We start from the raw sequence: 143,852 nt of genomic DNA on the forward strand, positions 1-143,852 counted from the left end.
TGAGCACAGCAGCACTCCTATCGAGTAGAAGTGAATGGAGAATCCCTGAACTCTGGGGTCTTCTTGAGCAAGGTTCATGTGCTTAGTGTTGTTACTGCAGCAAGATGTCAACATGACTCCATGTCTTGTCTCAATTCAGAGGAAAACAGCTCTTCAAGCGAAGATTAAGTCACAAATCACTGGTTTCTCTATATTTCTGATGGAAGATCTGAGAGCAACAGATGCAGCCTTCTTTCTTTGAACTGAATGATGATGGTAATAGAGTGCACACTTGTCTATTCCTGTTAGTTTGTGGTACAATATTTATTGTTATATGAATTATTTAAATTTGTGAATGCGCAAATTGTAATGTATTGTAATTGTATGTGTATTTATTTGATTTGGTCTATTTATTATTTTTTTTAAATTTATATTTAGTAAATCAAAAAATGCAACCCTGCTGGTCTATCATGGCCATAAAGATTTAAAATAGGAAGTCTTCTACATCAATATTTAAAAAGCTATATAGACAACTGTCCACACTTGATTATTTTATATATCTTATTTTATTTTAAATAATTTGTAAACATTTTTAATTGCAAATATTTTATAACTGACAAAGTTTTGATAATTTTATAAAAGTTTTCTCCTTCATTTATGTTATTTCCTTTATCTGTAAAGTATCTTCAGATACCCACGGCTTAAAAAGAAAGTATGTATTTATTATTTATTTAATATTAAATATTGATATGATTGTATATTTATTTTGCTATTTATGTGTGTGTTGTGATGGGTATCAGTAGTCTTAAAGTCCATTGATAATATTTAAATAAAATTAAAAACCATTCTCAGAAAGAATAAATAGAATATTGTTTGATTACTTAGGCTTTCCTAGATATACCAGCAGTTGTAAAAGCAAAATAACCAACGAAAGCAATCACTGTTCTGTTGGTGTCAGAGTGGCTTTGTGTCATCGATGATTTATTTGCTTTTTGTCAGGAAAAATTAAGACCAAGAAAATAGACAGGTATAAGGATCAAATGTTACCTCTCCAAGCGCTTTGTAGCGGCCAACACTGGCTTACCCAAAACATCTTTAATGTACTGGAGATGTTTTAATGCCTTTTGATAAATTATTTTTCTCTTTTCATTATTTTCTCTCAATGTGTTGAGCAGAAGCTCCATAGAGCTCTGTTCCAGAAGTGTTCCATCTAGACTGGATGTCTTGGTCCAAAACACATCTTCAAGGAAAAACTAAACCATCAAGGAGGATGACTTCTTTGACAATTTATACCACATACACTTCTACGCCCTTGTAGCCTTATTCTAGATGACATTTGTTGACGCACAAAGTGCCACTACCACTCAGTTTCTTTCCTGATTCTTTGCATTCTGCCATGTACGATGTCTGGTCACATGACATGGCCAGGGCATCAGACCGAGAGTTGGGATTGTTTCAGATGCCTTTGTTTCTTTGCCAAGATGGCCATAAGTACACTATATATACATTCTGTATAAATAGAGTTTAAAATGCTATATATATATGAATAGAAACATACATATATTTTTCCAGTGTAATTGTTGACTATTTTTCTCTTGTATTAGCTTATCAAAGGAACAGTAGTTGTCTGAGAGTTGTGACGACTAGAGGTGGTTATGACTGTGGTGTTAAAGATACTCAACAAAACTGTCATTGTTTTTTAGGTTTCCTTTTCTTCTCTATCCTTGATCCAGACATGATGATAATAATAATAATAATACATGGGACTTATATAGTGCTTTTTCAAGGACCCAAAGTCGACCTGTTGTAAATGCTAATGTCTGTTGTAATGAATCTGAAATGACTGTCATTTTAACTAAATGGTTGGCTCTTTGTTCAAGTGTCATGTGAGTGACTTCATGTATAGAGGACTCTTCATAGTAGTCACATTGGCTCTATATTGTGCAGTACTGTGTCGTTATGATAAGGTTATGATCATGTCAGCCCACTGAGAGGAGTTTTTAAACACGGATCACAATGTTAAAAAGCCAATAGGGAAAGTGTAGTACTTGCTCTGAGTGATCTGTTGCAGCTAGTGGGAGACCCTGTGATAATATGATGAGGTAGCCTAGTGGGAGACCCTGTGATAATATGATGAGGTAGCCTAGTGGGAGACCCTGTGATAATATGATGAGGTAACCTAGTGGGAGACCCTGTGATAATATGATGAGGTAGCCTAGTGGGAGACCCTGTGATAATCTGATGAGGTAACCTAGTGGGAGACCCTGTGATAATATGATGAGGTAGCCTAGTGGGAGACCCTGTGATAATATGATGAGGTAGCCTAGTGGGAGACCCTGTGATAATCTGATGAGGTAGCCTAGTGGGAGACCCTGTGATAATATGATGAGGTAGCCTAGTGGGAGACCCTGTGATAATAGGATGAGGTAGCCTAGTGGGAGACCCTGTGATAATATAATGAGGTAGCCTAGTGGGAGACCCTGTGATAATATAATGAGGTAGCCTAGTGGGAGACCCTGTGATAATCTGATGAGGTAGCCTAGTGGGAGACCCTGTGATAATATGATGAGGTAGCCTAGTGGGAGACCCTGTGATAATATGATGAGGTAGCCTAGTGGGAGACCCTGTGATAATATGATGAGGTAGCCTAGTGGGAGACCCTGTGATGATATGATGAGGTAGCCTAGTGGGAGACCCTGTGATAATATGATGACGTAGCCTAGTGGGAGACCCTGTGATAATATGATGAGGTAACCTAGTGGGAGACCCTGTGATAATATGATGAGGTAGCCTAGTGGGAGACCCTGTGATAATCTGATGAGGTAACCTAGTGGGAGACCCTGTGATAATAGGATGAGGTAGCCTAGTGGGAGACCCTGTGATAATATGATGAGGTAGCCTAGTGGGAGACCCTGTGATAATCTGATGAGGTAACCTAGTGGGAGACCCTGTGATAATAGGATGAGGTAGCCTAGTGGGAGACCCTGTGATAATATGATGAGGTAGCCTAGTGGGAGAACCTGTGATAATATGATGCGGTAGCCTAGTGGGAGACCCTGTGATAATAGGATGAGGTAGCCTAGTGGGAGACCCTGTGATAATATGATGAGGTAGCCTAGTGGGAGACCCTGTGATAATATGATGAGGTAGCCTAGTGGGAGACCCTGTGATAATATGATGAGTAGCCTAGTGGAGACCATGTGATAGATGATGAGGTAGCCTAGTGGGAGACCCTGTGATAATATGATGAGGTAGCCTAGTGGGAGACCCTGTGATAATATGATGAGGTAGCCTAGTGGGAGACCCTGTGATAATATAATGAGGTAGCCTAGTGGGAGACCCTGTGATAATATGATGAGGTAGTCTAGTGGGAGACCCTGTGATAATATGATGAGGTAGCCTAGTGGGAGACCCTGTGATAATATGATGAGGTAGCCTAGTGGGAGACCCTGTGATAATATGATGAGGTAGCCAGGTGGGAGACCCTGTGATAATATGATGAGGTAGCCTAGTGGGAGACCCTGTGATAATCTGATGAGGTAGCCTAGTGGGAGACCCTGTGATAATATGATGAGGTAGCCTAGTGGGAGACCCTGTGATAATATGATGAGGTAGCCTAGTGGGAGACCCTGTGATAATATAATGAGGTAGCCTAGTGGGAGACCCTGTGATAATATAATGAGGTAGCCTAGTGGGAGACCCTGTGATAATATGATGAGGTAACCTAGTGGGCATGGATGGTGTAATTAGCTTTTAGCCAGTGTAATGAAACTCTCTTCGGAACTTTTTTAAAAACCATTGAAAATGCGAGCATTTGAGTATGGACTTTTTAGAACACACTGGGTTATGGTCACTAGCAAAGTACCGGTATTCACCCCCAGCAGAAGAAACAAAGAACTGCATATTTGACCTGTTTTGTTATATTTCATGTAAATCTGAAGACTGATATGTAGAATGCCCTTTGCATCAGTGTCCGTGGGGTTGATTCAATTGATGCTATCGTGTTTTTATACATGCCAGTAATACTTTTCAGACCAAACATTTTGTCCAACCCATCTATTCTTTTTATAGACGGGAAACAGAGTTTGGCTCGCAGGTTACTGGAAAGAACGGACTAAATCTGCATAATAATACGATTCTAGGGCATTAGCCAAAGCTTGCGGCGATAGCAGGGATTGGATCAAAGCCCTCCAAGTGAAAAGAGAGGAACGTGTGGGAGTGGAGATTGATTTGCAGCATTAGAGGTCTCCCTCTTGGTTTGGAAGAGGTGTTTGTTGCATAAATATGTGTCCATTACTCAGATTGTCAAAACCTTTTAATGGCTTCTCCCCTTCTGTATTGTGTAACCTTTACTCAGGAAGGAGTTCTTGATGCATTTAGTTAAGAAAGTAGCTTATTCTTCGTCCTCCCTTAGTGCATGAGCATACAACACTACGAGAGTCTTAAGGTTGTGATTATTCTCGTATCTTATTCCATTTGGCATGACCCCTTTTAAACTAGTTGAACAGCACTGAGATACAGAGATTAAATAGCAAAATGACAGTCCAACACATTTATAAAGATAGGTACAGAACTCAATGTAATCAAGAGGGTTAACAACAACAGCTTTTCCATTTGATAGTGAGTGAAGGACATATTCTTCATATAAGGAGTTTATGTCTTCTGTATTTGTAATGGTTCAGTATTTTCTAAATGGTCTATTGTGACGGGATAGAAGCACTGAAGTTGGACTGTGTCCCATTGGCACTGACTAGGATGTTTGACAGGTCGGTAAAATACATGGTCACGTTACTCCAACCAAGGTAATGCTGTGTGAAACTACATTTGACTAAATGTATGATAACGTTCATGTCTGCAAACGTGATGGAGGAAGATGGATGACATATTGTACCATGGCATGTGATTGTACCATGGCATGTGATTGTAACATGGCATGTGAAACTATCCATTTCAGTTGATAGTTGTGAATGATGTGGTCTCATGTAGTGGTTGTAAAAGTACAGTGTTGCATATGAAAGCACAGTGTGTCTGTTTGCTCTGATAAACAATGATCACATACCTGTGAATCTCCCTGAATAATGGTACATATAAAGAAAAAATCAATGACCTAATATGTCAGTCTGTGATAGGCCAGGATACACAGAGGGTCTTCTCTTTCCTGGCCTCCCCACCAGTTAAAGGGAGGACAGGCAGGGCCACAGTCGAGTACCCTGTGAACACGAGGAAAGATAGCCCAAAGTTCCCTATTCCGAGCTAGGTGCTGTACACATCTGGAGGCCCCTGAGAATGGTCCCCTGATTCTGTTCTCTTCAGGGAAAGACAAGGGAGGGACCCAATCATTAGGTGCCTATACTTCAAAACATTCTCATCCAATTCAGAAACTCAAAAATGTAAAAAATAAAGTAAAAAATGGAAGTAGATCACATGAAAGGCATAAAGGCATGTCTAGTAGAATGGTAGAACGTGTCATTGAGCTAATCAAACCAAAACCAAACTCCCTCTATAGATACTGTAGCTTATAGCTGTGTGCTTTTATCATGTGTGCCTTTCTCGCTCCACTCATTGCAAGCAAAGGTATGTTTACATTTGAAGAAGCTGGTTCAAATCCTGCTCAAGAGGTTGGCAGGGGTGAAGACGCCTTTTTCAGAGGGTTGGGGGGCTATTCTAAAAAAAGCTGATTAAATATGTCTTTGACAGGCAGGCAGGAGAAGATACTACTACTGTTGCCGTGGTGACACATTCATGCTGTTACAGAGACACAAAACATCAATATGTTATAATGGTAAAGCAACTGTGACCTAATTACGATGATTCAGGTACCAAACTGCATGGACAGTTTCTGTGAAGGAAAAATCAAATGAAAATAAACTTTATTATAGATAATGCATTAGTGTGTAGGGCATTATTTTTTAAACAAGTTGAAGCCTCTGTACATATTTGTATTAAAGAACAGTGTTATTGTTGTTGTATTAAAGAAAAGTTCAACAAAAAAAAGTACATAGAGTTAGTGACAAAATCCACAGCCAAGGGTTGTCCTGCTAGACCATTTTTACAGAGATGAGCTATTTTTACCGGCGCTTTTCTAGGCAGTCAGATGATTAATATCCTTTTGGAAATTACAAACTTCCAAAATTACAAGCACTTCCACAATGATAGATAGTAAGGATTTGTGTTACTTTTGTAGAGGTGGTTGTTCCTTTGCTACGATTGTTTTGTAAATCAGGACAACCCTGGGCTATGTGTTCTCTGGGTCTCCTGTTATCTTTTGGAAGTTAACTCTGTAGTTGGGCTGAAATTGTGACTCTGTGTTTGTTCCCATGTTCCTGTGTCAGTGTCATAAACTAGAGAAGTGATGTCAGTTATTGTGGGCGTATCAACCATTTGAATGTTATCAATAAAAAATAAAAAAATATTAATAAAGAATTATAGACAATAGTATCTGTCGCTTGCATTTATTAGTGTGTGTGTGTGTGTTTGTGTTTGGTTTTACTATTCTTGTGGGGACCAGAAGTCCGTCTTCCCACGAATAATAAAACAAGAAAAATTCAGACAACTGGGGAGATTTCGCAGGTCCCCACAAGGAAAAAATGTGTCCAAAACATGTACGCACAGGAGTGTTGTAGAATATTGGACCTTTCATACTTTTCGAATTCTCAGCGTAGCTCAAACAATTTCTCTAACTGTCAACACATTCAAGTGAATAGAGGAGGTTTACCGGATTGTGGGGAATTGCGGTTTCGGGCTGTGCGTCCCCTTGGATCATGGTCTCAGAACCCTGTAGCTATGTCACAATGGGACTCCGGACTTTCGCGCTCTAGCATCTGTGGACTAGGATTTACGCTTAACGTGGTTAGGTTTAGGGTTACAATTAGAGTTAGGGTTAGAATTAGGGTTAGGGAAAATAGGATTTTAATGGGAATCAATTGTTTGGTCCCCACAATGGTAGTAAAACAAACGTGTGAGTGTCTATGTCTATATGTGTGTCTATATGTGTATACACTGTATTCTATGTCTGTGTCTATATGTGTGTAGGTGCTATACACTGTATTCTATGTCTGTGTCTATATGTGTGTAGGTGCCATACACTGTATTCTATGTCTGTGTCTATATGTGTGTAGGTGCCATACACTGTATTCTATGTCTGTGTCTATATGTGTGTAGATGCCATACACTGTATTCTATGTCTGTGTCTATATGTGTGTAGATGCCATACACTGTATTCTATGTCTGTGTCTATATGTGTGTAGGTGCCATACACTGTATTCTATGTCTGTGTCTATATGTGTGTAGGTGCCCTACACTGTATTCTATGTCTGTGTCTATATGTGTGTAGGTGCCATACACTGTATTCTATGTCTGTGTCTATATGTGTGTAGGTGCCATACACTGTATTCTATGTCTGTGTCTATATGTGTGTAGGTGCCATACACTGTATTCTATGTCTGTGTCTATATGTGTGTAGGTGCCATACACTCATTGGAGATTTTAGCATGTAAATCTTGGTGGGGCAAACTCAACAAAGAAAAATGTTTTAGATGAATGCCAGCAAAGCCACTACACAACAACACTTAACAATACATGAATTGCACTATAACGGTGACAAACTGTGCCCTGTTGGGGCCTACATAAAGCTGTCCCAACAGCAGAGCTTTCTTTCCAGCACCATGGAGTGAATCCTTACCACTACTACACCTGGCTGTCAGCGGAGCCTTGTCTGGCAGCTAAACAGTTCATTCAGTCTCATTTACTGCCTTTTTAAAAACCTAGCTGATATGGCTGACCATATCTCCATGGCATATTACATCATTTATGCAGCAGCATATAAGATATTTTTGGACTCACCTTGTTGTGCGCGGCAGTCCTTCGTTGGCAAATTGTCAAAAAAAAAGATTTACAATTGCGAGTTGGATGACTGTTCAAAACGTGTGGTTAGCCACTGTCACTGATTCCTCCAAACAACTCATTGTTGAATTTGCGATTTCCAACTTGTTGTGTAATGTTTATGTCCAATGGCCAATGAGCACCGATCCATTTTATCTATAATTTATCTTCATTATTTATCTTCATATGACAAGCATTAAAAATGATTTGCCAGTAGGTTGTTGACTTGATTCATGATGATGACTGCTAGCTAAGATTTAGAAGTATGATGTTGACATGATCAGTCCAATCAAAGCTACTGTAGATATAACATGATTTGACTTCATTTTATCTGTGGCCAATGACCTTGAGCCTTCTTGGATGGGCACTTCTAATGTAACTCTATGGCAGCACCCAAAGGGCTCATATTCTTGGTGTCTACCCTTACTAAAGGCGGGTGACAGTGTCCCCATGAGTGACAGAACACTGAGCCAATCACGGTGCATTGCTGAGCCAATCACGGTGCAATGCTGAGCCAATCACGGTGCAATGCTCCTATTTTCTGCTGGCCTGCCCCATCACCACAGAAAGCACTGAGATAAGCTGAAACACCTGCATTTTGGAGCTGCCCTGTTTGTATGCGGCTTCACTAACTCAATGATATATAATTGTTTTAAATCGTTTACAAACTGATATGTGACACATATTAATGCCAAAATAACATGCAAAACAGGCAAGCCACCCCCCCCCAAAAAAAATATAATGTGGGGCTCAAAACAGGTGGGGCTCTGCCCTGCCCTGAATGACAGGTCGCCACTGCATACATTGTATGCTGTCTGTGTCTATATGTGTGTAGATGCCATACACTGTAGGCTATGGGTTGCCAGAAATAAAAATAAATTTAAAAAACTCTCTTTTTTTGTTGATTGCCAAAATGGAGGACTATGTTTGATGACAGGTTGCGCACTGACCTGGATGAGCACTGGCCTGGATGAGCACTGGCCTGGATGAGCACTGGCCGGGATGAGCACTGGCCTGGATGAGCACTGGCCTGGATGAGCACCGTCCGGGATGAGCACCGGCCTGGATGAGCACCGGCCTGGATGAGCACCGGCCTGGATGAGCACCGGCCTGGATGAGCACCGGCCTGGATGAGCACTGGCCTGGATGAGCACTGGCCTGGATGAGCACCGGCCTGGATGAGTACCGGCCTGGATGAGCACTGGCCTGGATGAGCACCGGCCTGGATGAGCACTGGCCTGGATGAGCACCGGCCTGGATGAGCACCGGCCTGGATGAGCACTGGCCTGGATGAGCACTGACATCTGCTGGGCTTACATGGAATCTACAAGTAGTAGAAACTCAAAGGTTGTGTTTACTGGGATATTTGAATCAGATATTTCAGTGAGCGGTAGAAATCATATAGGATCTATAAAAATAGAAATGACCATAGACAATTTTTCTTAGGCTGCTATACATATAACAGGACATCATACATACTGTAATCTTGGGGTAGAGGTAGCCTACGACAGACATCATTCAGCTCTGATATGATGTCCTAACTAACAACCCTAACACTCTATATCAGGCGGTGTCAGAGGAAGGCCCTCTATATCAGACGTGTCAGAGGAAGGCCCTCTATATCAGACGGTGTCAGAGGAGGCCCTCTATATCAGGCGGTGTCAGAGGAAGGCCCTCTATATCAGACGGTGTCAGAGAAAGGCCCTCTATATCAGGCGGGGTCAGAGGAAGGCTCGAAAAGTTGCAAAAGACTCCAGCCACCTGAGCCATTGACTGTTCACTCTGCTACCATCCGGCAAATGGTACCGGAGCCTTGGCTCTCGGATCAACAGGCTCCGAGACAGCTTCTAGCCCCTAGCCATAAGACTTCTAATTAGTAAATGAATGGTTACCCGGACTATCAGCACTGACCTTATCTTGCACTGACTTTATGCAAACTCACAAGACTATATATACACACTATACACACTATTCACACACACACACATACACATGCATACACACACATACACTGACACACTCACACAAAACCTGCAGATATTCACATAAATGACATACGCACACAGTCATTATTACAGATGAATGGAAAAACAAACTATATAGGAGGAATACAATTGTTGTGGATGGCATATCAGAGTCTCCACATGAGACCTGGACAGGGAGAACATTTGAAAAATGAGCTCAGAAAAGCTGCAGATGGATCATAGGAAGATTGAGGTGAAGCCACGCCCACACGTCTGGAACACCTGTAACCAGCCCAGGTGACAGACCCAGGCCGATAGTCGTCAAGTTCCTAAGGTTCAAGGACAAGATGGCTGTTCTGGAGAGAGCCAAGAATTCCGACACGACAAGCTCGCTGTCCACCTTCCCTTCCAAAAGTCTGGGAGGAGTGAGAGAGCCAAACATCACACACACACACACACACCCACACACACACACACACACACACACACATACATGTACACGAACACACACTTACACATACACACACATACACACACACACACACACACACACACACACACACACACACACACACACACACACACACACACACACATACACATACACACACACACGTAAACGAACACACACACATACACACACATACACATACATACACACACACACACACACACACACACACACACACACACACACACACACACACACACACACACACACACACACACACACACACACACACACACACACACACACACATTCGATTTTACACTCATAATTTACTGCTGCTCTGTTCTTTATACCTTATTATTATCTATCCTGATACCTAGCCACTTTACCCTGCCTTCAGGTACATATCTACCTCAAATACCTTATTATTACCTATCCTGATGCCTAGTCACTTTACCCTGCCTTCATGTACATATCTACCTCAAATACCTTATTATTATCTATCCTGATGCCTAGTCACTTTACCCTGCCTTCAGGTACATATCTACCTCAAATACCTTATTATTATCTATCCTGATGCCTAGTCACTTATTGTTATCTATCCTGATGCCTAGTCACTTTACCCTGCCTTCATGTACATATCTACCTCAAATACCTTATTATTATCTATCCTGATGCCTAGTCACTTTACCCTGCCTTCATGTACATATCTACCTCAAATACCTTATTATTATCTATCCTGATGCCTAGTCACTTTACCCTGCCTTCATGTACACATCTACCTCAAATACCTTATTATTATCTATCCTGATACCTAGTCACTTATTGTTATCTATCCTGATGCCTAGTCACTTTACCCTGCCTTCATGTACATATCTACCTCAAATACCTTGTACCCCTGCACATTGATCTGGTACTGCCTGTATATAGCTCTGTTTTACTATTTTTATTTATATTATAATTGTTTAACTATGCATCATTGGGAAAGGCTTGTAAGCAAGCATTTCACGGTTTAGACTACACCCGTTGTATTCAGGTTGATAAACCTAACCCTAGTTTAACTTCCACGTCCCAGCTCAACCCTAAACCTATAGCTTCATGTCCACATCATCCCAGCTCAACCCTAAACCTAAAGTTAAGTACAAAACTCGTATTCAACTGATTGGTGTACTATATTAATCAGGAGTGATGAAATGTGAGCCATCATATAGTCTTACAATTTGCTGAAGTTCCTTCTGTAAAAAGAAAGTTATTCTCCACCACATTCACTTTAGCATTGTGCTTGTTTAATTACTATTGTATGTTTAGGCCAAATATTTTCAGAAATTATATTAATCAATACCCAATCAGAACGTTTATTCGATTGTAAAAATATTATTTTTGAAGTGAAAATGTGTTGGATTTACATAACGTGCGTGTGACGTCAGCACGTCGACTGGTTGAAGGTTTACGTCTAGCTAGCAGTGCGCTGTGTGAGCGGTTCCGAACAAAAGCCTGAAGACGAGCAAATCAATAGCAGCAATCGGCATTTTAAAACGAAACAATTGATTATCAAGTTGTAGGTAATTATATATGACAGTTATTTTGGTGTGTATGTGTATTGTCTGTCGTCCTTGCCTTGTACTGAATCTTTGTTTTGCTGTCTGCGTGCGTGGAAGACTCAGATTACGATTGTTGTTGCCTGTTTGTCTTTTTTCAGATTTCCAATGTGACAACCAATTTTTTTTTTTAACTATGTAGATAGTAACCAAGCCTTTTAAATGACATGTGTTTGCTCATATGTTGTTGATATTTTCTGGTCAGAGTTGGATTGGGGAAGACTTTTCTCTTAAACCCAAGGCACAGGTCCGTCAGGTTCTACAGCGCCATCCTATGGTCGTGTTTTTGTCATATCTGAAACATTTGTACCTAATGTTATTCTGAACTAGTTATTACCATCGAGGAAAATGTTATCCTACATTTCACACTTTATTTATTGTGCTTGCATGACTCATTTGACAATCAAACACAATGTCTCTTGGGCATCAAAGGAACCAGGCATCATTCAAGTGGCCAGGCTCCTTTCTTCTCTATTGCTTTATGACAGCAGGCCCACTCAACATTTGGCTGTCGTTCACAGGGTCAAGCCACAGGTACAGCGATCACACCTAAGGTGTCGAGGAAGACTTTTTAAGTAGTTCTTTCAGTATTGCCCATTAGAATGCAAAAAGGGATGGCTGGTTTAATCTGGAATTTACAAAATATGACATGGAGGAGGATGTTATGTTGAAGTTTTTTAGTTAAAGTGGTCGCAATGCAAGAGACTCTTTTGAATTCAATTGCAGATAACTTAACCATTTATTTTCTTCAGTTAAAGGCCCAGAAGTGACCCTTCTCTCCAGCTAAGATGGGAGGAGCTGTGAGCGCTGGGGAGGATAATGACGAGTTGATTGACAACCTGAAGGAGGCACACTACATCCGTTCGGACCTGGTGGAGCGGGCCTTCAGGGCCATCGACCGGGCCGACTACTACCTGGAGGAGTACCGTGACAGCGCCTACAAGGACCTGGCCTGGAGGCACGGCAACATCCACCTCTCAGCCCCCTGTATCTACTCAGAGGTGATGGAGGCCCTGGACCTGCACCCTGGCTTGTCCTTCCTCAACCTGGGCAGTGGGACTGGGTACCTCAGCACTATGGTGGGCCTCATACTGGGTGAGTTTCTGTAGCAGACGGTACCACCACTCTGGGCCTCATACTGGGTGAGTTACTGTAGCAGACGGTACCACCACTCTGGGCCTCATACTGGGTGAGTTACTGTAGCAGACGGTACCACCACTCTGGGTGAGTTACTGTAGCAGACGGTACCACCACTCTGGGTCTCATACTGGGTGAGTTTCTGTAGCAGACGGTACCACCACTCTGGGCCTCATACTGGGTGAGTTTCTGTAGCAGACGGTACCACCACTCTGGGTCTCATACTGGGTGAGTTTCTGTAGCAGACGGTACCACCACTCTGGGCCTCATACTGGGTGAGTTACTGTAGCAGACGGTACCACCACTCTGGGTCTCATACTGGGTGAGTTACTGTAGCAGACGGTACCTCAGCACTATGGTGGGCCTCATACTGGGTGAGTTACTGTAGCAGACGGTACCACCACTCTGGGTCTCATACTGGGTGAGTTTCTGTAGCAGACGGTACCACCACTCTGGGTCTCATACTGGGTGAGTTACTGTAGCAGACGGTACCACCACTCTGGGTCTCATACTGGGTGAGTTACTGTAGCAGACGGTACCACCACTCTGGGTCTCATACTGGGTGAGTTTCTGTAGCAGACGGTACCACCACTCTGGGTCTCATACTGGGTGAGTTACTGTAGCAGACGGTACCACCACTCTGGGTCTCATACTGGGTGAGTTACTGTAGCAGACGGTACCACCACTCTGGGTCTCATACTGGGTGAGTTACTGTAGCAGACGGTACCACCACTCTGGGTCTCATACTGGGTGAGTTACTGTAGCAGACGGTACCACCACTCTGGGCCTCATACTGGGTGAGTTACTGTAGCAGACGGTACCACCACTCTGGGCCTCATACTGGGTGAGTTACTGTAGCAGACGGTACCACCACTCTGGGTGAGTTACTGTAGCAGACGGTACCACCACTCTGGGCCTCATACTGGGTGAGTTACTGTAGCAGACGGTACCACCACTCTGGGCCTCATACTGGGTGAGTTACTGTAGCAGACGGTACCACCACTCTGGGTGAGTTACTGTAGCAGACGGTACCACCACTCTGGGCCTCATACTGGGTGAGTTACTGTAGCAGACGGTACCACCACTCTGGGTCTCATACTGGGTGAGTTACTGTAGCAGACGGTACCACCACTCTGGGTCTCATACTGGGTGAGTTACTGTAGCAGACGGTACCACCACTGGGTGAGTTACTGTAGCAGACGGTACCACCACTCTGGGTCTCATACTGGGTGAGTTTCTGTAGCAGACGGTACCACCACTCTGGGCCTCATACTGGGTGAGTTACTGTAGCAGACGGTACCACCACTCTGGGTCTCATACTGGGTGAGTTACTGTAGCAGACGATACCACCACTCTGGGCCTCATACTGGGTGAGTTACTGTAGCAGACGGTACCACCACTCTGGGCCTCATACTGGGTTAGTTACTGTAGCAGACGGTACCACCACTCTGGGTGAGTTACTGTAGCAGACGGTACCACCACTCTGGGTCTCATACTGGGTGAGTTACTGTAGCAGACGGTACCACCACTCTGGGTCTCATACTGGGTGAGTTACTGTAGCAGACGATACCACCACTCTGGGCCTCATACTGGGTGAGTTACTGTAGCAGACGGTACCACCACTCTGGGTCTCATACTGGGTGAGTTACTGTAGCAGACGGTACCACCACTCTGGGCCTCATACTGGGTGAGTTACTGTAGCAGACGGTACCACCACTCTGGGTCTCATACTGGGTGAGTTACTGTAGCAGACGGTACCACCACTCTGGGTCTCATACTGGGTGAGTTACTGTAGCAGACGGTACCACCACTCTGGGCCTCATACTGGGTGAGTTACTGTAGCAGACGGTACCACCACTCTGGGTCTCATACTGGGTGAGTTACTGTAGCAGACGGTACCACCACTCTGGGCCTCATACTGGGTGAGTTACTGTAGCAGACGGTACCACCACTCTGGGCCTCATACTGGGTGAGTTACTGTAGCAGACGGTACCACCACTCTGGGCCTCATACTGGGTGAGTTACTGTAGCAGACGGTACCACCACTCTGGGCCTCATACTGGGTGAGTTACTGTAGCAGACGGTACCACCACTCTGGGTCTCATACTGGGTGAGTTACTGTAGCAGACGGTACCACCACTCTGGGCCTCATACTGGGTGAGTTACTGTAGCAGACGGTACCACCACTCTGGGTCTCATACTGGGTGAGTTACTGTAGCAGACGGTACCACCACTCTGGGTCTCATACTGGGTGAGTTACTGTAGCAGACGGTACCACCACTCTGGGCCTTATTGGGACTGGAAATGGGAAATCAGCAGGCCAACTGATTGGGAAAGTGTATTTTCTTTATTAGAATTCATTGTGGATTGTACAGAGCTCACATGGTTGTTCTCCTGGTTCCAGGTCCATTTGGTGTGAACCATGGGGTGGAGCTGCATGCTGATGTGATTGAGTATGCTTACCAGAAGCTAGACTACTTCATCAAAACCAGCGAAAGCTTTGACAAGTGAGACACTTTACCTCTGATTTCCTTCCCCATCTAGAGCTGTCTGTCTGTCTGTCTGTCTGTCTGTCTGTCTGTCTGTCTGTCTGTCTGTCTGTCTGTCTGTCTGTCTGTCTGTCTGTCTCAGTGACTTGTTGAATATCAGGTTAGAGTTTTTATGTGTAGCCTGTATATGCATTTTTTTAGTCTTTTGTTTATGCTGTATTTGTGTTTTTTAGGTTTGAGTTCTGCGAGCCCTCCTTTGTGGCGGGGAACTGCCTGGAGATCCCCTCTGAGAGCAGGCAGTATGACAGGGTGTATTGTGGGGCGGGAGTGCAGAGAGACCATGAAGAATACATGATGAACCTGCTGAAGGTGGGGGGTATTCTGGTACTGCCTCTAGAGGAGAAGGTGTGTATAACCACTCACACTGAAATACATACATGTAGTTTAAATGAGTACTATTACCGGACCCTTACACAACAAGGATGTACCCTAACTGTTTTACTCAGGCCTCCTTTCCAGCATTGGGGAACATACTGCACCCCCCCATGTCTATTTCTACAGGCACAAGCACTGTTCATAACACACACTGTTCACACCCCTCTGGTTGGTGGAGAGAAAATGTATCAGGTTTAAATCCCATTGTCTTCCAATTCTCTGCATTCTATCAGCTGACATGGGCTCATTGATCTGGACATTTCTCTAATGGTCTGTAATGACATGACAAGAGGAACTGATGATGTACTACCCAACTACAAAATGTCACCTTGTGCGTTCTACTATTACAACTTTCAACAGTAAATAAAAAGCTGGACTGAGTACCTTAAAATAAATAAAACATGTCTTTATTTATTTTTTTAAAAAAATTGGGGGGGGGGGAGAGTTTGAGAACCACTGCTCTAATGTACCCTCTTGTTGTGCCCTTATAACCTCTTGTTGTGCCCTTATAACCTCTTGTTTTGCCCTTATAACCTCTTGTTCTCCCCTTTATAACCTCTTGTTCTCCCCTTTATAACCTCTTGTTGTGCCCTTATAACCTCTTGTTGTGCCCTTATAACCTCTTGTTGTGCCCTTATAACCTCTTGTTTTGCCCTCATAACCTCTTGTTCTCCCCTTTATAACCTCTTGTTCTCCCCTTTATAACCTCTTGTTGTGCCCTTATAACCTCTTGTTGTGCCCTTATAACCTCTTGTTGTGCCCTTATAACCTCTTGTTCTCCCCTTTATAACCTCTTGTTGTGCCCTTATAACCTCTTGTTCTCCCCTTTATAACCTCTTGTTCTCCCCTTATAACCTCTTGTTGTGCCCTTATAACCTCTTGTTCTCCCCTTTATAACCTCTTGTTTTGCCCTTTCTAGCTAACCAAGATCACGCGTACAGGCCAGAGCAGCTGGGAGACCAAAAAGATCATTGCTGTGTCCTTCGCTCCCCTGGTGCTCCCCAAAGATTACACCAGTAACATCAAACCCAAGACCGCCCCACTACGTGAGTGCCTCATCAGTTTGTTATACATGGGAGTCAGTTCAAAGGACATGACTCACCAGACCGATTGTCGCTCTGCATAGTACGGGGGCCGTTCGCTTGCTTTTGGTACGGCGTGTTATAAGGACTACCTGTCGTTGCCGACTGACAGCCGTCATTTCGCACATTTTTACATGTAGAATCGGTCTGCAAATTTCTACCGGCACTGTTCAGAGGTGCTGAGTACTCTCGGCCGGCAGACACTCGGCCATCCTAGTGATCTGTCCGCGCCTTTTTAAAAAAAGAGTTGAGTGACGATAGAAAACCAAAAAATAATTGTCACCATGGAAAGAATACTCACGTTAACCGTTTTCTAACTTTCCCATCATTCTCTGTGTCCTTTCCTTTCGATCGTCTCTCTGGTGACCCACGGAGCAGCCATGTTTGAGGTGCGGACGCTGCAGGAGCTGGCTCGTATAGCCATCCGCCACACCCTGAGAGTGACCACGGACAGCGGGGAGGGTCAGCCACGGGGCCGGGGCTCTTTTGGAGGAGGCAGGGGCCTGGGGGTCAGTGGGCTCCACAAGTACGGCCCTCGCTTTAAACGCCGGCGCATTCATCGGCGCCACTGCAACTCTGTGGTACTGAGCAGTGCCCTCCCTATCTCCGCCCCCCTGGACAACAACAATAACCGCGGGGGCCAGGAGGAGGAGCAGGGAAGGGCAACCCGGGGAGCGGGTGAGGAGGAGGAGGAGGCTGCGGAGGAGGAAGCAGAGGAGGAAGCAGAGAGGGAGACGGGGGAGCTTCTCCGGGCAGAGCCACCTATAAACATCCTGAGAGAGAGGATTCTCTGTCTGCCCCTCCCGGAGCCTCTGAAGATGTACCTGCTGTACTACCGGGAGAAATGACTTGTCCACAGATACAACTAACAGCAGAAAACAACCAAGCCTTGGGCTTCTACAACCCCTGACCCCTACCACTCTTCTAGGCAGGGCAACAGGCCCCCTGTTACTGACTCACTGACTGGGTCTGTATCGTTTACTGACTCACTGACTGGGTCTGTATCGTTTACTGACTCACTGACTGGGTCTGTATCGTTTACTGACTCACTGACTGGGTCTGTATCGTTTACTGACTCACTGACTGGGTCTGTATCGTTTACTGACTCACTGACTGGGTCTGTATCCCTCTTGTCCTCTACATCATCCTCTCTCTCTCTCTGTGTGTGTTTTTCTTACTCAATGCCTTTCCTGTATGTGTAAGAAGCATACATATTTGACCATTGTAATGGTAAGGGTTTCACCTCTGTGATAGAAAGGCTCCCTGGGAATCTGTAGCTTAGCTTTCTCAATGGCACAGATAGCTTTCTCTGACAGACAAACAGATCCATTTTTGTTGCAGTAGTTGGGAGAGGAGGATATTTGTGAGAGAAAACATTTATTTAATTTTTTTCCCATTTTAACTCGAGGGTTGGGTGGGTGTGAGTTTGATCTATCATTCTGTGCTGTGATTGAGCCCTGGACATATGGTGGTGTCTGTTATCTTGTTGGAAGACTTCTTATTGGATGTTAAGTGTAGCCACAGGTTCCAGAGCACGTTGGTTCAGGTCTTAACTAAAGGTAAACCACTGGAAGAACCACTGGATATTGCGTCTGAGCCAGAGGAGAAATGGTTTGTAATTTCAGTCGTGTCCAGAAGCCAGAGAGACTTTGTTTGGCATAGTGGACAGGGATTTGAGACCACACAGCTGGGATTTTCCCTATTAAACCCCCCCCCCCCCAAGTTCCCATAACATCATAGATCTGTTCAGGGGAGCTGTTTGTGTGGAGTTGGAACTCTGTAAATAAACAGAGCTTGTACAATGAGTATCAGGTAGGATTCCACAGTGAGGCCATTTTGTTTTTGATATTGCAAATAGCAACATTGGTCTGAGTGGAGCTGGTAGAGGTGCCTGTTGAAGACGTGTGGTGTGGAGCTGGTAGAGGTGCCTGTTGAAGACGTGTGGTGTGGGGCTGGTAGAGGTGCCTGTTGAAGACGTGTGGGGCTGGTAGAGGTGCCTGTTGAAGACGTGGGGTGTGGGGCTGGTAGAGGTGCCTGTTGAAGACGTGTGGTGTGGGGCTGGTAGAGGTGCCTGTTGAAGACGTGGGGTGTGGGGCTGGTAGAGGTGCCTGTTGAAGACGTGTGGTGTGGGGCTGGTAGAGGTGCCTGTTGAAGACGTGTGGTGTGGGGCTGGTAGAGGTGCCTGTTGAAGACGTGTGGTGTGGAGCTGGTAGAGGTGCCTGTTGAAGACGTGTGGTGTGGAGCTGGTAGAGGTGCCTGTTGAAGACGTGTGGTGTGGAGCTGGTAGAGGTGCCTGTTGAAGACGTGGGGCTGGTAGAGGTGCCTGTTGAAGACGTGTGGTGTGGGGCTGGTAGAGGTGCCTGTTGAAGACGTGGGGTGTGGGGCTGGTAGAGGTGCCTGTTGAAGACGTGGGGTGTGGGGCTGGTAGAGGTGCCTGTTGAAGACGTGGGGTGTGGGGCTGGTAGAGGTGCCTGTTGAAGACGTGTGGTGTGGGGCTGGTAGAGGTGCCTGTTGAAGACGTGTGGTGTGGGGCTGGTAGAGGTGCCTGTTGAAGACGTGTGGTGTGGAGCTGGTAGAGGTGCCTGTTGAAGACGTGTGGTGTGGAGCTGGTAGAGGTGCCTGTTGAAGACGTGTGGTGTGGGGCTGGTAGAGGTGCCTGTTGAAGACGTGTGGTGTGGGGCTGGTAGAGGTGCCTGTTGAAGACGTGTGGTGTGGGGCTGGTAGAGGTGCCTGTTGAAGACGTGTGGGGCTGGTAGAGGTGCCTGTTGAAGATGTGTGGTGTGGAGCTGGTAGAGGTGCCTGTTGAAGACGTGTGGTGTGGGGCTGGTAGAGGTGCCTGTTGAAGACGTGTGGTGTGGGGCTGGTAGAGGTGCCTGTTAAAGACGTGTGGTGTGGGGCTGGTAGAGGTGCCTGTTGAAGACGTGTGGTGTGGGGCTGGTAGAGGTGCCTGTTGAAGACGTGTGGGGCTGGTAGAGGTGCCTGTTGAAGACGTGTGGGGCTGGTAGAGGTGCCTGTTGAAGACGTGTGGTGTGGGGCTGGTAGAGGTGCCTGTTGAAGACGTGTGGTGTGGAGCTGGTAGAGGTGTCTGTTGAAGACGTGTGGTGTGGGGCTGGTAGAGGTGCCTGTTGAAGACGTGGGGTGTGGGGCTGGTAGAGGTGCCTGTTGAAGACGTGTGGGGCTGGTAGAGGTGCCTGTTGAAGACGTGTGGTGTGGGGCTGGTAGAGGTGCCTGTTGAAGACGTGGGGTGTGGGGCTGGTAGAGGTGCCTGTTGAAGACATGTGGTGTGGAGCTGGTAGAGGTGCCTGTTGAAGACGTGTGGTGTGGGGCTGGTAGAGGTGCCTGTTGAAGACGTGTGGGGCTGGTAGAGGTGCCTGTTGAAGACGTGTGGGGCTGGTAGAGGTGCCTGTTGAAGACGTGTGGTGTGGGGCTGGTAGAGGTGCCTGTTGAAGACGTGTGGTGTGGGGCTGGTAGAGGTGCCTGTTGAAGACATGTGGTGTGGGGCTGGTAGAGGTGCCTGTTGAAGACGTGTGGTGTGGGGCTGGTAGAGGTGCCTGTTGAAGACGTGTGGTGTGGGGCTGGTAGAGGTGCCTGTTGAAGACGTGTGGTGTGGGGCTGGTAGAGGTGCCTGTTGAAGACGTGTGGTGTGGAGCTGGTAGAGGTGCCTGAAACTGTTGTCTGAAACTGTTGACCTACAGTATGATGAGTGTGGTTTAGAGACATATCTAAAGTGATGCTATTGGTTGCCTCTATTCTGTTAGCTGGTTGACCTTGGTAGACTGGCAGTGAAGACTAGGTGTGTTTTTGAGAGTCAGCATTCCAGAGAATAACTGGTATGATATGACTATGAGAATAACTGGTATGATATGACTTCTGGACTATGATATGATCAAGTCCAGAAGACGTTTCAGTTTCAACATGATCATGAGACTAAGGTTGGCAATGCTTCTTCAATTATGACGGATTCTGCTCATTTCCAAAATCAAAAGCACCTACTAAAGATAAAAAGAGAATTTAATGTTTAGTAGATTTATTTTCCAAGAGGTCCTATGAATATTTCTTAGCTCGTCCGTGTTGGGTTCAGTGGCATTTTTAATTCTGTCAATTCGGGGGGGAATAAATGTAAAATTTGATTCATAGGTAGGCTTAAATTGAGTTGAATTTCATTAGCTTCTGAATTGATTGTATAAAGGTGAAATTGACTTTGACATGTACGTTTATCTTAATATGCTCATTTGGTTTACTCCACAATCAGCAGTGAAAGCTTGCAGAGGATCATGTTTTTTTCCCTACATACTAGTTGTTTTCCTATTGGTCGAAAACAGCATGATTGGGGGGGAGAAATGTAAACAATAATTTTTTTTACTGGTTGATGATGCTAATTCATTTTGTTGATGTATGAAGGTTTGCTTATCTTTTCTCATGTCATTCAAAACTATTTGTTTAGTTAATATACATTTTGAAGTGGAGTTTAGTGGTGTTCATCAGCACATGGAACATTGTGTGTGTGTGTGTGTGTGTGTGTGTAGTATTTGGTTTGTAATGCAACAGGAAAATTAAAAACGGACTAAAATATATTTTTTTTAGATCATAATCGCTACAGACCTGGATGTTTTAACCTTTCACCCTTCAGTGCCAAACCTTCAGTATGTCGCATGAAACTTACATTCTAGTTGAAACTATTCTGATTTGTCCTTTTTAATAGAACATTTGGAAAGATGAACGCTTTCTCATTGATGAAATGATCGATAAATCTTTATAGGGACTTGGCCAGGCAGATTGCTTTGGTCGTCCGACTGTGTAACAGTACACGTCTTTTGAGTTTTGTCACGTTACTTTTCAATATTGTGGTAGATGACAATAAAGGTCTTAAATCTTTCCCAGTCTGCCTTTATTCTGCGCTGTAGAACCATTCCTTTGGCTTCTTTGAATATTTCTTATTTTTTTTAGTTCTGTCAAAGGTTATCATTTTGTGAATGTATGTGTTGTACTTCAGCAGTGTTTAAGGATGTTTTGGAATTTGAGCTGTACTATTGAATGCTGTTAATAAAATCATTTATGCAAAGTTGAATGTATAGCATATGATAATGTATAGCACTTTAGTTATTTAAACACCAGATTGTCATTTTAAATGAACATGGAACAATGTGTAATTAAGTCTTTATTAAAAGAAATGTACAAGAAAATGAGGACTTCTGCATTCCTAGTCAGCACCAGATTGTAGTGCACCAGCACACTTAACTTGGCTAAAACAATATCAGAGATTCATCTCAGTCAAACGTCTTCTACACAGATACATGGATTCTGGATGTGGTGCGGTAAAATGTAGGGATTATCAAGCAAATTAAGACATTCACATTTAACAAATTCTATGGCTTGGTGACAATTGATAAGATTTCTCGAAAATCATGCAATATGTAGTGTAATTGTCAGCTTTCATAAGATCAGAGAAGTAATTTAATCAGGGGATAAAGATTCTCATGGCAAATGTACACAGTGTACAAAAGCATTAGGAACACCTGCTCTTTCCATGAGTCTGACCAGCTGAAAGCTATGATCACTTGTTAAATCCACTTCAATCAGTGTAGATGAAGGGGAGGAGACAGGTTAAAGAAGGATTTAAGTCTTGAGATCTGGATGGTGTGAATGGGCAAGACGAGAGCCTTTGAACAGGGTATGGTAGTAGGTGCCAGGCACACCGGTTTGTGTCAAGAACTGCAACGCTGCTGGGTTTTTCACAACAGTTTCCCGTGTGTATCAAGAATGGTCCACCACCCAAAGGACATCCAGCCAATTTGACATAACTGTGGGAAGCATTGGAGTCAACATGGGCCAGCATCCCTGTGGAACGCTTTCAACACCTTGTAGAGTCTATGCCCTGACGAACTGAGGCTGTTCTGAGGGGAGGGATGGATGCAGCTCAATAGGTGTTCCTAATGTTTGCTATACTCTGTGTACATGTCCCAACATTTACTTTCACACACAATCTGAGTCAACATCACATCGACGTTGATCCAACTTCAAAATATAAATTAAAGTTAACCTAAAGATTTGAAGTAACTAAAGCCATTTATTAAATGCGTACAGTGTCGGATAAAAAAAAGTAACCAATAAAACATTAAAGTGTACATAAACTTGAAATTATACAAATCCAAAAATAAAACTTAAAACTTTTTAATCTACACTTGTTTATAAAAATGAACAAAAGTGGTAATAAGTTAACTTCTCCAATATTGAGACCTATTTACTTGTATAATTTGTACAACAAAAGGTGCTGCAGGATTATCTATGGACATTGCTCTCTCTATATATATATTTGTAGATACTATGTGACAGGGTAGTAGAACCCAGTAGCAGCAGCAGCAAGCGGCAGCACAGCTCTCACAGTGACTGGAGGTGGGGACAGTAGTTAGACATGCAGGTTGCAGCCCTGTGAATTAAGACTGCATATTTATCCAAAACATACACGGAAAGCTACCTTCATTTTCCAGACCAGGTCTATTTTATTTTGATGGAGGCCTCTGATATAATAGTTGTTTTTTTTGTACAGTATTTCAGGCTGCTCTTGTTAACCTATAAATGTTTACGGACAGTATGTTTTACAATTAGTTATTCGTCCCAACCATCAGCTCCATTCAACCCCTCCAATCTCTCTCAAGTACAAGAAATCAGTTGATTCCAAGGAACACAGCCAGATGTGAGGTTGATAAAGATGAGGCTGGGGAAACGATAAACCCATCCCTCCTCTCCTGTAGCCTGTCCCTGTAGGAGAATAGAAAGGCACCTTGGAACCCTGATAGATTTGGTTTGTGTTGACCTCTAGTTCCCCACTATCCTCTCCCTGTCGCCCTCCATCCTCTCCCTGTCGCCGCGTCCTCCTCTCCCTGTCGTCCTCCATCCTCTCCCTGTCGTCCTCCATCATGTGCGCCAGAAAGAACAGCATCTAGTGATTCCAGCAGCCACCGGCCCCACCGTGCGACAGACGTGTTGTAGTGTGCTTCACCCTCCAGCCTGTACAGTTCACCATGCAGTACAGACAGACTCCCCACTTATCTAGGGCAACAGACAAAGCTCAGACAGACCTCCTGGATAACAGCACTCCATTGTAAACCTAAAATAGGAAGCACAACCACTTCTGGACAGACATACAGCACAGAAACACACAGCATGTCAATGACATGTAACAGCCGTCATGTGCCCCATCAGATGTCAGCCCCCCATGTCCACATCCCATTATACTGCAGACCTGGGGGGGTTCAGGAGGAAACGTGCAGCTCAGAAAAGTATTGGTCCAGAAACCATTTGGGATGGTAAGATTTGTTACAATCTCTTAAAAAACGCAAACATTATAAACAGCTACGTTCTCAGGTAAAATAAAAATAAGCTTGCATCCGAGTCTCCTTTACTTTCTCTGCAAATCAGTCTGCAAGACTCAGCAGAAAAACTAAACAAAAAGCAGTCTTTGGGTCCCAAAACAGAAAGGTGTGGGGTGATCACTTAGGCACCAGCCCACGGGATTGTGGGTATAAAGGATGTCCTGGGCTGGAGGGGCTGTATGGAGAGGTGGGGGTGACAGTCTTCTTACCCGTTTTAGGTCGGCTAGAGGAGATAGGAAGATCCATATTTTGTTGTTATGTGGAAACATCATTGGTTTTTAAATCATGATTATTACTTTATAACCTTGTGGTATCGAGAGTAGAATTTCTCTACACTCACATTAACATCTGCTAACCACGTGCTTGTGACTAATACAATTTGATCTGTGACACTAAAACAGGAAGAAACACTCCCTACTGAAATAACTGACAAAACCCAGCGCTGATTTGTACAGAACAGGACAGACCCTTACCCAGACTTTGGTTTCTTGCCGGCCCCAGTGCTGGTGGTCTGGGTGGGTCCGAGGCTGCTGTGGAACCCGGAGGCATCCACCTGAATCTCATCTTCCTCACGCAGTGCTTCCTCCAACGCTGCTGCTACCATGGGCGCTATGACCGGCTCCTCATACTCCTTAGTGGTCCGAGCAGGCAGGTCCATCTCCAGCATCAGGATATTCTCAGCCTGGGGAGAGACAGAGAGAGGTCAGGAAACTGTTACGGCCCAGAGGACAAGGATTAAGTCACATCCACCGATGAGAGAGAGGACAGAATATCATACCTTGTACCTGACGTCAGCCTTCATCACCATGGAGGTACGGGCATGCTGACTCAGGGGTCTTCTGTAGCCCACCGCTGACACTGGCCTGGTCATCATCTGCTGGTCACTGAGACAGAGACAGAGTTATTAAGAAGACAATCTGTACGTGTTCCTACACAAGGGATTTACAAATAACTTCTTCTAAACTCTGTAAATTCAGGATTGTTTTTGGATGTATGGTTTTCAGCATGTTTGTCTAAATGTCTCTCTACTGGATAATTAAATGTGCACATACTCCTCTATGCGGGTGATGGGACGCATCTTCCAGCGGTCGTCCTCCTCGTCCAACAACGCCCTGTTCACAATCTTATTCTTCTCCTCCATGGGGATGAAATTCTCAATGATGAGATGCCTGGCAGACAGAACAACAAGGTCAGTCGTGCTGAGGACACAGACAGAACGACAAGGTCAGTCGTGCTGAGGACACAGACAGAACGACAAGGTCAGTCGTGCTGAGGACACAGACAGAACGACAAGGTCAGTCGTGCTGAGGACACAGACAGAACGACAAGGTCAGTCGTGCTGAGGACACAGACAGAACGACAAGGTCAGTCGTGCTGAGGACACAGACAGAACGACAAGGTCAGTCGTGCTGAGGACACAGACAGAACGACAAGGTCAGTCGTGCTGAGGACACAGACAGAACGACAAGGTCAGTCGTGCTGAGGACACAGACAGAACGACAAGGTCAGTCGTGCTGAGGACACAGACAGAACGACAAGGTCAGTCGTGCTGAGGACACAGACAGAACGACAAGGTCAGTCGTGCTGAGGACACAGACAGAACGACAAGGTCAGTCGTGCTGAGGACACAGACAGAACGACAAGGTCAGTCGTGCTGAGGACACAGACAGAACGACAAGGTCAGTCGTGCTGAGGACACAGACAGAACGACAAGGTCAGTCGTGCTGAGGACACAGACAGAACGACAAGGTCAGTCGTGCTGAGGACACAGACAGAACGACAAGGTCAGTCGTGCTGAGGACACAGACAGAACGACAAGGTCAGTTGTGCTGTGCTGCTGACAGGGGACTAACAGCTTGAGGGTACTATCATTGATAATAGGAGGTGGTCTAGGCAGTCTGCTAATCTAGACCAATCAATAACTAGCTCTGACAGCTACGTTAGAGGAAAAATGTACTTATTATGACTGCTGTGTGGTTGTCTCACCTAGCTGTCTGAAGAGGAATGCACCAACTAAGTCTCTCTGGATAAGATCGTCTGCTAAATGACTCGAAAGTAAAAACGGGACCCGCGCGCGCCCCTCGCCCCGACGGGACCCGCGCGCGCCCCTCGCCCCGCGCGTTCCTCGTCAGAGGGCAACAACCAAAATAGACTATATTGATTTTTGTTTTCTTTTTCCTGTGTGTGAGAAATGAGAGGTGTGGCCTGGCTGGTGGTCTGGCGGGGTCCATACTTGAGTTTGAGCTCCCTGGTCAACTCGTTCTGGGTCTGCTCCAGCTCCTGTCTCTCCTTGCTGTGTAGCTCCTGGACCTCATGGATTTCAGTTTTCACTGCCTGCAGCTTCGCAAACAGCTGAGGGGAGAAAAACAGGGAGGCAAAGAGACAAACACCATGGGGTTTGATTCAGTGTAGCAAACATTTACAAGGAAAAAGTTCTGCACAATTTCCTTTGAACTTTTTGTATGCCAAACGGACAACGTTAAAAGGACAGCTTTCTAAGGAATCATATACACCCTTTTGCTATGGTTTTCGAATGTCCTACCTTTTTCAGCTTCTTGGTCTTGATGTCTACTTCCTGTTGTAGAGAGCTATATGTCTCCTTCAACTCCAGGGTCTCCTCATCACGATTATCCACCTGCTGTTTCATCTCCCTCTCTCTGCGTTTCTGCACACAAACACACAGAGCATCACGGTAAGAAGGGAAAGGCTGTGTAAATCACACAAACACACAGAGCATCACAGTAAGAAGGGAAAGGCTGTGTAAATCACACAAACACACAGAGCATCACGGTAAGAAGGGAAAGGCTGTGTAAATCGCACAAACTGGTCAAATGTTTGTGTGGGCAAATCAATACTATTAGATTGACGTCTATTGAGTGTTTAATTCCCTCTATCAATAACCTAAGTCTAAGCATAAACGTTACCTGCTCAGCGATTTCCTGTCTCTTCTGTTCTAGGATCCTTTGTTGCTCATTGGTGTGGTCTACTATGTTCTTCCCACCCATCAGAAGCTTACTCTCCATCGCCTGGACAAGGACACAATCATGAGGCGTGAGGGGGGGGAAACACAATCATGAGGCGTGAGGGGGGGGGGGAAACACAATCATGAGGCGTGAGGGGGGGAAACAATCATGAGGCGTGAGGGGGGGGAAACAATCATGAGGCGTGAGGGGGGGGGAAACAATCATGAGGCGTGAGGGGGGAAACACAATCATGAGGCGTGAGGGGGGGAAACACAATCATGAGGCGTGAGGGGGGGAAACACAATCATGAGGCGTGAGGGGGGGAAACACAATCATGAGGCGTGAGGGGGGGAAACACAATCATGAGGCGTGAGGGGGGGAAACACAATCATGAGGCGTGGGGGGGGGAAACACAATCATGAGGCGTGGGGGGGGAAACACAATCATGAGGCGTGGGGGGGGGGAAACACAATCATGAGGCGTGAGGGGGAAACACAATCATGAGGCGTGAGGGGGAAACACAAGGGGGAAACAGGTAGAATGAAAACAAAAAATGGTTTGAGTAAAAGACCATGAAAAAGGACCAGAAAGTAGTCTCCTCACCTTGACTTTGGCAGTCAGCATCTCGCCTGCCTCCTGCTCCTTTTTGAGGGCGTCCATCTTCCTCTCTTTCTCCTTTAGCAGCCTCTGTTTCTCCTCCGCCACCAGACTGTGATCCTCCATGATGGCCTTCCTCTCCCTCTCCAACTTCTCCTGCTGTACGCGCCAATAATCTGCACCCACTTTATCAGCTGGTTCTACACCATCATCCTCCTCCTCCTCCGTCTCTCCATCCTCAGTGTCCTCTTCTAGTTCATCCCCAGCTTCTCCAACCCCCCTCCTCCTCCTCTTCTTCTTCTTCCCTGAGCGTTTCTCTAACTGTTCTTTGAGCCGAGCAATCTCTTCCTGGAACTCCCTGAGCAGAGCATCTTTAGGGTCCTCGTTGACGCGGGGCTTGTTCTTGATGTTCTTCGCCCGGTTTGAGTAGCGTAACGTGGTCAGTGTTTCCTCCACGTTGTAAGAGGCTGGTCCGATGTTCGCCACCATGACTGTGCGGGCATTGCCCCCCAGGGAGTCCTGTAGCAGGCGGGTGAGCTTGGAGTCGCGGTAGGGGATGTGGGTGCTCCTGCCGTCCACCAGGGCAGAAATGACATTCCCCAAGGCTGACAGCGACAGGTTGATCTTGGTAGCCTCCTTCAGGCGCTCTCCTTGTGCTCCTGTCTTGGTCTGCCTCTCACTGCCAGCCAGGTCCACCAGGTTCAGTTTGCCCACTCGAATGTGGTTCTCTCCGTCGACGCCCAGCTCGCTGCACTCGACGGTAATAAGAAAAATGGCATGTGATCGGGAGCTGTGCTCGTTCATGTTGGTGGAACCCACTGAGCGGTTCTGGTTCCCCACGTTCATGACATGCTCTATTTCTCGTACACTCTTAGTGACGAAGGAGGACAGGTCCTTGACGTATACACCCGTGTCTGGCCTCTCTTTCAGCTCCAGCCGGCGGGACTGGTCCTTGGACAGCAGGTCCCTGATCTCTTCCTGGTAGATCTCCAGGTACGAGGCCCTCACCAGGTACTGCTGGTTCTGGGAGCGGGAGATGTGTGTGAAGACGTGCTCAAAGGAATTGGGAATTACACCCCTTCTCTCTGGGTCATTGCGCACCCCCTCCATAGTGTAGGTCTTTCCTGTACCCGTCTGGCCGTACGCAAATATGGTCCCATTGAAACCAAGCAAAACGGAGTCTACCAGGGGTCTGAAGGTTTCATCATAGAGATCCACCTGTTTGGAGTTCCAGTCGTACACAGAGTCAAACGTAAAGACCTTGGGGTGTTCGTGGGCTGCAGCCCCCCGGGGGTTTCGCACGGCCACCTGGCCCAGCTTCACATCCACATGCACCACCCTCTCAAAGTTGGCTGCACGCTCCTTCTCATTCATGGGTCGACAGCGAACCACCACCTTCACCGACTCTTTGGTCTTAGACATCGTGAGGATTCTCAGACCAACTGGCCTTGTCCCCCTGGCTTGCGTCTATGTCCTTCAAGTATTGTACAAGTCTGAGTTCACAATGTCAGACCTGCCAGCATCAGAACCTGTAAAAAGAGAGAAATAAAAATCATATGCTGATGTTCAAATAGCTATTGCCAACACAATTAGTTACTGTTTTCTTTTGTGATTATGAAGACCTTATTTTGTGCACTGTGCCTCAAACTAGCTTACTGGCTACAGTGGTGTTAGATACTGAAGCAGCTAGCTAGCAAGCTAACATTAACACGACTAGCTACCTAGGTTAACGACAGAGCACAACATCAAAGATACTGCTGGTAACTAGCTAAGCCTTCATCTGAGTTACCTAGCTAGCTAGCTACATTACCAAAAGTATGTGGACACCTGCTCGTCAAACATCTCCTTCCAAAATCATGGGCATTAATATGGAGATGGTCCCCCCTTTGCTGCTATAACAACCTCCACTCTTCTGGGAAGGCTTTCCAATAGATGTTGGAACATTGCTGCGGGGACTTGTTTCCATTCAGCCATAAGAGCATTAGTGAGGTCGGGCACTGATGTTGGGCGATTAGGCCTGGCTCACAGTCTGTGTTCCAATTCATCCCAAATGTATTCGATGGGGTTGAGGTCAGAGCTCTGTGCAGGACAGTCAAGTTCTTCCACACCGATCTCAACAAACCATTTTCTGTATGAACCTCGCTTTGTGCACGGGGGCATTGTCATGCTGAAACAGGAAAGGGCCTTACCCAAACTGTTGCTACAAAGTTGGAAGCACATAATCATCTTGAATGTCATTGTATGCTGTAGTGTTAAGATGTCCCTTAAATGGAACTAAGGGGCCTAACCTGAACCATGAAAAAACAGCCCCAGACCATTATTCCTCCACCACCAAACTTTACAGTTGGCACTATGTATTTGGGCAGGTAGCATTCTCATGGCATCCACCAAACCCAGATTAGTCCGTCAGAATGCCAGATGGTGAAGTGTGATACATCACTCCAGAGAACACGTATCCACTGCTCCAGAGTCCAATGGCAGCGAGCTTTACATCACACCAGCCAACGCTTGGCATCGCACATGGTGATCTTAGGCTTGTGTATGGCTGCTCGGCCATGGAAACTCATTTCATGAAACTCCCGACGAACAGTTATTGCGCCGACGTTGCTTTCAAAGGTCGTTTGGAACTCAGTAGTGAGTGTTGCAACAGAGGACAGATTTTTTTTATTTATTACACGCTATGCTCTCAGCACTCCCGTTCTGTGCGCTTGTGTGGCCTACCACTTTGCTGCTGAGCCGTTGTTGCTCCTAGACGTTTCCACAATAACAGCACATACAGTTGACCAGGGCAGCTCTAGTAGACCAGACATTTAGTAGACCAGACATTTGGTTTACTGACTTGTTTGAAAGGTGGCATCCTATAACAGTGCAACGTTATGTCACTGAGCTCTTCAGTAAGGCCATTCTACTGTCAATGTTTGTCTATGGAGATCGCATGGCTGTGTACTCTAATACACATCAGCGAAGGGTGTGGCTGAAATAGACGAATACAGTAATTTGAAGGGGTGTCCACATACTTTCGAGGCTAGGCCATTTCGCATAGCGAGACTAGGCCATTTCGCTAGCAAAACGTTGTAAATGTATGGCCTACTAACTTAGCTAACTGGCTAAAAATGTCACGTTCTTTGGCAAGCTAGCTAGGTATTTATCAGTCAGTGCTCCTAGCGATAGCGACGAAACAGAACTGACGGCCTTTCCAGGGCTACTGTAGCTAGTTAGCTAACGTTAGATGATTGACGCAAATTAAATCAATGGTTACAGCTTTTCGGTTTGCTAATTGTAACAATTAGCTATATTAAAACGAGAATTACAGCTAGCAAACTGGATAAATATGTACACGTCACCCAACAGAATGATAGATTGAGTTAGCCAGCTGGTTTACAAAGAACCGGGACAGCAAGCTCGATCAGACGGCCTAGCAACGGCAAAACACATCCATCCTCAGAGGACAAGAGACAACACCGTGTATTTTGATGATGGATGCGTCTCCTTATCCAGTTTACAAGAACAAGCACACAATTCTGGTGAATCTCATTTTGACATTATTAAACTGCAACATCCATGACAAGCTAGTTACCATTTAATCCAGTGCTTCCACCCAGTCAGCCATTACCGCCACCTTCCCCGCATCCCAGAAAACTATCCCGGATGGAACGGAGATGCTGGTTGATCGCTTTCAACATCTCAACCAACCTTCTTCTTCTTCGGTATAATGTCATTCGCAACAAGTACATGTGCATTCTGCCACCTACTGTACGGGTGGATAATAAAGATCCCCAAAATGAAATAATGCGGTGTAAATAATAATAAATATATACAGTACCAGTGAAAAGTTTGGACTCACCTACTCATTCAAGGGTTTTTCTTGATTTTTTAAAACTATTTTCTACATTGTAGAATAATAGTGAAGACATCAAAACTATGAAATAACACACATGGAATCATGTAGTAACCAAAAAAGTGTTATACAAATCAAAATATATTTTATATTTGAGATTCTTCAAAGTAGCCACCCTTTGCCTTGATGTCAGCTTTGCACACTCTTGGCATTCTCTCAACCAGCTTCACCTGGAATGCTTTTCCAACAGTCTTGAAGAAGTTCCCACATATGTTGAACACTCGTTGGCTGCTTTTCCTTCACTCTGCGGCCCAACTCATCCCAACCATCTCAATTGGGTTGAGGTCAAGTGATTGTGGAGGCCAGGTCATCTGATGCAGCACTCCATCACTCTCCTTCTTGGTCAAAAAGCCCTTATACAGCCTGGAGGTGTCAAATCAAATCCAATTTTATTGGTCACATACAAATGGTTAACAGATGTTAATGTGAGCGTAGTGAAATGCTTGTGCTTATAGTTCCGACAGTGTAATGCATTTTTTTTAAAAACACTGCATTGTTTCCTAAGGGCTCGAAGTGTCAGCGCCATCTTGCTGGGTCATTGACCTGTTGAAAAACAAATGATAGTCCCACTAAGCGCAAACCAGATGGGATGGCGTATCACTACAGAATACTGTGGTAGCCATGCTGGTTAAGTGTGCCTTGAGTTCAAAATAAATCACACCATCACACCTCCTCCATGCTTCAAGGTGGGAACCACACATGCGGAGATCATCCGTTCACCTACTCACAAAGACACGGCGGTTGTAACCAAAAATCTCAAATTTGGACTCATCAGACCAAAGGACAGATTTCCACTGGTCTAATGTCCATTGCTCGTGTTTCTTCACCCAAGTAAGTATTCTTATTTGTGTCCTTTAGTAGTGGTCTCTTTGCAGCAATTCAACAATGAAGGCCTGATTCACGCAGTCTCTTCTGAACAGTTGATGTTGAGATGTGTCTGTTACTTAAACTCTGTGAAGCATTCATTTGGGCTGCAATTTCTGAGGCTGGTAACTCTAATAAACTTATCCTCTTCAGCAGAGGTAACTCTGGGTCATCCTTTCCTCTGGCAGTCCTCATGAGAGCCAGTTTAATCATAGCGCTTGATGGTTTTTGCGACTGCAATTGAAGAAACTTTCAAAGTTCTTGATATTTTCTGGATTGACTGACCTTCATGTCTTCAAGTAATAATGGACTGTCATTTCTCTTTGCTTATTTGAGCTGTTTTTGCCACAATATGGACTTGGTATTTTACCAAATATGGCTATCTTCTGTATACTACCCCTACCTTGTTACAACACAACTGATTGGCTCAAACGCATTAAGAACAAAATAAACTCCACAAATTAACAAGGTACACCTGTTCATTGAGAGAATGCCAAGAGTGTGCAAAGCTGTCATCAAGGCAAAGGGTGGCTACTTTGAAGAATATATATATACACACACATACTCAGTACTTTGTTGAAGCACCTTTGGCAGTGATTACAGCCTCGAGTCTTCTTGGGTATGGCTTAACTACTCCTGGAATGTTCAGCGTAAGATATTGACATCACAGCCAATCGTTGTCTTTGTCCTGCTACTGTATGTAGTAGCCTAGCAACATGTTCCTAGGTAACAGCTGAAGACCAATCATAATAAATAGGAGCAAATGTCTCTTACAAAATTTGGTTAATATAACTTTGGAAAATGTTATTCAAAGAAATGCATTGACAAATGTAACATGTCAAAAGCGAGAATATGCATTAACTGGTTTCGTTGAAGGGTACAGACATGTATTCACCAGTGAAGCCTGAATCTTCTCCATTTATCTAACCGAGGAAGCTCAGTCATCACATTTTAGGGTTATTTTCATAAATGTCATGTTCCAGGTCATAATAATACAACTAGCTAGCAGGTACAACTCTTCAAAAATATCAGAAACCGATGACAAAAGCTGATACAGTAATCATTTACATATTAGAGTACATTAGAAAAATGTAAGAGGAAGACTGTCAACCTCCCCCCTATAATTAGTATCTGCAGGATCAGTTACTGCACTCTTGAGAGGGTTATTCCCCCTGCAACTTTTTTTATTTTTTGCCTACCTACTGCAGGAAACATGCATTGAAAGCGTTACTTTATTCACAGCGAACAGAGTTTACCCCCCCAAAAGAAGTATTACTACATCACTGTGTAATATACTGCTCAAAAAAAATTAAGGGAACACTTAAACAACACATCCTAGATCTGAATGAAAGAAATAATCTTATTAAATACTTTTTTCTTTACATAGTTGAATGTGCTGACAACAAAATCACAAAAATAATCAATGGAAATCCAATTTATCAACCCATGGAGGTCTGGATTTGGAGTCACACTCAAAATTAAAGTGGAAAACCACACTACAGGCTGATCCAACTTTGATGTAATGTCCTTAAAACAAGTCAAAATGAGGCTCAGTAGTGTGTGTGGCCTCCACGTGCCTGTATGACCTCCCTACAACGCCTGGGCATGCTCCTGATGAGGTGGCAGATGGTCTCCTGAGGCATCTCCTCCCAGACCTGGACTAAAGCATCCGCCAACTCCTGGACAGTCTGTGGTGCAACATGGCGTTGGTGGATGGAGCGAGACATGATGTCCTAGATGTGCTCAATTGGATTCAGGTCTGGGGAACAGGCGGGCCAGTCCATAGCATCAATGCCTTCCTCTTGCAGGAACTGCTGAGACACTCCAGCCACATGAGGTCTAGCGTTGTCTTGCATTAGGAGGAATCCAGGGCCAACCGCACCAGCATATGGTCTCACAAGGGGTCTGAGGATCTCATCTCGGTACCTAATGGCAGTCAGGCTACCTCTGACGAGCACATGGAGGGCTGTGCGGCCCCCCCAAAGAAATTCAACCCCACACCATGACTGACCCACCGCCAAACCGGTCATGCTGGAGGATGTTGCAGGCAGCACAACGTTCTCCACGGCATCTCCAGACTCTGTCACGTGCTCAGTGTGAACCTGCTTTCATCCGTGAAGAGCACAGGGCGCCAGTGGCGAATTTGCCAATCTTGGTGTTCTCTGGCAAACGCCAAACGTCCTGCAGTGTTGGGCTGTAAGCACAACCCCCACCTGTGGACGTCGGGCCCTCATACCACCCTCATGGAGTCTGTTTCTGACCGTTTGAGCAGACACATGCACATTTGTGGCCTGTTGGAGGTCATTTTGCAGGGCTCTGGCAGTGCTTCTCCTGCTCCTCCTTGCACAAAGGCGGAGGTAGCGGTCCTGCTGCTGGGTTGTTGCCCTCCTACGGCCTCCTCCACGTCTCCTGATGTACTGGCCTGTCTCCTGGTAGCGCCTCCATGCTCTGGACACTACGCTGACAGACACAGCAAACCTTCTTGCCACAGCTCGCATTGATGTGCCATCCTGGATAAGCTGCACTACTTGAGCCACTTGTGTGGATTGTAGACGCCGTCTCATGCTACCACTAGACTGAAAGCACCGCCAGCATTCAAAAGTGACCAAAACATCAGCCAGGAAGCATAGGAACTGAGAAGTAGTCTGTGGTCCCCACCTGCAGAACCACTCCTTTATTGAATTGTCTTGCTAATTGCCTATAATTTCCACCTGTTGTCTATTCCATTTGCACAACAGCATGTGAAATTTATTGTCAATCAGTGTTGCTTCCTAAGTGGACAGTTTGATTTCACAGAAGTGTGATTGACTTGGAGTTACATTGTGTTGTTTACGTGTTCCCTTTATTTTTTGGAGCAGTGTATGAGGATGGAGTAGATCACATTCCCACAATGCACTGTCCAAGTCCTCACCAAGATTCTAAAAGCCATTTGTCATCTTTCTTCGGAATGGACTACCCAGAAAGGGAAAATCTTCACAGCTCCTGTTTCTTGTACATTTTTCCAGCGTAGTCCATTCCGAAGAAAGACGACGGTCGGGCATGGACGTCCCGGTCTCGTTTGACAAAAGCAGAGAACGAGGACACACAATTACCAACGAAGTGGTCAGCTTGGCTTAGGATATACAGGTCCAACTGGGCAGAGTCCGGCTTGAGGCTCACCACCTTCACCTGGGCATGGACAGACAAACAAACGATACACTGAACATGCAGTATACAAACAAAGCATGTTTACCAATAGCGTAACACCTGCGAAAAATGGATGTACTGTGTGTGTTTATACAGTGTATTCGGAAAGTTTTCAGATCCCTTGACTTTTTCCAGTTACGTTACAGCCTTATTCTAAAATTGATTACATAGTTATCAATCTACACACAATACCCCATAATGACAAAGCAAAAACAGTTTTTTTTTTTTAAATTTGCAGATAAAAAAACAAAATTACTGAAATATTACATTTACATACATGTTAATTGAAACGCATTCCAGGTGACTAACTCATGAAGCTAGTTGAGAGAATGCCAACAGTGTGCAAAGCTGTCATCAAGTCAAAGGGTGGCTACTTTGAAGAATCTAAAATATATTTTTGATTTGTAAAATACTTTTTTGGTTACTACATGATTCCATGTGTGTTATTTCACAGTTTTGATGTCTCCACTATTATTCCACAATGTAGAAAATGGTAAAAATAAAGAAAAACCCTTGAATGAGTAGGTGTGTCCAAACTTTTGACTGGTGCTGTAAGTATTCAGACCCTTTACTCAGTACTTTGTTGAAGCACCTTTGGCAGAGATTACAGCCTCGAGTCTTCTTGGGTATGACACTACAAGCTTGGCACAGCTGTATTGGCACACCATTCTTCTCTGCAGATCCTCTCAAGATCTGTCAGGTTGGATGGGGAGCGTCGCTGCACAGCTATTTTCAGCTATCTCCGGAGATGTTCAATCAAGTTCAAGTCCGGGCTCTGGCTGGGCCACTCAAGGACATTCAGAGACTTGTCCCGACGCCACTCTTACGTTGTGTTGGCTGTGTTCTTAGGGTCGTTGCCCTGTTGGAAGGTGAACCTTCACCCCAATCTGAGGTCCTGAGCGCTCTCGAGCTGGTTTTCATCAAGGATCTCTGTACTTTTCTCCCTTCATCTTCCCCTCGATCCTGACTAGTCTCCCAGTCCCTGCCACTGAAAAACATCCCCACAGCATGATGCTGCCACCACCATGCTTCACCTTCGGGATGATGCCAGGTTTCCTCCAGATGCGACGCTTGGCATTCAGAGCAAAGTGTTCGGTCTTGGTTTCATCAGACCCCCATGGTCTGAGTCTTTTAGGTGCCTTTTGGCAAACTCCAAGCAGGCTGTTGTGCCTTTTACCGAGGAGTGGCTTCCATCTGACCACTCTACCATAAAGGCCTGATTGGTGGAGTGCTGCAGAGATGGTTGTCCTTCTGGAATGTTCCCCCATCTCCACAGAAGAACTCTGGAGCTCTGTCAGATTGACCATTGAGTTATTGGTCCCCTCCCTGACCAAGCCCCTTCTTCCCCGATTTCTCAGTTTGGCCAGGCGGCCAAATCTAGGAAGAGTCTTGGTGGATCCAAACCTGTTCCATTTAAGAATGATGGAGGCCACTGTGTTCTTGGGGACCTTCAATGCTGCAGACATTTTTTGGTACCCTTCCCCGGATCTGTGCCTCGACACAATCCTGCCTCGGAGCTCTACGGACAATTCCTTCGACCTCATGGCTTGGTTTTTGCTCTGACATGCGCTGTCAACTGTGGGACCTTAAATAAACAGGTGTGTGCCTTTCCAAATCATGTCCAATAAATTGAATTTACCACAGGTGAACTCCAATCAAGTTGTAGAAATATTTTAAGGGTGACCAATGGAAACAGGATACACCTGAGCTCAATTTCGAGTCTCATAGCAAAGGGTCTGAATACTTATGTAAAGAAGGTATCTGATTTTTTATTTTATAGAATGGCAAAAATTTTAAAACCCGTTTTCGCTGTGTCTTTATAGGGTATTGTGATGTCATTATAGGGTATTGTGTGTAGATTGATGATACACATTTTATTAAATCCATTTTAACATAACAAAATGTGGAAAAAGTCAAGGGATCTGAATACTTTCCGATTGCACTGTATGTATGTATGTATGTATGTATGTATGTATGTATGTATGTATGTATGTATATATATATTTAACTGACAAATAAAATGAATAAATCAAACAAAGCTCACCTTATCCTTGAAGAGTTTTTGGATCTCTGCGAGGTGGGACTCTGAGTCTGTGGCGATGTAAACAGAACGAGCAGAGATTTTCTTGACCCAGAGCTTGAGGGCCCGGCGGATCTCAGCCAGGTCAGGGAGGCACATGGTCATGGTGAGGGGCAGAGCGGTGTGACGGTTATAACCCACACACTGAGGAGAGGCCATGAAGTGAGGCCCAGCATCCCCACTCTGGAGCAGCTTACAGGCATTTACCTACAAGGACAATTACATCGGGGAATAGAACAGGGAAACAGAATGGGTCAGGGCAGCCAAAAAAGTATTGAAAATGTCAATAACTAAACTTTTTTTTTTATTCTGTCGACTATGTGTGTGTGTCTCTATCCATGTGTGTGTGTGTGTTCCCAGCTCACCCAATCAGAGCCGATTCTCAGATGTATGGCCACGTATGGCCTGGGCAGCAGAGCAGCGATGTGTTCCTGTCCATCCTGCACCATCCTCTCCGTCCAAACTACATACCGCTGTAGACCCACATATTCCTCTATGACAGGGAACTGAGCCGGGGCACCAGGCAGGGCCAGGACAGGGTGCTCTGATGGAGGGAACCTGCACAGGGAAAACCACAGATGGAAGGAATTTGGGACTGCAGATTAAAATTAGCTGGCTGGCTAAAACTTGCACTTCTACAGTGATGTTCATTAATGGGCACCGTCCCTGTAAAACTACATTTAATGTAATACATTGGTTATGGTAACAAGAGGCGTGATTATTCTGTTATATCACCAGTAAGTTGAGCAAAAAACATGCTTATGTTTCACTAACAGTAAAGCACAAAGACTTACTTGTTGAGCCAATGAGGTTGGTGGTAGGAACTGAAGGACAAGCCATCAAACAGGACAGACCTGTCAAACTCCACTCCTACGTGGTCCCAAAACGGACCAAAAGGATTCCCGTCCTGATAATGACAGCATGTGATGGTTCATAAAACCCCATGAGCAAGACTTGACAAGACATTTATACCAGATCTTATGGTTTTTCACCACTTGGTGGTAAACATGAGAAATAGATGATATGGAAGAGATTTTAATGTAAAATACAGTTATAGTAACATTCCAACAGGGGGCAGTGTTCTGCTCTGCCATGGCATTCTTTCCATGAACAACACTAAATCAATTCATGTCTTATAAGTCATTTAACCATATAAAAAGAAAATAGAGCCAAAACTATGGCCTCTGTTCCAGCACTTGGCTTTTATATAATCTCTCTTGACCAGTTTCAACGTTTTTTTTCTTTCACTAACCGGGCTCAATACCTGAACAACTGTCTCGGTTATCTCCGACTCTCTGAACCTCAATCAAAACACTCACCTTCATGGGGCAGGACTTCTTGTCCACGCTCCTCTGGGCAGCTGACTCAAAGCAGTAGGCTACCCTCTGACCCTTAGGCCAGTGTGTTGGAGCAAGCTGCTCCATGAAGTCCTCCAGGCTTACCACACGGTGGTAGTGGGTCAGGGCTTCCAGCTGGAAGAACTCACTGTAGGGGACATGTACCTGTTGAAAGGGAGACACAGCTGTGAGAGTGAGATGTGATCATCGGTGCATCACAATTCTCTGTCCTTTTTCCAAAAATGTGCTCTTGTTCACTTTATGGATTTAAAAGAAAAGGACTGGTGAGATCAACACCAGGAAACATGATTCATGCACTTACATTTGAGTATGGTGGCGCGTGGTGCCGGTACACTATGAAGGGGGGAACTGCCAGTGTGCGATTCAGGATTTTTGCGAATGCCAAAGAACCCAGAAAGTGGTCGGCTTGGTTTCCAAATCGACCTGAGTAACGAAATTGGTCCCATTAGCAACGAATTTTAAACACTACATTTATATTTGGAAAATACAAATCTAGATAGCACAAATACGTAACATCTGCGTTAATAAATTAACTGTAAGGAAAACATAGCCGGGCTAGTTACAAATCGGACATCAAGGACACCCGAGTATCTAACGTTACAATGCTTCCAATTAAAGTTGATCAAATTACCCATGCAAGGACAATATAAAATGTAGCCATTGTCGTCCCACGTTAACTCTGTAGCACACGTTAGACTAATTTGTAGCAATATTGCTATAAGCGAATAATAGACCACAAAAAGTTGCAAATGATTCCGTTTCGCCGCCATTGTGTTTCATGCTACATCCCAGAATGCATTGGATGTTGAAAAAAGTTTAACCCCCGACGTGCTGCTTCCGCTTGTAGACGTGGGTCGGCTACATCACTCTGAAACGTCCAATGAATTTGGAATTGAAACTTCATATGATCTTGGAAAATTGATGGAATATTTAGACATAAATCTTTTTCAGGGAATCTTTAGACATGTGTGTGAGGAAAGTGAGAGAGAGAGAGAGAGAGAGAGAGAGAGAGAGAGAGAGAGAGAGAGAGAGAGAGAGAGAGAGAGAGCAGAGAGAGAGAGAGAGAGAGAGAGAGAAATAAAATAATATATTATCTGTTGTTTTAATTTCAGATTCATATGTGAGGCAATCAGTCTTCATGAAATGTGAATTTATTAGCCAAAGAAATGTGTGATTCTTTATTTTTAGTAGTCACAGAATTGACTCATTTGAATGGCATTAACTGCTCTTATACAAAAATTATTTGGAACAGACTATATCACAAAACTGCGATGTGTAAACGACATACAGAAGCTGATGACAGAAGTATTGTACTTTTTTCTTTTTAAATCAGAGTATTCTGATGAAAAGATAAATGAAAGAGTATGAACAGATTCAAATAATCGTCCAATAGGCCTATACAAATCCCACAAGTCAAATCCCACAAAAAATCAAATCCCACAAAACCCACGCAAATTGCTCACACACATGTCTTGTAGCTTAGTTTGGAAAAAAACAACAACATCATGCTTCTAAACCAAACCGCAAGTGAGTTCATCATCATAGATGTACTAGTATTTGATTGTGTTTCTTCATTAATTAACAACAGGGTCCTGGTGAAATCTTCAGCGGTAACAGAGAGGACCATGAGTAACTGGCTTACTGACCATAGTGCCTTGAACTGGAGTCAACCAAAATGGAGTCAATGTTATTTTCACTGATAAAGACACAGAAGAAACAAGTACTAAGACTGAACCCAGAGCTCTGTGATTAAACTCTTCAATAAAATACAAATCTGTGTGCAACATGCCTCAACCCAAAAAACACTTGGTTTGGGTGTGGTCTCAACCCAAAAAACACTTGGTTTGGGTGTGGCCTTCAACCCATATAAACACTTGGTTTGGGTGTGGCCTCAACCCATATAAACACTTGGTTTGGGTGTGGCCTTCAACCCAAAAAACACTTGGTTTGGGTGTGGCCTCAACACATATAAACACTTGGTTTGGGTGTGGCCTTCAACCCATATAAACACTTGGTTTGGGTGTGGCCTCAACCCAAAAAACACTTGGTTTGGGTGTGGCCTCAACCCAAAAAACACTTGGTTTGGGTGTGGCCTCAACCCATATAAACACTTGGTTTGGGTGTGGCCTCAACCCAAAAAACACTTGGTTTGGGTGTGGCCTCAACCCATATAAACACTTGGTTTGGGTGTGGTCTCAACCCAAAAAACACTTGGTTTGGGTGTGGCCTCAACCCATATAAACACTTGGTTTGGGTGTGGCCTCAACCCATATAAACACTTGGTTTGGGTGTGGCCTCAACCCATATAAACACTTGGTTTGGGTGTGGCCTCAACCCATATAAACACTTGGTTTGGGTGTGGCCTTCAACCCATATAAACACTTGGTTTGGGTGTGGCCTTCAACCCATATAAACACTTGGTTTGGGTGTGGTCTCAACCCATATAAACACTTGGTTTGGGTGTGGCCTCAACCCATATAAACACTTGGTTTGGGTGTGGCCTCAACCCATATAAACACTTGGTTTGGCCTCTACCCACATTATATAGTGCTGTGTGTGTGCACGTATGCCAGAGAGAAAAGGTCTGTATGAATGTTTGTGCATTGTATGGGGCATAAAAAAACAACAACATCACCACTGCTGTCAATGAAGCCAATTTGTCCTAATTAATTGATAGATAATTTTATCATGTCTTATAACAATTGTAATTTAGACAGCAGAAAGGCCGATTGGGCAAGTTCCTGAGGTGGCTTGAACTTTAGAATGCTAATTGTAGATTGACAGACCAACTACGAGCAGTTGATATCTTCACAGGGGAACTCTCCCATCCCCCTCCTCCCACAACCACGTAAGTACTCATACACACACACACATACACACACACACACACACACAGATAGACACACACACACACACACAGACACACACACACGCATACACACATACACACACAGATAGACACACACACACACACACACACACGCAGGTACAGACGTTCCTCAAAATAGTATCCCTGTTCTACATGTATGTGAACCTTTCTTACTGTGAATGTAGTTCATTCATAGAGGTCCATGACATGCATGTGACTGTGCAGAATACCAAATGAAATATGAAATGAGCTCTGGTCAATTGCTAGCAGGTTATGGAACTTGATGGATTGGCTGTTCATCACATTGCTTGAGAGGAAAAGCCCACCGCGGTTCAAATTCAGTCAATGCAATTCAAGGTGTTTTCTTAGTCTTTATTTCATGTGTTTTCTTCCGTCTCTGCTCGGGCCTCTCTTTCCCTCTTTTCCTGTCTGGCTCTGCTCCGCCCCCATCCACTGTTTTTCATTGTCGAGATGACAGCGATGATAACGAAGCAGAGAGCCACAACTCACCACCCTGAGACTTCCTCCAGGTGGATAACTGAAATAGATTAACAAACGGCGGGTGGAAACAAAAACGAACAGTGCAATATAGTAGGTGCACTTAAAAAAAAATGCTTTCTAGAACCTAAAAGGATTATTTAGCAGTCCTCATATGAGAACCCTTGGAATAACCTATTTTTGGTTCCAAAGTCGAACCCTTTTGGTTCCAGGTAGAACCTTTCTGAGTTATGTGTAGAACCCTTTCCACAGAGGGTTCTACATGGAACCCAAAAGAGTTCTACCTGGAACCAAGAAGGGTTCTACCTGGAACCAAGGAGGGTTCTACCTGGAACCAAAAAGGGTTCTTCTATGGGGACAGCCAAAGAAGCCTTTTGGAACCCTTTTTTCTAAGAGTGTGTATGAGTGTTCCACAGATGAATGTTTTAATTTTTTATCTCTATTTCCCTGTCTCTTTCTCTCTTTCAGCCTCACCGTTTCCCTCCTTCAGCCTCACTGTTTCTCTCCTTCAGCCTCACCGTTTCCCTCCTTCAGCCACACTGTTTCTCTCTTTCAGCCTCACCGTTTCCCTCCTTCAGCCTCACTGTTTCTCTCTTTCAGCCTCACTGTTTCTCTCCTTCAGCCTCACTGTTTCTCTCTTTCAGCCTCACTGTTTCTCTCTTTCAGCCTCACTGTTTCTCTCCTTCAGCCTTCAGCCCCCCCTCTCTCTACCTTCTCTTAATGAAACCCCCTCTCTCTACCTTCTCTTAATGAACCCCCTCTCTCTACCTTCTCTTAATAAAGCCCCCTCTCTCTACCTCTTAATGAAACCCCCTCTCTCTCTACCTTCTCTTAATGAACCCCCTCTCTCTCTCTACCTTCTCTTAATGAAACCCCCCTCTCTCTACCTTCTCTTAATGAAACCCCCCTCTCTCTACCTTCTCTTAATGAAACCCCCCTCTCTCTCTACCTTCTCTTAATGAAACCCCCCTCTCTCTACCTTCTCTTAATGAAACCCCCCTCTCCCTACCTTCTCTTAATGAACCCCCTCTCTCTCTCTACCTTCTCTTAATGAAACCCCCCTCTCTCTACCTTCTCTTAATGAACCCCCTCTCTCTCTCTACCTTCTCTTAATGAAACCCCCCTCTCTCTACCTTCTCTTAATGAAACCCCCCTCTCTCCTTTGAGCACAACAATCAGCCCTTAGTCCTCCTGCTTATGTTGAATAGGTGGTTGACCCCAGAGACCACTGACCTTTCCTCCAGTCGACTAGCAGTGATGCTACAACGTCCTCGCTTCCATCGTCCTTTGGTATTTAGTGTTGTACTAGGATCCCTGTTATCTCTTGCTGAAGCAGCAGCTACTCTTCCTGGGGTCCACACAAAACATAAAAGATGACATAATACAGAACATCAATAGACAAGAACAGCTCAAGGACAGAACTACCTACATTTAAAACAAGAACAGTAGAACCATTAATGATTCTACAGCCAGTTACACACATATCTACTGTACATTGGTACATAGACATATGCCTATGAGTTATTTAGGTCAGATAGGGGAGAGGGGTTGTGTTGTGAGGTGTTGTTTTATTTGGTTTTTTTTTAAAGCAAATTTGACTGCTTGCGTAATTTGAGATGGAAGGGAGTGCTGTGTGATCATGACTCTGTATAATACTGTGTGTTGCCTTGAATCCATTTTAAATGTGGGGATTGTGAAGAGACCCCTGGTGGCATGTCTGGTGGGGTAAGTATGTCTGTCAGAGCTATGTGTATGTTGATTATACAGACAGTTTGGAAAATTTCAATGCATAAATATTTCTCACAAAAACAAGAATCAATGCAGTCAAGAGCAAGACTTTCTGCTCTGTTCTTGCCCAGCTGCAGCTTTACTAGTGCCTGTGAGGTACACTGTCAGAGGACCAAAAAGGACAGCATGTAGACTGAATAAATGTTAAAAGCTATACTTGTGCTCAACACACGACAAACTACATTGCTAGCATGGAAAGAGATCGAGGGACACGGAAACAGAGGAAATCAAAGGTATTTAAGTGAATGTTATTTCAGTGTTGTACTCTACTGACTGTCAGGACTGGTATCCTCTCTGGCAACAGGACAAGGTTATGATGTATTTCTGGTTTGACGTGCAATACTGGGTCCACCCTTCTGCCTTATCACCCTACTGCAGACTGCTGGTGTAGACTGTCTCATGATGATATCACACCTCATCAAAAGTACTCAGTCACTACTAACTCCTCTCTCGATACCTCCCTACCTATGTTAATACCAGCCCAACTCAACGAATACAGGGGTATCTCTCTCGATACCTCCCTACCTATGTTAATACCAGCCCAACTCAACAAATACAGGGGTATCTCTCTCGATACCTCCCTACCTATGTTAATACCAGCCCAACTCAACAAATACAGGGGTATCTCTCTCGATACCTCCCTACCTATGTTAATACCAGCCCAACTCAACGAATACAGGGGTATCTCTCTCGATACCTCCCTACCTATGTTAATACCAGCCCAACTCAACAAATACAGGGGTATCTCTCTCGATACCTCCCTACCTATGTTAATACCAGCCCAACTCAACAAATACAGGGGTATCTCTCTCGATACCTCCCTACCTATGTTAATACCAGCCCAACTCAACAAATACAGGGGTATCTCTCTCGATACCTCCCTACCTATGTTAATACCAGCCCAACTCAACAAATACAGGGGTATCTCTCTCGATACCTCCCTACCTATGTTAATACCAGCCCAACTCAACAAATACAGGGGTATCTAGGCAGATTCTCTTTTTATTACATCATCATTCTGCGCTGTAATTTAAAGCGCTACACTTCCATAGAGTGTAACATTCATTCAATCTATCATCAAAACAATGTCTCAAAACCTGTTTAACAGTCACTCCTAAAGTGACTAAGTAGGTTATTTCACCACCTCTCCTGAGTGTGACCAAGAGGTTCTGTGGAGAGACCTGTAGCTGAACTGTTATCATTTCAAATGGGTCTCCCTTAGTTGCTTAAGATGTTTATGTGGCTCTGTTGTATTGGGTAGTGTTACTCAAAGGAGCTGTGTTTGGAGGGAAGGCTAAATCCAGACGCAAGCAAAGTTGCTGGCATTCCACTGCTGGTATTTATAGCTTTTAACCTAAGTTGTGTGTATGTTGTATATTGTTAAGACTGAATTAAAGTGATTTTTGGGACTGACGTGTTCCCTATAAAATCACAGCCAAGTGAGCCAACATGCCATCATTCTGCCACTGGAAAACCATTGTCTAAACACAAAGCTGATACTAATTAGTGTTGATTGGGGGAGAGAAGGTTGAGGGAAAAAGAAACTGCATCAATATCACTCTAAAAGTGTAACACTATGTCTTAATTCTTACTGTACATGGAGTCGTCTACATTATCTTACTGTACATGATGTTGTCTACATTATCTTACTGTACATGATGTTGTCTACATTATCTTACTGTACATGATGTTGTCTACATTATCTTACTGTACATGGTGTTGTCTACATTATCTTACTGTACATGATGTTGTCTACATTATCTTACTGTACATGGCGGCGTCTACATTATCTTACTGTACATGATGGTGTCTACATTATCTTACTGTACATGATGTTGTGTACATTATCTTACTGTACATGATGTTGTCTATATTATCTTACTGTACATGATGTTGTCTACATTATCTTACTGTACATGATGTTGTCTACATTATCTTACTGTACATGATGTTGTCTACATTATCTTACTGTACATGATCACAACCATGATTATCAAGCACTAGAATTCTACAACCACATCTCTCTCCTAGACGATCAAGTGAAATGACTTACCAAAACATAGAAATCAAACAAACTAATATGAGCTGAAGAAATACATTTCTCCCATCCCGACTAGCATAAGCAGGAATGGGAACACAGTTACTCAAACTGTGGGATAGAACAACCAGGGGAATTAGCAGATGGACGGAGCATCCAAACACTTTCCCTCTCACAGTATCCCTCCCAAAATCTCTGGCGTTGGCAGGCTGTGATGGTTTTGTTGGGTGGTTTTGCGTCTAAGTTGTTTATCGCCAGCCTCTGGTAGCATTAACCAGACATCTGTTTTAAACCAAACACATACAAACTCTATAATCTGTGCCTGGAAGAAGGGATTTCTGAGTATCCTAGTGGTGAGGAAATACGCTCCAGATGTGAACAAATCATCCAATTGCCATTGTAGTTTATCGTCTGTAACCTGCCCTCCATCAAGGACCTGCACTCCTCCAGGACAAGGAAGCAGGTAAGATCATCGCCAACCCTGCCCACCCTGGACACCCTGCCCACTCTGGACACCCCATATTTTAAAGATCCCATTCCACTGATTCCGCTCCAGTCATTGCCACGAGCCTGTTCTCGCCAATTAAAGTGCCACCAACCTCTTGTGATGTACACTTACACAAAACACTGTTGATGCCAGTGCTCTCCAACCCTGTTCCTGGAGAGGTACCGTCCCGTAGGTTCACTCCAACCCTGCTCCTGGAGAGGTACCGTCCTGTAGGTTTCCACTCCAACCCTGTTCCTGGAGAGCTACCATCCTGTAGGTTTCCACTCCAACCCTGTTCCTGGAGAGATACCGTCCTGTAGGTTTCCACTCCAACCCTGTTCCTGGAGAGATACCGTCCTGTAGGTTTCCACTCCAACCCAGTTCCTGGAGAGCTGCCATCTAGGCTTTCACTCCGATCCCAATCTAGTGCACCTGATTCTAATAATTAGCTGGTTGAAAAGATTAATCGGGTTAGCTACAACTGCAGTTGAAGAGAAATCTACAGGAGGGTAGCTCTCAGGAACAGGGTTGGAGAGAAAACCTACAGGAGGGTGGCTCTCAGGAACAGGGTTGGAGAGAAAACCTACAGGAGGGTGGCTCTCAGGAACAGGGTTGGAGAGAACCTCCAGGAGGGTAGCTCTCAGGAACAGGGTTGGAGAGAGAACCTCCAGGAGGGTAGCTCTCAGGAACAGGGTTGGAGAGATGTATCCATTGTATATATTCACCACGGCAGCATCCCTCCCTCTGCTTATATAGCTATAGTCCTCTGTAAATTGTATATCCTCTCTGTAATCAGCCTATACTCTGTATGGTGTATATGTGGACTGTCTGTATTCTGTTTGTATTGTCTATTGCTGGCAGCACCTTCTCACTAAGGCAAATTCTGGACATGTGTAAATGCTTGGTGAATAAAGGTGATTCTGATTCAATGATGCCGCTGTACCTGTTTTTTTTGTCTTTTTAATCTGAGGTGGCAGTGGGAGTGGGTAGAAGGAACTCAAAGTAGAAGGTGAGGAAGAGGTAAAATGGGATGACAATAGAACCAGTTTGGAATTAGAATACAGAGGTTCTCCATGTCCCACAACTCTATTGGGTTTATCCCTTCTTTTGTGTCATCATTGCATCTGAAAGCCTAAAATGCTGGCGTCCCAGCCCTCAACTTTAATCAGAGTTTTAATTGTGGTATAGGCTGAAACTGGGCTGAGACTGGGCTGAAACTGGGCTGAAACTGTGCTGAGACATGGACAGAAACTTTGCTGAGACTGGGTTGAGACTGGGCTTAAACTGGGCTTAAACTGGGCTGAAACTGGGCTAAGACTGGGCTGAAACTGGGCTAAGACTGGGCTGAAACTGGGCTAAGACTGGGCTGAGACTGGGCTAAGACTGGGCTGAGACTGGGCTTAAACTGGGCTTAAACTGGGCTGAAACTGGGCTAAGACTGGGCTAAGACTGGGCTGAGACTGGGCTAAGACTGGGCTGAGACTGGGCTAAGACTGGGCTGAGACTGGGCTGAGACTGGGCTAAGACTGGGCTGAGACTGGGCTGAAACTGGGCTAAGACTGGGCTGAGACTGGGGAGTGCCTGTCTGGCTTTGAAACTCACTCTACTCTTGTTGTTCATGGTGGTTTGTATGAGCAGTTTTGGAATGGAGAGAGGAGGGAGGAAGAGGAGCTAGTTACCACGGCAGACTCTATGTGACGTTCCATAGGGTACTTTAAAATCGATCTACAACTCTAAATGACAGGCCGCAACTGCAATCAACCTGAATGTGGCCCAACCACACAGTAATCCACATAAATAAACAGTTGGATAATGAAAGTAGACCATTTCTGCTGGGAAATCGTTTCCCTCTTCTGCCTCTCCCCACACTCTCTCGTGTATTCTTGTAGGCTACACTTTCTATTTGGTCTTTAGAGTTTTGAAGGGGAAAGTAGCACAAACATTTTCACTAAGTGATGTGGGGATCTTTATATAACACAACAGCAGCAGCAGCAGCAGATGTTTGATGCAGACCACAGGAGGCTGTTGAGGGGAGGACGGCTCATAATAATGGCTGGAACGAAGCAAATGGAATGGCATCAAACACATGGAAACCATAAGTGTTATGTATTTCACTCTGTTCCAGCCATTACCACAAGCCCGTCCTCCTTGATTAAGGTGCCACCAACCTCCTGTGATACACAGACATAAACTACTTGTTTCTGTCTACACTCTTAGAAAGGAAAGAGTGCTATGTGACAACATCTGTCCCTGTAGGAAAACCCCTGAAAATAAGCTCCAGATAGAACCCTTTTCAGGTCACGTAGAACCCTCTTCAGCGCCAGATAGAACCCTTTTCAGGTCACATAGAACCCTCTTCAGCTCCAGATAGAACCCCTTTCAGGTCACATAGAACCCTCTTCAGCTCCAGATAGAACCCTTTTCAGGTCACGTAGAACCCTTTTCAGGTCAGATAGAACCCTCTTCAGCGCCAGATAGAACCCTTTTCAGGTCACATAGAACCCTCTTCAGCTCCAGATAGAACCCCTTTCAGGTCAGATAGAACCCTCTTCAGCTCCAGATTGAACCCTTTTCAGCTCCAGATAGAACCCTTTTCAGCTCCAGATAGAACCCTCTTCAGCTCCAAATAGAACCCTTTTCAGGTTCAGATAGAACCCTCTTCAGCTCCAGATAGAACCCTTTTCAGCTCCAGATAGAACCCTTTTCAGCTCCAGATAGAACCCCTTTGGGTTCCACATAGAACCTGTTAAATGAACCTTTTTTCAGAGGGTTCCCCCTTCAAGGACAAAATGAAAGTGTGATGTGAGTGACACTTTCCCTGGCCTCACCCATCGCCAGAACATGTCAGTCTCAAAGTTTATCAAAATCTAAAAGTTGTGCTGCGGGATAGATTTTTATTGTCCTCTTTCTAACTACAGGTATCAGAACATATGAAATGTTGAAGCCCTTTACTGAGACATTAATATCCTATAGTCATATATGTCTATGTTCCTGAAACAAATGTTTAGCATAAAGCGATTTGTGGAATGGAGGAAACTTCCAGATGTTTTCCAAACAGTTGCGGATTTCAATCTCCTGTCATTTATTTGTTTTTGAGACGTTTAATTGTTTTAATTAGAATAGCTTTGTGATTAAAAAAAAATCTGTTTTGATGTGATTTTATATACCCTTCCATTACCTTTTTAAGGTTTAAATGGCAAATGGTAGGTTGTGAACTTCTTCATCCACACTATAATCTCACTTTAAACTAATCCATAATATAATCTCACTTCATACTAATCCATAATATAATCTCACTTTAAACTAATCCATAATATAATCTCACTTTAAACTAATCCATAATATAATCTCACTTTAAACTAATCCATAATATAATCTCACTTTAAACTAATCCATAATATAATCTCACTTTAAACTAATCCATAATATAATCTCACTTTAAACTAATCCATAATATAATCTCACTTTAAACTAATCCATAATATAATCTCACTTCATACTAATCCATAATATAATCTCACTTTAAACTAATCCATAATATAATCTCACTTTAAACTAATCCATAATATAATCTCACTTTAAACTAATCCATAATATAATCTCACTTTAAACTAATACATAATATAATCTCACTTTAAACTAATCCATAATATAATCTCACTTTAAACTAATCCATAATATAATCTCACTTTAAACTAATCCATAATATAATCTCACTTTAAACTAATCCATAATATAATCTCACTTTAAACTAATCCATAATATAATCTCACTTTAAACTAATCCATAATATAATCTCACTTTAAACTAATCCATAATATAATCTCACTTTAAACTAATCCATAATATAATCTCACTTTAAACTAATCCATAATATAATCTCACTTTAAACTAATCCATAATATAATCTCACTTTAAACTAATCCATAATATAACCTCACTTTAAACTAATCCATAATATAACCTCACTTTAAACTAATCCATAATATAATCTCACTTTAAACTAATCCATAATATAATCTCATGTTGAAGTTGGTAAACCCCATTTACATTTTTTTATAAGAATCATGTATGACCTATACGTGTTTGATTATCAAATAAAATCCAAAATGATCATGGGGAATCTCTCAAATGAAGAAAAACTCAATAAATAACTGAATTGAAACATTGATTTTATGCTAATCAAAGTTATCATGCCCTTATGATATTGCAGTTGAATAAATCCACTGAATGACAGGGAATCAGAAACAGTTTAAGGTACATCCCAAAAAATTTAACTACAAATTGTATCCAAACAGTTGAAGCTGGATCCAAACTTTTCCCAATATTTCAGGTGACATGAACATATGAATAATAGTAGTACTGCAAACACTACATTCCCTGGAGCACTAGATGTCCAACCAGAGTACTTACTTCTTAATCTTCCTTCCCTTTAAAATATTCCCCTCAGTAAAACGTCAATTCTATAAAGACATGAGAAGGTATGAAGATTATGCTACGCTATTGACTTTCTACTAGTTGAAAGATTTTTTTTTAGAATAGGTTATTACCGGGTATGAGTAGGAAATAAGTATGAGATATTTGTTGTAAAAACACTTTTCTAGAAATTATTTAAATATTTCATCCAAACACATGTATATTTGCATGAATTAGGAATTAGTTTACAGCAGACTATGCATAACGCTGTGCGTTTACCTATATCAGCCACCAGCGTGGTTCATGACTACAAACTACACGTTTTAGTTGTTTTTTTTAAAGCTCAGAAATATTCAAAGATTAGTCAAAGTTATTTAAAGATGTTTAACAATATTTACTTCAAAAAATGTGAATAACAATTCGAAGCCCTATCAACACTAAAGTTCAACATAAACCTATTTCTGAAACCCCAGACCATTCGGTGTCCAACTAGCCTACCTGTTGTTTTTATCAGTTCATATGATGACTAGTTTTCTTGATACGTTCCATTTGTCTTTGTTACAAAACATTCCCATATATTATCTTACTATTCATATCAGTGAGCAGTGTTGCAACAGGTCGGTTAATATGGTTCGGAGGTATTTCCTTAGTATGCTACCAACAAAAACGTGTGCCCCCCCCCCCCCCCCCCCCCCCCCACTCCATTGAACACGCCGAAAGGCTTATTTAAGACTCTTGCTCCCCACCCCCTACACTTTCTCATACACAAACACTTCCATCCGCGGTTTGGAAGCGTATGGAAGCGATGGGGAGGGGGTTGGGGTGACGAGGAAACGGGTTGATACGCCCTGGAAGTAATTCTTTCGCCCAAAAACACAAGGTGAAACTGGACCACCAGAGCATCGCATTCGGACGTGGGACCCACGCTCCGCATTCCACAGCTGGTGGCGTTTGTGTGAAAAGCTGAATTTGTTGTACTATCTGTGTGGATGATATTTTGTAACAGTTTAAGTCCCCTAAAATGGAGAGTAATAGATGTGTTCATACGTAGAAACATCTTTCATAATTTTGCTACTCAATTTAGTAGGATGTTTTATGGTGTGCATGCACAGTTAATTAATGAGAGGTAATTCCATAGTTGTAAACATTTTAGTAAGCTTCTCTTACCATTTAAAACATGAAAATTATATTTCGAAGAGTCACCTATAAAATGACATGAGTTATGAATAATTACACAAACTTGAAACTCTATATATATTTCGAAATGATTCGTTCAGTATTATAAAACCCAAACATAAACGAATAAACAGACCAATATTAATAAAGTAATGAGTGAGATTACTTGCAAAGCACAGGTTATCAGTGAAACATAGGCTACCTATAGGCCTATAAACTTGCCTCTCAATATAATCAATGTAAAATTGTTGATTAAGCAATATTGTACAAATATATGAGATTGCTGTTTTGACGTAAATAAACATTTTATTCAATAAACATGCCTCAATTATCGTTTTCATCAACAAACAATGCCAAATCAATAGGCTATAATAAAATGTATATCGAAAATAACATTAATATTCTTCAAATATATAGTAGACATGTTGATCAGAATAATATATAGACTATAATGATTGTGTATGTGAAAATGTAATATAAATGTTTATTTATCTTACTTTGTTTACCTTTTTATTGATGTGTTACATTAAGTCTGTCTAAAGTTGAAATACCTCCGTTAGTTATGTATTCTGATAGGATAGACTGCAGTGGAATCAGTTCTGTATTGCCATGAGCGTTAGTGTGAGGACGTCAGTGTAACACAGAGTAAACCGCTTGTCCCTCTGGGGGTAAAAAAAAAGTTGGTGAAAGTGGCCTGACGTCACATTCCCACAATGCTCGCGCCCCATAACTCGCTGCAGCCTGAGAGCGAGACAGAGACACAGTCAGGCCCCGAATATAGAAACATTATAGAACATTTTAGAAACAAATGATCAAACAACAGATCGAGGGAAGAAAGACGGTGAAAAGTGGCGTGGGGTCTCTCCCACCGTACGTTTGCGAATAGTCGGCGATGGAATATTACCGGGGTTCCATGAGAAATTGACTAATGCGGCGCTGGAAACTTTTTGGTGGGTAACTGCTCGTTTTTTTGTTGTTGTAAGATCTCATAATGTAAGCTGCACGTTCTGATGTGTGCATGTTTAAAATAAAAATAAGATGTAGATTATTACAGCAACTTTCTTCAATGATTATCGATAGATTGATGTTCACGACATTTCAATGATCAGTGATATGTTGTAGTTCTGCAGTCGGACAAGGTTTAATTTAGCTTATTTTGTAGAAGTATGTCAGCATCGGGGTATTTAAATCTTAATTACGCGATCGTTTCTTCGCTGTTACACATTTAAATCATTGAAGTTGTAAACATTATGCATTGTGTTAAAGATGGCTTTGGCAATGATGATTGATGTTCGGTGCGAGTTTTCTACGAATTGCAGAATTTTTAATAATTTCCGAATGTTTATCATGGTGAACATGCTACTGCAGAAGAGCGAGGGAGATAGAAGAAGGGACGTCCCTGTTGTATTTGAAATAGTAAACTACTCCGGTTATATTTTTTTTAAAGTAGGTCTGCCTACTACACATGTGACATTCAATGTTTACATGCACCATATCTTAATGCATGGAAGTTGTTGCTTGATTTCCAGGCGTTCAAAATCATCATCACACCATAGAAGTGTGACTATTTGAGTGTTTTCCTTCGACAGTTCTTCCATACTGTAATGGCTTGTGTCATGTGTTTGTCGCTGATCGAACTTTTCGGGCGGATTGAGGGGCTATGCGACTTTTGCGTCTCGTGTCTGTCTGTCTGTCTGTCTGTGTGTGTGTGTGTGTGCCTCGTAATGGTTAAATAACACTATAGCAAGCCCTTAGAAGGGGGCAAGGTCATGTTATGGATGCGGGAGGGAGCTCGGCTCATTTCATATGCACTGATACACTTTTGTTGTTGAACTTTGTAATTTCGTTTCAAACTGTTTTGTCAAACAACATTTGGCTCTAAGAAAACAGATTCTGAGAAGCAACATGTGATTCTGTTGTCTGCACTGGCTGATCTCAATTATTATCTTTAATAATATTTTAGGCATGGGCCTAATTTTGTATTTTGAAGTGTTTAGCTTATTTTCATGTTTTGATGTAGTCTACCTTATACTGGAAACACTTATCTCCCTCACTAGCTTTAAGCACCAGCTGTCAGAGCAGCTCACAGATCTCTGCACCTGTACATAGCCCATCTTTAATTGAGCCCAAACTACTACCTTTTCCCCTACTGTATTTATTTATTTTGCTCCTTTGCACCATATTATTTATATTTTAACTTTTAACTTTCTTCAAACTACAAATCTACCATTCCAGTGTTTTTCTTGCCATACTTTATTTACTTTGCCACCATGGCATTTTTTTGCCTTTACCTCCCTTATCTCACATCATTTGCTCACATTGTATATAGTCTTATTTTTTTTCTACTGCATCATTGATTGTATGTTGTTTTACTCCATGTGTAACTCTGTGTTTTTGTATGTTGTCGAACTGCTTTGCTTTATCTTGGCCAGGTCGCAATTGTAAATGAGAACTTGTTCTCAACTTGCCTACCTGGTTAAATAAAGGTGAAATAAAATAAAATAAATAAAAAATACACGTAGAACGAAGACTTCCAGTGGAGATAGTGATGTCAAGGATCCACATCGTAGCCTAATAGTACGTGCATCAGGCCGACATTGTAACAACAGAGGACTTGTGTGTGCTGATACGGGCTGTATAATTAATCATTATTAATTGTACCAAACCCACATTGCAACGTTACTCCCACTATTGCAACAGGACGGAGCCTGAAACATTGAGCAACACGTCAAAACACCTGTGACGCAGTGGCTGTCGGGAGGCTGCAATGGACTTTTAGTAGTTTCGATCATTGCAAGTTTTACGTCACTAGCCTATTATAGCCTCCTCGGCTATCAGTGCTATTGCTAACTACTTATTTGAATGTTCGACGACGTACAGGCTATGCTTTCCGTGTGAAAGTATGGCTACTTGGCGTAAAGTAGGCCTGTAGATACAACGTTGCTTCATTTGGCAACAATGTTGCAAGATAAATAAACAATATGAGTCCCCACCGCCTATAGATACTGTAGGCTACATTTATGCATAGTTGTCTAGGCTTGGCTACCTAATAATCACCACGAAATCTTGTGAGGCAACACATAGACTACTCGCCGTTATGGCAGGTCTGACAGGAGCATGTTCCCTCCAGCCACATAATAAGGAAAAGGAAGATGAGAACGTCGATGCTTTTTGTTTTGGACAATTGCAGTGCAAGTTGAGACTCTAATGTTGATGTTTGTTCTTTTCCTCATTATTTCTGAGTGAGATTTAGGTCAAACTAAAGTTAAATAAAAACTTGATGCATGTGTAGGCTCCAAAGTCATATATCTGGAATAAATAGGTAGTGGATATTGCCTACTTCTGAAATAGTGGTAACTCCACAACAAATTTTTATTTTCAATATTCATTGAAACTTCTCAAAACAAACCTTTGACTAGGAAAATTTAAGATATATATATTTTTTAATGTAAACATTTCAAAGTTAAACAGTTTTAGAAGTATGTTCTTTGTGGAAAAGACAGTCTGAATTACAAATAACCTAGTAATATCACATTAAACTTGACTAAATATATTTATTTTTCCTCATCCTTGTTTTTGTAGATAAAGATAACTAACTTACGTTGGATAAACATTTTGATAAACGTTGGATAAACATTTTGAATACTCTTGAAAAACTTTTGAAATACTTATACAACATGGTTTGATTACCTGATACATGAGCTTAGCCTGTGTGGTGGGAAGCCAACACGCTACATGTTTGCCTTTGATAGAGAAATGTTTTTGTGTGTGGTGGAGGGAGGTCCCCTCGCTTCCTCTGGAAATGTCCCACAATCCCCTTCACCTCTGTGGGTAGGAGGCTGATTTCCATGAGAAAAGAGCATCAGTTAGGTTAATGGGAAGGACAGCTCTCAGGGAGAACACATGGTAGTTAATAACCAGAGAAGAACAGGAACAGCTCTGATCCTATCTTTGTATTTCTTCACCTTCTGGGGAGCACAGAGGAGTGGCGAGGCCGGTGGGGACAGTGGATTCGTGTAACAATGGATGTTAGCATCAAGGCGGCAACAAGATTGTTCTATTTTGTTATTTTCTCAAGAAAGCATGAGAAAAACAGGCAGATTGGGAGCCTGAGAACTGCCGCGGATCATGGGCATCAGAGGAAGTCTGTCTCTTAAAGTGTGTGTATCACAGGAGGTTGGTGGCACCTTAATTGGGGAGGACGAGCTCGTGGTAATGACTGGCGCAGAATCAGTGGAACGGTATCAAATACATCAAACCCATGGTTTCCATGGCTTCCATGTGTTTGATGCCATTCCATTTGCTCCGTTCCAGACATTATTATGAGCCGTTTTCCCCGCAGAACCCTCGTGTGTGTGTGCTCGCGCGCGCGCGCGCGTGTGTGTGTGTGTGTGCGCGTGTGCGCGTCAACCGAGAAGGGAATAATTATTTATTTGAGTTATATGATGTAATGTTTCACACACAGTAGCCCTGCTGACTGTTTAACCTTGTGGTTGTTGTGGTCACTCCAACTCAGAGAGATGACATCAGAGCCAAGTTCACAGGGCTAATAGCACTCCCAAATCATCCTCATCGCAGCTGAACAGTCCAGCACCATAGAGATACGTAGATAACTCTTCCAAAGGTTGGCTAAGTGGTGATTCACCACACACACAAAAGCTGTTCTGTTTATTTGATGAACGTAGTTATCAATTAAACGAAGCAATGGAATTTCACTTATATCTATGGTTTGGTTAAAGTGTGACATGTTTTTAATGTTTGGATATCATCATTTTATTTTCCTAAAGACTTTCTCACCCCCTTTTTTGTTTTCTGTCAGTTTTGTTTTGAATTCTGTTCAATACTTATTATTTATCATTTTCATTATGGGTATATATATTTATATATATCGGTATGAAGATCTACCTGTATGCAAAATCTAAATGAGGATTATTGCCATGAACCAATTTTCTAAAACCTCGTTGAGAATTGAAGGAAAACTGACTGGATCATGTTTTGAAGGCAGCAACAGCATTCATTCTGAAAACATTTTAACAACTTGTTTTCACCAATGAATGCTGTTGCTCGCATGCAAACACACACACACACATACGCACACACATATGACACACACATTCATGTAGATCCATTCAGAGTGATAGACGTTGCTCTGGGCCGTTACACATTCTGATGGCCCATGCAGTGTGCAGGTCTGTAGTAGTAGGAGGATGCTAAATGCAGTGTGCAGGTCTGTACTAGGAGGAGGAGGATGCTAAATGCAGTGTGCAGGTCTGTAGTAGTAGGAGGATGCTAAATGCAGTGTGCAGGTCTGTAGTAAGAGGAGGATGCTAAATGCAGTGTGCAGGTCTGTAGTAGTAGGAGGATGCTAAATGCAGTGTGCAGGTCTGTAGTAGTAGGAGGATGCTAAATGCAGTGTGCAGGTCTGTAGTAGTAGGAGGATGCTAAATGCAGTGTGCAGGTCTGTAGTAGTAGGAGGATGCTAAATGCAGTGTGCAGGTCTGTAGTAGTAGGAGGATGCTAAATGCAGTGTGCAGGTCTGTAGTAGGAGGAGGATGCTAAATGCAGTGTGCAGGTCTGTAGTAGTAGGAGGATGCTAAATGCAGTGTGCAGGTCTGTAGTAGTAGGAGGATGCTAAATGCAGTGTGCAGGTCTGTAGTAGGAGGAGGAGGATGCTAAATGCAGTGTGCAGGTCTGTAGTAGGAGGAGGATGCTAAATGCAGTGTGCAGGTCTGTAGTAGTAGGAGGATGCTAAATGCAGTGTGCAGGTCTGTAGTAGTAGGAGGATGCTAAATGCAGTGTGCAGGTCTGTAGTAGGAGGAGGAGGATGCTAAATGCAGTGTGCAGGTCTGTACTAGGAGGAGGAGGATGCTAAATGCAGTGTGCAGGTCTGTAGTAGGAGGAGGATGCTAAATGCAGTGTGCAGGTCTGTAGTAGGAGGAGGAGGATGCTAAATGCAGTGTGCAGGTCTGTACTAGGAGGAGGAGGATGCTAAATGCAGTGTGCAGGTCTGTAGTAGGAGGAGGAGGATGCTAAATGCAGTGTGCAGGTCTGTAGGAGGAGGAGGATGCTAAATGCAGTGTGCAGGTCTGTACTAGGAGGAGGAGGATGCTAAATGCAGTGTGCAGGTCTGTAGTAGTAGGAGGAGGATGCTAAATGCAGTGTGCAGGTCTGTAGTAGTAGGAGGATGCTAAATGCAGTGTGCAGGTCTGTAGTAGTAGGAGGATGCTAAATGCAGTGTGCAGGTCTGTAGTAGTAGGAGGATGCTAAATGCAGTGTGCAGGTCTGTAGTAGGAGGAGGAGGATGCTAAATGCAGTGTGCAGGTCTGTACTAGGAGGAGGAGGATGCTAAATGCAGTGTGCAGGTCTGTAGTAGGAGGAGGATGCTAAATGCAGTGTGCAGGTCTGTAGTAGGAGGAGGAGGATGCTAAATGCAGTGTGCAGGTCTGTACTAGGAGGAGGAGGATGCTAAATGCAGTGTGCAGGTCTGTAGTAGGAGGAGGAGGATGCTAAATGCAGTGTGCAGGTCTGTAGGAGGAGGAGGATGCTAAATGCAGTGTGCAGGTCTGTACTAGGAGGAGGAGGATGCTAAATGCAGTGTGCAGGTCTGTAGTAGTAGGAGGAGGATGCTAAATGCAGTGTGCAGGTCTGTAGTAGTAGGAGGATGCTAAATGCAGTGTGCAGGTCTGTAGTAGTAGGAGGATGCTAAATGCAGTGTGCAGGTCTGTAGTAGGAGGAGGAGGATGCTAAATGCAGTGTGCAGGTCTGGAGTAGTAGGAGGATGCTAAATGCAGTGTGCAGGTCTGTAGTAGTAGGAGGATGCTAAATGCAGTGTGCAGGTCTGTACTAGGAGGAGGAGGATGCTAAATGCAGTGTGCAGGTCTGTAGTAGGAGGAGGATGCTAAATGCAGTGGGCAGGTCTGTAGTAGGAGGAGGATGCTAAATGCAGTGTGCAGGTCTGTAGTAGGAGGAGGAGGATGCTAAATGCAGTGTGCAGGTCTGTAGTAGGAGGAGGATGCTAAATGCAGTGTGCAGGTCTGTAGTAGTAGGAGGATGCTAAATGCAGTGTGCAGGTCTGTAGTAGTAGGAGGATGCTAAATGCAGTGTGCAGGTCTGTAGTAGTAGGAGGAGGATGCTAAATGCAGTGTGCAGGTCTGTAGTAGTAGGAGGAGGATGCTAAATGCAGTGTGCAGGTCTGTAGTAGTAGGAGGATGCTAAATGCAGTGTGCAGGTCTGTAGTAGGAGGAGGAGGATGCTAAATGCAGTGTGCAGGTCTGTAGTAGGAGGAGGAGGATGCTAAATGCAGTGTGCAGGTCTGTAGTAGGAGGAGGAGGATGCTAAATGCAGTGTGCAGGTCTGTAGTAGGAGGAGGAGGATGCTAAATGCAGTGTGCAGGTCTGTAGTAGGAGGATGATGCTAAATGCTTGAACCACATACTACCACTTTTCCTTCTGGATTTATTTCTGGGAAGAGCGGAGCAGCCCTTGCTTTTCAGGACCTAGTTCCATCCATCACGAAGCACCACTTACACCTCTCCCTCTCTCTCTCTCTGTCCTCCATCCATGTCATCCAAAGACTGGGGCTACACCCCTCCTTTCCCTCTGTCTCTCTCTCTCCCCCCTCTCTGTCTCTCTCTGTCCTTCATCCATCTCATCCAAAGACTGGGGCTACACCCCTCAGGGCTACTTCCTCTATGGTGTCTGTTCTAGATTTATTGCCTGTCTTTTCTCTCTGCAGTAAACACATTGTTTAGTTTTTGGGACTTCGCTGTCAGTTCATTGTCTTTGACATATGACATATGGTTTCAACCTCAAAACATACTGGGACATCTCATGGTTCTTTCCAAACAGAATAATGATGAGATCAGTTGACATACAACTGCTATCTGAGGGCCCAGTTTGGTGAAAGATTAAGCTGATGTACAGGAGAATCGAAGACTGGAGGAACATGTATATATAGATAGACATATGTCAAGGTATCTATTACAAATGGAGAACTTTTCCCCCTGAAGTGAAATGCATCGATTCGTTTTTTTAAATTCCTGATGTGATTACTACTCAGCGAAAAGACCAAGTCAGAGGCTAAATATAAAGGTCAGGTTAAATGGCTCACGCCAATGTTTTGCAATATCTTTGTTCACAAACTACTGCCTGTGGAAACACTCACACTCTGAAAACTTTGACCTGTGACGTGAGCCTACCTGGCAGTTGTATAATGTTTTACAGTACCCAAAGGGATTCTGTGGGAAATATATTTACTGTGTAAGAACTGCAAAGTACGTTCCGTTGCGTTGAGCCTCATCCACGAACCTCACTCTGGAGGGAGTTAGTGCCTTGAGACAGATTGACAGTTTATGTATCCTGAACTCCACTAAGAAAAACCTCACCTCGGATCATTCGCTACCATTGTTTCTAAAGATGCTAAGTTTAGGTAAGTGGCAGGAGAACATGTAGGTTTGCATTAAAGGGTTTGGAAATAATGAAAATAAGATATACCTAAACGTGGGTCATATCCCTGCCTAAGGAGGCAGTTATTCATCTTAGCCCTGTAATGCCTTAAATATGCACCGATCCAGTTATGCCATCTTATGTGCCAGTGAATCAGAGGGGATCAGAGGGGAACCGAGAGGAACTGTAGTAATGAGAGGATCAGAGGGGAACTGTAGTACTGAGAGGATCAGAGGGGAACTGTAGTACTGAGAAGATCAGAGAGGATCAGAGGGGAACTGTAGTACTGAGAGGATCAGAGGGGAACTGTAGTACTGAGAGGATCAGAGGGGAACTGTAGTACTGAGAGGATCAGAGGGGAACTGTAGTACTGAGAGGATCAGAGGGGAACTGTAGTACTGAGAAGATCAGAGGGGAACTGAGAGGAACTGTAGTACTGAGAGGATCAGAGGGGAACTGTAGTACTGAGAGGATCAGAGGGGAACTGTAGTACTGAGAGGATCAGAGGGGAACTGTAGTACTGAGAAGATCAGAGGGGAACTGTAGTACTGAGAGGATCAGAGAGGAACTGTAGTACTGAGAGGATCAGAGAGGAACTGAGAGGAACTGTAGTACTGAGAGGATCAGAGGGGAACTGAGAGGAACTGTAGTACTGAGAGGATCAGAGAGGAACTGTAGTACTGAGAGGATCAGAGAGGAACTGTAGTACTGAGAAGATCAGAGGGGAACTGAGAGGAACTGTAGTACTGAGAGGATCAGAGGGGAACTGAGAGGAACTGTAGTACTGAGAGGATCAGAGAGGAACTGTAGTACTGAGAGGATCAGAGAGGAACTGAGAGGAACTGTAGTACTGAGAGGATCAGAGGGGAACTGAGAGGAACTGTAGTACTGAGAGGATCAGAGGGGAACTGAGAGGAACTGTAGTACTGAGAGGATCAGAGGGGAACTGAGAGGAACTGTAGTACTGAGAGGATCAGAGGGGAACTGAGAGGAACTGTAGTACTGAGAGGATCAGAGGGGAACTGAGAGGAACTGTAGGACTGAGAGGATCAGAGAGGAACTTAGAGGAACTGTAGTACTGAGAGGATCAGAGAGGAACTGTAGTACTGAGAGGATCAGAGAGGAACTGTAGCACTGAGAGGATCAGAGGGGAACTGAGAGGAACTGTAGTACTGAGAGGATCAGAGGGGAACTGAGAGGAACTGTAGTACTGAGAGGATCAGAGGGGAACTGAGAGGAACTGTAGTACTGAGAGGATCAGAGGGGAACTGAGAGGAACTGTAGTACTGAGAGGATCAGAGAGGAACTGTAGTACTGAGAGGATCAGAGGGGAACTGTAGTACTGAGAGGATCAGAGAGGAACTGAGAGGAACTGTAGTACTGAGAGGATCAGAGAGGAACTGAGAGGAACTGTAGTACTGAGAGGATCAGAGGGGAACTGTACAGTCGTGGCCAAAAGTTTGAGAATGACACAAATATTAATTTTCACAAAGTATGCTGCCTCAGTTTGTATGATGGCAATTTGCATATACTCCAGAATGTTATGAAGAGTGATCAGATGAATTGCAATTAATTGCAAAGTCCCTCTTTGCCGTGCAAATGAACTGAATCCCGAAAAAAACATTTCCACTGCATTTCAGCCCTGCCACAAAAGGACCAGCTGACATCATGTCAGTGATTCTCTCATTAACACAGGTGTGACTGTTGATGAGGACAAGGCTGGAGATCACTCTGTCATGCTGATTGAGTTTGAATAACAGACTGGAAGCTTCAAAAGGAGGGTGGTGCTTGGAATCATTGTTCTTCCTCTGTCAACCATGGTTACCTGCAAGGAAACACGTGTCGTCATCATTGCTTTGCACTAAAAGGGCTTCACAGGCAAGGATATTGCTGCCAGTAAGATTGCACCTAAATCAACCATTTATTGGATCATCAAGAACTTCAAGGAGAGTGGATCAATTGTTGTGAAGAAGGCTTCAGGGCGTCCAAGAAAGTCCAGCAAGCACCAAGACCGTCTCCTAAAGTTGATTCAGCTGCGGGATCGGGGCACCACCAGTACAGAGCTTGCTCAGGAATGGCAGCAGGCAGGTGTGTGCATCTGCACGCACAGTGAGGCGAAGACTTTTGGAGAATGGCCTGCTGTCAATAAGGGCAGCAAAGAAGCCACTTCTCTCCAGGAAAAACATCAGGGATAGATTGATATTCTGCAAAAGTTACAGGGATTGGACTGCTGAGGACTGGGGTAAAGTCATTTTCTCTGATGAATCCCCTTTCCAATTGTTTGGGGCATCCGGAAAAAAACTTGTCCTGAGAAGACCAGGTGAGCGCTACCATCAGTCCTGTGTCATGCCAACAGTAAAGCATCCTGAGACCATTTATGTGTGGGGTTGCTTCTCAGCCAAGGGAGTGGGCTCACTCACAATTTTGCCTAAGAACACAGCCATGAATAAAGAATGGTACCAACACATCCTCCAAGAGCAACTTCTCCCAACCATCCAGAAACAGTTTGGTGACGAACAATGCTTTTTCCAGCATGATGGAGCACCTTGCCATAAGGCAAAAGTGATAACTAAGTGGCTCGGGGAACAAAACATCGATATTTTGGGTCCATGGCCAGGAAACTCTCCAGACTTTACTCCATTGAGAATTTGTGGTCAATCCTCAAGAGGCGGGTGGACAAACAAAAACCCACAAATTCTGACAAACTCCAAGCATTGATTATGCAAGAATGGGCTGCCATCAGTCAGGATGTGGCCCAGAAGTTAATTGACAGCATGCGGATTGCAGAGGTCTTGAAAAAGAAGGGTCAACACTGCAAATATTGACTCTTTGCATCAACTTCATGTAATTGTCAATAAAAGCCTTTAACACATGAAATGCTTTGAATTATACTTCAGTATTCCATAGTAACATCTGACAAAAATAGCTAAAGACACTGAAGCAGCAAACTTTGTGGAAATTAATATTTGTGTCATTCTCAACTTTTGGCCACGACTGTAGTACTGAGGATCAGAGGACTGTAGTACTGAGAGTAATGCCTGATTCACACTCGGAGCAGAACACAGTCAGACACCCTGTCTGGTGACACGTTACCCCTTCCTTCTTCTCAAGTGATTTTTAACAACCCCTCCACAACCCCGCCCTGCTCCACAACCCCGCCCTGCTCCACAACCCCGCCCTGCTCCACAACCCCGCCCTGCTCCACAACTCCGCCATGCTCCACAACCCCTGCCCTGCTCCACAACCCCGCCCTGCTCCACAACCCCGCCCTGCTCCACAACCCCGCCCTGCTCCACAACCCCCGCCCTGTTCCACAACCCCCGCCCTGTTCCACAACCCCGCCCTGCTCCACAACCCCCGCCCTGCTCCACAACCCCGCCCTGCTCCACAACCCCGCCCTGCTCCACAACTCCGCCCTGCTCCACAACCCCGCCCTGCTCCACAACCCCCGCCCTGGTCCACAACCCCGCCCTGCTCCACAACTCCGCCCTGCTCCACAACCCCGCCCTGCTCCACAACTCCGCCCTGCTCCACAACCCCGCCCTGCTCCACAACTCCGCCCTGCTCCACAACTCCGCCCTGCTCCACAACCCCGCCCCGCCCTGCTCCACAACCCCAACCCCTAAATAATTATGCCAACGAAAGCATCTCTCCCTCCTTCGATGACAAGAAAGCATCTCTCCCTCCTTCGATGACAAGAAAGCATCTCTCCCTCCTTCGATGACAAGAAAGCATCTCTCCCTCCTTCGACGACAAGAAAGCATCTCTCCCTCCTTCGATGACAAGAAAGCATCTCTCCCTCCTTCGATGACAAGAAAGCATCTCTCCCTCCTTAGACGACAAGAAAGCATCTCTCCCTCCTTAGACGACAAGAAAGCATCTCTCCCTATTAGAAAGAAGTAGAAAAACATGAAGTTGAGACAGTGTTAAATGATTCCCACTTTTCTGGTAACATTCAAAGCTCAATATTTGGCCAAAAAGTTTGAGAGGGTGGTGAAGGTAAGGATGCATACATTGAGAGATGAGGGAATATGAACATTGAACATTGGGTTTGTAAATGTGGAGAGAACTTCATTAGGACAGTAGAGTGTATGGGAGGGGAAAGTCCATCAGGTACCGCAGCTTTGCTCTGTGTCTAGGTGAATGTGCTCTGTTCATTCAAGACCAAGTTGAGTACAATTCAGTTTCTGATCTGAAGTCTGTCTGAACATGTCATCGTTTTAACCGCAATACATTCACATAGTAAATGAACCTTCGTTAATCAGTGGTTCATAGTTAAAACAGTTTTTCTATAACTGAGAGAGGAAATAAATAAAGCTCTGCATGCAGTGACGCTGCTAACTCAGCCTAGCGCTCTTTTGGACCAGGAGTCCTGATTGGCTGCTTTATTTCAGCCTAGCGCCCTTTTGGACCAGGAGTCCTGATTGGCTGCTTTATTTCTTCTCTTTATCTCCTGTCCTCTATTCATCTCTCGTTTGTTACCTTTCTCTGACATCCTCCCACCTCTCTGACATCCTCCCACCTCTCTGATATCCTCCCACCTCTCTGACATCCTCCCACCTCTCTGACATCCTCCCACCTCTCTGACATCCTCCCACCTCACTGACATCCTCCCACCTCTCTGACATCCTCCCACTTCTCTGACATCCTCCCACTTCTCTGACATCCTCCCACCTCTCTGACATCCTCCCACCTCTCTGACATCCTCCCACCTCTCTGACATCCTCCCACCTCTCTGACATCCTCCCACCTCTCTGACATCCTCCCACCTCTCTGACATCCTCCCACCTCTCTGACATACTCCCACTTCTCTGACATCCTCCCACCTCTCTGACATCCTCCCACCTCTCTGACATCCTCCCACCTCTCTGACATCCTCCCACCTCTCCTCCCACCTCTCTGACATCCTCCCACCTCTCTGACATCCTCCCACTTCTCTGACATCCTCCCACCTCTCTGACATCCTCCCACCTCTCTGACATCCTCCCACCTCTCTGACATCCTCCCACCTCTCTGACATCCTCCCACTTCTCTGACATCCTCCCACCTCTCTGACATCCTCCCACTTCTCTGACATCCTCCCACCTCTCTGACAGCCTCCCACTTCTCTGACATCCTCCCACCTCTCTGATATCCTCCCACCTCTCTGACATCCTCCCACCTCTCTGACATCCTCCCACCTCTCTGACATCCTCCCACCTCTCTGACATCCTCCCACCTCTCCTCCCACCCTCCCACTTCTCTGACATCCTCCCACCTCTCTGACATCCTCCCACCTCTCTGACATCCTCCCACCTCTCTGACATCCTCCCACTTCTCTGATATCCTCCCACCTCTCTGACATCCTCCCACCTCTCTGACATCCTCCCACTTCTCTGACATCCTCCCACCTCTCTGACAGCCTCCCACTTCTCTGACATCCTCCCACCTCTCTGATATCCTCCCACCTCTCTGACATCCTCCCACCTCTCTGACATCCTCCCACCTCTCTGACATCCTCCCACCTCTCTGACATCCTCCCACCTCTCTGACAGCCTCCCACTTCTCTGACATCCTCCCACCTCTCTGACATCCTCCCACCTCTCTGACATCCTCCCACCTCTCTGACATCCTCCCACTTCTCTGACATCCTCCCACCTCTCTGACATCCTCCCACCTCTCTGACATCCTCCCACCTCTCTCTCCTCCTCCTACCTCTCTGACATCCTCCCTCTCTCTCCCCCCATAATACGGCAATACTACCCCATTCACACATAGATACCGTACCCTTCATGAACACGTGGTTGACTGCATGTTGTCACATTTCTTCCTCTTCCTCTCTCTTCCTCTCCTCAAAGTCTTGGATGACAACAACACAAAAAAATGAAAGTTGAGTGACAACTTTGAGTCCCTTTTCTGTGTCCCCTCCAGCTTTAGTGTGAACTTTTTGAGTTTGATTGAAGGTCCCCTTTCTCTGGTGCCTGGTGTGAAAGCTGTCCTAATTGAATGATAAAGTGCCCCCTGAGATGGAGTCCAGTGAACAGGCAACAATGCCCAGCCTGTGTGTGGTAGAGGGATTTTGGTTCACATCCAGCCTTTGCCTCTCTACTCCGAGAGAGGGCCTATTATACAGCTCTCTGCTGGACTAGGTCACGTGACCGCATCTCTCTCTCGCTCGCTCTCTCTCTCTCTCTCTCTCTCTCTCCCCCCTCTCTGTACTGTGTCCTCCCCTTCCCCAGTGTGGGCTGGCCAATCGCGGACCAGTGGGTCCTCTTCACACTGGCCATGTGGTTGAATGGCCTCATTTTGCCAGCGAGTGACTTTCTGCACATATCTCTGTGCTCACCGCCTCCGCTGCCTGCTGAACGCCACAGTGACAGGGGGGGGAACAGATCTGTATCCAGGCGTGTTCAGCTCATAGAGATACAACCGCCAGAGAGTTTCTGCAGAAACTCACCAGCTCAAAATATCCTAAATGAACATACACATTCATGTCTTTATCTATGGTAGAATGTCCTACAGTATAGATGGACGTGACTTTGAAGAGGATGAGAGCTTTTGAGAGAGACAGTTGGAACTTCATACGTCTATGCCGACTTTGACTGTTTTGCTGTTGTGTTGTTGGGCTGCATTCCCTTAGCCTAGAGCTGGTTTCTCTATCTGCGTACAAATGGAATTAAATTTGTCGTATCAGTTTAGTTATTTTTGTCCATATTCACCAAAACAGGAGATACTTCAATATGTAAATATACTTTGATCTTGCCTAAACACCAAACTGTGACTAGAGAGAGATGTTTATTTAATGCTCTTCTGTTTAGCACCTCGGTCCAACTATTGAAGTACAGTACTTGCCAGTTTGCTCTGTGTTTTTGTGGAGAAACACTACAAAAGTATGTGGACACCCTTTCAAATGAGTGGATTTGACTATTTCAGCCACATCCGTTGCTGACAGTTGTATAAAATCGAGCACACAGCCATGCAATCTCCATAGACAAACATTGACAGTAGAATGGCCCGAACTGAAGAGCTCAGGGACTTTCAATGTGGCACCATCATAGGATGCCACCTTTCCAACAAGTCAGTTTGTCAAATTTCTGCCCTGCTAGAGCTGCCCCGGTCAACTGTAAGTCAAATCAAATAAAATTGTATTGGTCACATACACATGTTTAGCAGATGTTATTGCGGGTGTAACAAAATGCTATTGTTTCTAGCTCCAACAGTGCAGTAATATCTAACAAGTAATATCTAACATTTCACAACAATATACACAATACACACAAATGTAAAGGAATGGAATTAAGAATATATAAATATTTGGATGAGCAACATTTTAGAATACAGTATATACATATGAGATGAGTAATGCAAAATATGTCAACATTATTAGTGACTAGTGTTCCATTATTAAAGTGACCAGTGATTCCAAGCCTATGTATATAGGGCAGCAGCCTCTAAGGTGCAGGCTTACGTAACCGGGTAGAAGCCTGCTAGTGACGGCTACTTAACAATCTGATGGCCTTGAGATAGAAGCTGTTTTTCAGTCTCTCTGTCCCAGATTTGATGCACCTGTACTGACCTTGCCTTCTGGATGATAATGGGGTGAACAGGCAGTGGCTCGGGTGGTTGTTGTCCTTGATAATCTTTTTGGCCTTCCTGTGACATCGGATGCTGTAGGTGTCCTGGAGGGAAGGTAGTTTACCCCCAGTGATGCGTTGGGCAGACCGCACCACCCTCTGGAGAGCTGTTATTGTGAAATGGAAACGTCTAGGAGAAACAACGGTTCCGCCGCGAAGTGGTAGGCCACACAAGCTCACAGAACGGGATCGCTGAAGTGCGTAATGCCTCTGGAAGCAACGTCAGCACAAGCACTGTTCACCAGGAGCTTTATGAAATGGGTTTCCATGGCCGAGGAGACGCACACAAGCCTAAGATCACCATGTGCGATGCCAAGCGTCGGCTGGAGTGATGTAAAGCTCGCTGCCATTGGACTGGAGCAGTGGATACGTGTTCTCTGGAGTGATGAATCACGCTTCACCATCTGGCATTCTGACGGACGAATCTGGGTGTTTGGCGGATGCCAGGAGAACGCTACCTGCCCCAATGCATAGTGCCAACTGTCAAGTTTGGTGGAGGATGGAATAATGGTCTAGGGCTGTTTTCCATGGTTCAGGTTAGGTCCCTTAATTCCAGTGCAGGGAAATCTTAACGCTACAGCATACATTGACATTCTAGACAATTCTGTGCTTTCAACTTTATGGCAACAGTTTGGGGAAGTTCCTCTACTGTTTCAGCATGACAATGCCCCTGTGCACAAAGTGAGGTCCATAGAGAAATGGTTTGTTGAGATCGGTGTAGAAGAACTTGACTGGCCTGCACAGAGCCCTGACCTCAACCCCATCGAACACCTTTGGTCTGATTTGGAACGCCGAATGCGAGCCAGGCCTAATCGCCCAACATCAATGCCCGAGATCACTAATGCTCTTGTGGCTGAATGGAAGCAAGTCCCCACAGCAATGTTCCAACATCTAGTGGAAAGCCTTCATAGAAGAGTGGAGGCTGTTATATCAGCAAAGGGGGGGGGACCAAGTCCAAATTAATTCCCATGATTTTGGGATGATGTGTTCAAGGAGCAGGTGTCCACATACCTTTGGCCATGTAGTTTAAGTGACCGGTTGATCTCCCATAAGCCTCAGCTAGATGGCAGCACGCTCACCACTGTGGTGGATGAAGATTCCAAATTAGTCAAACCTTCATTGGTATTTGTTATTTGTTAAGTGAACTGATCAGTCGTAGCGTTTCCTAAATGATTGTTATGTAATGAATAGTATGGAATGGAATTAATCAATCTTTTGTACCTTTTTATGGTAATTACTGCAAACCATATATGTATGTTTAGGGGAAAGTGACAAAGAGATGTACTGTAAACTGAAGCTCATCTGGCATTGACCTCTGGTACTGAGACGGGCAATCTGTTAACTATTTTACCCCTCATCTGAAACCTGAGTAGTCCAGGGTTCAAGCATACCCTCCTTACACACACACACACACACACACACACACACACACACACACACACACACACACACACACACACACACACACACACACACACACACACACCAGTTGTACTTGCAGTGTACTGGAGGTAGTGAGGTGGAAGGCCAGTCATTCTAATGAGAGTGTGTTTTTTATATCTGGGGAGGAGAAGAACGAGGAAAGAGGAGGAAAGTGTTAATGAATGACTACTGAACAGGGAGTCCCCCGGAACTAATTCTCTCCTTTCTCTCTTTCTTTCTCTCTCTCCCTTCTCCTTTCTCTCTCTCTCCCTTCTCCTTTCTCTCTCTCTCTCCCTTCTCTCTTTCTTTCTCTCTCTCCCTTCTCCTTTCTCTCTCTCTCCCTTCTCCTTTCTCTTTCTCTCCCTTCTCCTTTCTCTCTCTCTCCCTTCTCCTTTCTCTTTCTCTCCCTTCTCCTTTCTCTCTCTCTCTCCCTTCTCTCTTTCTTTCTTTCTCTCTCTCCCTTCTCCTTTCTCTTTCTCTCCCTTCTCCTTTCTCTCTCTCTCTCTCCCTTCTCTCTTTCTTTCTCTCTCTCCCTTCTCCTTTCTCTTTCTCTCCCTTCTCCTTTCTCTCTCTCTCTCCCTTCTCTCTTTCTTTCTCTCTCTCCCTTCTCCTTTCTCTCTCTCCCCCTTCTCCTTTCTCTCTCTCCCTTCTCTCTTTCTTTCTCTCTCTCCCTTCTCTCTTTCTTTCTCTCTCTCCCTTCTCCTTTCTTTCTCTCTCTCTCCCTTCTCCTTTCTTTCTCTCTCTCTCCCTTCTCCTTTCTCTCCCTTTCTCTCTCCTTTTGCTTTCTCTTTCTCTCTCCTTTCTCTTATTCTCCTCTTTTTCTCTCCCTCCTCGCTCTCTCTCTCTCCCTTCTTTCATTTTTTTTCTCTCTCTCTCCCTTCTTTCCTTTCTCTCTCCTTTCTCTTTCCCGTCCTACACATTTTGCGTTTTCCCCTCTTGGCAACTCTCTCAAACATGCCAATCCTCTCATGATACTGAAGAGAAATTCACCTGTAGAGTTAGTCCCGTTGCCATCACTCGATGATGCAGGGGGGATAGCCTGCCTCTGCTATTCCTTATGGAAGAATGGCCACTAACCTGCTCAATAGAGGTATCACCTCTCCCCATGTCTATATCCTCTGATCTGGTTTCCAATATCTCTAGCCCTGATACAAAGACTCATCTATGTCCTGCGACTGACCAGTGAGCCAGCTGCACGTCACAGTACACACACATGGTTCAGTAACAGCCAGAGGAACCTACAGGACCAGAAGGGTGTACTACAAAGCACGATCAATGAGTTTAACTTCAATGAACTACCAGAAATAACTATCCATTAAGGAAGTTCAGCTTAGATAAGTGTTTTTGGTTGTTGACTTAGGCTTGAATACAAAAATATAGTATTATTTCAGAACATTTAGGGAAGTTGGCTCGCTAACTCATTGATCCTGCTTTGTAGGCACCAGGGATTTAACAATGAGAAGTCTCAATTCTCTCTTTCAGTTTCACTATTGCTGACTCCGTCTTGCTCTTGCTTAGATAAACATACACAAAGGGCATTAGGGAGTCTGAACCCAATCCCCTCATAAACTCCCTTTCTGTGGTACTCTCCCCTTTCTCGCCCACTCTTCGCTCTTCTCTCTCGCTCCTTGCTCCTCTCTCTCTCACTCTCTCTCTCTCTCTCTCTCTCTCTCTCTCTCGCTATTTCTCTCCCCCCTCTCTTTCCTCTCCTTTCATGTTTGTCATCCTCTCTGTCATATCTCTGGCAGAGCCTGTAGCCTCTGATTCAGAAAGTGATTTCGTTTTTAAAATTCAGGGAATGCAAGCTGCCCAGTGCCCATTTTCAAGGTCCTATTTATGCAAGAATTATTATAGATATTTTTTTTTCTCCACCTTTTTGCCCCTCCCCCGCACATATTTAAAAAGTAGAAGGAAATGACTTGAAACAGCAAACAAAAATCTGGGAAATTAGGAGTTGATTGACAGGAGCAAGGAGAAAGCTCTCCATTGAAACCTGTAGATTTCTGTAAACAAAGCCTGGTGAACAAGGCCTGTTGTTTTAAGCATAGCTGACGTTGCCAAACTTAGATTGTTTGTTGCTGACCCCGTATGAAAAAGAGAGCGCGAGTGGTGGGGAAACAAAAGTGTGAAAGTCCCAGCGCCCGGCGGCCTGTTGCCGTGGTTGTGGATATGTTAGCTCTCAGACAAAAACACAATCCTGTTTTTCTGTGGGCTAGTCTCCTCAACTAGTTGTTTCAAATGAAAAAATGTCAGTTTGTTGATAACACTTTGCCTTAGGTTACCAGTTATGCAGGGTTTGTAAGTAAGCTAATGAATTAGGCTACTTTGCTTTGGACTAACAGAGGGACAGCAGGTGGACTAGCGGTTGCTAGTTCGAATCACCGAGCCGACAAGGTGAAAAATCCTTGAGCAAAGTAGTTAACCCCCCAACAACATCAGCTCTCTCAGGCACCCGATGTGGCAGCCCCTCACACCCCTCCCATTCAGAGGGCTTGAGCTAAGGTACCCAGTGTGGCAGCCCCTCGCACCCCTCCCATTCAGAGGGCTTGAGCTAAGGTACCCAATGTGGCAGCCCCTCGCACCCCTCCCATTCAGAGGGCTTGAGCTAAGGTACCCAGTGTGGCAGCCCCTCACACCCCTCCCATTCAGAGGGCTTGAGCTAATAGCCGGAAGTCAAGTTTCGGTTGGACCTTGTGTGTAACTGATAATAAAAATAAATGTTATGTGTCACCCCCCCTCCCCCAACAACAACAACAACAACAAATCCCCCCCAGAACAATGTAGATGATCATTAGGAATCACAACGTCATTGGGTATCTTGGATTGACCAATCAGCACACCCCGCCACAAATATAGACTGTTATTGTCATTGGAACCCGGCTGACGGGTTGGCTAAACACTTATTTTATTATTGATTATTGATTGATCGGAGGCTTTATGCCCAGTATTGTCCACCATATCATGTCAAAATAGTCAGGATCATACATGGATTTGTTGATGTGTACCTTTTCATCCTTTTAATCCTTTAAAATGCACAGTTATTATATGGCCATCTTGTATCTGGACAAGCAATCATACAGTCTGAACCATCAGTTCATAGATGTTTAGAAATACTGACCGCTCACTTTATAAACTGATAAAAATAGACAATTACCAAACCTGAATTATTTTTTTTTAGATAATTTGTCCTTGAGATACAGTAATGTGTAGATCTACCCTTCTGAGATTTCTGTTATAACAACAGTAATGAGTGACAGAACGCTTCCTGTGTTCTTACAGTATCTGATATACAGTACCAGTCAAAAGTTTGGACACACCTACTCATATTTTCTTTATTTTTACTATTTTCTACATTGTAGAATAATAGTGAAGACATCAAAACTATGAAATAACACATATGGAATCATGTAGTAACCAAAAAAGTGTTATACAAATCAAAATATATTTAATATTTCAGATTCTTCAAAGTAGCCAGTTTTTTCCTTGATTACAGCTTTGCACACTCTTGGCATTCTCTCAACCAGCTTCATGAGTTAGTCACCTGGAATGCATTTCAATTACAGGTGTGCCTTGTTAAAAGTTAATTTGTGGAATTTATTTTCTTCTTAATGCGTTTGAGCCAGTCAGTTGTGTTGTGACAAGGTAGGGGTGGTATACAGAAGATAGCCCTATTTGGTAAAATACCAAGTCCATATTTTTTTATTTTATTTTATTTCACCTTATATATGGCAAGAACAGCTCAAATAAGGAAAGAGAAACGACAGTCCATCAATACCTTAAGACATGAAGGTCAGTCAATCCGGAAAAAGTTCAAGAACTTTGAAAGTTCCTTCAAGTGCAGTCGCAAAATCCATCAAGCACTATGATGAAACTGGCTCTCATGAGGACCGCCACAAGAAAGGAAGACCCAGAGTTACCTCTGCTGCAGAGGATACGTTCATTAGAGTTAACTGCACCTCAGATTGCAGCCCAAATAAATGCTTCATAGAGTGCAAGTAACAGACACATCTCAACATTGACTGTTCAGAGGAGACTGTGTGAATCAGGCCTTCATGGTCTAATTACTGCAAAGAAACCACTACTAAAAGACACCAATAAGAAGAGGAGACTTGTTTGTGCCAAGAAGCACGAGCAATGGACATTAGACCGGTGGAAATCTGACCTTTGGTCTGATGAGTCCAAAGTGGAGATTTTTGGTTCCAACTGCCATGTCTTTGTGAGAAGCAGAGTAGGTGAACAGATGATCTCCGCATGTGTGGTTCCCACCGTGAAGCATGGAGGAGGAGGTGTGATGGTGTGGGGTGCTTTGCTGGTGACACTGTCTGTGATTTTATTTAGAATTCCAGGCACACTTAACCAGCATGGCTACCACAGCATTCTGCAGCGATATGCCGTCCCATCTGGTTTGCGCTTAGTGGGACTATTATTTTGTTTTTCAACAGGACAATGACCCAACACAGCTCCAGGCTGTGTAAGGGCTATTTGACCAAGAAGGAGAGTGATGGAGTACTGCATCAGATGACCTGGCCTCCACAATCACCCGACCTCAACCCAATTGAGATGGTTGGGATGAGTTGGACTGCAGAGTGAAGGAAAAACAGCCAACAAGTGCTCAGCATATGTGGGAATTCTTTCAAGACTGTTGGAAAAGCATTCCAGGTGAAGCTGGTTGAGAGAATGCCAAGAGTGTGCAAAGCTGACATCAAGGCAAAGGGTGGCTACTTTGAAAAATCGAAAATATATTTTTTGGTTACTACATGATTCCATATGTGTTATTTCATAGTTTTGATGTCTTCACTATTATTCTACATTGTATAAAATAGTAAAAATTAAGAAACCCTTGAATGAGTAGATGTGTCCAAACTTTTGACTGGTACTGTATATATTATTGTTCACTTTTTGCGTAAAGCTTTGCTGTTGATTACTGCATTCAGTTTAGGATGCTCATTTTGGCAGGTCCTAATAATGTCTGTTTATTTGGGATCTGAAAGTGAAGATGTTTGTAAGTTATATCTGAGCATACTCCATGACCAAGTGTTAAGGAAACACACACAAGTGTGGAGGTAGGGAGGGAGAGGTAGAGAGGGAGAGGTAGGGAGGTGTTTCCCATGCCAATAAAGCTCTTGAATTGAATTGAGAGGTATATGGACGGAGAGAGAGGTAGAGGGGGAGAGAGGTAGGTAGAGAGAGCGAGAAAGAGATGTTTTTCATGCCAATAAATTTATTGAATTGAATTGAGAGGTGTATGGAGGTAGAGAGAGGTAGAGGGAGAGAGGTGTAGGGAGGTAGAGAGCGGTAGAGGGAGAGAGAGGTGTAGGGAGGTAGAGAGCGGTAGAGGGAGAGAGGTGTAGGGAGGTAGCGAGAGGTGTAGGGAGGTAGAGTGAGAGAGAGGTGTAGGGAGGTAGAGAGCGGTAGAGTGAGAGAGGTGTAGGGAGATAGCGAGAGGTGTAGGGAGGTAGAGAGCGGTAGAGGGAGAGAGAGGTAGAGAGCGGTAGAGGGAGAGAGAGGTGTAGGGAGGTAGAGGGAGAGAGAGGGGTAGAGAGATAGCGAGAGGTGTAGGGAGGTAGAGAGTGGTAGAGGGAGAGAGGTGTAGGGAGGTATAGGGAGAAAGAGGTGTAGGGAGGTAGAGCGAGAGGTACAGAGGGAGAGAGGTGGGGGGCTGTTGGCGGAGCGCCCGCTGGCAGTACACCCACTGCTCTGGCTGCTGTAGAGCTCTGTTACAACCAGGACTCCCTGCCAGAAGGGCTTTCCCCAAACTCACCTCCACACACACACACAGCTTTATTTTCATGAAATGTCATGACTTTGGGGAGTACAAATGTTTGACCATTAAAAATCCTATCTTCCTTAACCTCAACGCTAAGCGTAACCCCAAAACCCTAAACTTAACCCTTAAGCTTAAAACTTTTCAAAAAAGTTATTGTTTTCCGACCTTGTCAGGACATTCAAGTGAATTAGTAGGACATTAGGGTCATGATAAGGGAGGAAAACAAGTACACACACACACACACACACACACACACACACACACACACACACACACACACACACACACACACACACTGTTCAATCTCTACATTTGGATAGTTCCTCAAAACATATAGTCAACTTCTTGCAAATAGTTTATTTTTAAACACAATTTGACGAAGTGTTGGAAATTTACACATCATTTGGGTCAAACAATGAATATTGAATAAAAAGTGAAACAAATTGTCCGTATCTTTATGAAAGAGTACGATTGAGATACAGGCAGGTCTGCACCCACAAACATCCCTCTTTCCTGTAGGTGTGACTGATAGCGCTGCTGGAGGTTGGTAGAGAGACACTGAGCAGAGGCAGACCCACCCTCTTCCGATCAACCTCCCTCTTCCTCTCCACCCTCTCCCCTTCCCTCCCTCTTCCTCTCCACCCTCTCCCCTTCCCTCCCTCTTCCTCTCCACCCTCTCCCCTTCCCTCCCTCTTCCTCTCCACCCTCTCCCCTTCCCTCCCTCTTCCTCTCCACCCTCTCCCCTTCCCTCCCTCTTCCTCTCCACCCTCTCCCCTTCCCTCCCTCTTCCTCTCCACCCTCTCCCCTTCCCTCCCTCTTCCTCTCCACCCTCTCCTCTTCCCCCCCTCTTCCTCTCCACCCTCTCCCCTTCCCTCCCTCTTCCTCTCCACCCTCTCCTCTTCCCTCCCTCTTCCTCTCCACCCTCTCCCCTTCCCTCCCTCTTCCTCTCCACCCTCTCCTCTTCCCCCCCTCTTCCTCTCCACCCTCTCCTCTTCCCCCCCTCTTCCTCTCCACCCTCTCCTCTTCCCCCCCTCTTCCTCTCCACCCTCTCCCCTTCCCTCCCTCTTCCTCTCCACCCTCTCCCCTTCCCCCCCTCTTCCTTCACTATTGTTTCCCACAGATGAGTGTTAGTTCTGGGTGGGATGGAGGGAAGCCCTGTTTAATTTGTCTTTGTTTGTAGAGCCTGTTCATTTTCTAATTAGTCCTGTTTCATCCCGTGCCATTGTTAAGAGGACGCCTTGTGTCGTCCAGATGTTTCTACCCAGTGAGTTCTGAATAGACCACAGCACATTGAGAGTTCTCAGTAGACTATACAGCACATTGAGAGTTCTCAGTAGGTCTATACAGCACATTGAGAGTTCTCAGTAGGTCTATACAGTACATTGAGAATTCTCAGTAGACTATACAGCACATTGAGAGTTCTCAGTAGACTATACAGCACATTGAGAGTTCTCAGTAGGTCTATACAGCACATTGAGAGTTCTCAGTAGGTCTATACAGTACATTGAGAATTCTCAGTAGACTATACAGCACATTGAGAGTTCTCAGTAGGTCTATACAGCACATTGAGAGTTCTCAGTAGGTCTATACAGCACATTGAGAGTTCTCAGTAGACTATACAGCACATTGAGAGTTCTCAGTAGACTATACAGCACATTGAGAGTTCTCAGTAGGTCTATACAGCACATTGAGAGTACCCAGTAGGTCTATACAGCACATTGAGAGTTCTCAGTAGACTATACAGCACATTGAGAGTTCTCAGTCGGTCTATACAGTACATTGAGAGTTCTCAGTAGGTCTATACAGCACATTGAGAGTTCTCAGACTATACAGCACATTGGGAGTTCTCAGTAGGTCTATACAGCACATTGAGAGTTCTCAGTAGGTCTATACAGCACATTGAGAGTTCTCAGACTATACAGCACATTGAGAGTTCTCAGTAGGTCTATACAGCACATTGAGAGTTCTCAGTAGACTATACAGCACATTGAGAGTTCTCAGTAGACTATACAGCACATTGAGAGTTCTCAGTAGGTCTATACAGCACATTGAGAGTTCTCAGTAGGTCTATACAGCACATTGAGAGTTCTCAGTAGGTCTATACAGCACATTGAGAGTTCTCAGTAGGTCTATACAGCACATTGAGAGTTCTCAGTAGGTCTATACAGCACATTGAGAGTTCTCAGTAGGTCTATATAGCACATTGAGAGTTCTCAGTAGGTCTATACAGCACATTGAGAGTTCTCAGTAGACTATACAGCACATTGAGAGTTCTCAGTAGGTCTATACAGCACATTGAGAGTTCTCAGTAGGTCTATACAGCACATTGAGAGTTCTCAGTAGGTCTATACAGCACATTGAGAGTTCTCAGTAGGTCTATACAGTACATTGAGAGTATTGGTGTTTGGATAATCAGTCATAAAGTCCATTGTGTGGCTTTAATAGAATATTTATTAGGTGTGTGTTTAGTGTATTTCTCTGATAGCTCTATGAAAGAGCCTTGTTTTAGAGTCTCAATCAGAGCGTGAACACGGGAGGGTTGTGTATATAGACCAGGTGTATATCCTTTCTCCACTTGTTGCAATGCAGGGAATGAATATAGGGGGTGTTAAAGGCGTTTGGTCAAGGAGAATTACTGTCAGGTTAGTGACAGGGTGTGGGACTACACATGAAGAAGAGAGAGGTTACAGTACTGTTTCTCCAGTTAAGGGCTGGTGCGTAGTGGGTAGTGCTCCTCCCAATCGCTCCCCATGCATGATGTACTGTAATCTAGACTGTTTATTTTGGTAGGTGCCCCTCAAACGCATCTGCCCCTCACACAACAGTGCCCCTCAAAACACATCCGCCCCATACACAACAATCTCTGCAGGGTATGTGGTGTAACAGAACTGAGTAAAGGAAGCAGCACAAACTCAGACTTAACCCAACAACCCAGGTGACCTCCCTCTATCATTACTGTCGCAGGATGTACCCATAGACACACACAGTAGTAGATACAACACAGAAAGTGACCAGAGGCAGAGTGGACCTGTTGCAAATCGCTTTGGTTACCGCATATTTGTCAATGAGTGTTATTGTTGGCTTACAGGTGAAAAGGGTTCATGGCTGTTTTAGTGTGAATAAAGAAATACTTCCCCTGGCTTTCAATTACTCATAATTTATGCTGGATTTACAAAAGTCCCCAAAAAAGAAAGACAAACTGACTTGGAAGATCCAACAGTGAAAAGTGAACTGAGGAGAGAGACAGAGCCATGGAGGTGCTCCTCTGTAACTGTCAGATGAGCCCCCACAACCACAGGGGCTATCTTTAGCCCGGGCAGAGCGCAGAGTTGTTTGGCCACATCCCGACCCCACTGCTTGCTGCCTGTCCAGGCCTACTGGCTCCAACTGCCTGGAAGGTGCGGGTTTGGCACAGAGTCTTCTTCAGGCGTGCCAGGGAGGGGTTCCTCTTTTGTCCCCGCTCCCCACCCCCACCAACACCAACTCTACAAGATCCTCCACACCAGGAGGTCAAAACCAACCTGGACTCAGGGGTAGACGTACCATACCAAACGTCACATATCATACTAATTGGAGTGTCCTGGATTTACGTTTACTATAATATGTTACGTTTCATGTGGTATGTATCAATTTGTGAATGTCCATCATCCATTTTGTATTTGTTGTGGGTAACGTTAGCTAGGTGGCTTACGTTAGCTAGGTGGCTAACGTTAGGTAGGTGGCTAACTCTTACGTTAGCTAGGTGGCTAACGTTAGGTAGGTGGCTAACGCTTACGTTAGCTAGGTGGCTAACGTTAGGTAGGTGGCTAACGCTTACGTTAGCTAGGTGGCTAACGTTAGGTAGGTGGCTAACGCTTACGTTAGCTAGGTGGCTAACGTTAGGTAGGTGGCTAACGCTTACGTTAGCTAGGTGGCTAACGCTTACGTTAGCTAGGTGGCTAACGTTAGGTAGGTTGGGGTTATGGTCAGTGGAAGGATGAGATTCGAACACACAACCTTTGGGTTGCTAGATTTGACATTTTTGACATTTTAGTCATTTAGCAGACGCTCTTATCCAGAGCGACTTACAGTAGTGAATGCATACATTTCATTTCATGCATTTAAAAAAAAATGTTTTATATATTTTTTTTGTACTGATGTTTGGGTTATATGCCTACCCATCCACCCCAACCAACCACCTTACTTTAGTTTTTGCCTTCTGTCTTATGTGACCATACCAAAAGTAACATACACTAATTTGAGTGTCCTGAATTTCAAGTAAAATCAAATAAAATGTTCTTTGTCACATGCGCCGAATACAACAGGTGTAGCAGACCTTACAATGAAATGCTTACTTACAAGCCCTTAACCAATAATGCAGTTTAAAAAAAGAAAGTGTTAAAGTATTTACTAAAATAAACTGAAGTAAAAAATATATTTAAAAAATTAAAAGTCAAGTAACACATTTACGTATACTATGTTACGTCTAGTCTATAAGACCAGGCTGTCAAAGCCAACAACCATTAGAGGAACTGAAACCTGCCCATTTATGTGAATGGTGGGAGAGAGGAAAGGAGGGAGGGAGAGACAACAGAGGGGTTGACAACAGAGAACTTGACTGCAGCCTCATAAGCACACTTTCAGAAGTTGTTGGTCACTGCGTTGATCATTGTTGTTGGTCACCATTCATAGTCCTCTCTGAGCAGTTCGCTATGCAAGGAGCTATGCTATTCAACGGAACACCTCCCTCCTCACTCTCCTTTCTACTCTCCTATCTGGTCCTGCCTGTAGGAGTGTCTCCACTTCCTCCCCTGTCACTCTTTTGTCAATGTGGTTAGTAAAGCATGACTTGCCAACCTCCACTGTGGAGTCACTACACTATCGCTATGGGCGAATTCCACTGTTGCAAGTGACCCCCTCCCTCCAGACCTGCAGTCTCTCTCTGTGTTTTTCTATTCATCCTTCCTCTCAGTCCCTCACTCAGTTTCTCAGTCCTTCGCTCACCGTCTCTCTCATTTCCTATCTTTCACTCACTCACTTGCAGAAGCTCTCCCCCACACCCTCTCTTACGATATCTCCCAGCATCGATCTATCCAATTCTCTCTGGAAACTCCCTTTCTCACACATCCTCTTGTCCTTTCAAACTAGTCAGACATGCTATACTGGCATGAACTATCATAATATTCTCAGATAATGCAAAAAGAGGTTACAATTTGAGAATGTGAATAAATACCACCAAAATATTGACACAAGGTGACATTGATATAACCAGCAAGACATATGAGAGTTTGTTTGTGTATTTATGTATATTTGTCACAATATTTTTGTAATCAGTGTTTTGCCCCTCCTCTCCCCTGGTGAGTGCGGCTCAGGAAGCTGAACTCAGTTTCTATATTCTATATTTATCTCAGTGGTTTAGTTGAACAGGTTCTGTAGCCTCAAGCCCTCTGCTCTCACTGCCCTGACTACTCTCACTGCCCTGACTACTCTCACTGCTCTCACTGCCCTGACTACTCTCACTGCCCTGACTACTCTCACTGCCCTGACTACTCTCACTGCCCTGACTACTCTCACTGCCCTGACTACTCTCACTGCTCTCACTGCCCTGACTACTCTCACTGCTCTCACTGCCCTGACTACTCTCACTGCTCTCACTGCCCTGACTACTCTCACTGCCCTGACTACTCTCACTGCCCTGACTACTCTCACTGCCCTGACTGCTCTCACTGCCCTGACTACTCTCACTGCTCTCACTGCCCTGACTACTCTCACTGCCCTGACTACTCTCACTGCCCTGACTACTCTCACTGCCCTGACTACTCTCACTGCTCTCACAGCTCTCACTGCCCTGACTACTCTCACTGCTCTCACAGCTCTCACTGCCCTGACTACTCTCACTACTCTCACTGCTCTCACTGCCCTGACTACTCTGTGCCCTCAGGCCTAGTTCTGCCTAGCGCCCCTCATTTCAGCAGCGTGACTGTGAAAGGGTTAAAACAACTCCACATGCAGGAGCCAGAGCAGTGTACAAGATGACCCCTGACCCCAAAGGACAGGAATGTGGAAGCTCTTTCATCTTGGACAAAACCAAAGACACTTGGAACAGTTGGAAAGTGGAAGGGAATTTCTGTTCTAGGGTTTAGACTAGACAGTTGCATGTGAAAGGGTTTTCTCATAGAGAAACCTTTTTATACGTGGTAGTCTTGTTAAAGAACATCCTGCTGTACATGTAGTCCCTGTCAGGGGGTAGTTGTTGTTTTGGCCTGTTTGTGATGGACATGTGATGCGATACTCTTCCTGGATGTTGATTTGCTATCTCAGTAGATTCTATTTTTGTCTGCAATGCATGGAAACACTCAGCACTGACAATTGTCAGCGTGGACAGTAGATTAGTCTGCCCCTGGGTAGACAATGCTTTACTCCAACCCTGGGTAGATAATGCTTTACTCTGCCCCTGGGTAGATAATGCTTAACTCTGCCCCTGGGTAGACAATGCTTTACTCTGCCCCTGGGTAGACAATGCTTTACTCTGCCCCTGGGTAGACAATGCTTTACTCTGCCCCTGGGTAGACAATGCTTTACTCTGCCCCTGGGTAGACAATGCTTTACTCTGCCCCTGGGTAGACAATGCTTTACTCTGCCCCTGGGTAGACAATGCTTTACTCTGCCCCTGGGTAGACAATGCTTAACTCTGCCCCTGGGTAGACAATGCTTTACTCTGCCCCTGGGTAGACAATGCTTTACTCTGCCCCTGGGTAGATAATGCTTAACTCTGCCCCTGGGTAGACAATGCTTTACTCTGCCCCTGGGTAGACAATGCTTTACTCTGCCCCTGGGTAGACAATGCTTTACTCTGCCCCTGGGTAGACAATGCTTAACTCTGCCCCTGGGTAGACAATGCTTTACTCTGCCCCTGGGTAGACAATGCTTTACTCTGCCCCTGGGTAGACAATGCTTTACTCTGCCCCTGGGTAGATAATGCTTTACTCTGCCCCTGGGTAGACAATGCTTTACTCTGCCCCTGGGTAGACAATGCTTTACTCTGCCCCTGGGTAGACAATGCTTAACTCTGCCCCTGGGTAGACAATGCTTTACTCCAACCCTGGGTAGATAATGCTTTACTCTGCCCCTGGGTAGATAATGCTTAACTCTGCCCCTGGGTAGACAATGCTTTACTCTGCCCCTGGGTAGATAATGCTTTACTCTGCCCCTGGGTAGATAATGCTTTACTCTGCCCCTGGGTAGATAATGCTTTACTCTGCCCCTGGGTAGATAATGCTTTACTCTGCCCCTGGGTAGACAATGCTTTACTCTGCCCCTGGGTAGACAATGCTTTACTCTGCCCCTGGGTAGACAATGCTTTACTCTGCCCCTGGGTAGACAATGCTTTACTCCAACCCTGGGTAGATAATGCTTTACTCTGCCCCTGGGTAGATAATGCTTAACTCTGCCCCTGGGTAGACAATGCTTTACTCTGCCCCTGGGTAGACAATGCTTTACTCTGCCCCTGGGTAGATAATGCTTAACTCTGCCCCTGGGTAGACAATGCTTTACTCTGCCCCTGGGTAGACAATGCTTTACTCTGCCCCTGGATAGACAATGCTTTACTCTGCCCCTGGATAGACAATGCTTAACTCTGCCCCTGGGTAGACAATGCTTTACTCTGCCCCTGGGTAGACAATGCTTTACTCTGCCCCTGGATAGACAATGCTTTACTCTGCCCCTGGGTAGACAATGCTTTACTCTGCCCCTGGGTAGACAATGCTTTACTCTGCCCCTGGATAGACAATGCTTTACTCTGCCCCTGGGTAGACAATGCTTTACTCCAACCCTGGGTAGACAATGCTTTACTCTGCCCCTGGGTAGACAATGCTTTACTCTGCCCCTGGGTAGACAATGCTTTACTCCAACCCTGGGTAGATAATGCTTTACTCTGCCCCTGGGTAGATAATGCTTAACTCTGCCCCTGGGTAGACAATGCTTTACTCTGCCCCTGGGTAGACAATGCTTTACTCTGCCCCTGGGTAGATAATGCTTAACTCTGCCCCTGGGTAGACAATGCTTTACTCTGCCCCTGGGTAGACAATGCTTTACTCTGCCCCTGGGTAGACAATGCTTTACTCTGCCCCTGGGTAGACAATGCTTTACTCTGCCCCTGGGTAGATAATGCTTTACTCTGCCCCTGGGTAGACAATGCTTTACTCTGCCCCTGGGTAGATAATGCTTTACTCTGCCCCTGGGTAGATAATGCTTTACTCTGCCCCTGGGTAGACAATGCTTTACAATGCCCCTGGGTAGATAATGCTTTACTCTGCCCCTGGGTAGACAATGCTTTACAATGCTACCACATTATTTATAGACATTCACAGTGAATATACAGTACCATTTGGGAACAGGCTACCATTTCCATCCTCAGACATCAATTCAGCGTTGCTTCATCGTCATTTAATTGAAATGACGGGAAACAGCGTTGATTCAACTTGTGTGCGCCCAGTGGGAAAGCATTGCATGCGGTGCTTAACTCTGCTTTGCTATGGCTATCCTGACTACTCTCCTGACTACCCACCCTGACTACCCTCCCTGACTACCCTCCCTGACTACCCTGCTGACTTCCTCCCTGACTTCCTCCCTGACTTCCTCCCTGACTACTTGGAAGGTTAGGTAGTTGAGGGATTGGCACCATTTTGTTGCTTGGAGTGGTTGAGTATGAACTGGGGGGGGGATCTGGTGCCCATACTGTGGACCCTGCTGGGGAGGGAGAGGGGTGGAGCCTGATGGAGTCAGGGGAAACAAACAAAGCCAAATAAAGAACAAAGTAAAGGACATTTAAATCGTCAGAGGAACATAGCGTGTATAGCTCATACACATATCAAAGAGCAGAAGGGCCACACACAGTATGAAGCTGTTAGTGGTTGATAAATGACAGAAAACGACCTGTATGGTTTCACTGCATGGACTGTACTGATGTGTGTGTGGGCAGGTTTTTACAATGGGACTTGTACATTTTATTCTAATGTAATGGAATGAAGAGGTGCAGCTTAGTCACGACAGAGATGGAGAGAGTATGGGGATTTCAGGTTTCAGGAGGTGTTAGATGGTTAGATGGTGGGGTAGTTGTAAGTAGGGATTGATGGAGGTGTTAGATGGTGGGGTAGTTGTAAGTAGGGATTAATGGAGGTGTTAGATGGTGGGGTAGTTGTAAGTAGGGATTGATGGAGGTGTTAGATGGTTAGATGGTGGGGTAGTTGTAAGTAGGGATTAATGGAGGTGTTAGATGGTTAGATGGTGGGGTAGTTGTAAGTAGGGATTGATGGAGGTGTTAGATGGTTAGATGGTGGGGTAGTTGTAAGTAGGGATTAATGGAGGTGTTAGATGGTGGGGTAGTTGTAAGTAGGGATTGATGGAGGTGTTAGATGGTTAGATGGTGGGGTAGTTGTAAGTAGGGATTGATGGAGGTGTTAGATGGTTAGATGGTGGGGTAGTTGTAAGTAGGGATTGATGGAGGTGTTAGATGGTTAGATGGTGGGGTAGTTGTAAGTAGGGATTGATGGAGGTGTTAGATGGTTAGATGGTGGGGTAGTTGTAAGTAGGGATTGATGGAGGTGTTGGTTACTATATACTACGGGGCTGATGAAGAGGTCATATGTGGATCTTGGTTGTGTGTTGTTGGTGTGTTATTAGTCCTGAGATGATTACATGACATAGCAGAAACGAGTCTTGTTGAGTCCTGGTGTAGATGCTAGGTGTTTTGATGTAGGAAGCGTTAGTTATTGGATGTTAGGTATGTAATGCCTAGGACCGGCGGGTCAGGGGTCATGGTGTGAGGGGTAGTGTACGACATGTGATTCAGGATTAGAACTGTCAGGGGTCAGGGGTCATGGTGTGAGGTGTAGTGTACACCATGTGATGCAGGACTAGAACTGTCAGGGGTCAGGGGTCATGGTGTGAGGGGTAGTGTACGCCATGTGATGCAGGACTAGAACTGGCAGGGGTCATGGTGTAGTGTACGCCATGTGTTGCAGGACTAGAACTGTCAGGGGTCATGGTGTGAGGTGTAGTGTACGACATGTGTTGCAGGACTAGAACTGGCAGGGGTCAGGGGTCATGGTGTGAGGTGTAGTGTACGCCATGTGTTGCAGGACTAGAACTGGCAGGGGTCAGGGGTCATGGTGTGAGGTGTGAGGTGTAGTGTACGACATGTGTTGCAGGACTACAACTGGCAGGGGTCAGGGGTCATGGTGTGAGGTGTGAGGTGTAGTGTACGACATGTGTTGCAGGACTAAAACTGTCAGGGGTCATGGTGTGAGGTGTAGTGTACGCCATGTGATGCAGGACTAGAACTGTCAGGGGTCATGGTGTGAGGTGTAGTGTACGCCGTGTGATGCAGGACTAGAACTGGCAGGGGTCAGGGGTCATGGTGTGAGGTGTGAGGTGTAGTGTACGCCATGTGTTGCAGGACTAGAACTGGCAGGGGTCATGGTGTGAGGTGTAGTGTACGCCGTGTGATGCAGGACTAGAACTGGCAGGGGTCAGGGGTCATGGTGTGAGGTGTAGTGTACACCATGTGTTGCAGGACTAGAACTGGCAGGGGTCAGGGGTCATGGTGTGAGGTGTAGTGTACGACATGTGATGCGGGACTAGAACTGGCAGGGGTCAGGGGTCATGGTGTGAGGTGTAGTGTACGCCGTGTGATGCAGGACTAGAACTGGCAGGGGTCAGGGGTCATGGTGTGAGGTGTAGTGTACGACGTGTTGCAGGACTAGAACTGGCAGGGGTCAGGGGTCATGGTGTGAGGTGTAGTGTACGCCATGTGTTGCAGGACTAGAACTGGCAGGGGTCAGGGGTCATGGTGTGAGGTGTAGTGTACGACATGTGTTGCAGGACTAGAACTGGCAGGGGTCAGGGGTCATGGTGTGATGCCGGCCAGGAATGTGCGTTGTTGTGCGGCTCCACAATAGACCAGGACTCCCTGGGGCTGGTCAGTAGGAGGGGTCATGGTGTTAGCTACTCTTAACCACATCTATATACACACGCGTACTGATGTCTCTCATTAATTCATACCATTCAGACCTGTACCCTCTCAGTCTCTCTCAGAGAATCCCAGAGATCACACTGCACCTATCAACAGAGAGGGGGTAGTGTCTGTGTGTGTGTGTCTATGTGTATGCACACACTTATTTACACTGAGTGTACAAAACATTATGAACATGACAGACTGACCAGGTGAATCCAGGTGAAAGCTATGTTCCCTTATTGATGTGTCTTGTTAAATCCACTTCAATCAGTGTAGATGAAGGGGGGCAGACAGGTTAAAGAAAGATTTTTAGGCCTTGTGACAATTGAGATATGGATTGTGTATGTGTGCCATTCAGAGGGTAAATGGGCAAGACAAAGATTTAAGTGCTTTGAGTGGGTTATTGTAGTAGGTGCCTGGTGTACCGGTTTGAGTCAAGAACTGCAACACTGCTGGGTTTTTCACTCTCAACAGTTTCCTGTGTGCATATCAAGTGTGGGGGCACAGGTGACAGTGTGGTTAGTAGGAGCCAGACCAGGGTGACCTTGGACTTGACCATGTGACTTAGCTGTGTGGGAGCAGAGGGGTCCTAGAGGCCCGGAGGTGACAGCAGAGGTGACATAAAGACATGGTGCAACAGTGTTACTTGGATGCTGTAAGAAATGTATGCTTGACGTGACTGTAAGTGGCTTTGGATAAAAGTGTCTGTTAAATGGTTTATATTATTATTATATGAAATATCAGTCAGGAATGAAACTGTATCCAGACATGTAGTTACAGTATCACTCTGAAACGGTTGGATTTTCATTTTAAACTGACCAAATTAGACAAGTGTTGTTCTTATTTAAAGGGACTTTTACAGTAGTTTTGAGGAATCTCATGAATTTAGGCAGATAGACTGGTCCCGCAGCAGCCGGTTCCTTTATGTAACCCCCCCCTCCCTCATACCCTGGGGCTGAGTGTGATTCACTGTTTTCTTTAGGATTATGTGAGCCTTATCCAGCTTCATAACATGTACATGCATGTACACACACACACAATGCCTGCTTTGTGCACCCACATTTTTGGGGGGGAGTCACACAACATGATAAGGACATGTATGAAGCCAAGCACACAACATGATGAGGACATGTATGAAGCCAAGCACACAACATGAATGTGCTATACATGGTAACGCATGGCTAACGTTCAGTGGATAAGATGTTGACATTTTACATAAATGAATACTGTGACGAATGGGATGGCTGAATGACTCAACTACTGGGAATGATCTCTGTCTTAAACAAAACAGACGTTCCTATTAGTCACTTTTCATTTGTGTACCACTATGCCACGTTGCGCTTTAGTGCCCCCTAGTGCCCAACGGGTGTTTGGACTGGAACTCTGCCCTGTCAAAGTCACAAGTCAAGTCTGTTTTTCCATTTTGATAGCAGAAAAACAATATCAGTCCATAGGCTCAGATTTGGGGGTGGATTCATTTTACATTCTTCTTTTTAAACATTTTAGTCATTTAGCAGTCGTTCTTGTCCAGAGCGACTTACTGTAGAGAGTTCATACATTTTCATATTTCTTTTCATACTGGTCCCCCGTGGGAAACGCCGCTGCATATGTCTGCTCAATCGGAAATTGCTTTTAAATTGTATTGCAGATCTTCAGCGACAAGGATTGAATCATTACTTTTACATTTTAAAGCAAACCTTCGGAGATATCATCATGAATCATGAATATTCTTTATTGGCCAAAAATACATGAATACACTTAAATAAGAGAAAGAGTATTCACATACTAATTCCTTTCTTTGTATTTTATTTTCTTTACAGGGGAATAAAGATGCAGAGCAACATTTCCTACTCACCCCCAACCATAGCTGTTGGGACTGGGTGAGAGAGAGAGAGAGAGAGAGAGAGAGAGAGAGAGAGAGAGAGAGAGAGAGAGAGAGAGAGAGAGAGAGAGAGAGAGAGAGAGAGAGAGAGAGAGAGAGAGAGAGAGAGAGAGAGAGGAGATCCATAGACAGAAGGAGGACCAGTTCTGGAAAGGAGGAGAGAGGTTATCTTTGCTTTCTCGCACCACCATTGAAATAAGTCTGGAATTTGAAAATGTTCACAGTTGCACTCTCACATCATAGTGCAACAACAAGTACAAAAATACTTTTGTTTTTTCAGCAGACATTGACAACAGCAGCACTATCTGAGGCCCAGAACGTAGCCCTCCTGAGCCCTACCCAGCCCTGCCTGGAGTACGCCCTTTACTGCACTCCACCACTGCCCACGTAGAGCCTGGAAGGCAGGGAAGCCACGGCCGGGATTTCATGGCAACAGCACCCTAGGGCTGCCATGGCAGCTGGTGCCGCCGATGCTCCACGCCATATTACAGCACTGACGCCGGAGGACGAGGAACGAATAGCCGCTGCCAAGCTGTACAGCGACACTACCCTGCCACGGACAGAGAGAGAGAGAGAGAGGGAGAGGGAAGAGGAAGCCAGCGGCAACGAGTGTTTGGTGTGTGGGACTTGGTTTGGTTCGCAGGATAAGCTTCGGCTTCACGCCTTCTGTCACACGGGAGAGAAACCCTTCCACTGCTCCCAGCCACACTGCCCTAAGGCCTTCAGCTCCAAATATAAACTGTTCAGGTAAAACATCACTCCACCAAGAGTTTTTAAACAGTTCCTCTAAAACACTTTCACTGACTAAGTTTTTTCTCATACTGTACTCTCTTCGTTATCCAGGCATATGGCCACACACTCTCCACAGAAAACTCACCAGTGTTCCTTCTGCGAGAAAATGTTTCACCGCAAAGATCACCTGAAGAACCACCTGCAGACCCATGACCCCAACAAAGAGGCCTTCAAGTGTGAGGAATGTGGCAAGCACTACAACACCAAGCTGGGCTACAAGCGTCATTTGGCCATGCATTCAGCCACGGCTGGAGACCTCACCTGTAAGGTGTGCCTGCAGAGCTACGAGACTACCCCTGCCCTGCTGGAGCATCTCAAGAGCCACTCGGGCAAGTCCTCCGGAGGTGCCAAGGAGAAGAAGCACCCGTGTGACCACTGTGACCGCCGCTTCTACACACGGAAGGACGTGCGTCGCCACATGGTGGTCCACACCGGCAGAAAGGACTTCCTGTGTCAGTACTGCGCCCAGCGCTTCGGCAGGAAGGACCACCTGACGCGGCATGTGAAGAAGAGCCACTCTCAGGAGCTGCTGAAGATAAAGACAGAGCCTCTGGACATGCAAGGCATGCTGGGCTCTGGCTCCTCCCCCTGCACTGTCAAAGAGGAGCTCAGCCCCATGATGTGCAGCATGGGTTCCAACAAAGACCACATGCTGGCCAAGCCGTTCCCCAGCGGCACCTCCTTCCCCATGGGCATGTACAACCCCCACCACCTCCAGACCATGTCCAACCCTGAGGTGGGCCACCACCACTCTCTGATGCCCGGCTCCCTGTCCGCTGCCATGGGGATGGGCTGCCACATGGAGCCCCCCCTCCATCCCCCGCACCACCATCACCACCACATCCAAAACTCCCCCTCGCTTCCCCACCTGCAGCAGCCCCAACAGCACCAGCAGCAACAGCAAGCCCAGCCGCCGCCCAAGTACCAGCTGGGATCTACCTCATACCTGCTGGACAAGCCCCTCAAAGTGGAGATGGAGAGCTTTCTCATGGATCTGCAGAGTGGGCTGCCGGGCCACCACTCAGGCGATCATCATCATGCTGCTTCCTCGCCCCCCAAGGAGGGACTAGAGCACCCCTCAGGCCTGACAGACGAGCTGTGTGGGAACTCCCTCCTGTCCAAGAGCCCTGCTGTCATTGCTGAGTCTCTGTGCACTGCTAACATGGACTTCTCTCACCTGCTGGGCTTCCTGCCCCTCAACCTGCCCCCCTACAACGCCCCCATCAGCACAGCAGGACTAGTGATGGGGTACACCTCGTCTGCTGCCTCCTCCTCTTCCTCCTCTTCGTCATCGTCATCCTTGCGTGGCACTGAGCCCCACGCCGCTTCCATAGCTGCAGCCGCACCTCTTACCTCTTTGCAACCTCAACCTCAGGAGCAGCAGGGCTCCAGCGGGGGCCTGTGTCTAGGGCCCCTGCACCCTCTCCCGCCAGTGTTTAGCTCCAGCCTCAGCACGACCACCCTGCCTCGCTTTCACCAGGCCTTCCAATGAGGGGCCCCCAGGCCCGGCCCCTACGCCATCATCCTCAGATCACTGCCTCACACCCAGGGGCCAAGGGGCCTGCTGGCTGCAAGGGTGGACATAAAAACACTTGAACACTTAGAAGCCTTAATTGAAGTGCACAAAAGCTTTTGATTGAACTTCAGAGGAAACTAAACCCTTTATTGAAACAAAAGGAAAAGATGAGAAACTTTCAAACTAAGGAGGTTTTATTTGGCCTTTCTTTCTATCCTTTAGCTATGATGATTGAATCCCTCTCGTTTGTTTAGCTGGATCCACACACACAAATTAAAATACAATGATGTACAAACAATACATCTAAAATATAATGTGTGTGTGTTAGAGTGTGTGTCTGCTAGTGTGTTTGTGTTAGTGTGTCTCTCCCCTTTGTTCCATGTTGTTTAATCTGTTTTTTTAAAGGTAATTCTTCTGTTTGCTGAGTAACTGGAAGTGGGAGTTCCATGTGATCATGATTCTGTATAATACTGTGAGTTGCCGTGAATTAGTTCTTTAACCTCTACCACTAACCTATCCCCCCTCATCACTTCCCTCCCTCTATTCTGTAGTCAGGAGGCAGCATCTGCAGGCCTGAAGGCGTGGTACTGTTACTTTATAAAGTCATAATATTAAGAAAATAATCTTAATTTTAGAGAACATTGTAAAACAAAATATTGTTACCCAGAAGCCTAGTGACCCAGAACACTAGTTTTGAAGTGGGTGAAATATAATTTCTTGCTTTTTCAAATGTGACTGAACATGCTAGGTTGTCTCTCCTGTGAGTGTAAAGGTCTGAACCACCTACCCAGAAACACACCCTGTCTGTCATCTCCATCGTCAGGGGGGAAAGATTAGTGAAGGACTAAAGTGATACTGCCCCACGGACATTATCCTCCTCCAATATAGGCTACAACCACACAAAAAATATCTGTCTTGAAAAAGTGCTCTTAAAAAAACTGGAATAACTGATTACTGTTCACACTCATCAGTTGTGCAGAAAGTAGAAGATAAATGAAAACAGGGAGTTGATTTTAACGGTGATAACCAATGCCGCCAAACACAGCGACCGCTGGCGCCCACATATTTAATGAAAAGCAGATGTGAAAATAGCTGAGTCAGTAGAAAACATGCCAAGTCATGCATGTTTTATGTTGTTCCTCAAGAGCAGCACTTTTTAGCAGAAGTCTCTTTACCTTTAGGAATCTCTTTGGCTAAGCATCGTGACCTGCTCAACCAGGGCCAGGCCAGTGAGGGTGACCCTATGTGGAGAAAATACCCCTCCTATAAAAGCTGCTCTTGAAAACAGGTCATTATTTAACTCATGAGGATTTTCATTCCTTCAATTGTCATTCTTCCAGCATTGGTTTTTAAGAAGTCTCCAGAGTAACAATATGTCACATCCTTTTCCCGCCTTTCATATATTACTGATTTCTATTTTTATGATAAACAAATATATATTCAGTCTGTTAGATGCATGGTAATAATAACCCTGACATATGTGAATAGAAAACAAAAATAACAATGACGACAGTTAAGGAAAAAGTGTAAAAGAATGTTATTGCAGTGTATTAAATATCTCGTCAAAAATGAACATTAGAATTGCTTTTATTTCAGTAAGGTGTATTTAGGTAGACGTATTAAAACAAAGTGTTTTTAATGTGGCAGGTTTACATTTGTCTGTATCTGGCATTTTATTGATAAGAAATGGATGAAGTGTTAGCTTTGCCCTTGTTGCTTTCTCCTCTGTATTTATTATTCATCTGTTCATGTACTACTAAAACAAAAACTTGGATTGTTGACTTTGACAAATGTGTAGTTAGTAGGCTGTTAGTGGCATAATAATCCAGTAGGATTTTACATAGACATCTTTGATCGTCTCGTAGGACTTTTAGAAAGAATGACTGACGCTGATAGTCTATTTTCTCACTTTGAAACACAACCTGATTAAGCGGTCTGATTTTAAGATGCCTTTTTCATATTCACTAGCCTGTTGAAAACTTACGCCCAAAGTTGTAGAACTATAATACGTGCTCTGTATCACGTAAGTGATATTTGTATGATGGAAAATATGAATAATGTCTTGTCTTTGGTATGGCCAACAAATGAATGATATGTTTCACTTTCCTACAGACATCATGATTGATAGATCGAACACCCAGCACATGGGGTATATAAAGTCCATTAGTCAAAAGACAGTCAAAGTGCATCTTGAGAGTACAAGGACTGATATTAACAGTATTAATATATCATCCTTTTGGTTTGCATTTTTCTCAACTCTCTTGACTTTGTCCGTTTGAGTACTGAGCCCAGTCCATATGCAACTATTAGTAAACATGTAGTTTCAAGTATACGCCAAGTATAAAGAAAAAAACTAAAACTATATAACATAAGGAAAACAAAACAAATTGCTGCTTTTAGCCCGTAGAACAGAGAACATTTCAACATTGCAAGATGTAAACATGCACAGTAGTACAGATTTGAACTGTTTCCCTTCCTCGCTGTACTCCTCACTCAGCTGCTTCCTGGATTCAGGAGGAAAGGGTCTAAAACAAATACACAATATCCAGAACAAACAAGTCACCAGCCCTCTCTTTGACATTCAAAGCATGGGACGACTGACTGCGATATTTCTTAGTCGTTTTGTTGTTGTTATATGATATGTTCTTTTCTGTTTGTTAAAACAGGACCTTGAAACAACACAACACATCACCTCATTTTATTCCCAAAACCTGGGGAGAGGAAACTAAATCTTGCACAATTGCTCATTAAAATAAACATTTTATTATTTCATTTTAATAATGGTAGAATTGTTATTCAAATTGACCAACGGACCAGAACCTACCTTCAGTCAGCTAATTAGACTGACCTATAGAAGTAGTTGACAAATATGTGAAAATAAATACAACTTAAAAGAAACATTTGTTTGGTTGTGACATAGCGCCACCACCAACCAATACTTGTGAAGTAATAGGTTCAATAGGCCCAATAGGTTCAGGATAGAATCCCCAAAGTTCATGTTGACACTTCCACTAGGCTGAACAATTATCGAAATTAAGAACATTTAATGATTGATCGTGAAGAAATGTGGCTTGCATATCTTTCTTTGAAAGAATTTGCCACTTTCTTATAGTGGTAATTGGATATAAATATTTATATAATTGTTTAAAAGCTATGCTTAAAACATAGATATTTTTTTTTGTGTACATCAAGTGTACATTTGGAAGACCATGGCTATATCCAATCCCAGCCAAAATTGGTGCACTCAAATGTATTTTTATTCATTTATTGAGCATTTATTGCTAAAAAAAAGAAAAGGCAATTGGCATTGAGTTTGTCCTCCCTGGGTTTCTATGAGCTAATCTGAATTCTAGCACTTTCAATCTTTTTAAAAAAAGAGTTTTTTTCTTTTAAAATTTCAGCTTATATGTTCCTATGTTTTTAATTTTGTATTTGATCCTGTGTATGTATGTGCCATTAGTTTGATGTGTAGATTTGATCAATCTTTGTGTATTTTTCTCCTCCAAAAGAAACAGTATTTTTTTTGATAGACTTTTCACTAATACCTTCTTTCATATGCCCCCACTCCCCTCTCAGGCCTGTTGGGTAACCAGCATTGGCTTCTCGATTGGAATTTTATATGATTAACACAACAACAACAACAAAATATTCTACAACCAAGTATTTGTAACAGATATTTGTAATCCAATTGCCTTTCAGGGAGCATGGTGAGCATGACATCATATCCACAATCTGGAATAGAACAACTACCAGATCGACCTCTTCAAGGTCAAAAAGACTAGGTCCTGTTTTTTGACAGATGTGACATAGTTCCATTTAACAGCACATTATCTGGGGAACCCAGTTTTTAAAGCACTTTTATTTTGCAACCATAACAACTGTCTGACGCATGATAAATAAAGCTGAAATAATTTTTAAAATGACGGAAAAGGCTTGTACTACTGCCTAGTAGGTACAGAATACATGTTGCCTCTAGACAGGAAAAGGCTTGTACCTTAGCCTAGTAGCTACTGAATACATGTTGCCTCTAGACAGGAAAAGGCTTGTACTGCTGCCTAGTAGCTACAGAATACACTTTTGCTTCTAGATAGAATCAGGCAGTCTTGAAATTAATATTGTACAAGATCATGTATCCACCATGCTGTGCCAAGACAGGGCTTGCTACAGAGAAGGCAAGTCTCCATCTGTCCCAGTTTACAGGAGACCTCACCCCACACATGACAGTTTACAGTAGACCTCACCCCACACATGACAGTTTACAGTAGAACTCACCCCACACATGACCGTTTACAGTAGGCCTCACCCGACACATGACAGTTTACAGTAGACCTCACCCCACACATGACAGTTTACAGTAGAACTCACCCCACACATGACAGTTTACAGTAGACCTCACCCCACACATGACAGTTTACAGTAGACCTCACCCCACACATGACAGTTTACAGTAGAACTCACCCCACACATGACAGTTTACAGTAGGCCTCACCCGACACATGACAGTTTACAGTAGAACTCACCCCACACATGACAGTTTACAGTAGACCTCACCCCACACATGACAGTTTACAGTAGAACTCACCCCACACATGACAGTTTACAGTAGACCTCACCCGACACATGACAGTTTACAGTAGACCTCACCCCACACATGACAGCAGAGAAGATGGATATGCTAATAATTCATTAGCGGAAGAAAACTAAAACTAAAGTACTTTTTGGAGGCAGCTGTAAATGCTACGTTTTGCACAGCTAGCCTTGGGAAGTGGCCTTTTCAGGAGTATTTCAGCAGTTCTTCAGTCTCATCAGGATGACCTAATCATTTTATCCATCCCACCTGTTTTGGAGAGATGACTCTGCTAAACCTCTGCTGAGATACTCCTGAGAAGGCCAACCTCTGATGGTGGTGTTACACCACGATTCAAACCATCAAATAGTTCATTAGCATCGTTAATGAAAGGTTGTGGAAGTAACATCTCACCTTAAGCTTTGACTGAGTGCCGAGCGGATGTTTTCGCTACAGCGCTTTGTTGTTGGTTCATTATCTCGACTGCGCCTACTAGAGATGCACTTGTCTTCACCTTTCCTCCGTACTAGTAGGTGCAGAACACAGAATTTAAGGGAATTCTTTAATCCATTTTTAAGTCAGTTTGCTTTTTAGTGAGAAACTGGGTACTGTCTTGTGAAGACAAGATTCACATGTAGTTTTACATATTTTTTTAGCTTAATGTAAGTCTTGCATTCCAAGATCTTTGTGTATCTTGTTTAGCGACATTGACATTTATGTTTAGTACTTTATTACAGCCACCTCTGGGGGGAAAAAGGTGAACACAAACATGTAATATCTGCATTCATCCTCACACTGTTTTCTATAGCATGGAGTTTATCAACTACAGGGAGAATTGTAGAAAAATATGCTTCAGAGAAAAACAGCTTTTTTTGTTACATATCTCACATGCAATCAGTTGCTGCAAAGTGACAGATTTGTATATTGGTTGATCCAAAGAGATGACATAATAACAAACCTATTTACTTATTGTACAGTACATTGTATCTTTGAACTGTCATGTGTTATGTTGAAATGATTAAAATACAAACCCACGGTTTCATACTTTGGTTGTAAGTTTTACTCCTATGTCTTTTGAAAGGAGGATGGTTAGAACACAGAAAATTGGAAATGGACTAAACAGAGTCATGTTGAAAAAGGCAGTGTACATTCCTAGAGAGTCCTACACGACATGATTTGACACACTGGATGTCGCTAAGGGTCTTGTTGCTAGAGCTGAGCTAAGCCATTGGACAGCCGTAATTACAGTATGATGTCATACAGTATGATGCAGCTAACCTATAACTACACAGACAGCAACACTCACAAATACACTTCCAGGATACAGACTGTGCTATAACTCAAAAAATAGAAACTCAAATATGCTTTTTAAGATTTTTGCTGGGCAGCCACAAGGTTGTTAAATGTGTATGAGGGTAGCATACTATGATCCCACAATGTGTAATCTGATCCCTACCCCTCAAGACCCACAACATACAGATGAGGACAATGTGTAATCTGATCTCTACCCCTCAAGACCCACAACATACAGATGAGGACAATGTGTAATCTGATCTCTACCCCTCAAGACCCACAACATACAGATGAGGACCATGTGTAATCTGATCTCTACCCCTCAAGACCCACAACATACAGATGAGGACAATGTGTAATCTGATCTCTACCCCTCAAGACCCACAACATACAGATGAGGACCATGTGTAATCTGATCTCTACCCCTCAAGACCCACAACATACAGATGAGGACAATGTGTAATCTGATCTCTACCCCTCAAGACCCACAACATACAGATGAGGACCATGTGTAATCTGATCTCTACCCCTCAAGACCCACAACATACAGATGAGGACCATGTGTAATCTGATCTCTACCCCTCAAGACCCACAACATACAGATGAGGACAATGTGTAATCTGATCTCTACCCCTCAAGACCCACAACATACAGATGAGGACAATGTGTAATCTGATCTCTACCCCTCAAGTTGTATTAATCGTTTGGGATACACCGTCTAATGAAATGCTCCCTTGCAACAACAATAATAATAAATAATTAAAGATAAGAATATGAACATAAAGTACATGTCTCAGTAGAATAGAATAAATGTTTTAGCTTAATTATAATACTGGAAGGCACAATTTATAGTCTAATATTTACACGTTTTGGGGAAGGGGGGGATTGGAGGGCAAATGTTTAAATTGTGCAGTATTTAGCAATCAGAATAAGAGTCTGGTAGCTGTGTGTGTGTGTGAGAGAGTGAGTCAGTGCAGGTGGTCAGTTCAAGTGTTCCAGCGGTCTGATGGCTTGTAGATAGAAACTGTCTCTGAGCCTGTTGGTATCAGACCTCATGCTCCGATAGCATCTACCCGACGATAAGATGAACAGCTCGTGGCTGAGGTGTGTTGGGTCCTTGATGATGCTGCGTGCCTTCCTCAGGCACCGTTTCCAGTAGATGTCCTGGATGGGTTGGAGCACGGTCCCAGTGATGTCCTGGATGGGTTGGAGCACGGTCCCAGTGATGTCCTGGATGGGTTGGAGCACGGTCCCAGTGATGTCCTGGATGGGTTGGAGCACGGTCCCAGTGATGTCCTGGATGGGTTGGAGCACGGTCCCAGTGATGTCCTGGATGGGTTGGAGCACGGTCCCAGTGATGTCCTGGATGGGTTGGAGCACGGTCCCAGTGATGTCCTGGATGGGTTGGAGCACGGTCCCAGTGATGTACTGGATGGGTTGGAGCACGGTCCCAGTGATGTACTGGATGGGTTGGAGCACGGTCCCAGTGATGTCCTGGATGGGTTGGAGCACGGTCCCAGTGATGTCCTGGATGGGTTGGAGCACGGTCCCAGTGATGTACTGGATGGGTTGGAGCACGGTCCCAGTGATGTATTGGGTCGTCTTCACCACCTGCTGGAGGGCCTTGCGGTCGTGGAAGGAGAAATTCCCGTAGTAGACCGTGATGCAACTGGTCAGGACACTGGAGATGGTGCAGCGGTAGTAATTGAGGACTCGGGGGCGGAATGCTGAATTTCTTCAGCCGCCTTTAGGAAATAGAAACGCTGTCGCGCCCTCTTGACCAGAGTGCTGGTGGTGTTATTAGTCCCATGTTAAGTCCTTTGTGAATTGGATGCTGAGGAACTTAAAACTGCTGACTCTCTCTACTGCAGTCCTGTGGATCAGGGCATGTTTCCTCCACTACTTCCTGAAGTCAACAATCAACTCCTTTTGCATTGCTGAGGTTGTTCCACTTCCAGACAATATCCAGGAACTTCACACAGACATTGAAGAGGAGTGGGACAACAACCCACAGGCCACAATTAACAGCCTGATCAAACCTATGCGAGGGACACGTCAGTCATGCTGCATGAGGCAAATGGTGGTCACACCAGATACTGACTGGTTTTCTGACCCTTGCCCCTACTTGTTTTTTGTTATTTAATTTTTTTTTTATCTGTCACCAACAGAAGCATATCTATATTCCCATTCATGTGAAATCAATAGATTAGTGCCTAATGAATGTATTTAAATTGACTGATTTCATTATATGAACTGAAACTCAGTCAAAATTGTTACTTTTTATTCATTATTTATTTAAAAAGACAACAGAGCAAACAGGACAATGGAACTCCACAAAGCATTACTTTGGCTTTATCTATATGAAAATTACACACAATCCCTGCCGATCAAACATTTCTGTCAATAATAGCCTACATAAAGGAGACGTATTCAAATCCCAACATGGTATCAATACTTTATTAGTTTCATACATTATATCACTGGGTATTCTGTAAAGAAACAGGTTCTTAAAAATCATGCTTCTGGCTAAAACAATGACATGATATTTATATAGTCAGAGCCCCCACTACAGCAAAACGCAGCAATACAAAGTGTTGTATTTACACCGGCAACACTCATTCACACACATACATACATACATACACGGCGCCGGTCAGTCAAATGTACATCTGAAGAAAATCTCTCCTGAAATCTGTTTGTTGGGCCCAGGTGAGGAAGTCTGTCTCTGAATCAGAGAGAAGTGAGAGCTGGCAGCTCAGGAACACTTTGACACTAAAGCCCTGTTCACACTGGCAGTTTGAAGTGATTCAAATACAATTTATTCGCATATCCAATTCAAATCTTGTTATTTTTCCTGCAGTCTGAACAGCCAAAAAGTACATGGAATCTGATATTTCAAGCCACATTCCAAACCACCTTCCCAGCCATGGCTTATTCATTTGCCCTCAATTGGTTTTTAGACTGTTATTTGGCATATCTTGTTTCTTGCTGGCTACTCTGTTGAGTTTGACAAGAACATGTGGTAGCTAACTAGTTTGTTTACAAAACAAATTAGTGAATGTTCTAGAAAGTTAAAGAGCTACCTAGCTAGTTGACTGCTGTGACTAACCAAAAAGGACTAATTTTGAAAGTTGGATCATCTTGTCCTTTGAGGCTTTAAGTGTTTTTACACTATGATTTTGAATATTCAAAGCAAATGGGAAACTTCCATGACGACGCATTGTTGTCACCTTAGGTTGTTACATAACTTCTGAGTGATGGGAAGCAGGAACACCACCAATCAGACTACACCAAAGACCCCCGTCGTTACTACGACAACTAGCGTAGCCATGTCAGCCAATGACTGCTGTCTGAACACAGACATCTGATTTGGTAATTTGTAACTTGCTGTTCGGACAACAAACAGCATGTTGCTGTTGGAAAAAACAAAACTGATTAGAGCATTAAGACCTGCAGTGTGAACAGGGCTTTACAGAGGGAAGAAAAAGACTGATGCAATACTGACTGTGGAGGTGAACGTGTGTGAGGGCAGAGAATGAGAGAGACAAAGTGAGAAGTATGATTCACTACATTACCATTCACCAATGGTGAATGGAGTAATTTCCCCTCAGCACCTGTTCGATCCCCCTCTCTTCCAGTGCAGCTCTATCCCAACACCATCTGCTGGGCAAGACCTCCACCAGACTGTTGTATGGTTGGTTTTTATGCTCTTTATCAAGGAACAACTGGCAGGGTAATAAAATTGACCTAAAGGTCACATTCCTGAAAGCTCAGCTCTCAAACTTGAAGACACAGTTTCCTGGACCTAAATTATACCTATTCCTGGACTAAAAATGACCTTTCAATGGCAATTCTCCATAGAGAATTATGTTTAATCCAGGACCAGGCTTAATCTGGGTCTGTGGAACTGGCACATAGAATAAAGTAAATGGGAGTAAAATATGCCCATGATAGAAAGGTTTTGAATACTATGAATCCCATTCACCCAACTTTCATTCTGTTATGTAGGTCCCGGGTTAAAGCGTACAGGATCTTCTGCATTTCAGACTCCAGTCAGAGGAACTCCATCTACAAGATGACGAGAACCACTGGTGGGGAATTGTAACTGGGTAACAGAGAGTAAAACCCAGTGAAGGAGCTGCCCATTAATACAATAGGTTGACATCTAGTACCTTCTTGAACCTATCGACAATCTAAACCACATTGTCGATCTTACACAGCACTGACTTGTCTCGTGGTTTATGGGAAAACTGTACTCCAGAAGTTGATGGGGAACAACTGTACTCCAGAAGTTGATGGGGAACAACTGTACTCCACTTAGATGCTCAATGACAGAATCATGTTTAAGGCTAGAAGACATTGATGCTCAGGGATAACCGACAACGATAGATAACTTGTTAGATTAGCAGTGTCTCACTGACACTAAACTGTGTTCAACTCAAAACATTTAACATGACCTTTATGAAACCAAAGAACAGTCTTATCCTTTTCCCAAAAAATGCATAGTTCAATGGGACCATGGAGCTGTTTACATTGCATTACTAGGCAATGTGTCCAACCATTTTAAACACATTGTTACTCCTAGGTTAAAGCCCAGAAATTATATAGGTGATTTGAAGATGAGGAATACTACTTTTCATCAAAATGTACTTTCGCTCCATAACATTTCATATTTTAACCATCTTAAGCCAAAGTGGCTTCCCTGCCACATTCTTTCATGTAAGTAGTATTTAAAGAAAATATTCATTTATGTAAGTAGTATTTATAGAGAAAATTAATTTATGCTTCTCCACATTGAAATCTGGTCGCTTTAAAGATACATTTTAGACAATCTGTTACCATCATGTGAGAGAATTGTTTTCAGGGAGACAAATTGAGATTATGATTTTAGTTGTGGCTGAAATGGTCACATTTCAGTAAAAATATCGGAATATTTTAATATCCATGCCTGTTCCCATGTTAGATTTACATTTCCCAGCATATTTTCTGACAAAAATAATAATACTTATTAGCAACGTTACAAGTGTGACCTCCGAACCATCCTCTGACCATAAACATATCTGGAATAAAGATAAATAAACTAACTTTACAAAGAGAGAGAGTGTGTGTGTAAAAGAAGTCAGACTAAAATATCTTACTGATTTTAAAACAAAGTTAAATTCTGAACCAGTCCTCCTGTGGAACCCAGGCTCGCCCAACTCCAAAAGCAGAGAGTAAAACATACAGAGACTGTTTCATTTGACATGCTTTGGCCCATGTGTGTACAAGGTGAAACAGTAGAAAACAGACTGTCCAAGAGAAATCTCTGTCACTGGACGTCCAATAACAGAGGGAGGAAGATCGTTGCGTTTGCAGGCTGCGCCATCTTACTGTCGTCTCTCCATGCCTATTGGGGGGGGTCACTGTTCCACAAACACCACCTGACGCGTCCTTACACACACAAGCCAGTGCTTGCTGGACATAAAGAATAAAATGTAAAAAATGAAAAATAATGTGGCAAAAAAAAAAAAACAGCTGAAAAACTCAGTCGATTTTGACGGCAGCATAGATCTTCCGTATGAACATGTATGCTGCGTAAAAGCCGATTGTCCCTGTAAGGAGCCAGAAGGACAGGACCATGAGAGCCGTGTAGCCAAAGTACAACAGGGAAGGGATAAACTCCACAATGTCCAGCTGGAAGAGAGAAACACAACGTCAACTTGTTGTAAGACAGCTACCAGCCAATCTAAGCATTCAAAAGTTCATCTCAAAACGTCTTCGACGGTTACCTTGTTGACAAAGTAGAAAATAGCGTAAACAAGGACGTAGAAGGCTGAGCCCCCTGATACCAGGAAGGTCCTCCACCACCACCGGTAGTCCTGCAGGAGACAACACACAGTTGGGCATGTCTGTGACATCACAACTCACCAATCATACTACTAGACCTCCCGTCTCCAAGTTCTACTAAACTACTGTGGTTGAGAACTTATCTGAATATACACACACACACACAACAGGGCCCCGCCTCACCTCTGCACAGAGCTGGAAGTAGACCATGACAATACTAATCTGAGAGCAGGACACCACCAGGATGATGAACACCAGGAAGAGGAAACCAAACAGGTAGTAGAACTGGTTCTCCCAGATGGCCTGCAGAGAGATGATTTACAGTCAGACAACACCTCGTAGACCGGTGCCGCGTACGGCAGACACGGGTTAGACTCCGGACGGCAGAGACGGGTTACACTTCGAACGCGGACGGCAGAGACACGGGTTAGACTCCGATCAGATTTTTTTTACATTTCTGTGACCAATACTGGGCCGTTCTAGACATTCAGAATGGTAAAGAAAAAAATCCCTGCTGAGGACAAATAGAGAGACAACTGTACAAATGATCACTAACCCAAACAGGTCTAAAATAGAGCAAAACTCTGAACGTTACAACTTCCCCCGCTCTCCCCTTACTAATAGTGAGTGCACAACTTCTTCCCTACTAACGAATTAAGGAAGTTCTGACGAGCGCGACATAGTTGAGGATATTTTTCAATGAAAGGACAGTAATGTTAAGAGTACAGTAGGAAGCCCAGGTTTCGATTAAGCAATAAGGAACGAGGGGGTGTGGTATATGGCCAATATACCACGGCTAAGGGCTGTTCTTAGGCACGGTGCAAAGCATCCGACGCCGAGAAAAGACGAGACACAATGTGGTCTCAAAACAGAGACCAGTAATACAGACTGTAGCAGCTGGCTGGCACTGCTTTTTGGTTTGGTGTTTACAGAACAGTTGTGGCTTTTCAAATAATATCAGCTAGTCGAAATGCCCAAAAAGTAAGAAATAATATATTTTTTTGCTCTACTCTTGACCAATCAGAGTGAAGCAAAAAGCCACCACAGCAGATAGTGGGTAATGTGTCAAGACCATGTGACATCTAAGGTATCTCAATGCCCCGTACATAAAAACTACATTCTAAAGTTTGTTGTTTTATTAAATTATTTAGAATGTCATGGTATATCCTTGCGTGTAACAATGTAACATGGAAAATTAAAAATTTATAAAAAAAGCTTTTTCCATTGTGAAAATAGGCCTAAAAAAAAAATGAATGGAACAAAATGAAAACTCCTAAGTGTTTATACTAAAGTCCGTTGGGATATCTGATTAACTGCATCCATCCCTACTGGCGTCTCCCTGTTGTAACTTGTAAGAAACAAGATCTTCACCAACGACAGTTCGTCCTGCTCCTATTCCAACAGGCTATAATAGAACAGGAAAGGACTTCTACTCACACTGAAGATGAAGAAGAGCTCAATGAACATGGCACCAAACGGTAGAATCCCAGCCATCAGGATGCTTTGGAAAGAGAAATGTTATGACATTGCATTAGGATTAACAGTGATTTGATGACAAGTTGTGTGACTGGATCTGAGGAAACGTTTTGCTCCCCAGCAGGTATTCCCAAACTGAGGTATGCCAAATAAAAATGTGATTCACATTAAAAAAATACAAATATTTTTCTTCGCATTTTCAAACAGTCCATTTATATTTTCCAACGGGGCTATACATCTGGGTGAGGTCCACCGCCCCATGCTGAGACACACCGCCCCAGACCAGGACGGACCCTCCATCTCCAAATCAATCCTGCTCCAGAGTACAGGCTTTGGTGTGACGCTCATTCCTTCAACGATAAACGCGAATCCGACCATCACCCCTGGTGAGACAAAACCGCAATTCGTCAGTCAAGAACACTTTTTGCCAGTCCTGTCTGGTCCAGCGACGGTGGGTTTGTGCCCATAGACGACGTTGTCGGTGACGTCTGGTGAGGACCTGCCTTTCAACAGGCCTACAAGCCATCAGTCCAGTCTCTCTCAGCCTATTGCAGACAGTCTGAGCACTGATGGAGGGATTGTGCGTTCCTGGTGTAACTCAGGCAGTTGTTGTTGCCATCCTGTATCTGTCCCGCAGGTGTGATGTTCGGATGTACCGATCCTGTGCAGCTGTTGTTACACGTGGTCAGCCACTGCGAGGACGATCAGCTGTCCGTCCTGTCTCCCTGTAGCGCCGTCTTAGGCGTCTCACAGTACGGACATTGCAATTTATTTCCCTGGCCACATCTGCAGTCCTCATTTTTCCTTGCAGCATGCCTAAGGCACGTTCACGCAGATGGCAGGGACCCTGGGCATCTTTCTTTTGGTGTTTTTCCAGAGTCAGTAGAAAGGCCTCTTTAGTGTTCTAAGTTTTCATAACTGTGACCTTAATTGCCTACCGTCTGTAAGCTGTTAGTGTCTTAACGACCGTTCCACAGGTGCATGTTCATTAATTGTTTATGGTTTATTGAACAAGCATGGGAAACAGTGTTTAAACCCTTTACAATGAAGATATTTGAATTTTTACGAATTATCTTTGAAAGACAGGGTCCTGAAAAAGGGACATTTCTTTTTTTGCTGGGTTTATATTCAATGTGCGGGACAAAATTCAGGCTATGATTAAGAAGAGTTAGAGCTCTTCTCTCTGCATTAACAAAGACAACACACAGGTCTTTCCATATGTTTTTTTTTGTGTGCAAATGAACTGCCAAATGTGATATAGCGAAGCACCTGAGTGAGCTGAGTGCGCAATTACGCAGGGTACTTTCCTGAAACGGAAGACACAAACTGGATTCGTTATCCTTTTCATGCCCTGCCTCCAGTCCACTTACCGATATCTGAACAAGACAGCCTCATCAAAATTGCAACAAGCGGATCTGTAAAAATGTAATTTCATCAGAAGCCACTGCCAGATTTCTGGATTGGGCTACGCTCAGTATCCTGCCTTAGCAAATCGCGCTGTTAAGGCACTGATTGCAACCACGTACCTATGTGGGACTGGATTCTCGGCCCTCACTAGCATGAAAACTAAATACAGGCACAGACTGTGTGTGGTAAACGATTTAAGACTGAGACTCTCTCCAATACAACCCAACATTGCAGAGTTAAGTGCATCCTTTCAAGCACACCCTTCTCATTAACCTGTGGTGAGTTATTCACAATTTTTTATGAACAAATAAGGTGTTAAATGTAAGATGGAAACATAAAAAGCAAAATGATTGATTATTATTATTATTATTATTTGTCCCTGGTCCTATAAGAGCTCTTTGTCACTTCCCACGAGCCGGGTTGTGACAAAAACTCACACTCATTCTTATGTTTAATAAATGTATCGTATAGTGTGTGTGTGTGTGGCAGGCTTATAATGATGGCAACAACAAAAAACATTTGAGAGTGCGCTGACCCTGGTGCTAGAGGGGGCACACAGCTGGAGGTTGAATGTTTGAAGGGGTACGGGACTTTAACAAGTTTAGGAACCACTGCTCCAGAGCAGAGCAGTAGGTAGGCTTGACAGGAAACTCACCCCACAAACTTGTTCATGTACCAGCGCTGCTCAGGCACCTGGCGAGGGATCTGATTGGTGCGGACAGGGTTGTCGTACGGCTGCTTGCGGAAGCCAAAGTAGTAGCCCAAGTAGACCAGCGGCATGGAGATACCAAACCACATGCAGAGTAGAGCCAGCATGGTGGTGAAGGGGACCTGAGGAGAGAGGGGGAGATGGTGTGATTGATGTCAACACAAAACATCACAGTCCTAGTTCAACTAAGTGATATTGTCCTTACTATGCTGTGAAGTAGACAAACACCTGTCCTAGTTATGACGGTGAGTAAATGTGTTGTTGATATACAGTGGGCCCTATATATAGTGAATGTGTTGTTGATATACAGTGGGCCCTATATATATAGTGAATGTGTTGTTGATATACAGTGGGCCCTATATATAGTGAATGTGTTGTTGATATACAGTGGGCCCTATATATAGTGAATGTGTTGTTGATATACAGTGGGCCCTATATATAGTGAATGTGTTGTTGATATACAGTGGGCCCTATATATATAGTGAATGTGTTGTTGATATACAGTGGGCCCTATATATAGTGAATGTGTTGTTGATATACAGTGGGCCCTATATATAGTGAATGTGTTGTTGATATACAGTGGGCCCTATATATAGTGAATGTGTTGTTGATATACAGTGGGCCCTATTTATAGTGAATGTGTTGTTGATATACAGTGGGCCCTATATATAGTGAATGTGTTGTTGATATACAGTGGGCCCTATATATAGTGAATGTGTTGTTGATATACAGTGGGCCCTATATATAGTGAATGTGTTGTTGATATACAGTGGGCCCTATATATAGTGAATGTGTTGTTGATATACAGTGGGCCCTATATATAGTGAATGTGTCGTTGATATACAGTGGGCCCTATATATAGTGAATGTGTCATTGATATACAGTGGGCCCTATATATAGTGAATGTGTTGTTGATATACAGTGGGCCCTATATATAGTGAATGTGTTGTTGATATACAGTGGGCCCTATATATAGTGAATGTGTTGTTGATATACAGTGGGCCCTATATATAGTGAATGTGTTGTTGATATACAGTGGGCCCTATATATAGTGAATGTGTTGTTGATATACAGTGGGCCCTATATATAGTGAATGTGTTGTTGATATACAGTGGGCCCTATATATAGTGAATGTGTTGATATACAGTGGGCCTGTATGTAGGAGACTAGCTAGCTCACGGCCCCAGACGAGTGCTCTCCCCAGATGAAACAGTTGAGGACGAAGCAGATGCAGAAGACCACGGCGGGGTACAGAGTGGCCGTCTGCAGGCAGAGCGGAGGAGAAACAGTCCCACATGAACAGTAGGCAACAGGACACTAAGTTTAAGTTAAACATACAGCATTAGCCATTGATAGTGTCCATTTGTAGTACTCACACAGAAAGCTCCCTTCTTCCACCGATGACCTTTCAACGTGCGGTAGAGTCTGCCAGCAAAGTATCCACCGAACACACTTGAAGAGAAAACAGTCATACGGATGGCTGTCCCACAGCGTATAGACAGCAGACAGACCACAGCCAGAGGCCCAATCCCAAATGGACCCCTAAGCCCTATACTACACCCAATTTCTGTGGGGATATCTGAGAGGATTTGATAGGTGTTAGCAATATATACAATCACTCCCTCCACCACACCCTCTGACAAGCTAGGGGGAATTTCCCCCATATTGCTGATACTTATCAAAACGTCCACAAGTGCTTAGGGGTCCATTTGGGATTGGGCGAGAGAAATAAGGAGGGCGACTCTCTCGTGTCTTACCCCATGAACATAAACAGGAAGCAGGAAGTGGTCATCAGCGCCCCTCTACTGGAAGGAGACAGCATCCCCAACATGGCCACGACTACAGGACAGATAACACAGCAGCTTCAGCCCCATGTCACAGAGACAAACACTACCACACATTCATCTCCAGTTATGATGGATGGCCCATATCCAGACATTAAAAATACATGTCCTTGATGAAAATGCCAGTTGGTAGATAGAGTACTTTTGAAGAGGTTTTAGGAGTCCCGTTTACAGCACACTCACAGATAACGATGAGGATCATGCAGAAGAGCTGTATGCCTGAGCCCAGCAGAGAGCTGAGGATCATGGGATACTGTGGAGGTCTGAACACGTCACCATGGACATTCTTCCAGCCTGACTCTTCCATGGTGTCCTCCTAACGAAGACAGACATTGCTATTTTACAGACACTACCCACATTCATTCACAACATGAAGAATCAAAATACTCTTCTGGAGAGAGTGAACACAACATGTCGCATTTTGAAATCTCTGTAGTCTCACTTATTTAACTGAGTCTCTCTCTCTGCAGCTACAGACACAAAGTGATGCCAAAGCCATGTCATATTTAGCAGAGTGAGTGGGCTCTCTTACTATGTCATCCTCTCTGTTGTAGTTGGCGATGTCCTTCCTCAGGGTCCTGATGATGATCATACTGAGGATCCCAGAGAGGAAGAAGACCACCACCACGGAGTTGACGATGGAGAACCAGTGGATCTGCACGTCACTCATGGTCAGGTAGGTGTCCCAGCGAGATGCCCACTTCACCTGGCTCTCCTACAGGACAGACAAACGGGGTCCATTTCTATAGGAAGGGGAGTCCTAACGAGACCACGGTCTCTTTATCTAGAGAACCTTGCATTACAAGACATGCAATTACACAATCAAGGAGCGTAGCAAACAAAGAAAAATAGATTTAACAAAACCAAATGACCACATTCCTCAGTGAAGAGGTGCATTAACAACAACGTAGCCAGCTAAGTCAAGTCACATTCTATTGAAAGTGCATCACAACGTTTCACATTTTACAGAGGAACATTTAAATCTTTGCCGTTACTAAAAACCTAAAGATTGAACATAAAGAGAAGGGCTGTGCCGCTTACCTCCCAGTGGACGGAGTAGGTGAAGAGAACCTCATTGTCCTTAGAGGGGTCAATCTCCTGAGGAGCTGAGTTAGTGGCCTCGGGCAGGGCACATGCCCCCTTATCAGCCGCCTTTAGGTCTGTAGAGGGATCCATACAGAGAAAATTAACATATAGAAGGGGAAGGATAGAAACACACACTGTATTTCACAGGAGGTTGGTGTCACCTTAATTTGGGAGGGGCAATGGCTGGATGCGGAATAGTATCAACATCAAACACATGGTTTCCATTCGTGCCGTTCCAGACCTTATTATAAGCCGTCCTCCCCTCAGCAACCTCCACTCCTGTATTTTTGAATGCTTGTCACTGTGTTTACTGGGCTCAAATAACCCGTTCGTACCTCAGAAAGGACCCTGTGTAACTTACCCTCCACCTTGACACTCTGGGGAACCACCTCAAAACGTACAACTCTGTAGTTGTGCTCTTCCCCTTCCTCCAGCTTCTCCTTGTGGTAGTAGATGATGAAGGACAGGTGGTTGTGTAGGTAGAACTATAGAAGAGAGACAACAGACTGTAGGACAAGGGGTTGTGTAGGTAGAACTATAGCAGAGAGACAACAGACTGTAGGACAGGTGGTTGTGTAGGTAGAACTATAGCAGAGACAACAGACTGTAGGACAGGTGGTTGTGTAGGTAGAACTATAGCAGAGACAACAGACTGTAGGACAGGTGTTGTGTAGGTAGAACTATAGCAGAGACAACAGACTGTAGGACAGGTGTTGTGTAGGTAGAACTATAGCAGAGAGACAACAGACTGTAGGACAGGTGTTGTGTAGGTAGAACTATAGCAGAGACAACAGACTGTAGGACAGGTTGTTGTGTAGGTAGAACTATAGCAGAGACACAACAGACTGTAGGACAGGTGTATGTAGGTAGAACTATTGCAGAGAGACAACAGACTGTAGGACAGGTGGTTGTGTAGGTAGAACTATAGAAGAGAGACAACAGACTGTAGGACAAGGGGTTGTGTAGGTAGAACTATAGCAGAGAGACAACAGACTGTAGAACAGGTGTTGTGTAGGTAGAACTATAGCAGAGAGACAACAGACTGTAGGACAGGTGAGTGTGTAGGTAGAACTATAGCAGAGAGACAACAGACTGTAGGACAGGTGTTGTGTAGGTAGAACTATAGCAGAGAGACAACAGACTGTAGGACAGGTGAGTGTGTAGGTAAAACTATAGAAGAGAGACAACAGACTGTAGGACAGGTGGTTGTGTAGGTAGAACTATAGAAGAGAGACAACAGACTGTAGGACAAGGGGTTGTGTAGGTAGAACTATAGCAGAGACACAACAGACTGTAGGACAGGTGTGGGTAGGTAGAACTATTGCAGAGAGACAACAGACTGTAGGACAGGTAGAACTATAGCAGAGACAACAGACTGTAGGACAGGTAGCTGTGTAGGTAGAACTATAGCAGACACACAACAGACTGTAGGACAGGTGTATGTAGGTAGAACTATTGCAGAGAGACAACAGACTGTAGGACAGGTAGAACTATAGCAGAGACAACAGACTGTAGGACAAGGGGTTGTGTAGGTAGAACTATAGCAAAGACAACAGACTGTAGGACAGGTGTTGTGTAGGTAGAACTATAGCAGAGAGACAACAGACTGTAGGACAGGTGTTGTGTAGGTAGAACTATAGCAGAGAGACAACAGACTGTAGGACAGGTGGTTGTGTAGGTAGAACTATAGCAGACAGACTGTAGGACAGGTTGTTGTGTAGGTAGAACTATAGCAGAGAGACTGACTGTAGGACAGGTGGTTGTGTAGGTAGAACTATAGCAGAGAGAGGACAGAATACAAAACACCCTAAAGCAGGGTTTCTTAAACTATGGTTTGACTTGGGACCCAAAGTAGGCCCTGGGCATGTGAGGATTGTGAGTTATCTATAAATCACACACTATTTTTTATTAATTTGGGTCGTTGAAGGACGAGTTGGGTCTTGGGTGGACGGTCAAGTTGTCATTTGGGCCTCAAGCTGAAAAATGTTAAGAACCCCTGCCCAACAAGATCGGTTCTATAAAAACTAATTTTATATCTAGACAAAACCCTGCTGTCGTTACCCACTTACTTATATCTGAGAAGTGTAGGGGGTCAAATAGATACAAGAAGGATTCAGAGTTCCACTCCCCTAATCTCATACAGATGTGTCCATGCTCTCTCTCCATCCTTTAGTTAGGCCCTTGTAAAGAGGTTCAGTACCTTGTTGTTGTCAGTGAAGCCCAACCTGTAGCCGTGTTCAAACTGAACATCCTTCATCACCTCCTTGTCCTCAGCCCCTGCCTCTATGTTGGGGTTGAACTCCAGCCGCGTAGCCACTGGGAGGTTGTCTGCAATGCTGTGGGAGTTTATAGACAGGATTAACATGGACCATGCAGCAGCATTTTACACAGTTACCTGATAAATCCGCTGCCTAATTGTATTGATCCAATGGGAGATGATTCACAGGCACGCTGACTGTTTCTTAAAAAGGTGAGAAAGAGTAATGAGGAAAGGGAACTCACAGGTGAACATAGTACTCCTCCTGAATTCGCTCAGCCACCAGCTTGCTCTGCTGCACGTTGAGTTTCAGCTTGGCACAAACCACCTCACACTTCTTGTCCTGGGTCATGAGTACCGAGTACAGGGTGTTGACAATACGGTCCCCGCGTAACACCTCCCCTGCACACACAGAATAACACGTCAGTAGGACTTCCTGGTGAGGGCCTTGAGGTGGAACAGATTATTATAAATCACATACAAAGACAAATCATCAGCAAATAAACACAGTTACACAAGCAAACAGTAAACCTTCCAAACAGCGACACAAGACGCTTGGAACAACACATCTGCATGAGAGGAGAGCAGAGAGAGATGCTTACTTACCCAGGTTCTCTGCTTTGTAGACCACTTTATCAGGCAGACAGAAGGGCAGGGAGTAGTATTCATAGGGAAGCTGAGTCCTGGAGCTGGTCAGCTTCACGGCCTGGCGGGGGGAAATCAATATGCACATTCATTTGAGTGACTGACCTGCCAACTGCATGCAAATAGGCTACACAACCAATACTAGTTTCCACCTCAGCCTGCCTTGGATAGCCTTTGCGCTAAACAGGCTTTTGTCCATGTATCAAAATTAAAATAACATGCATCACACTTGGAAAAACAAACAATGCCAACTTAGTAAATCCATAAAAAGCCAAGGCAGAAACAAACACAGCCAAAAAACAGAGTATTATGCTGATTAAGCATAAAAAGGCTAAGAGTAGGACTCGTGTCTGCTTAGTTTACCTTAATCTCTACAGCACTGTTCTGGTGGAAGTTCATTGGAGCAACTCCAGGCACGTAAAAGGCCTGGACTCCTCCAGGCAACATAGACAACAGCAGAAGGGCCAACCACGTCGCCTGCAACACACAAACGGACTAGTTGCATCTTGGGAAATTGAGCAATCAATGGAGAGTGGAGACACCGTCGGGCCATGTAAGGTGAGACACATTTTCCAACCTGAGATGATGGTAATCAGATTAAAATGTAGTAGGTTTATTGGTGCACAGTACCAAGCACAATCCAAGATGACTCAATCACTTACACAAAACTTTGAGACTGTACTTGGCATGGACCTACAGTATGGCGCATCTAACCAGTTAGTGGCTAGACCACCACTGATGGTATAGAAACACAATATTTCAACATGATCTTGTGGATTATTTAGTGTATGCTTAAGGGTGTTACAATAACACTGCATGACAAATATTAGAACAATACATCATTTTACAGCTAGGGTGGGAGGTCACCTTAGCCAGGGTTCCCAGATCCAGGTTAAACCTAGTACTGGACAACAACAAAATGTACAGATGGGAAATTGCATTGAAAGTGCTTTTCATCCAGGAGGCTCAATCTGTGTCCGGCAAACCAGCCCTGTGCAATAAATCCTAAATATTAGCAACAGGGAGTAGTAATGGAAAGTCACATGGGGGTAGGTTATATAAATCCCTTTCACTCAGATTGAGAGAGCACAAGATTTAGCAGGCAAACATAGGTCTTCTACTAAAACTAAATGTTACACCAGTCAAGCTGGATTTTCCTTTCCTGTCTGGAGTACTTCCAAAACCACCTGATCCATGACTCTAATCAGACCATAACTATTCTGCATTTATGGGGATGGGTTGGGGACGAGCATGAACATTCTGTGATAGCAGTGAAACGTCTAAACACTGAAAAGACACATGTTGATAAAAACAATAACAAAACCAAACAACCCAATGTAGCCGAAGTTATCTTATTTATCTCGCTTCAAATGATTAATTTGTTATCCAGCTACAGGTGTTAGTTAGCTACCTCTGTATAAGAATGAATAAAACCATCTCCACACTCACAATAGCTAACGTTAGCTAAATAGCTAGGTGACATCATTAGTAAATTGTTTTGATGTGAATGTCAACTAAATACGCCACATAGATACTCGTCAAGGAGATAGCCTTTAGCTACATTTATATAATACACACATCAACGCGGAAATGCATAGCTAGCTAGTTGCCAGCCACATTCTACCTAGCCAGCGAACCATCATAGTTAGCATCAACCAGCTAACGTTAGCTAGCTAAACTGGCTCTGGTGCTCGAACTAGCCAACTACCACATGAAAACGATCTGCTTTGCATTCTCAGTTACTACAACGTTAAGAAAGCGTATGCGTAGCTAATGTTAGATTATGATTGAGACTAATTAACTAGCCAAGTTGGCTAGACAGATAACAGCCCAGCTACGCAAAAGCCAAGGGCTACGAAGTCAAGTATTACTATAAACTGTCAACCGTAACTGTAACCGAAATACATTTCCTTTCTGATCAACATACACATTAAGAACTAAGGAACATTACTGTATTGTGGATTTACGCTTGAAAACTAATTTGACAAGTTAGCTGGTTAGCGTCGTCAACACTAGCCTACTACTAGCACTTCTGCACCATTGACAATCCAACAACGTAGAAATACACCACATTTAAATACCGTTAAATCATAACTTTTTATTTCACTTGATAACGTAAACTCGGATATAAAGAATAACACAACAATATGCTTGTAGTTGAAGGTAGACTGTGAAAACTGCCAGATGTTTGAAGAACAAAATTGTATTGCTTCCCACTTACCATCGCCGCGGCCGCCATCTTGAATACACGTGTCATTCGTGACGTGAAAGGAACTAGTATCCATTCACCCCGGTCGTCATGCAGAGGAGACTGGCGAATCAGTGATGCCAATTTAGCAATTTTGTTGCTAGATTTAGAAACTTTTCAGACTACCCTGGCAACTTTTATTTTCAAACAGCACCTAGCAACAAATTTAGCTACTTTAAAAAATGTATTTGGAACTTTTAGCAACTTTTGAAAAGTGACTCAAACGCTAAAACGCATGCATTTTCCCTCTAAAGGACACAAACACGATTTTCTCTGTCACACACTCAGTCACAACACACGGGCATGCCTGCAAAAAAGCATTGTGAGTGACGTCAGCAGCAGGCGCTCAGCTCATCCACAGGCAGCAGAAGGCCTGCAGCAATTTCAGCAAATTTCAAATCATTGTTGGCTGACTCAAGCAGCAGTAATATGTGTTCGACGAGACAAACCCAATGAATATAGTTGGTCACGAATGTTTGATCTTGAACAGAACTTACAACATCAATCAACATGTCTCAATCAAAATGTTACAGCCAGAAGTACAGAAAAGAGTGGGAGTCTGTACCTGAATTTAAAGGGTGGCTGAAGCCAGTAATTGGGGATGATTGTCTGGCATACTGTGCCTACTGCAAATCAGATATGCTTGCAAAAATGTATGACATCAAAAAACATTGTGCTACAGCAAAGCATATAAATAAATCAAAACCGTACAACCCCACAACGCAGTCTACATAACCACAGTTGGTTAAGAAAGTGGATAACTGCAAAAGCGCAGAAGCTACTATGGCAATGGCCATTCCGGAGCATTGTTCGCTGCTAGCATGCAACCATTTAGGTATGGCTTGCAAAGCTGCCTTTTCAGATTCTGTGACAGCAACAAACTTCCAAGTGCACAGAAATTATTAGGGGAGTACTGGCTCCTTATTTTCTGAAAAGGGTAACATCAGATGTGGGGGATGAGAAGGCCAGTCTCCTTTTGGATGAGTCCACTGATGTCAGTGTCTCGAAATACCTGGGTGTGGTGATTCGGTATTTCAGTGCTAAAAAAAAGAACCGTTGTGTCCACATTTCTCAGGCTGGTTGAATTTGAGGGGGGCGACGTCAGATCAATAGCAAAGGCGGTAGTTGAGTTTCTTGAGAAGTGTAACTTAAAAAAATAAAATCTTCAGGGTATTGGCACTGATAATGCGTCCGTGATGACTGGGGTGCACAACAGGGTGCACAAGATTTTAAAGGAAGAATGTGCATTGCCCAATTTGGTACTCATCCCTTGTGTGTGCCATTCTTTACAATTGGCTGACAGTGCAGCATCCAAAGAAACCATCCCTAGGAGTGTTGAGTACTTAATCAGCGAAACCTACAACTGGTTTTCGATTTCTCCAAAACAGCGCGAGGCGTACAAAGCAGTGTATGCCACCATTAATTGTGGCCAGAAACCCTTGCAGATCACCAAAGTGTGTGCCACACGTTGGCTATCGATTGAGCCTGCGGTAACTCGTATATTGAGCCAGTGGGAAGAACTGAAACTCCACTTTGAGTTGACCAAGGCCAGGGAGCATTGCTACATGGTGGATGTGCTCCATGCCATGTACATGGACAAGACCAACTATGTCTACCTGACATTCTTGAAATCAATCCTGTCTGACGTACAAGTTGCAGTGAAGTCATTTGAGGGAGAGCAAACAGATGCTGTCAAGCTTTTGGACAATCTGGTACACCTCTTAACATCAATTTACAGCAGAGTAGTCTACCCTATGGCAAAAATGTATGTTCTGAAGGATGCCATTGATAGAAATGTCAGTCCATCACCATTCCTTGGGTACCTTTTCGAGAGCATCCATCCTCTTGTGCTGGTTCCAGCTCTGTGACAATGCAGTTGGACAGTGAAGATGAAGTGGATTTCCTTGCCAATCTAAGATTCATCATATTTACAATACGTATGCAAGGAGTGGACTTTCTGGAACTGGCGGAGACACACAGCTGATAGTGGAAGTGTGTACTGCAGTGTGAGCGAGAACAGTGGCAATATCTGGAAGAAACCAGTAAGCAGCTATCCAGCCAAGCAGCACAACAACCTGGAGAGTGCTGGAGAGAGATGCCTAGCGCACACATCATTATTTGAGTTAAGTAGCTTGTTCAATAAGATAGCATATACAGTACCTTGTTATTAGCTTGTCCCTATAATTGTTGATCAGTTAGGTAGCATGTTAACTACCAATACACTGCTTAAAACTATAATTGTTCAGAATGTGTAGGTTTACTAATTAAAAATAAAATAAAATGTCATTGTTCAATAATGTGTAATGTGTAATTGTTAAAAAATTCTGTGTTGTGTTTAAAAATAAATATCTGATCATATAAAATGCGTTGTGTTTAAATTACTTTTATAAATAAAAATGTGATAATAAACAAACAAATCTAAACTAACAAATGTCAAATCATATTTTTCGCCGAGATGGCCAGCCAATTTGAGTAACGTTATTGTGTATTCTACATAATGATGCAGTTTAACGTTATTACGTAATGACGCCATCACGCAAGGACAGCGTCATTTTGCAACTTTTAGCCAAAAAAAAATCGACCTACCGCAACTTCCCCTGAAAATTAGTTGGCAACACTGCTGGCGATACTACAGTTCAACTGACGCCGAGCCCAGAAAGACAATTCCCAAAGACACCCCAATAGAGAAGTCCATCCTATTTTTTTTCCCGAAAAACAGTCCCTCTGTTCATTGTGTTAGAGAATGACACATTACCAATCATGTTAAACAGTCCCTCTGTTCATTGTGTTAGAGAATGACACATTACCAATCATGTTAAACAGTCCCTCTGTTCATTGTGTTAGAGAATGACACATTACCAACCATGTTAAACAGTCCCTCCGTTCATTGTGTTTGAGGATAATACATTACCAATCATGTTAAACAGTCCCTCCGTTCGTTGTGTTTGAGGATAATACATTACCAATCATGTTAAACAGTCCCTCCGTTCGTTGTGTTTGAGAATGACACATTACCAATCATGTTAAACAGTCCCTCAGTTCATTGTGTTAGAGAATGACACATTACCAATCATGTTAAACAGTCCCTCTGTTCATTGTGTTAGAGAATGACACATTACCAATCATGTTAAACAGTCCCTCAGTTCATTGTGTTAGAGAATGACACATTACCAATCATGTTAAACAATCCCTCTGTTCATTGTGTTAGAGAATGACACATTACCAATCATGTTAAACAGTCCCTCCGTTCATTGTGTTTGAGGATAATACATTACCAATCATGTTAAACAGTCCCTCCGTTCGTTGTGTTTGAGAATGACACATTACCAATCATGTTAAACAGTCCCTCAGTTCATTGTGTTAGAGAATGACACATTACCAATCATGTTAAACAGTCCCTCCGTTCATTGTGTTTGAGGATAATACATTACCAATCATGTTAAACAGTCCCTCCATTCATTGTGTTAGAGAATGATACCAATCATGTTGCCATCTTTGGTCCAATGCCCCCAGGCTAGCAGAACTTCCCGCACCCCTCTAGCTCTGTACACACAGCATAGTGACTGCTCTGAATGTGTGTCCTCTCCCTCCACTGAAACAAACACACACTGACTACTGACTGTTGGGAAAGTACAACACAGATGAATGAGGCACATTAGGTTATTTTCTTTTCGATTCCAGGAAGATGTCACCGTGTTGATGTTGTTTCAGTTTCTGCTAAATGTGTCCAGAAGTAACCCCTAAACCGTGCCTAGCCAGTGTGCAGTCGTGTAGAACTGAAAGATTTGGATAAGTATGATAGTACTGGAACTCATTTTCCTTTGAGAGGCTTGGTGTGGCTAAGTATTTTTTTTTTTCCTCCATAGAAACAGAATGACAATCATTGATAATAAATTATAGAATGATAATCTAATTCTGTTTGTTTCTGCGACTTATTTGGTCCTAAGGGGTTAAATAAAACTTTAGGATTGTGTCTAGGCTAGGGGGATCTGTGTGTAAAGGGAAGGGACGCTGCACCTGCCATTATTGTCCTTCTGTTGAGGTGTTTGAGCGCTAAGCGCCCTCTAGTGGCCGTTCTCCAGTGGTTCATGGTGACAGCGGTGAGTTTAAGTGTCTGGTTCAGTCTCAAATCCCAAAAAAAGATCTATTCACATTTTATTTGTCACATGCTCCGAAACAACAGGTGTAGCAGACCTTACAGTGAAATGCTTACTTACAAGCCCTTAACCAACAATGCAGTTAAGAAAAATAAGTTAAGAAAGTATTTACTAAAATAAACTGAAGTTAAAATGATAAATAATTAAAGAGCAACAATAAAATAACAGTAGTGAGGCTATGTACAGGGGGTACCGGTACAGAGTCAATCTGCGGGGGCACAGGTTAGTCGAGATAATATGTACATGTAGGTAGAGTACATCTCTGCTCCAGGACCTCCTGATTCAAGCCCAGTCCAGCTCGCTCTTCCAGTGGGTAAAACACAAGGCCATCAGCCTCATGGCTCTGCCAAGCTGGAAACTGGCACCACTCTGCCTATGTACCAAGCTGTGCCAGGGCAGGGCCGACATAGGCTTTCTAGCTCTGGAAAACCCAGCATGGGAGAAAGAGAAGTGAAAAAATGAGAATGAATCTTTGAATCTTTAAATGTTGCACAGAATTACTTGTCCAATCCACTCAATGTATTTTTGGAGGAATGTCCTGTTAAAATATAGTAGTTCTGGAGGTCTGAGTTTTGACATTTTAGTGATTTAGCAAACACTTATCCAGAGCAACTTACAGTAGTGATTGCATACAAGTTCATATTATGATTTGTTTCATACTTGGGAATCGAACCCACTACCCTGGATTTGCAAGCGCCGCGCTCTACCAACTGAGCTACATTTAAATCAAGTAGCAAACTTAGATATTGGTATGCATGGCACACTGATTTATCATCGTGGTGCAAATGTTCATATTCATGGGAAAATGATTAGTTACCTTTAATCATTATACACAGTTACAGTCTAACAAACACAAACTGTTGCACAGAGTCTGGTTGTGAAAAGCCAAACTGGTCAATGAGGACTGATGCACTGTGACCAAAGATTTATATATTACATTTACGTCATTTAGCAGACGCTCTTATCCAGAGCGACTTACAAATTGGTGCATTCACCTTATGATATCCAGTGGAACAACCACTTTACAATAGTGCATCTAAATCTTTTAAAGGGGGGGGGGGGGGGGGGGTTAGAAGGATTACTTTATCCTATCCTAGGTATTCCTTAAAGAGGTGGGGTTTCAGGTGTCTCCGGAAGGTGGTGATTGACTCCGCTGTCCTGGCGTCGTGAGGGAGCTTGTTCCACCATAGGGGTGCCAGAGATATATACGCTTTGGTACTATTTTCACAAGTATGTGGTAAACTTTCACAACTCTTAGTACAAAACTCAAAGCAGGTCATCAAAAGGCTGTTTTTTTCCAAACTTTAAGCACATTTTCTAATTTACTAAGTACAACACACAAAACCACACAGTGACTTTTTCACCAAACCTAATCAGTGTTTCATCTAGAAATACCTTTCATATTAAGTAATTGCCTTTTCACAATACGTTTCATATGGCTCTTCTCATTTGTTTAAAAATTGACCATCATTTAATCCAAATGCGCTTAATGGTTAATCACTTAGCCATTTAGCCTATAGATTTTAAACTGGTTTGTCTACTATATATGGATTTTGAGAACTACAGAAAGAAAATATGTTTGTAAAGTGTAACCCTACATAGTAACTGCTCCTTATTGCTAATTGATTTCAGTTGTAACCACAATGGGTCACCATATAAAAGGATGTGTGTGAACACTTGCAATTTCTTTCAACATGGAGCAGGATAGACAGCAAGGGAGAGGAAGAAATCAAAGAGCTTGTGGACAAGGGGCCCGTCACAGAGGTGGGCATCAGAGAGAGGGAGGGAGACGGCAGGGAACCGTGGTAAATTCTGGGCCATCGCCGTTGACCATGTGGTAAACATAGGCTTCCAGATTAGTTCACCCCAATCTGAACATATCAACTGTCAATTCAATCATGAGAACATTTCCCCCCCCAAAAAAATTGTGTTTTACCATTACATTTACAGTAAATGACATATCGTAATGCATGTAAAGTCACAAAACATGTTACAGTATGATCTATTGATGGTATACTCTACCTTCAGAATGGACAGAAGACCCCATGGTGGTGGCCGTGGCCGTGTGCAGACCGACCAGCAGGAGTGCCCAATGATAGAAATGGTGAGGGCCAAGAATGCTCCTTTGTTCGCACCACCAAGGGCAATTAAACGGATTAAAGAGGCCAACCCAAAACAACGCCGGCGAATGAGAGGTACTCGGAGCGGCGCGCACACCACCCATCACTTCCGAGTATATTACTCACTAATGTTCAGTCCCTGGATAATAAAGTTGAAGAGCTCAGGGCAAGGATTTCTTTCCAGAGAGACGTCAGGGATTGTAACATACTCTGTTTCAAGGAAACATAGCTCTCTCAGGATATACTGTCAGAGTCGGTTCAGCCATCTGGATTCTCAGTTCATCGCGCCGACAGGAATAAACATCTCTCCGGGAAGAAGGGCGTGGGTGCATGTTTCATGATTAACGACTCATGGTGTAATTGTGATAACATACAGGAACTCAAGTCCTTTTGCTCACCCAACCTAGAACTCCTCAATAAAATGCCGGCTGTATTATATCCCAATAGAATTATCTTCGGTTATAGTCACGGCTGTGTATACCCCCCCTCAAGCCGATATCACGACGGCCCTCAAGGAACTTCACTGGACTTTATGCAAATTGGAAACCATATATCCTGAGGCTGCATTTATTGTGGCTGGGGATTTTAACAAAGCTAATTTTAGGAAAAGGCTGCCTAAATTCTATCAGCATATCGACTGTAGTACTCGCGCTGCTAAAACACTCGACCATTGTTACTCCAACTTCCGGGATGCATACAAGGCCCTCCCCCGCCCTCCATTCAGCAGATCAGACCACGACTCCATTTTGCTCCTCCCCTTCCTATAGGCAGAAAAACAGGAAGTACCCGTGTTAAGGACAATTCAACGCTGGTCTGGCCAATATGAATCCACGCTTCAAGATTGTTTTGATCACGCAGACTGGGATATGTTCCAGGGAGCCTCAGAGAATAATATTGACGAATACACTGAGACGGTGACCGAGTTTATCAGGAAGTGTATAGGAGATGTTGTACCCACTGTGACTATTAAAACCTACCCTAACCAGTAACCCTGGCTAGATGGCAGCATTCATGCAAAACTGAAAGCGCGAACCACTGCATTTAACCATGGCAAGGTGACTGAGAATATGGCAGAATACAAAACAGAGTAGTTATTCTCTCCGCAAGGCAATCAAATAGGCAAAACGTCAGTATAGAGACCATGTGGAGTAGCAATTCAACGGCTCAGACACGAGACGTATGTTGCAGTGTCTACAGACAATCACGGACTACAAAAGGAAAACCAACCACATCGTGGACACCGACGTCTTGCTTTCGGACAAGCTAAACACGTTCTTTGCCATCTTTGAGGATAACACAGTGCCACAGACGCGGCCCGCTACCAAGGACTGTGGACTCTCCTCTGTGGCCAACGTGAGTAAGATGTTTAAACGTGTTAACCCTCACAAGGCTGCCGGCCCAGACAGCATCCAAAGCCACGTCCTCAGAGCATGCGCAGTCAAGCTGGCTGGTGTGTTTATGGACATATTCAATCTACCTGGAGGTGACAGCATTCCCTCCCCCATATGCCCTCAAAGACACAACTATGACAAAACAACCAACAAAAATTGTACATAATCAATGGTAGGCTTCGAGGGGAGGTACAACACATCCCTTGGCAGTAGTACTGTAGGTTACTTAATCATTGACCTCAACCCAGAGTCTCTCCAAGCATTGTCAGTCCACTGACACACCTACCAGATCACAGCAAAATCACAGTCTACTTGAACAGAGCAATACTCAAATCATGAGGCATCAAAGCCAAAGGAACTGCATAATATTAAGAAATGCTGTAGATGGAAGGAATGTAGTGTAGAAATAAACCGTAAAACAATTAGGCAACAACAAATTCAATCCCTTTCAGACAACTTCCTGGACAAAACGTTTCATTGTAATAGGGAAGGTGTAAACTCGGCAGTAGAAAACTGAAACAGTATATTTAACATCTCAGCTTCCCTATTAAATCTAAAAATGTCAACCAGACAACCTAAGAAAATTAACAACAATGACAAATGGTTTGATGAAAAATGCAAAAACATATCCAACCAAAAATGTAGAGACTGTCACAGGTCAGGTTCTCTCCCTTGAGTGTACTACCTGAGATTGCGAATGGAGAGCACCCCTGGGTTACTTCTAGTATCCAGGTGACTCTGATTGGGCTTATTGGGATCACCTGCTGGATGACTATTTAGGTCCCTCTGTGGACTGGGCCAGTTGCTCAGGTCTTGTTCAGCGTTCCCTTGCTGTGTTGTTATGCTATGAAGACCTTAAGTAAATATTCTGGATTTACCCTTACCTCTGCACCTGGGTCCGAGTTCGTACTAGCACTAATGTCACAGTAGAACCAGAATACCTGAGCATACGCCTTCACAATGGTGAATCACTAAAACAATACAGAAAAAGATGGAACAGCACGTCAGAAATTAGCTCAATGTAATTGTGGAATCCATAGAAGCTAACCACCTCTGGGAAAATTGGAACACACAACGAGTTATCTATCCAAAACGGAGATGTATGGATAAACCACTTCTCCAATCTTTTGGGCTCTATAACAAAGAACAAACAGCAAAAGTATATACATGATCAAATACAAGTCTTAGAATCAACTATTAAAGACTACCAGAACCCACGGGATTCTCCTAATTACATTGAATGAACTACAGCACAAAATACAAACCAAAAAAGGCATATTTACCCTGCACACCCTAATTGACAAACAAACAGAACAAAGGGAAAGTCTTCTCATGCTTTGTTGATTTCAAAAAAAGCGTTTGACTCAATTTGGCATGAAGGTTTGCTATACAAATTGATGGAAAGTGGTGTTGGGAGAAAAACATACGACATTATAAAATCCATTAAAATTGGCCAAAAAAACTCACATTTCTTTCCACAGGGCTGGGGGGGTGAGACAGGGATGCCACTTGAGCCCCACTCTCTTCAACATTATTATAAACTAATTGGTACTTGAACAGTCTGCAGCACCTGGCCTCACCCTACTAGAATCTGTCACACTCTGATCTGTTACACTTGTCTCCCATCTCCCCTCATTATCACGTGTTTATTTATACCTGGTGTTTTCTGTCTGTTGCCAGTTCGTCTTGTCCTACCAGCATGTTCCTGTGCGCTAGTTTTTGTTTTATTAGTCGTCCCAGTTCTGCCCTTTCTGCCTGTCCTGATCCTGCCTGCCTCTGGTTTGGATTACGACTCTTTGCCTGCCTTGACTTACCTTTTGCCTGCCCCTTGTACTATAATAAACTCTGAGACTCGTACTATTCACCTCCTGTGTCTGCATCTGGGTCATATCCTGAGCCGTGATATCTGAAGTCAAACGTCTACTGTTTGCCGACGATCTGATGCTTCTGTCCCCAATCAAGAAGGGCCTACAGCAGCACCTAGATCTTCTGCACAGATTCTGTCAGACCTGGGCCCTGACAGTAAAAGGTCCATTTGCCAGGACCACAAATTCCATCTAGACACCGTTGCCCTAGAGCACACATACCATCTATCTATCTATCTATCTACACACACACACCCCTCGGCCTAAACATCAGCGTAGAAGGTAACTTCCACAAAGGTAACTTCCACAACAAGGGCCTTCTACACAAGCAAAAGGAACATAAAATTCAACATCCGAATTAGGATCTGGCTAAAAATACTTGAATCAGTTATAAACCCATTGCCCTTTATGGTTGTTGGGTCTGCTCACCAACCAAGGATTCACCCCCCAAAAAAAATGGGACAAATGCCAAAGTGAGACTGCATGTGGAATTCTGCAAACAAAAATATTGTGTACAACGTAAAACACAAAATAATGCATGCAGAGCAGAATTAGTCCGATACCCGCTAATGGCAGTTATGTTGTTGGAATGACGATATGGCTGGAGTCATTGCAAATCAAATTGTGCCACTTGTGTAGCCTACCTGCAGCTGGCAAACAGATTTAAAATAATAGCCTATAACTTCAGTGTATTGTTGTTGTAGCCTTGTGTTATTATGCAATTATTAATGGCCATGTTAAGTTAATTAAATTGGAAGTTATCAATCGTGATCATGGTCACAGTTCTATCGCAATTACCGATCAGCTGTTAGAATACATTAGATTGACTGTAACAGTCAGTCAGATTAGGCTACAGGTTAAAAAAAATAAAAACACTGGTTGTAGGCCTATTCAGTTCATATCCATATTATTAATATATGATTCAGTGATTTAATTTAAGATCCCATCCTCAGTAGCCTATTCCAGCAGGCTATTGGGCAACAGAAGCACTTCTTACCTCGAAATGGCTTCACTATTCATGTTGAATAATTGAGTCTGTCAATTTGAACAAAACAAACTACTAAATAGTTCATTTTACATCTTGCCTATGCTACTGTAAACTACCAGGGGCTACAGGCTGCCTGCATCTAGCTAACCAAACAATGGCAAAATTGAATTACAATCATAAACCTAGATTTTAGTGAGAATGCCTAGCCTATGCCTATTGAAATTACATATCAATCGCGCAAGTAGGTCATTTATCACGGTTTGTAGTCGTAACATCTGACACATAATGGCACAATTGTCAGAAAATAGCCTAACACGAGTTAAAAAAAAAAAAAATTCGTCCAAGTGTTTTTTTGCAGAGATTTTGACATCCTCTGTCCAACTTTCCTCCTTCAAACTCTCCTGTTGGATTTATCTGTAGTTATGCACATGCGGGATTTATTTACACGAGTTAAATCGGCATCCATTGATGAAAATGATCTGCCGAGTTTAATAATGGCGAATTATATTTTCTCTTGCAACATATTAAAATGTCTTTATTAGTCACGTTAGCTCGCAATCATTATTATTTGGATGGAAAACCGAATTTTGCTTCTTACAAATTGTGTCGATATTCCTTCTTAATTTGCTCGATAACGTTATGATAAAAGGGTTAATTGGCTAAATGTCACCTCTCTGGCTACTGTTAAACATGGGCTAGTGGTCAGGCCTTGTGGGCTAGTGGTCAGGCCTTGTGGGCTAGTGGTCAGGCCTTGTGGGCTAGTGGTCAGGCCTTGTGGGCTAGTGGTCAGGCCTTGTGGCTAGTGGTCAGGCCTTGTGGGCGGGTTTTGACTAGGCATGAAATCAACATTTGAGTTAGTCCCGATTTTTGAGCTAGACCTGGCAACCCTTCATCTACTCTTGTCCTGTGCGTTTGGTAGTCGAGCGAGCAGTAGTTTTAATTTCAGACCCAAAAAGAGTTTTAATAAACTAACCCAACAGCTTTTTAAAAAGTTAAATATGCCAAGGAAGTGTGTTGTTTCTGGGTGCAGTAATACCCATAAGGACGGGGTTACGACTCATTTGTGGCCCAAAGACGACAAGTTAGCATTGAAGTGGGATCGGTTTGTCCGGTTGACGCGAGTGGATTGGATTAAGGGAACCACGGCCACTACTGTATGCGGTGCTCATTTCACCCCGGAGGACTTCGACGGCTACAAGCAGTGGAAGGCAGGATTCGGAACGAGACTCCGACTGAAAGCATGTGCTGTACCGACCATGCATGTGAAGACTGCCGTTACAACCTCGGTTTCTGACCAACCAAACATTACGTCAACAACGTCATCTGTGATGAAGATAAACCGGGTAAATTCAACGTGTTAAACTTTTACTATAGCTAGCAACACTTGGCTAATTTAGCTATGTATTATGACTATCACCATTTTAAAATAGTATTTTGTTAATTTATTCGCGCCCGTCCTGTTGGTGGCGGTAATACATTTTGCGTGTAGTTCACCATAATATCCACCGAAGAAGAACTGCGTTCATCTGTTCTTTAACTTTAGGCAATGATGAGCAAAAGCGAGACAGATTGTGCAGTAAGTAGTTGGCTGCAAGGCAGCAGATGTTTCTTTGCACGGTCTTCCAAACGAACAGTCCCTTCGTCGGATTTGGCTTCGATTTATTTGTAATAATCAAGTGCCAGAGAAGTTAAGTCCGAACCTGCGCATATGCACAGTACACTTCACATCGGACTGCATTGCAAGGCTGACTAGGTACACAAGTGGATTTGCCAATATCTTGATCCTCCGTCATGGTTCTGTCCCATCTATCTTGCACCCGGCAGCAGCAACCATTCACGAAGTAGGTGTCTAGTTAGATAGAATAACTATAATTAAAAGTAAAGGACTTTCTATAGCTTGTAATTCAGCTGCTAGCTAGTTAACGTTAGCTGCACTTGACGTGGTGGTCTAGCAACACAATCAGTCAGTCTTTGCTATCAGCAATCGTGAAATTGTCCTAAAACAATGTTGACAGGGGGTTAATATGAACTAACTTAGGTATCTACCGTCGGTGCAAGGCTACAATAACCTCACTGGCCAGTTTATTATGTACACCCCTCTTGTACCAGGTCAGACCCCCCCCCCCTTACCTCCAGAACAGCCTGAATTCTTCAGGGAATTCTACAAGGAAACGTTCCACAGGGCTGTTGGTCCATGCTGAAGTGACGGCATCAGTTGCTTCAGATAGAATCGCGTTACACTCATGCTGCGACCAGCCCGTTCCATCTCATCCCAAAGATGCACTATTGGTTTGAGGTCTGGGGACTGACCAGGTCACTCAAGTAAACTGAACCCACTGTCATGTTCCAGGCAATGTTTTTCCACTCCTCAATTGTCCAGTGTTGGTGATCGGTTCCCTAGTGGAGCCGAATCTTCTTGCCTTTAGCTGATAGGAGTGGAACCCTGTGGTCGTCTGCTGTAACAGTCCATCCATGAGAAGGATCGATGAGTTGTGCGTTACGAGATGCCGTTCTGCACACCACTGTTGTACTACGCTGTTATTTGTCTGTTTGTGGCCCGCCTGGTCGCTTGCACAGTTCTTGCCATTCTCCTTCGACCTCTCTCATCAATGAGCTGTTTTCGCCCACAGGACAGCCGATGACTGGGTGCTTTTTGTTTGTCGCACCATTCTTGGTAAACCCAAGACGCTGTCGTGCGTGAAAAGCCCAGGAGGGTGGACGTTTCTGAGATACTGGATCTGGCACGCCTGGCACTGACGATCATACCACGCTCCAAGCTGCATAGGTTACTCGTTTTGCCCATTCTAACGTTCAATCACACAGTAACTGAATGCCTCAATGCCTGTCTGCCTTATTTAACAAGCTACGGCCACATGACTCACTGTCTGTAGCTGCGATCCATTTTAATGAACGGGGACTGAGATTGTATATTGAGACAGAAGGTAAATACATTTGAAAACTCATCAACTCTAGACCATGTGGTGGCAGTAGTATTATGTTGCCAATATGTCACTTTACAACCCCCCCCCCCCCCTCCCCAAACATTACAAATACATTCTGTTACAGACGTGCATTCTGAAGAATCATGTAAACAGTAGCCACTCCACCACGTCACAATAGAGAGCAATGATTTGTCCTTTTGTAGGCACTAAATCGGCAATGGGTTATTGGCTAAAAGGCTGTGGGGAAATTAATGGTTTTTTTATAGGATTTTTGGTTAATCGCCGAGAAAAATAAGGTCTGTGGTAAACACAGGCTTAGGATATCTAAGTTTTGTTCTATGAGAGATTTAATCAGCTAATGTAGCTTTGTGCTTTTTAAAAAATTACATAAATGCCCTAAAATTCACAAAGGCTTCATAGAACAAAACATTTTAAGATCTCCTAAACCTGTGTTAAACTCAGACCTTATTTTCACCGTTTATCCCAAAACCTCATCGGAATGGCCGAACAAACCAGAGGTAATTAATCTCTGGTTTTTAGGACTACTGGTAATTTATAGATTACATATCTATATATATTAACCCTTATGTTTTACACGTTCTCATTTACTGCAATGACCTGGGGAATAGTTACAGGGGAGAGGAGGATGAATGAGCCAATTGGAAGCTGGGGATGATTAGGTGGCCATGATGGTATGAGGGACAGATTGGGAATTTAGCCAGGACACCGGGGTTAACACCCCTACTCTTACGATAAGCACCATGGGATCTTTAGTGACCACAGAGACTCAGGTCACCCGTTTAACATCCCGTCCAAAAGACAGCACCCGACACAAGGCAATGTCCCCAATCACTGCCCTGGGGCATTGGGATATATATATATTTTTTTTCAGCCCAGAGGAAAGATTACCTCCTACTGGCTCTCCAACACCATTCCCAGCAGCATCTGGTCTCCCATCCAGGGACCAACCCTGCTTAGCCTCAGAGGCCAGCCAGCAAGGTGGTATGCTGCTGGTGCTCTAAATGTTAAATATTTTTTATTTAACTAGGCAAGTCGGTTAAGAACAAATTCTTATTTACAATAACGGCCAACCCCGGCTAAACCCTAATGACGCTGGGCCAATTGTGCGCCACCCTATGGGACTCCCAATCATGGCTGGTTATGACACAGCCTGGACTTGAACCAGGGTTTGTAGTGACTCCTCTAGCACTGAGATGCAGTGCCTTGGACGGCTGCGCCACTCGGGAGCCTATAGGGTCTGGCACCAGCGGGAGCCTATAGGGTCTGGCACCAGCGGGAGCCTTCTTAAGACAGACGCTGTGAGACATACAAGCTCAGACAGGTCTAATGTTGACAGCATATGCGGGGCATAAGTTTTGGGAAGCTAATTTTTCACCATCAAAATGGACCTTTTAGTAATAAAGCATTCCATGCATCATCACATTTGCATACTTATGAGCCACCTATTTGTAATATGATGAGTAGATTGGATAGTCATAATTTAGGCTAATCATATAACTCAATCACAGTTGGCAAAAAAAGAGGGTTCAATGCATGTCTGAGCGCCTATAGCATAGAGTAGGACTAGGCTACATCAGATACGTTTCTTCTTTCTTTGCACAGGAAAAATGTGGCCTTTCATTCAAGTCAATGTTTCTACACTTTATATGGAGCGGCAGGGTAGCCTAGTGGTTAGAGCGTTGGACTAGTAACCGAAAGGTTGCAAGTTCGAATCCCCGAGCTGACAAGGTACAAATCTGTCGTTCTGTCCCTGAACAAGGCAGTTAACCCGCTGTTCCTTGACCGTCACTGTAAATAAGAATTTGTTCTTAATTGACTTGCCTCGTTAAATAAAGGTAAAAAGACTGGAGACATTAGCAGAATCCTTTTTTTAAATACAGATCAGTAAAAACATTGTCCATATAATAGGTCCTACGAGAAGGGAGACGCTAATAGAATGTCCGTCTCAACTGGACAAGAAAGTTAATGTCCAAAAACAAACTTTAAGTGGCACTGACCCAACAATGAGAAATACAATTTCATTTGTCACATGCGCCGAATACAACAGGTGTAGACAGTTACTTACAAGCCCTTAACCAACAATACAGTTCACGAAATAGAGTGAAGGTGATAGTGTATATGTGCAGTACCGGGGATTTGGCCGACGCTCTCCGCTGGTGCCAGTAAGATAGTTGAGCGAACAACAGTAACCCAACTAAAATACTTTTCATCATCTTTACAGCAAAAAAAGCAATTTTGCTCTCCAAACTTCATTTTCCCGCAATTGTATTTTGAAATATTGCAATATGCCTGTCTGGGCCGCTCTACTTTTCACTGACAGTCGCAACTCAACAGTTAATTTAGCATCTACACTGAACAAAAATATAAAACATGCGGTCCCATGTTTTGTGAGTTGAAATAAAAAAAATCCCCAAAACATTCTCACAAATTGTACACAAATTAGTTTACGTCCCTGTTAGTGAGCATTTCTTCTTTGTGAAGATAATCCTTCCACCTGACAGGTGTGGCATATCAAGAAGCTGATTAAACACCATAATCATTACACAGGTGCACCTTGTGCTGGGGACAATAAAAAGCCACTCTAAAATGTGCAGTTTTGTCACACAGCACAATGCCACAGATGTTTTGAGGGAGGGTACAATTGGCATGCTGACTGCAGGAATGTCCACCAGAGCTGTTGCCAGAGAATTGAATTTTAATTTCTCTACCATCAGCTGCCTCCAAGGTCGTTTTCCAGAATTTGTCAGTATGTCCAACCTGCCTCACAAGCACTGACCACGTGTTTGGCGTTGTGTGGGCGAGCGTTCATTCTCAATATCAGTGAAGGGTAAAGAAAATATTTCGCCAAATATTGCAAACCCCCTGTTGTTATAGTTGATAAGATGTTGTTTATGTTGTCTTGTTTAGGTGGAAAACGTGACGTTGGGAGTGACGACAAAATATGAGGGACGTCAATATGAAACAACAACATGCAACATTACAGTACCATCACCTCCAAGATGCGCTGTGGTACCGCTAAAACAAAACGTGTCAACACAGGCTTATTATTACAGAGAAGAAAAGAAAAACAAAGGTGAGTGATATGGCTCGTATCTTTTTTGTAGAATAGTTTCCTCCTTTTCAATTACAGCTGGAATGAATTGGTGTTTACATGCTGCTGTATTGTTTTGTGTCTGATTTTACAGCTGTCCAAGTCTGGCCAATCCGGAAGAATGTCGGAGTCAATACTTCCTTTACGGAGGACATACCACGGAAGGAAGTGAACCGGTATATACAGTTGAAGTCGGAAGTTTACATACACTTAGATTGGAGTCATTAAAACTCATTTTTCAACCACTACGCAAATTTCTTGTTAACAAACTATAGTTTTGGCAAGTCCGTTAGGACATCTACTTTGTGCATGACAAGTAATTTTTCCAACAATAGTTTACAGACAGATTATTTCACTTATAATTCACTGTATCACAATTCCAATGGGTCAGAAGTTTACATACACTAAGTTGACTGTGCCTTTAAACAGCTTGGAACATTCCAGAAATTGATGTCATGGCTTTAGAAGCTTCTGATAGGCTAATTGACATCATTTGAGTCAATTGGAGGTGTACCTGTGGATGTGTTTCAAGGCCTACCTTCAAACTCGGTGCCTCTTTGCTTGACATCATGGGAAAATCAGCCAAGACCTCAGAAAAAAGATTGTAGACCTCCACAAGTCTGTTTCATCCTTGGGGCAATTTCCAAAGTCCTGAAGGTACCACGTTCATCTGTACAAACAATAGTACGCAAGTATAAACACCATGGGACCACACAGCTGTCATACCGCTCAGGAAGGAGACGCGTTCTGTCTCCTAGAGATGAACGTACTTTGGTGCGAAAAGTGCAAATCAATCCCAGAACAACAGCAAAGGACCTTGTGAAGATGCTGGAGGAAACAAGTACAAAAGTATCTATATCCACAGTAAAACGAGTCCTATATCGACATAGCCTGAAAGGCTGCTCAGCAAGGAAGAGGCCACTGCTCCAAAACCGCCATAAAAAAGCCAGACTACAGTTTGCATCTGCACATGGGGACAAAGATCATACTTTTTGGAGAAATGTCCTCTGGTCTGATGAAACAAAAATAGAACTGTTTGGCCATAAGGACCATCGTTATGTTTGGAGGAAAAAGAGGGAGGCTTGCAAACTGAAGAACACCATCCCAACCGTGAAGCACGGGGGTGGCAGCATCATGTTGTGGGGGTGCTTTGCTACAGGAGGGACTGGTACACTTCACAAAATAGATGGCATCATGAGGTAGGAAAATCATGTGGATATATTGAAGCAGCATCTCAAGACATCAGTCAGGAAAAAAGCTTGGTCGCATATGGGTCTTCCAAATGGACAATGACCAAGCATACTTCCAAAGTTGTGGAAAAATGGCTTAAGGACAACAAAGTCAAGGTATTGGAGTGACCATCACAAAGCCCTGACCTCAATCCTATAGAAAATTTGTGGACAGAACTGAAAAAGCTTGTGCGAGCAAGGAGGCCTACAAACCTGACTCAGTTACACCAGCTCTGTCAGGAGGAATTGGCCAAAATTCACCCAAGTTATTGTGGGAAGCTTGTGGAAGGCTACCTGAAGCGTTTGACCGACGTTAAACAATTTAAAAGGCAATGCTACCAAATACTAATTGAGTGTATGTAAACTTCTGACCCACTGGGAATGTGATAAAAGATTCAATTAAATAATTCTCTCCTATTATTGACATTTCACATTCTTAAAATAATGTAGTGATCCTAACTGACCTAAAACAGAATTTTTACCAGGATTAAATGTCAGGAATGTGAAAGTGAGTTTAATTGTATTTGGTTAAGGTGTATGTAAACTTCCAACTTCAACTCTACATTTATTTTTGTTAAAGTGGGAAACTATTGTAAATTAATTGGCTGATGAATGTTGGGCCCATAGCCTAAGTAATACGAGCAACTACTCAGCTGAAAATTGTCATACAAATATGCATAATGACTTTTGACCTGTCTCACTGTCTGGCCTGCTTGCAAATCCTAATCTGTGATAGCTTGTGATTATAAATAAATACATAATTTTCTTCCAGTTTACACTCTGTTGCGGTGTACATGGCCAGGAAGTACGTGGTCTTTGAAGAATGCCTCCTTCCATTGTTCAAGACTTGTCCGGTCTGTCGCAGCTCCTGCAGCATCGACAAGTTCATCCAAGATACCCTGCTCACCATCAACCAGTTCTGCAACCACTGTGACCACCGGAGCCAATGGAAGAGCCAGCCCTTTAACCTCCCAGCTAGATACCCGTCCTCTTCAGCAGCATCGACTGGCACAACTGATGCTTCGATTGGCACCACAACTGGCACCACTACTGGCACATCCACTGACGCTATGACTGACTCCTCAACTGGCCCAACTTGCACCTTCAATTCTCAGACCCTGAAGGTAGACTATATCATTTTTCACTATACAATACATGAATACAAATACACACAAGCCATTAAAAACAAGCCTATTTTTAAATGGTGAGATGTTTGTCAAGTTAAACAATAACTACAATTGTCGTCAGCCATATGGCTACCTCATTTTAACTAAGTGAAATCAGGAGGTTGGCTGGGGGGGTTGATGTCCCATTCTGCATTGGGATTCTGTCTAGCCAGTAGTTAAGTGTAGATATTGGTAGAGGAGTTGCTCATTATTATTCATTGTCCTTGTAGATAGCGGAGGACGGTGATCTTCTGTTGGAGAATTACGATGGCGATATTTCCAACAAGGGTCTGGAGGACATTCAGACTCTGATGTTTGAGACAACCTTTTGTGTGCATGATGACGACAAAGCCATGAAGAAGATATGTCAACGTCAGTGCTTGGAGGAGGAACAGAAAGATGAGACTAGGGGGGAGGAGGAGACTAGGGAGGGGGAGGAGGAGACTAGGGAGGAGGAGGAGGAGAAGGAGGAGACTAGGGGGGAGGAGGAGGAGACTAGGGGAGAGGAGGAGGAGGGCTCCGATGTTGAGTGGCAACCTGAGGTTGAGTTAAGTCCTCTTCTAGCCTCAGATTCAGAATGGGATTCCCGGGCGCTCTGCCCGGATTGTGGCACGTTTATAAAAGGCTCCAAGGCTCACCTCTGCGAGCATGCCAAGCCGTTTGTCTGCCAGGACTGTGGCAAGCGGTTTGTTAACGAGACCTCTCTCAACATTCACCAAAGAATCCACAAGCCAGGCTATGTGCACGGGTGCAAGTACTGCCTCAAGCCATTCCAGAGCAGGCCGGAGAAGCTGAGGCATGAGGAGAGTCACCTGCGTGTAGAAAAGCCCTACGAATGCCCCGACTGCCCCATACGATTCAGCGACATTAAAGCCCGGGACGGCCACCTTCAAAGACACAGAGGGCCCACATGGTACATTTGCGACATCTGCAAAATGGAGTTTATAAGTAGTAGCTACCTGGAAAGACACATGCTAGTCCACAGCGGGGAGAAGCCCTACACATGCTTCGAGTGCCAGCGCTCCTTCAACCAGGCGAGCCACCTCAAGTCTCACATGCACCTTCACACGGGCGAGCGGCCGTACAAGTGCCGGCATTGTGACAAGTCCTACAACCACAATGTGAGTCTGAAAAGCCACGTCCAGCACTACCATCCGGACCCTGCCTCTGGGACCAAGGAGAAGAAACAGGAGCCAGTTTCAAACTCGGAGACTCTGACTGAACAACGGGTAGTGACCGAGGAGAGTCGAAAGACAAATGCAGGGTCTGGGCAGGAAAGAGTGAAGAGGGCAGGGAGGAAGAGGAAACGCCTGACCTTTGATTATGAGGAGTTGGGGGAGAGTGAGCGCAACAGTGACTCAGACTTCAACCCAGGGGCAGAAGAGGGTGGTAGCAACAAGACTACAGGCAGACCAATAGGCAGGCCGAGAATGAGACCAGGGACCACCAGAGAGATGTATGCGGGAAGTGTGAATAAAGAGCATGATGGATCCAACCTGAATGAACAGTGGGAAGAGGACAGGGGGACCAAAAGGAAGGCCACAAGAAGGGGGAGAGGAAGACCAAGAGCCATTGAAGAGATGCATGAGGGAACTGCTTGCGAAGAGCTTGATGAATCAAACCTGAATGAACAAGTGCCATCAATAGAGACTGCTCTTTCTGAACTTTTAGAGAGTTGTGGGCCATTTCAAAATGTAGATGAGGCTTTTGACCCGATGCCGAATTAACTGTTAGTTATTGAGGATGTCTTTTCCCCCCTATATTTTCTATATTTTTTACACGTTGAAGAAAAATACTTATGATTTGACAGAAATGTCAATAAGGTTCAAGATTCTACTCTAAAGCAGGGTCAACAATGAAACTGTCGACAGGTCCCAAATTGTACCCTATTCCCTATACAGCGCACTACTTTTGAACAGCCTAGATTGCATTGATTTCAGACACCGTTGCGGTGAGCCATGGCGATAAGCCTACCGCCTGATTCCTTATGTTCAACATTTTGTGTTCTAGTGAACTTGACGAGTTGCTGTCTACATTATGATCAGTTAAGAAAAGTGACAGACAATGCAAAGTGCCTCCTATACTTTGTCATTGAAAAACGGTTATCTTGGATTGTAATTCCTATCATTTGCAGACATGATTGTAATAAACGTCATTATAAACCGGGTGGTTCGAGCCCTGAATGCTGATTGGCTGGCTGAAAGCCGTATACCACGGGTATTACCAAAAATTACTTTTTACTGTTCTAATTATGTTGGTAACCAGTTTATAAACAGCAATAAGGCACCTCTGGGGTTTGTGTTATATGGCAGATATACCACGGCTAAGGGCTGTATCCAGGCACTCCGCGATGCGCATAAGAACACACCTTAGCCGTGGTATATTGGCCAATACCACACCCCCTTGCTTAAAGCATTTTTATTTTACTTTTATTATTGAATAGTATTACTGCTAAATTTTTTATTTTTTTCCAACCCACCTCCAATCTAGACTTTAATAAACCTTAAACAGTTAAAAAGTAGATTGGCCCTGGGGTGAGGTCAACGATTAATCAGGGCCGATTTCAAGTTTTCATAACAATCGGTAATCGGCATTTTTGGACACCGATTACATTGCACTCCACAAGGAGACTGTGTGGCAGGCTGACTACCTGTTACGCGAGTGCAGCAAGGAGCCAAGGTAAGGTGCTAGCTAGCATTAAACTTATCTTATAAAAAAACAATCTTAACATAATCACTAGTTAACTACACATGGTTGATGATATTACTAGTTTATCTAGCTTGTCCTGCATTGCATATAATCGATGAGGTGCCTGTTAATGTATCATTGAATCACAGCCTACTTCGCCAAACGGGTGATTTAACAAGCGCATTCGAAAAAAAGCACTGTCGTTGCACCAATGTGTACCTAACCATAAACATCAATGCCTTTCTTAAAATCAATACACAAGTATATATTTTTAAACCTGCATATTTAGTTAATATTGCCTGCTAACATGAATTTATTTTAACTAGGGAAAATGTCACTTCTCTTGCGTTCTGTGCAAGCAGAGTCAGGGTATATGCAGCAGTTTGGGCCGCCTGGCTCGTTGCGAACTGTGTGAAGACCATTTCTTCCTAACAAAGACCGTAATTAATTTGCCAGAATTGTACATAATTATAACATACATTGCACAACCTTCAATGTTAACAGCAATATTTAGACTTAGGGATGCCACCCGTTAGATAAAATACAGAACGGTTCCGTATTTCACTGAAAGAATAAACGTTTTGTTTTCGAAATGATAGTTTCCGGAGTTGACCATATTAATGACCTAAGGCTCATATTTGTGTGTTATATTATAATTAAGTCTATGATTTGATAGAGCAGTCTGACTGAGTGGTGGTAGGCACCAGCAGGCTCGTAAGCATTCATTCAAACAGCACTTTCCTGCGTTTGCCAGCAGCTCTTCGCAATGCTTCAAGCATTGCGCTGTTTATGACTTCAAGCCTATCAACTCCCGAGATTAGGCTGGCAATACTAAAGTACCTATTAGAACATCCAATAGTCAAAGGTATATGAAATACAAAATGGTATAGAGACAAATAGTCCTATAATAACTACAACCTAAAACTTCTTACCTGGGAATATTGAAGACTCATGTTAAAAGGAACCACCAGCTTTCATATGTTCTGAGCAAGGCACTTAAACGTTGCTTTTTCACATGGCACATATTGCACTTTTACTTTCTTCTCCAACACTTTGTTTGCTTTATTTAAACCAAATTGAACATGTTTCATTATTTATGAGACTAAATTGATTTTGATGTATTATATTAAGTTAAAATAAGTTCATTCAGTATTGTTATAATTGTCATTATCACACATACATAATCGGCTGATTAATCGGTATCGGCTTTTCTTGGGCCCTCCAATAATCGGTATCGGTGCTGAAAAATCACAATCGGTCGACCTCTACAACAGTCAGTTACATTGCAGATAGAACATGTCCCCAATTGCCACTGACCTGCTCATGAAAGTCCACTGGTGTAAGTCTTGTGCTTCCCTGATGTTCTCAGAGGCCTGGACCCAGGTGCGTAGAGGTCTCGTCTTTGCTGCCCATCTCTCACTCTCCAAATGCTGATCCAGGAGCTGTCGCAGCTTACGCTTCCGTTTGGAGAAACCACACACAAATGGAGTTAGCACACATGCTGGGTTTCCGTGTGAATCAAGAATGGTCCACCAGCCAAAGGACATCCAGCTAACTTGACATTACTGTGGGACGCATTGGAGTCAACATGGGCCAGCATCTCCGTGGAACGCTTTCGACACCTTGTAGACTCCAATGCTGTTGTAGCTGATACAACACACTCAGTGTTTCTCAACCTCGTTCCTGGGGGACACCCAGAGGTTACACAGTTTTGGTCTAGCCCAGCATTAACATACATTTAGCACAGGGTTTTCCCCAACTCCGTCTGGGCACGTTTTGTTTTTTGCCCTCCCTAGCACTACACAGCTGATTCAGGTAATCAAAACTTGATGAGTTAGTGATTTGAATCAGCTGTGTAGTGTTAGGGCAAAAAACAATGTGCACCCAGGGTGGGCCCCAGGACTGGGTTTGGGAAACCCTGATTTAGCAGATGTTCTTATATAAAGCAGCTTACACTAGTGAGTGCATAATTTTTTTTGTTTTACTTTTCAATACTGGTCCCCCGTGGGAATCGAACCCACAACCCTGGTGTTGATAGCACCATGCTCTACAAACTGTCACACCTCAACTGATCAAGAGGCTTGGTCGTCCACTCCTTCCCAAGAATGGATTAAGAAACACGTTTGTATTCAGGGATGTGAAAAGCTCTGAACATTACAGATAGAAATAGAATATAGAGAGCTGACAGTTCTATCTGTTCTATCTGACGAACATCATTCCTACCCAATCCATTTCTTTAGGAATGTTCTGTAACGTTAAATCCCTGGACAGGCCTATGGTTTATTAGGTCAGGCCCACTGTTGGTGTGTTCTCTCCAGCACTGCATGCTCTCCCTGACCTCTTCTGCAGACCTCCAGGCTGCGGCAGATCCCCCTCCGCTGGGCCAGACCTCTGGTGGAGGTGGGCCTGGGTTAGAGCTTCCATCTCCGTCTGAGAGTGGACACATCGCTCCCACGCCATAAACATCCTGCAAACACAGGGGACGGAAAGGAGGGAATGGTACTGGTCAGGAGGAGAAATGCTATTAACAGGAAATAGCTAGATAAGTATTGTTCCCACATAGAATTGAGTGAAACTTGGCCAGTCATCTTTCCCTCAATCCTGACTGGTCTCCCAGTCCCTGCCGCTGAAAAACATCCCCACAGCTTGATGCTACCACCACGCTTCACTGTAGGGATTGTGCCAGGTTTCTTCCAGATGTGATGCTTGGCATTCAGTCCAAAGAGTTCAATCTTGGTCTCATCATACCAGTTTCTCATGGTCTGAGAGTCCTTTATGTGCCTTTTGGCAAACTCCAAGCAGGCGGTCATGTGCCTTTTACTGAGGAGTGGCTTCCATCTGGCCACTACCATAAAGGCCTGATTGGTTGAGTGCTGTAGAGATGTTTGTCCTTCTGGAAGGTTCTCCCATCTCCACAGAGGAACTCTGGAGCTCTGTCAGAGTGACCATCAGGTTCTTGGTCACCTCCCTGACCATGACCCTTCTTCCCTGATGGCTCAGTTTGGCTGGGCGGCCAAATCTAGGAATAGTCTTGGTGCTTTCAAACTTCTTCCATTTAAGAATGATGGAGGCCACTGTGTTCTTGGGGACCTTCAATGCTGCAGAATTTTTTTGGTACCCTTCCCCAGATCTGTGCCTCGACACAATCCTGTCTCGAAGCTCTACGGACAATTCCTTTGACCTCATGGCTTGGTTTTTGCTCTGACATGCAGTGTCAACTGTGGGACCTTATATAGACAGGTGTGTGCCTTCCCAAATCATGTCTAATCAATTGAATTTACCACAGGTGGACTCCAATCAAGTTGTAGAAACATCAAGGATGATCAATGGAAACAGGATGCACCCAAGCTCAATGAGTCTCATAGCAAAGGGTCTGAATACTTATGTAAATAAGGAATTTGTTTAATACAACTGCAAAAATGTATACTTTTTTTTCTTCGCTTTGTCAAATGCTTACTTGTGTAATTAGACCCACAAGTAAGCATTTCCCTGTTAGTCTACACCTGTTATCAACTAAGCATGTGAAAAATACAATTTGATTTAATGACAGCACAGTGGGGTTTACAGTGTAAGTTTAACTTTCTTAATAAACCAGAAAATCAATATTTATTTCTGGTTGTTTATCAAAGTTGGTAGGCTAACTCATTGATCCTGGTTGTGTGCCAACTACACACACACACACACAAAAAATGTATGTATTCACTACTGTAAGTCGCTCTGGATAAATGTAAATGTAATTACTGATCCATGTAAACAATATACTAGTCACCTTATCAAGAGATAAATAATTACACTGTTAACATAGTTGATTTATCCTTGTTTTAAAATTACACATTTAGATCAGTTACAGACTGATACAATCCAACATGATTCATATGCAAACCATTGAAACATGTATGATTGCTCAATATAGTGCACTGTTTTATGCATTCTCATAAAATGTAGAAACACTACATTATCAAAGAAATTAAAAAACAAAATATATACCCAATACCTAGAAATTATCCCAGTGTGTAGCCCTGAGGACAGTGTTGTACAGATCTTTACAATAATATTCTGTATTCTGAAAGTTTTTTTCTTCTACAAAAACAAGGAAATGCTTCATGCACACATTCTTTCATACTGGACATATCGACACGGCAATATCTGAATCAACGCCCCAAAATAAGATCTCGAGCCATTCTCTAAGTGAGATGCTATTCAGATGGGACCTCAACAAGGGATAGCAAAACTCTGATAAAGAGCAACAGCTGTGTTTTAACGATTCAACAGTCCAATGTGGCGATCCAGTCATTTAGGAAGTGAGCCATATAATAAAAACAGCCACGTCAGAGATTCTGGCTCTTCGGCTAGTAGTTCCTCAGGTAGACTAGTCGAGGAGGCTGGAACTTCTCACGACACAAAGGGCACTCGGTCTGTGGAGAGGAAGGAACAAATAGTAATGCACTGTTATCTAGCTTCTTTTCACTGATTGGCTGGCAAGGCGGAACACTGACCCTCCCATAGGCTGGCTAGGCGGAACACTGACCCTCCCATAGGCTGGCTAGGCGGAACACTGACCCTCCGATAGGCTGGCTAGGCGGAACATTATACCTCTCCAGTCCTGTCAGACCTACAGGTTAGAAGTCGTTTCTGGACCTACAGGTTAGAGGTCGTTTCTGGACTGTGCCACTGTTATAGTACCCCTTAAAGAGCGTAGCGTTTCACTCACATAATTAAATAGGACATGGAACTGTAGTCACCCTCTCACCTTGGTGTTGCACCACTCTGTGATGCACTCCCAGCAGAACAGATGACCACACGGGGTGGAGGTCGAGTGTCTCCTCTCCTCTAGACACAGGATACAGCGAGAGGCACGGGGAGAGTCAGTCTCGTCTACAGATTGGGACCTAGACACACACAGGTACATTTTAAAACGTATACATACATGTGAAATTCATACGCTTACCTCAATATTCACATTGAGAAGAATGCATGGGGGCATGTGTGCGTCTCAAGGAAATGTCCAACTTGAGGTGAAGATTTTGAACTGCAGCTTCGCAATCAAATTGTATCCATCTGATGTCATTTGAATGTCCTCAAGCACTTCCTGTCACGATAGTTTTTTTAAACATTTATTCCGGTTTTTCAAATTTCAAGTTATTACACATTTCATGGATTTACAATTTCAGATTACTTCATACATTCAGAGGGTCAGGTACATTCAAGTTCATGAGCATTTTTATATTGTTCAAAGGCAGTGCTTCCCGGGGCACCCACCCACCAACAGCCACCCACCCAACCCCAATGAGAGGCTTGATGGAACCCCAGGACCAAGAAAGGTATATGGATAGATATGGTAGCAGATTCTCGGTGTGACCAAGGCAGTCAGTGTTAATTATATTATTAAAACGGTGTCCTACTGCATTGTACCTAGAGGGCAGGTTCCTGTGTTGTCTCCACTCCTGCCGGGCTCTCTGTCTCTGACGGAGGTTGTTCAGTTGCAAGGCTAGCGTGAGGGCCAGCTGCATCAGGGAGATCACGCCCAGGAGCCTGTAGCTGCTCTGGATGTCCCCTTCGTCCCCCGTCACACCACGTACCCGTAGCTAACCACCCAGGGAAATAAAGAATGGTGAGAAGCATACACTCGTAAAACACTGAGACGTGCCCATTCCCACCGTAAAAAAAACCCCGTTTTGCAACGGAAAACAAAGTTCATCTAGTAAGAAAATGGACTGAAACAGGGAGGGATAACCTGAACCTGTCCAAAAAGACATGTTTGTTTTTGTTTTCCATTGCAAAATGTTTTGCTACGGTACACTACTGAATAGGTTCTCACACAAATACCCACATAGCTTACTCCGGCCGTCCTCTTCCCCAGGTGGTAGAAGGCCCCGCTGATGTAAAACAGGGCCACATGCACCCGGTGGAGGATGGAGAGTCCCTGCTGGAGGGCCAACACGGCCGGCACACACGCCCTCCTCTGGGGCTCCGTCAGCAGCCCCAGCGCCCTCCGGACCCAGCCTCTCATCCAGGCTCCGGGGCTCCAAGGACTGGCCACTGTTGCTCTTTGGATTCCCCCTCCCTGGCTCTCCTCTCCCGCCTCCAGCTCATTCTCCAGGCACACCAGCAGCTTGTCCAGCAGGTAAGGAAACAGGCTGTGGAGGAGCACCAGGGCTCCTCGTCTGATGCGCGACGGTACCCTGCGCAGGGTGGGGTCCACCTGGATGATACTGACATACTCCTCGCCCAACGTCTGGTACCCTGGATGACACAGGGAGGGACAGCAAGGATGTGTGGTTAGGCGGCATTAACAATGGATGCCCCTGGTCTGTCTTTGATGGCAAAGCCTGCCTGTCAGTTTTGAACACAGTATGGAGCTCCAGCAGTTTGTTTACCTACCTGAGAATGTGGTTAAACCATAGTATGCAAGGTCTGACAGCAGTTGGATCTCTTTCCTCCAGTGCAGCCATCTCTTGGACCCTGTAGGAGTAAAGAACAAAGCAGCTAGCTAGCTACTGTAAGAATAATAGCTATTATAATAGCTATTATAAAGCAGGATATTGCTTATGCATTCATGGCTCTTGAAAACCCTTCTCTGTATGTAGGGTTTTAAGCAGTTACATTCGCCCACGTTTAGCTCCTGTGTTAACAATTCCGACGCTGTGTTTTATTAAATGTTTAGAAACTTCAATATTCATCGTTTTGTCCAACTGTTTTCGAAACATATCTTTCACGTCTGCAAGAAATAATCGTATTTATATTTATTTTTAAAGTTCCATAGAAGGTGTGTGGCTGACTAACCCTAACTCTATAAAGGTGTATACATGTGTTTTCTTCTCGCTGATATGGAAAAAAGACACGTTCCTTATGGTTTCCAAAACAGTACAGCAAACTTCTGCAACTTCTAGACCGAGAGTCTGGGCTGTTTAACAAACGTCCCCGGTAAAGAAGATAACTACTTTAGCGCCTATTGCCGACAGTAATGTTATCATTCTATGAAATGTGCTAATGCATTCATAGCTATATTCTAAATGGTCATGTAGGCTATAGCTGTGTATCCCGCATACTTGCCTGCAAGAGTCTGGAAAGCTTCATTCGCGTTGTTCCTGAGACACTGTTGATAATATTCATCCTTCTGACTTGAACGAATCACTTGTGGTTGGTTTGCACCGACGAGAGGCATCGCTCGATGCTAACTAGCTCGATGCTAACTAGCTAGCTAGCCTAGCAATGGCACGGGAAGTTACTTGAATTTGAATGCACGACAGTTCGTTGAAAAATAACTCGTCAGTCCATTTCTACACAAACTGTCCGGCTAAGACACTTTCCCGAACTTGTCACAGTTATTTAAACGTTCATATTGCCTGCCTTGACAGCTCTGTTAGCTACTAGCTAAGTACACGGAAACACAGTTGACTTGAATTAAACAATGACAGCAAAATAGACTTCTGCGGCCACAGCGCCGTGCGGTGGTAGGAGTTCTCTCGTCTACTTTCCGGTGTAATGCATCGTTAGCTTAACCATTATGGTAACAGCCTTGCGCACTGCACAAAAACATTGCTGTACCCATTATTTTATGGTCATTTCTGCACTGGTGTAACAGTTACCAGTCTTTCTGGACTTTCATACTGCAGGTGAACTTGTGAAATGTAATCATATCTTTTAGAACAATATTGGTATGGTGTGTGGTCACTAAATCTAGTAGAATTTATATTGATGGGTCTGCAACTCAAATTGGCTGTAATGTATGATGCTTTATTTCATTGGGTTGAGAATGATTTGCTGCCACCACGCTTCACTGTAGGGCTGTGGTGTGGA

General features: G+C 44.1%; 7 protein-coding genes and 2 long non-coding RNA genes across 13 annotated transcripts in view; 4 read left to right on the plus strand and 5 right to left on the minus strand.

The window, feature by feature from the left end:
• LOC115166460 (myelin transcription factor 1-like) overlaps positions 1-841 on the plus strand; it is a 5,223-nt gene extending 4,382 nt beyond the window's left edge. Inside the window, exon 6 of the mRNA XM_029720359.1 lies at positions 1-841. This exon is cut by the window's left edge and continues 800 nt beyond it. The gene's annotated coding sequence lies outside the window, so the exon portion shown is untranslated.
• Positions 842-3,229: 2,388 nt separating this feature from the next.
• Positions 3,230-6,369, plus strand: LOC115165362 (uncharacterized). The gene is made up of 2 exons (XR_003870135.1): positions 3,230-3,338; positions 3,699-6,369. It is a non-coding gene; the product is annotated as an uncharacterized LOC115165362 (long non-coding RNA).
• A 5,342-nt stretch (positions 6,370-11,711) lies between these two features.
• On the plus strand, positions 11,712-22,084 carry LOC115165364 (protein-L-isoaspartate O-methyltransferase domain-containing protein 2). Of its 3 annotated transcripts, XR_003870136.1 has the most exons (9): positions 11,712-11,837; positions 12,626-12,968; positions 15,415-15,517; positions 15,733-15,904; positions 16,854-16,980; positions 17,395-18,977; positions 19,047-19,083; positions 20,024-20,097; positions 20,675-22,084. XR_003870136.1 is itself a non-coding variant. In XM_029718443.1 (6 exons), the coding sequence occupies exons 2-6, from the start codon at positions 12,662-12,664 to the stop codon at positions 17,862-17,864; spliced, it is 1,179 nt and encodes a 392-aa protein (XP_029574303.1). In that variant the 5' UTR covers positions 11,712-11,833; positions 12,626-12,661; the 3' UTR covers positions 17,865-18,745. The 3 variants fall into 3 exon arrangements, 1 of the variants encoding a protein (XP_029574303.1); XM_029718443.1 differs by lacking the exons at positions 19,047-19,083; positions 20,024-20,097; positions 20,675-22,084 and having other exon boundaries at positions 11,712-11,833; positions 17,395-18,745; XR_003870137.1 differs by lacking the exons at positions 11,712-11,837; positions 12,626-12,968; positions 15,415-15,517; ... (3 more) ...; positions 19,047-19,083; positions 20,675-22,084 and adding an exon at positions 19,110-19,372 and having other exon boundaries at positions 20,024-20,149.
• Positions 22,085-23,063: 979 nt separating this feature from the next.
• Positions 23,064-31,743, minus strand: LOC115165363 (kinesin-like protein KIF3B). Its single transcript, XM_029718442.1, has 9 exons — positions 31,527-31,743; positions 27,956-29,478; positions 27,314-27,415; positions 26,932-27,054; positions 26,623-26,741; positions 25,442-25,558; positions 25,168-25,273; positions 24,863-25,071; positions 23,064-24,612 (listed from the first exon to the last, which is right to left on the minus strand). The coding sequence occupies exons 2-9, from the start codon at positions 29,369-29,371 to the stop codon at positions 24,507-24,509; spliced, it is 2,298 nt and encodes a 765-aa protein (XP_029574302.1). The 5' UTR covers positions 29,372-29,478; positions 31,527-31,743; the 3' UTR covers positions 23,064-24,506.
• Positions 31,744-35,534: 3,791 nt separating this feature from the next.
• On the minus strand, positions 35,535-40,132 carry pofut1 (protein O-fucosyltransferase 1). Its single transcript, XM_029718445.1, has 7 exons — positions 39,967-40,132; positions 39,637-39,758; positions 39,297-39,479; positions 38,772-38,884; positions 38,343-38,535; positions 37,942-38,184; positions 35,535-35,879 (listed from the first exon to the last, which is right to left on the minus strand). Exons 1-7 carry the CDS (start codon positions 40,103-40,105, stop codon positions 35,685-35,687), a joined length of 1,188 nt encoding a protein of 395 aa, XP_029574305.1. The 5' UTR covers positions 40,106-40,132; the 3' UTR covers positions 35,535-35,684.
• Positions 40,133-42,624: 2,492 nt separating this feature from the next.
• Positions 42,625-43,997, minus strand: LOC115166408 (uncharacterized). Its single transcript, XR_003870315.1, has 2 exons — positions 43,936-43,997; positions 42,625-42,742 (listed from the first exon to the last, which is right to left on the minus strand). It is a non-coding gene; the product is annotated as an uncharacterized LOC115166408 (long non-coding RNA).
• Positions 43,998-53,291: 9,294 nt separating this feature from the next.
• LOC115165366 (zinc finger protein PLAGL2) lies at positions 53,292-94,332 on the plus strand. 3 transcript variants are annotated; one of them, XM_029718446.1, is made up of 4 exons: positions 53,292-53,557; positions 88,667-88,726; positions 89,009-89,475; positions 89,572-94,332. In XM_029718446.1, the coding sequence occupies exons 3-4, from the start codon at positions 89,180-89,182 to the stop codon at positions 91,010-91,012; spliced, it is 1,737 nt and encodes a 578-aa protein (XP_029574306.1). In that variant the 5' UTR covers positions 53,292-53,557; positions 88,667-88,726; positions 89,009-89,179; the 3' UTR covers positions 91,013-94,332. The 3 variants fall into 3 exon arrangements, with proteins under 3 accessions (XP_029574306.1, XP_029574307.1, XP_029574308.1); XM_029718447.1 differs by having other exon boundaries at positions 89,012-89,475; XM_029718448.1 differs by lacking the exon at positions 88,667-88,726 and having other exon boundaries at positions 89,012-89,475.
• A 4,837-nt stretch (positions 94,333-99,169) lies between these two features.
• LOC115165368 (transmembrane 9 superfamily member 4) lies at positions 99,170-114,447 on the minus strand. Its single transcript, XM_029718449.1, has 17 exons — positions 114,368-114,447; positions 112,510-112,623; positions 112,108-112,207; positions 111,747-111,903; positions 111,445-111,580; positions 109,606-109,729; positions 109,200-109,318; positions 108,691-108,873; positions 108,342-108,474; positions 108,072-108,153; positions 107,691-107,766; positions 107,494-107,577; positions 106,261-106,436; positions 104,160-104,223; positions 102,906-103,025; positions 102,665-102,754; positions 99,170-102,569 (listed from the first exon to the last, which is right to left on the minus strand). The coding sequence occupies exons 1-17, from the start codon at positions 114,401-114,403 to the stop codon at positions 102,420-102,422; spliced, it is 1,944 nt and encodes a 647-aa protein (XP_029574309.1). The 5' UTR covers positions 114,404-114,447; the 3' UTR covers positions 99,170-102,419.
• Positions 114,448-139,438: 24,991 nt separating this feature from the next.
• On the minus strand, positions 139,439-143,477 carry pex10 (peroxisomal biogenesis factor 10). Its single transcript, XM_029718450.1, has 6 exons — positions 143,106-143,477; positions 142,434-142,514; positions 141,883-142,295; positions 141,465-141,637; positions 140,803-140,941; positions 139,439-140,467 (listed from the first exon to the last, which is right to left on the minus strand). Exons 1-6 carry the CDS (start codon positions 143,215-143,217, stop codon positions 140,402-140,404), a joined length of 984 nt encoding a protein of 327 aa, XP_029574310.1. The 5' UTR covers positions 143,218-143,477; the 3' UTR covers positions 139,439-140,401.
• Positions 143,478-143,852: the final 375 nt, after the last annotated feature.

The sequence above is a fragment of the Salmo trutta genome, chromosome 28 (genome assembly GCF_901001165.1).
Source record: "Salmo trutta chromosome 28, fSalTru1.1, whole genome shotgun sequence".
NCBI classification, from domain to species: Eukaryota; Metazoa; Chordata; class Actinopteri; order Salmoniformes; family Salmonidae; genus Salmo; species Salmo trutta.

Excerpts from the sequence above, each read along its gene's own strand:
- LOC115165364 (XM_029718443.1), top strand. The coding sequence starts at position 12,662 with ATGGGAGGAGCTGTGAGCGCTGGGGAGGATAATGACGAGTTGATTGAC. Across the intron at positions 15,518-15,732 it reads ACCAGCGAAAGCTTTGACAA|GTTTGAGTTCTGCGAGCCCT; the intron begins GTGAGACACTTT and ends TGTGTTTTTTAG. Across the intron at positions 16,981-17,394 it reads ACCCAAGACCGCCCCACTAC|CCATGTTTGAGGTGCGGACG; the intron begins GTGAGTGCCTCA and ends CCCACGGAGCAG.
- LOC115165363 (XM_029718442.1), bottom strand. The coding sequence starts at position 29,371 with ATGTCTAAGACCAAAGAGTCGGTGAAGGTGGTGGTTCGCTGTCGACCC. Across the intron at positions 27,416-27,955 it reads TGCTGACTGCCAAAGTCAAG|GCGATGGAGAGTAAGCTTCT; the intron begins GTGAGGAGACTA and ends GTCCTTGTCCAG. Across the intron at positions 26,742-26,931 it reads AGACCAAGAAGCTGAAAAAG|CTGTTTGCGAAGCTGCAGGC; the intron begins GTAGGACATTCG and ends TTCTCCCCTCAG.
- pofut1 (XM_029718445.1), bottom strand. The coding sequence starts at position 40,105 with ATGGCGGCGAAACGGAATCATTTGCAACTTTTTGTGGTCTATTATTCG. Across the intron at positions 39,759-39,966 it reads TTTATATTGTCCTTGCATGG|GTCGATTTGGAAACCAAGCC; the intron begins GTAATTTGATCA and ends TTCGTTACTCAG. Across the intron at positions 35,880-37,941 it reads AAAAACTCTTCAAGGATAAG|GTGAAGGTGGTGAGCCTCAA; the intron begins GTGAGCTTTGTT and ends GTCCATGCCCAG.
- LOC115165366 (XM_029718446.1), top strand. The coding sequence starts at position 89,180 with ATGGCAGCTGGTGCCGCCGATGCTCCACGCCATATTACAGCACTGACG. Across the intron at positions 89,476-89,571 it reads TCCAAATATAAACTGTTCAG|GCATATGGCCACACACTCTC; the intron begins GTAAAACATCAC and ends TTCGTTATCCAG.
- LOC115165368 (XM_029718449.1), bottom strand. The coding sequence starts at position 114,403 with ATGACACGTGTATTCAAGATGGCGGCCGCGGCGATG. Across the intron at positions 111,904-112,107 it reads CTACAAAGCAGAGAACCTGG|GGGAGGTGTTACGCGGGGAC; the intron begins GTAAGTAAGCAT and ends CTGTGTGTGCAG. Across the intron at positions 108,874-109,199 it reads CCTACTCCGTCCACTGGGAG|GAGAGCCAGGTGAAGTGGGC; the intron begins GTAAGCGGCACA and ends TCTGTCCTGTAG.
- pex10 (XM_029718450.1), bottom strand. The coding sequence starts at position 143,217 with ATGCCTCTCGTCGGTGCAAACCAACCACAAGTGATTCGTTCAAGTCAG. Across the intron at positions 142,515-143,105 it reads AGCTTTCCAGACTCTTGCAG|GGTCCAAGAGATGGCTGCAC; the intron begins GCAAGTATGCGG and ends TTACTCCTACAG. Across the intron at positions 140,942-141,464 it reads CACAGGAACCTGCCCTCTAG|GTCCCAATCTGTAGACGAGA; the intron begins GTACAATGCAGT and ends GTGTGTGTCTAG.